Here is a 144,179-nt window from a genome sequence, read left to right on the forward strand (position 1 = left end):
CCCTCCAGGCTATAGTGTTTCCTAGCTAAGTTACTGGCCCTCTCTGTTACTCCTTCTGAAAAATGTTGTTACTCATGCTTTTCCTTTTTCTAGTGTTTTCCATCTGTAGATCTCAAAAGTGTGTAGATTTCCTTATCTTAAATTCACCACTGACCTAATTAACTACAGAAATTTGAATCAATTTGTATGACATGCTGTGACCTAGTATATAAGAGGCTGGCCTATGTACAGTTTTGTAAGTCACTTAAACTCCCTAGACCTGGTTTTCCGGTCTGTTCTGGCATCAGAGAGTGGGCTTAACTGGCACCCCTTATGTAAGAAGAATTCCCAGGTAGTGTAGAGTCAGTGGAATGGTATAGAACATGTTTCTGAGATGTTACGCTGGATGAACCCAGTGTGCAGAGAATCTCTATTGTAAATACTGCATAAAATTCATAGGTAGAAATATATTCAAGATGATTTTGAAAATTGGACTGAATATGGATTAGTCCAGATATTTGCGCAAACATAACACTAGCAAAGAAGGGTCTAGAAGCAGATCAAGGGGTGAGGACTGGGAGGCAACAGGGAACAACCTATGAACCTATGAATCAGCTATAGAAGGCCATCCAATGTTCTCTTCAGAAACTGCTCCCAATTGTGTTATTTCTATGTTGCCATCTAGAGTTGACTAAAGGAAAACAAGTGATTTCGCCTATTTATTTAATGTTTTACAACTCTAGGACTATGGGATCCAACACTATGAATTTCTATGGACCTGGGAGTCTGACATCTTTTCTTAAAACAGGATTATTTTAAAGTTATGTAGTAGTTTTAACATTTTGGGTTATGTTTCAAAAGTTATTCACCTTTATTATATCTGTGACTGGCATTTGCATGGCAGATAATGGCCCTATTCGGGCCTTGTTAACATTACAAGAAGAATGTTTTCAAATTAAGAAACTGTTCTTGAATAATTTCTTGAATGTTCAGGATCATGCCCTACACTTACTTAACAGGGGTGCTGGAATAATTTGGATAGTGGGCGTGCTGAGAGCCATTAACCAAACTGTAAACCCTGTACGTAGTGGAATCCACTCAAGCCAGGGGGTGTGGCAGCACGCCCAGCACCTCTAGTTCCAGCACCTACATTACTTAGTTTCAAGTTCCTAAAAAGGATCCATCATAACAATCTACAATATTGATTTTCACTTATTTACCTGATTCCAGTTACTAACTGGTTGGCCAAATTCTCCGTGGGTGCAAATTAACATTGCTCCATTGATTTCAGTGGAACTATGCTTATTCATACTAGCCAAGAATCTGCCCATTATATCTGGATTGCACTGTGTAAATTTTACTCACCTTTGCATTGCCATCAAGGCAATTTGTCGTATTTTCTCCAAAAGAGACTCAGTCTGTTTATGAGATTCATAAGGCTTCATTGTTTTCATGGATTCTGTGACTTACATTGCTTTTTAAAAAGTTATACATGAATTTTGCATGTGGGTTGGTAGACAAGATAAGAACTGCACAGATTTCACAGAGAATGAGAGCTGGTAAAAATGGGAACATTTTTCTGAAAAAAATGTTCCCTTGTGATCAAAAATTTTCAAAATTCAAAATATTTTTAGTCAACTATATTGAGAATACTGAGAATTATCTTGGGTTTGCAGAGGTTAGTCAGCAACTGGTACATTCAAATCTGTCCACCAATACACAGCTCAAGCAAATTTTTCAGTTAGTTGCACTAAAACAGGAAACTTATGCCCATAATCTTGACACTTTTTCTCCATTTTTGTTAAAAAGTGCCATAATAAAACACAAGCTCTAATGTCTGGTGGAAATGCATCAATAATTACAGAACACTGCATTGTTTCTGTGGACAATTCTCACAACAGTAAAAACTACTTATTCGTTATTTGTAGATATAGAGTAACAGTTTCAAAAGCTCAGGCTGCTAAGGGCAGGTCTACACTTAAAATGCTGCACTAGTGCAGCTGCGCCGTTTTGGCGCTTCTGTAAAGCATCGGCATAGTTAATCCACCTCCACAAGAGGCAGTAGCTATGTGAGAAGCCCTCCCATCAACATAGTCCTGGGGGTTAGGTCAGTACAACTGCATTGCCAAGGGTGTGGATTTTTGACACTCTTAAACAACGTAGATATACAGATGTAAGTTTATAGTGTAGACTGGGCCTATGTCACTTAAGTCTCATTTTCAAAGGTGACCTAGGCACTTAGGAGCTTAAGACCATGGGGTCTGAACAATAACTGGGGGTTTAAAACAATAGACTAAAGTCAGCTTTGAAAATGAGATATAGGCTCCTAAGTCACTTAGGGGGACTACTGAACACTACCCTAAGACAAAATACTGAGATAAATTTAATGAATAATTACCAATATGATGTCAAAGACAAATAATGCTGGGCAAATGACATGATGTCTTTAAGAACTACTAAGTTGATGTAACTTTTTGGTGAGCAATCCTATTTACATCTTTTACAACTTTGATCATCACGACAACATAATGTTGGATCCTCAAAAGGACAAATTGCTGCACTTTTTATTTTTAATATAGAAGAAGCTTAAAACATGATGGGTGAGACGTAATGCAACACAGAAAGCAGAGTAATCAGTTAGAAATTTACCAATCTTATCTCACAAATATATGATATTTATTAATTCATTAGTATATGTTATGCATACAAAGCTTTTGATAAGTTGTTTCCCTCCTACAGTAGTTCTTTGTTCCTCAACACACAACTATCATTTTGAAAGATCTGAAATCATAATTTTTATAGGTTCTAGTCTCCTATATTTATTTTAAAATAATATACACCTCTATGCTGATATAACCCCGATATAACGCTGTCCTCGGGAGCCAAAAATATCTTACCGCGTTATAGGTGAAACCGTGTTATATCGAACTTGCTTTGATCTGCTGGAGTGCGCAGCCCCGCCCCCCCCGGAGCACTGCTTTACCGCGTTATATCCGAATTTGTGTTATATCGGGTCGCGTTGTATCGGGGTAGAGGTGTATAATATTGTAAATTCAGCAAATCTGTCTGTCTCACAAAGGAGCAAATTGTTCCTTTTGAAACATGCAAACAACTCCTTGCTGACACTATTGGAGGCTTTGCACAAGTAACTGAGGGCAGAATTTTGCCCACAATGATATTTTGATTTCTTTGAAAAAAAAACAACAGTGGTCCCTGGCACACAGAATATATGTGCAAAGGGTAAGATTATCCCCACCACTATGGCCTTTTTATGCTGCTGTGAGAGCATAAAAGAGCCAGTAGCACCCTGGATTTGTCCAGGGGAGAACTTCCTCCGGTACGGGCTTTATCCAAGGCAACTTTCATGGCTCTCTGTGCCTGTACCACAAATTCTGGCACAAGAGGCTGGTCTGGGGATGGGAGGGATGCATCAGGAAAGGGGAAAGCTTCAGCACAGCAGGGATTCCATAGGCAGCTGGCGACCGGTTGCTGGCAGTCAAAGTTATTTTGAGGGTCACATCAGCTCTGACGGTGGCTTAGATTAGAATCAGGAGATTAGCTGAGCTTCCCCTCATGCTGGGTTGACAGTTTTGTGCTTCTAGACATACCTCACAAAATCTCATCCAAAATGTCTACTCATAAATAATTTGAAGCCGCAATAGTCAACCACGGTCTCTTACATAGTATGGGGCTTTCTTCCAAACTTTCACAATGATGTGGTAGTGCCCTAAAGAAAAATAAGAATTTAAAATAAAAACTGAGTATCACAGTTAAGAGAGGCAGATAAGAGATCCACAGATTCATTTTTTTTTGCGTCTCTGCGACACCATTCTATAGCTAAGTGCCACTGATTTAAAAGATGAAGGTGAGGTAGATTTTGCCCACCTTATTTTGAATCAAATATAATATGATCTTTACTAGGACTGTAAAATGGCTCTGTGCACACGTTTACGAGTCATGTTTCACCTACTTACGTCCAGATATTGCCTTCACAGAGTAATTACAGTTTATCACCTTAATAATACAACATCTGTGAAGCAGGTGGCATGAAAAATCAATTATTTGATGTATATTTATTTAAATGTTCCTTTATAAAGCACATATCGAAACCAAATCTATGCACAAATACAAGCAACTAAAATCAGATATCAAAAAACAGATAGCGCAGGCCAAAAGACCAGACACCTTCAACACCTTGCCCCAGATAACACCGATAAAACACTGCCACAATTAAAAGGCCTGAAAAAACAGGCAAGTCTTGTGCTTCTTAAACTTTGTTTCTACTATGAAAAGTGGCCATGACTCTGTAAAAATAGCAGTTTTATTCCATGGAGCTGTTCCTTTTCTGAGTTGTACCTGCTGACTTTAGTGACAAAAAGCTTTTACTGCTTTTTATGCAGAGGACCTGCAGAATGAACACAGCTACGAGAGAAAGATAGATTCTATTCCTCCTTGTTCATCTTCAACGGAATTCTTTAAAATTCCAATCACCTATGCTTGCGTATAACAACCATCATCTTGGTAGTCAGGGAAGATTGAACCCAGAAGTTCCATAGCATGAACTTAAGCTAATGGGCTAAGACTGCAATCACGGATATATGTTTGGAGGATTGTGGCATTATCCCCTGCTTGTACTGTTTGTAGCAAACCCATATCTTTCGTGGATCAGGCACAGAAGGGAACACGTAACACACATTGAACAGTAGTTATATATGCAAACTAATCGATTGCAATGGGATTTCACTAGGAATTCTCATTGGCTATTTCCAGCCAGAATCCTGAGTGGTGCCAAGTGGCCAGAATGACTCCAGCCCATCAGTTTATTTGCAACCTTGGAACAGGGCTTGGACTCAGGCTTCACCATGAAGTCACATCAGGACAGTCCTTATGGTAAAGTAGAGCAGGCTCAGGATCTCCTTTGGGAATATGTTCTAGAGTAAATCTGGTTAACCTGTAGAAGTTCGGCATAGTCTTGTTTCTCTGCTAATGCTGACTGCCAGGTCAGCCACAATCCTCAGGCTCCCCCCCTACCTCAAACAGCCCAAACTAAAGCTGTCCCCTAATGCTGCCTCACTAGGAATCTACACTGTAAGATTTCCAGGTGGAACTGAAGATTCCTTAGGCCTTAGCCTATAAATTCTTAGTTTGGGTCTGGCTGCCTGGGAGATTGCTTCGCTCCCCATTTGATGCTGTCACAGTTCAGTTCAGTCAAAATGCTTGATACGGAGGTCCCCCAATACAAAAAAGAGGTAGTTGCTGGTGGGCATTTTCCATAAGAGACCCTCCACTTTGGAACTTGCTTTTTTGTTTGCCACAGCCTGGATGTGTTAACCTTCTGGTTATGTTGCAAAGCCCATCGTTTTCCCCAGGTTTTTTGGGAAGGGATTGGGCTTGGGCTGGAGGGATCTGTTATGTTTTCTACGGGCTGGTTTGTTTTATTTATACTATATTTGCTCATGGATGTTTATCTGTTCTTCGAAGTGGAAGAAGCGATTCATGGTATTAGATTGCATGATTGATATCGTTACTGCTACTTTGTCTAAAAAGCACCCAGAGCACCTATTGAGGTGGGCACCTATTGAGACTTCTAGCAATCAAAAATAAATGAAATATTAATTTCTAAAAAGACACACACCCACGCACCCACCCATACAAAGAGATGCAATTTGTTGTGCCTCTTATAAAATCATCTAATAGCATTTCATTTTAAAAATTGGCTTTAATTGATTTTCATATTTCAAGCTTCATCCAAAAGGATCTATTTTTATTGTATTGCTTTGGCTTCGACTTTATTGTTTCATTCAACGCTAGTCTATTGAGATCTCTTTATACATGGTATTTTCTTCTTAGCCATATTTTATTGAAATGTCAACTAGTACTGGAGTTCTTCTTTCCATGGATTTTTGAAACTTAGAGATATCTTGGTTCTTACATGATACTTTAATAATGTTGCCAATCCTCTGATAAGTTGTTCACATCAGATATTTAGCCCCAATACCTAATGCTTGAGAATCCACATTGATTCTCTTCACGTTCTGCCTCTGCATTCCAAGATTTATGAATATTAAGTTGTGCTTGCCCCAAAGCAAAAGTATACTCGCTAAGATATTTGCTGAGATCAGGAGTCTCTATGCCCCATTTTTAAAACAAAGGCATTAATAAAAAAGCACTATAAAATGTACAACATTCAAAAAATAAGGAAAACAGGAATTCAGTATTTTTTAATAAAGTGTGGGGGGGGGAAATCAGTTCAAAGCACCCTATTCAGAGCTACCCTGAATAATGCAAGAGCAACATTTATGAGACTGGTACAGAATTATCTCTGCTAAGAAATGTGAGTAAATCCTTGAGCTCTACAGCTATGACCCTTGCTTTTAAAACCATGGTCGTCTACCGTAAAAAGGCATCCTTCGCTATAATTTTAACCCTTTCAGACACCAGGGGAATAACAATATATGGTTGCATCTAATAACATGGAACTCTTATATAACATGTTGCTTAAGGCCTTTAAGAAAGGAGCACTAAGTTCTCCTCCTCTTAACCATCCAGCAAGGAGACAAAATAGCCAATAGTCCTTGTTTTCACACCAGTGTTGGAAAACTCTCCAAACTAGATTGTATACATATTTCTGCAAACTTGATAGCAATACCTCCTACGTAGAGCATTTGAAGAAACAGTGAAGGACAGTAATTATTGTGTCTTATCCATCCCTATGTCAGAACCATAGTCTACATTATGTGTAATCTGGGGACACTTGTGACCAGTCCCTGAAAACAAATGGCATAATGAAAGTGAGAAGTTACGTGACCTAGCCACAAGTTTGGCATATCAGGGCCAATTAAATGAAATTAGATTTACTCCTTCTCTCTCTCTCTCTTTTTTTTTTTTTTTTTGGTCTACTTTCTTCTTAACCATGAGGGAAAAGTACAGAAAATACATAGTCATCTCAGAACATGTAAGAACATTAAGGCATGCTAATCAGACATGGTTCCACTCAGGACATTGAGCCCATGTATCTAAATTTTACCTTGGTTCATATTTACTTCTTAGTCCACTAAATCTCAATTATACCTCAGTACAAGTTACTAACTGCAAAATATGCTTGTAACAGAAAAAAAAAAAGCTGAGCTAGAACCTTGAAAATTCACAAGCCATGATCTATAGTCAAAATCTGTTTGAGCTACTTAGATTAGTAGGTAGGAGCAAAAAAGTTAAGTTAATCTCTTATTGAAATAAGTGCAAAACCTTTCAACTGAACAGAAATACACATACCTAGGGTATGTCTTCACTACCGGCCAGATTGGCGGGCAGCGATCGATCCAGCGGGGATCGATTTATCGCGTCTAGTCTAGACGTGATAAATCAATCTCCGAGCGCTCTCCTGTCGACTCCTGTACTCCAGCTCGATGAGAGGTGCAGGCAGAGTCGACGGGGGAGCGGCAGCAGTCGACTCACCGTAGTGAAGACACCGCGGTAAGCAGATCTAAGTACGTCGACTTCAGCTATGTTATTCACGTAGCTGAAGTTACGTAACTTAGATCGACCTCCCCACCCCTCCCAAGTGTAGACCAGGCCAAAGTTTCAGTACTAAATTCACCCGTGGGGTTGCCAGTACAGCTTCAAAGTTTTAAATACATGTACATACACAATTTAAAAAATTAAAAGTAATAGTATACTGGTAACAGATTTTTTTCCCAGAATGAATACCTTTCTCAAGATCCTTTCCAAAAGTACTCACTATCTCTGGAGATTTGGCCCATTCTTATTTGATTGTGGAAATAAGCATTCTGTATTGCAAACAAGTTGCAAAAAAACCCCAATCAAATGCAGGAAAGAATATAAATAGCTGCTGGCAGAGTTAACAGTGGATTACAGGCTTACTAACAGGTGGAACACACACGTAATCACAAAAGCATTGCATTGAGACAAGTACAGAACCAAACCAATACTAATCATTTATGGAGACATATATTAAGATATTCAAGGTTCAATTTCTAAACTGTGACTGCATAACATGACTTCTGCCCCTCTGTTTGTAATTACATCACTTTCAGTTATATGTATTAAATGGTCCCCAAGCTGCTCTTTAGAAAATAATAAATTGCTTAATTTTAAAAGCAGCCCCATATGGTTAAGATAATTCAAGAGATACAATTGAGTAATATAATTCATAATTTTTGATTTAAACCTTCATATTAAACTAAAAATAGAGATCTACAGTGTTTATTACAGTAAATATTCTTATTAAAAATAACAGCATATGAGGAATTCCCAGCAGGCTCTGCATAAGCCGTCAGTGAAATATCTCATTGTAATTATTTTTCAGCAGTTTCCTCCTACTGTGATGCACATTGTTATTATATATACTCCAGAACACTGTGCAACAAAACAAGATGTTGGTACTTCTCAGTCTTCTGAATGAAGGAGTTTCAATGTAACTTTTATTAGCTTATAATTAAATGGTGGGGAGGCAGAGAGGGAAGTACATATTGAAAACCCAGCTCCATCCACAGGAAGCTGGTGGAATCCACAAACCTTTTTTCCTAGATGTACGGCGGCTTCATTGAATATTGGCATGATAGCTGATCCAAGTGATGTTTCAGCACAGTGGCCTTCTTCCTAAGTGGCAGAATGAGGAAAACGCTTTGGGTTGTCCCACACTACATTAGGCTACTCCAAATAAACTGAGGATGAAATACTGAGGCATTACATGGATTGCCTGATAGTATTGTGGGCCACATTTTCTTTAACCTGCAGCTGGTCAGGAGATTGTAATCTCTTTTTAAAAGATACCAGATGTGGGTCTCCTCACAGTTAGCCATGCTTTTATCACCCTCCAGGCTGGATTACTTCAGAGTGCCCTGGATGATGGTGTACAGTACAAAGAAAGACTGTCTTGTCCTGACAGTCCTCCAGCTGGTATCTCTCAGGGGCTAGCAGAAGACAACCCTTAACTTTCAAATTTATTTCCCCCACCTTCTTTGTCCAACAGAGTGTGTGTGGTGACCAACTGGCCTCTGGTTTTATTCATACTCTTTCATTTGTTTGGAGAAGCAGTTTTGTTGCATTTGCTAATTTATAAAGGTTTGTTTACCTGACACCTTGTTATTCATATTACTGTATTATTTGTATTGCAATAGCACCTAGGGATCCTGATGATCGACCAGGAGCCCATTGCGCTAGGTGCTGTACAAACTCAGAAGAAAAAGGCAGCCCTTTCCCCAAGGAGTTTGCAATATACGTTATGCTGTGTTTTCTATTATGACCATTGTAAATGCAACTAGAGGCTGGGATATGTATCTTATACATGGAAAAAATGAAAGATACACCAGTCTGAATAGTCAAAAGTGAACTTTACCTGCCTCCAGACCAAAAGCTACATTTTGCTCCAGAATAGCAATCTAACATGAGAAAAACAAGTGGAACATAATTTGAAAATAATCACTTAGAATTGGTTTCTGCCACCCTTACTTCGTTGTACCTTATTCCTTGAGTAGTTTCACTGAAATGAATGGGACTACTTAAGAAGTATAGGTACTACGCATTGTGAGTAACGGTGGCAGAATCTAGTCTTCAGTTTGAACAGGCTGCCTTTGAGAAATGGACCTTTGCCAATATAAAAGGAGCCTTCTGAATCTCAAAGATCTATAAGAACAACTAACAGTCACTGCATGCTAACTCTGAAATATAATACAAGTGCTAAGGAAGAGTGAATATTACTGATATCAGTAAACTAATTTTCTCATTATCCGTGATATAAATAGACCCTAAATGAATTACTGATGTAGTAGAACCACTTTTGTAAGGTGTAGGTGGGGGAGGGGGAAACCCTAAGGCACTTCAAAAATTATAGTGGTTTTTATTTTGTACTATCAAGGAAAGAAGGAATAAAACACTGGAGGAAATATATTCATTAACGTCCCTTGAGAAAATATATTAATTATCAACAAAGGCTCAGCCAAAACGCTAAGACAACTTATGTAGTGCATCAGACAAAATATGCCAACTAATCAAAACTCAAGACAGACAAGATTAGGCTTGTGCAGATTGTCTCCCTGACATGCAGCGTTCTAGACAAGCAAAGCGAACATGCTACCAGACAAGCAAGTGAACATATTACACAAGGACCTAAGAAAACTACAAAATGATCAAAGACGTCTTCAATATCATAATTTAAAAATATAATGGGAAGGTAGACAGGATGATATAAAGAAACAGATCTCTTTGATATGCAAGTCAAGAGTGAAAAAATGACAGGCTCATAGAATTTTCAGATAAGGATTTAAGATTGTCGTGCTTTCCACAAGAGCAGCCTAGGAAGTGAACATGAAATGCCCAGCTTTTAAAATGAGATTAGTATACTTTTGACAAACTATATTATTCCAATATTGTAAAATTCAGCCAGTGCCAGAAAGGAAGGTATCACAGAACTCAGTGATGTAACATCTAATTAAATACAAAGCTAGAGAGAGCAATGCAGTTAAAGGAAGAGTCAGAGTGAGTGTCTGCCCTCACTGCATGAATTGCAGAGAAACCCTGCTGTGAAATAATAGGACCAGGCTCTGCTGATTTCCCCACCAGCCCTCCAGAAAGAAGGAAGCTGCAAAAAAAAGTAGGGGCTTTTGGCAGGTCTGTGCTGAGGAGTCATTACTCAGTTTAACTGGAAATGGAGCATCACTATCCCAAAGGCAAGAGCGCTTTCAGAAACACAGGCTGCAGCACTAAATACACATTGGAAGACTGGCTGCAGGAAACCTCTTGTAACATTAAGATTTCAGCTGCAGGAAGCCCTATATTTTTATTTGTTTTAAAGCTGGCTGTGAGAAGTCATTTATTCTTTGCCAGACATTGGTCATGTGAGGAACTGCTTTAGCCTACTGCAGCTGGAAAAAGAAGGAAGGCAGCAACTCTGCAAAGAAGACACTGGACAATCATGTGCAGCAGCCAAAACATTTGGAAAATGGGGTGAGAGAGCAAAAAAGATTAACAATACAAATAAGATAATCAGACAACCAAACATCCACTGGGAAACGACAGGAAGAGTGAGATTTATAAACCCTTTGTTGGCATGCTCACTGCTTCTTGTTTGGCGTGGATCATTGGTGCTTTAGAGGTACAATACACAGATAATTCTATATATAATGTATCTAAACTATGTGCAAGAAGGGGCTCCCTAAGGCCCTGGCTAAAATTGTCAGTAAAATCAAAGAAGGTTTGGGATGATCTCCTGTTTCTGATAGTGTTCACCCTGCTTGGATACAGCTATGTCACTCCTGCCAGAGGTGAAAATATTCATAGGGTTCTAACAATATCTCTGAAGAGCAAATCTTTACCGTAGGAACCAGGGCTGGCTCTAGGAATTTGGCTGCCACAAGCAGCCAAACAAAAACAAACAAACAAACAAACAAAAAAAGCCGTGATCGCGATCTGCGGCGGCAATTCGGCGGAAGGTCCTTCGCTCCAAGCAGGAGTGAGGGACTGTCCGCCGAATTACCACCAAACAGCTGGACGTGCCACCTCTCTCCGGAGTGGCCGCCCCAAGCACCTGCTTGGTAAGCTGGTGCCTGGAGCCAGCCCTGGTAGGAACTGACAAATGACATCAAAGGGCAGGTATACTTAAAAACTTTGCAGAAGGATTGCACAGTTCCCTGGTCCATCATGTTGACAAGCACCTTCTCTCCCAGTACATGAGAGTTAGAACAGGTTAGTGAGGAGATTTTTTTGCAAAAGCCTCTTTTTAAAACAAACACTTTGATAGCTCATCTCTTGGCACTTAACCCCCATTGACTTCAATGGGCATTGACTCAGGCCCTATATATGTAAGTATGTCAAGAGACAAAAGGAAGATAAAAGGCAAACACATTTATTGAAAGAAAAAAACAAACACCCTAACATATCTAAATGGGGGTTGGGGGTGGAGGGGAAATTTCAGCACTTCCGAAGATATGGCAAATGGAGAGAAGGAAAACAAGGGAATTTACAAATTTGGTCAAGAGTGAAATTTTACTCTTTCTGCCAGTGAACGAGTATTTTTATTTTATTTTTGTTTGTTTTGGTTTTCGTTTGTCTGAAAAACCTGTCATTGAATAAATCATGAATGTTCATGAATGTCACCAGTTTTAAACATAGCCATTCCCAGAGAGAAATAATACCCTTTTGACCTCCAATACTTGACTTTGTTTGTTTGTTTGGAGGCAGTTGCTCAAAAGTGCAAAACAACAAAACCAAACATTGATTGAATGTCTCGCTCTTTGCATACTGCTCAAAAATGTGGGTTTTTTTTTCACCTGGTTGGCTGGTGGTGTGAATGTTTTTTGCACAGCTCTGTAAGATTCCCCCTGCACTAGGAATAGAACAACAAGTTACAAAAATGGTAAGAGGAGTGCCTGGGGAAGAAAGCACTGCACAGAACATTATAAAGATCAGAGGGAGCCCAGAAGCGGAAGTAGAAAAATCTGTTCACAGTGTGCACCACTATGTAGAAATTCCCAGAAAACTCAAATACCACTATTGTCATTTTCAAACCAAGAAAGCTAAAAAAGGTGACAAAAGGGACCTGAGAAAGTACAGATTATAAGTAGTATGGAAAGATTTTATCATGACATTTTGACATCAAACAACAGAAATAATAGATTTCAAGTCCAATCAAGAGAATAATCTGTCCCTGAATCTAAATTCTCTATAATAGACCATCTCTATATATGATGAACAAAGCTGCTAAATATGCACATGTAATCTATCCACTGTGTATGGAACTCATTGACTGTAAGAGAGCTTTTGATTTAAATAAAAATAGATTTGTTATGAGCGGTTCAGCGCCAAGGCACATACAAAAAAAAAAAAAAAAAAGAGTTATATCCAGCCTTTGAGAAATAAACATGAAAATGAGACTTCCGTGTACACTTAGACAAGTAAAGGGAATAATTGCCAAAACAAAGAATGAGAGACAAGACAGAGCCATCTCTTTTGAAAGTATTCAGCATCTATATAGACAATAAATACTGAACTTGAACTATTTCAGTGCTGCATATCTTGCCAATTGACAACATAAAGGAAATATAAGAATTGATAGAATATCTAATATGTGAGAGCCAAGAGAACTGAAAACTTAATCTGAGAAAAATGAATCTTATGCTCACAATACGTAGCAGAAAATAGCAACATCACAAAACAAATATACCTGAAAATGGACAGAAACTAGAAGACATCAAGGACCAGGCTTAATGAGTTTGAAAATCATTCTAAAAGTACGAGCGCCATAGACACCCAACGAGGTCCTGTTCCTGCTGCATAGCAGTCATTGAGCAAAATTCTGAGCTCAATTACACCAGTGTAAATCAAAGTTGGTGGGCTGATGCTCTAGGTTTTGTGTAGCCAGGTGCAGAATTTGTTCCACTGACTTCAGTGGGGATGGGATCAGGTCCTAACATTTGTTCTGAAGTAAAATAAAGAGTTTCAAAGTTTGGTGCTTTTCTTAAAGACCCAGCTGCTGAAATCAAGAGTTTTCAGGAGAATCTCAGCTTTTTCTTTCTTTTTTTTTTTTTAAGTAAGTTCTAGCCCCCTTGGTTGAAGGGAAAATCTTGAAAATGTGAAAGCAAGTGTTATATGGCAAATACCAATGGATCACTCTGGCATTCAAAGTTCAGATAGCTGTAGTAAAACCTTCTAGATTATGTTTTCAATTATCTCTGTGACTGACAATATTCCGAGATCTAATAATGTGTAAAGATGCAGGCCTACATGTATTTTCATTGTTATATGTCTGGACCCCAGGTGGAAGCCTAGCTGGTGGTATTCCACTGTGAGATTTAGCTTGGGAAAAGGAAACTGGGCTACATTTAGGACTGGAATTACATTGTCCCTAGGACAGATGATATGGTTTACATTTGTTGCATTGTTTGGGAGCTGCACGTCAGCATAAATTTGACTCTTTCCCCAATGCTTTGGCTTCTGAGCTATCACAGTAGGAGAGATATGTGGGCCTTCCACATGCTCACTTCTGAGTTTCCCTGGGTGCATTAGCTCTTCTTCCATTAATTTCCTAATGTGGAACGGGATTTCCTCTGTGTGACAAAACCACAGGGTGAACTCTGTTATCTGTGTAATTCAATTTGATGTCCTTTGAGTTTTCCAGTGCTCTGGAATAGGGCAGCATGCATTTGGAGTAGCTGATTCAACTTGTCAGACAGCACACTGTGTAACATGTGTATCAGTCCTAATTCAGCTGTGGAAGAATAGGGTGTCTCTCTTGTCAGTCACTCTGTATATTGGGCTATTCACAAGAGCACTGCAGAAAAAGATGTCAACTGTGAATACTCTAGACAAGGATATTTATTCTGATGTATTAAAAAGGGCCCATGTGAACCTTGGTACAAATATTAAAACTTCCAATCAAGAAACAATGTTCTTTATGCAAATGACTTAAGGGGCTATGGACTTCTGTAAGGATAATTCATAATTCAGGAGTGGTCCAGGATTCCTCCCTAACATTGAACACCTAGGAATAATGATTTCAACCATCTCCAGATGCTAAAGAAACTCCATCACATCCTGAGAGTCAATGACCGGGCCTCAGATGGCTGAGAGTCTTGGATAGTCATCATGCTGTGGTTAGCAAAATCTAAACGGCTTTAGAATTGATTCTTCTTGCTGATGTGACTTGGGGGAGGAATGTAGGAGGCAGGAGGTAGCAGCTGGAGGACCAAGCAGAGGAAAGACACTAGCAATACAATTTGCATCCCACCAAATGCAGAAACCTCCTATCCTATGGTGCATAATAAGCAATTGCCACCCTGTTGTAGGCTTCCACATGTGATGTTCAGAACCAGTTTAACAAAAGAGGAATATCTATAACAGAGCAAACACCTTCCTTTAATTATACTTGGATAACTAAATATATTATTATTATTAGCCACAACACACACAAAAACAGATGAGAAAAATAAAGAGAATCAAATATCTGGATGATGCCCTGGCATTCAGGATTTAGCTGAAAGATGTGTAGCCATTCAGGTGGGTAGGCAGATAGTTGGCCTAACTATATAGCTAAATACATCCACATACTTTAAAAAAAATTATATAACTAATGTTTTATACAAGTTATATTAACGCATACATTAATACGAATGTGATACATGTACAGATCACGCTTCTTGTCTATTTGGAAAATGCCTAGCACACCACTGATTCCTACTGAAAAGAAGAAAAATAAGCTCACCTGAGCAAAGAGTAAGACATCCTACATTTGTTCAAATCACATCCCATTTTGATGAATCTTCAAACACAGATGCAGAAAACACACTTTCTTTTTCTCATATGCCATTTTCAAAACGTTAAGGTCCCAGAGAATTACAGTTACATGTGTAGACAGCAAAGTGCCGCTCAGACACTCATATTATGCCTCATGTGTATCTGAGCTTAGAACTGGGCCCAACTAGCATAGTAACCCAAACAGTGCAGCCTGGTAGCACCTCATACATAATTAGTACTATATCAAGCATCTATGTATTACACTCACCATGGAGGACCACGGAGAAACAGAGGATATGCACTTCATATGCTAATTTCTATAAAAGGCTCAACAATGGATTGCACTATAAAAAGTCCTTATGCTTTCATGTAATGGAATGCCCTTTGTGTGCTAGAATCCTTGACGCGGTGCTGATAGCCTAGTTGTATCACCCACAGTCAACAATATCTTTCCTTTCACCATACTGATTAAATGAGTGACATTTGCTATTGGGGAATCCCCCATGGAACAATAGGAGCTCATATGCACCTAGCCACAATACCAGTAATGACATGATTCTGAGGGAATCTGAAACCCTACCTCAACAAATTTATTTCTGTTTTTCAACCTATATTCAAAGCAATACTTTGGCATTGTAATGTGTTTCTTGACAGGGCTAGGGTAAATTCATCATGCTAAACTGAAATGTTTCTGGCAGATGTCTACTCTGCAACAATCAGACTGTGTGTACTATAATATGTGACAACCACAGTGCTACTTCTAGCTGTAAAATTACAAGTATAATACTTTATTAATGCTAAGTCTCAATGTAATTATGATATGCATTTTTTAATTAGGCAACTTTTTTTGCAAAAAAAAATTTCTGTACTTTATTTATATATATGCAAAAGAGATTTGGTTTTAAAAGTAAATATTGAGGAAAAAATTACGATTACAAAGACACTAAAGAAGAATTTTTTATACTTACCAAAATTATTTTTCTCACTCAATTTACACCCCTGAGAAATTTGAAATAGATTTTTTTCTCCCCAATCCTTATCAAACTTTCTACTTCGCTACCTCTCACCGCTCATTTGTGACTGTTACTCTTGAATGACGGAATCCAGAAGCTGCTTTGGAAACAGACTGTGACTCAGAGGTTCTGAGTATTGGGCTCCTGATGCTTCAGGGTGGAAGTACACTGTGCTGAACCAGCAGCAGGAGCACCAGTCGATGGGTAACATACACTGTGCCAAGTCACAATCTGTTTCCCTGGCTGCTCCTGAGACAGTAAAACTCTGTGCTGCCCTTGAGAGGATCAAAGCATAAATCAAACAATCTAGCCCTAAATGAATATCTACACTGAGATATCTTAAATTTGAAATATTTAGAGAAGTCTGTGGATTTTGTCAATAAGAAAATTGACAAAAAAATGTAATGCTTTTTAAATTTTCCAAATAGCTTCTTGACTCCATCATTCAAGGGTAGCCATCTAGCCCCAAAGACTGTCCCACCACCCTTCCACCACCATATTCCCTGCTTCTTCCCATCCTGTGCTGCACCCTGAGGTATGAGTAGCTCACAAGAGATCAAGGGAGTGTCTTATATCCCTTTGCTCTTTTGCATAGGCACACAGGACTAGTGACCAGCTAGTCCCTAGTTTTGTTCTTTTACAAATTTTGAGTATATTTGTAAAGGTTGTGACTGAAGCCATGCTGACAGCTCCTGAGACTGAAATCCCAGTGACCCTCTCTTTAATACATCAGGCTGCATTTTGTCTTGTGAACTTTCAATAAACCCCTATAGCATGGATGAACTTTCACGTTTTATTTCACTGAGAGTGGACTATTTAGCCATTCCGCTTCTCCCCCTCACTCCCATTTTATTAACTTTTGTATATTAAGTAAATTCACTTTTTTATCTATGATGTTTGTTTTACAGGTAGTTCATCTAATTTAGAGTATTTTCTCAGGGACTTCAATTTAGCATTGCCCTTGAAATTATCTTTTTATGTGTTTTACATTTTTGCAATAGAAATTAATCTTTATTTGCATTATTAGTCGAGAGCCATATCCTACTCCCATCCTATTTGATATTGAATTATTTGATATTGGTATTGAAAACATCTGCCTCTGTCCTGTTATCCCAGGGAGCCGCCTTAAAGACACATGTCTGTGATTTGGTGGACTTACCCTTACCTTCAATTATATATCATTCCAGGTGTAATTTAAATGGATTAAAAATTTGCAAAAAAAAGTTACCTAGCTTTTGTAGGTTCTTCAAGATGAGTTGCTCATGTCCATTTCATTCTAGGTGTTCACACACCCACGCGCACGGCCGTCAGGAGATTTGTGCCTTAGCGGTATCCCTAGGGTTGGCTGTGGCGCCCTCTTGAGTGCCGCGCTCATGCGTCGGTATATTAGGCACCTCTCAGTTCCTTTTTGTCGGCAACTCTGACAGAGGGGCAGGAGGGAGAGTAAGGGAATGGACCTGAGCAACACATGTCAAAGAACAACTGTAATGAAAGGTAGGTATCAGTTTTTTCTTCTTCGAGTGCTTGCTCATGTCGATTCCATTCTAGGTAACTCATAAGCAGTATACTGGGAGGCGGGCTCAGAGTTCACGGTCGTGCGGCTTACAACACTGCTCTACCAAAGCCAGCATCTTCTCGGGCCTGCTGGGTAAGTGTGTAATGCGACGTAAACATGAGGATAGACAACCAGGTAGTGGCCCTGCAGATATCCTGAATCAGCACTTGGGCCAGAAAGGATGCCGATGAAGCCTGTGCCCTAGTTGAGTGGGCAGTCACAGTCACTGGTGGAGGCACCTTCGCCAGGTCATAGTAGTAATGGATGCAGGCTATGATCCAGGATGAAATCCTCTGTGCAGACACTGGGCGACCTTTCATCCTGTCTTCCACTGCAACGAACATCTGCGTTGACCTGCAAAATGGCTTAGTCCTGTCGATATAGAAGGAAAGTGCCCTCCTGATGTCCAGGGCACGCAATTTGTGCTTCTCTTCCGATTTATGAGACTTCAGAAAGAAGACTGGTAAATATATGTCTTGGCCGGTATGAAATTGTGAAACTACCTTGGGCAAGAACACTGAGTGCGGCTGCAGCTGGACCTTGTCCTTGTATAGGGCGGCTCTGAAGTAAGCACCCTGATCTCAGACGGGCAGATGTTATTGTGACCAAGAAAGAAACTTTCCAGGAGAAGAGGAGAAGAGAACAGGAAGCTAGAGGCTCAAAGGGAGGACCCATGAGCCGTGACAGCACGAGGTTTGGGTCCCAGGAAGGGATGGGATTCCTGACGTGTGGGTAGAGATGCTCCAGACCTTTCAAAAATTGGACCGTCATGTCATGAACAAAGACTGACCTGCCCTGGAGCAGAGGGTGGAAGGCCGAAATAGTGGCTAAATAGACTTTGATCGATGACAAGGACTATCCTCAGAACTTGAGGTACAGAAGATAGTCCAGGATCGCCTGCAGCAAAGCCTGCTCAGCCCGGATGCCGCGGTCTGAGGACCAGCACATCAATCTCTTCTCACTTGGCCAGGTAGGTTGCTCTGGGGGAGGACTTTCTGCTACACAACAAGACCTGTTGGACATAGGCATTTCCATTCCTCCTCATTCAGCCATGCAGTAGCCACGCTGTCAAGTGCAACACCATCAGGTTTGGGTGCAGAAGACTGCCAGGGTTCTGGGACAGCAGGTCCGGCCAGAGAGGTAGCTGCAGCAGGGCGGCTACCGAAAGGTCCAGCAGCGTGCCAAACCAGTACTGTCAAGGCCATGCAGGGGCTATCAGGATAACCTTCGCCCTGTCCTGTTTGATCTTTATGAGGACTCTGTGGATCAAAGGCACTGGCGGGAAAGCATACATCAAGGCCCCTGACCATGGGAGCAGAAAAACATCTGATAGGGAGCCCTTGTCCATCCCCCCCACTCGAACAGAACACGTGGCATTTCCTTTTCTGACGGGATGCAAACAAGTCCACCTGGGGAGTCCCCCACCTCCAGAAGATCATACTGACCACCGTCTCGTGGCAAGATGAGAAGGTCCTGCTGAAGTGATCTGCTAACCCGTTCCTGGTCCTGGGCAGATGCGCGTCTACCAGAAGAATGGTATGCCACACACAGATGTCCCAAAGGCGGAGAGCTTCTTGGCAAAGGCCCAATGACCTGTGTGACAGACCCAGACCAGTGGGTTACAGGAGTCTGGTAGAGGGCAAATATACTGGTCACTGGATGAGTAGTTTTCTGTTCCCTGAGTGATCAGAGCAGGGGCTGCACTAGAGTAATCAGGAACCTGCTAGAACCAGTTAAGGCAGGCAGGCTAATTAGGACATCTGGAGCCAATTAAGAAGAAGCTGCTAGAATCAATTAAGGCAGGCCAATCAGGGCACCTGGGTTTTAAATGGAGCTCACTTCAGTTTGTGGTGCGAGTGTGAGGAGCTGGGAGCAAGAGGTACAAGGAGCTGAGAGGGAGAGGGAGAGGTGTGCGGCTGGAGGACTGAGGAGCACAAACATTATCAGATACCAGGAGGAAGGTCCTGTGGTGAGAATAAGGAAGGTATTTGGAGGAGGCCATGGGGAAGTAGCCTAGGGAGTTGTAGCTGTCATGCAGCTATTACAGGAGGCACTATAGACAGCTGCAGTCCACAGGCCCCTGGGCTGGAACCCGGAATAGAGGGCGGGCCCGGATTCCCCCCAAACCTCCCAATTGACCTGGACTGTGGGTTCTTCCAGAGGGGAAGGTCTCTGGGCTGTTCCCCAACCCACATGGTGAATCTCTGAGGCAAGAAAATCCACCATTAAGCATAGGACCCACCAAGATAGAGGAAGAACTTTGTCACACCTGGCTCCACCCTGCCTGTTGATGTAATATATAACAGCAGTATTGTCTGTCAGGACCTGCACTACCTTGCCCCTCAGGTGGGGCAAGAAAGCCTGGCAGGCCAGGTAAACCGCTTTGAGCTCCCTGACATTGATATGGAGGGCCAGATCGTCCCGCAGCCAGCGGCCTTGCATACTGAGCTCACCCAGGCGGGCTCCCCAGCCCAGATCTGAAGCATCAGAGACCAGGGTCAGCGATGGGGATGGGGCTGCGAAGGGAACTCCCTCCAACACCAACCCGGGATCCAACCACAATCCAGGGATGACTGGATGTAATCCGGCACCCTGACTACCTGGTCTAGGTTATGCCTGTTGGGGATGTAGACCGACGCTAGCCATGCTTGCAGAAGCCTGAGATGGAGCCGGGCATGACTGGCCATGTATGTTCATGCAGCCATGTGGCCCTACAACAATAAGCGTCCTTCAAGTCGAGAGTGGCATACTAGTCTCCCGGATCGAGGAGGGGATGATGGAGAACAGACAGATCACGCAAAACTTCAACTTCTTGAGAGACTTGTTGAGGCGTCGCAGGTCCAGAATGGGTCTGAGGCCCCCTCTTACTTTCAGGATTAGGAAGTAGTGGGAGTAGAACCATTTTCCTTTCATGTCCCGTGGAACCTCCTCTACCGCTGCCAGGTGCAGGAGGTTCTCAACCTCTTGAGCAAGGAGTTGCTCATGAGATGGGTCCCTGAAGAGGGATGGGAAAGAGGGAGGTTTGGGAGGGAGGGGCGGCAGCTCAGAATTGCAGGGTATAGCCTCGAGATACTTTCTCTAGCACCCAGCGGTCCAAGGTGACCCGTGACCAGCCCTAATGGTAGAGACAAAGACGGCTGAAGAAAGAACAAGGTGGATCCGGGGAGTTGACTGGGGCATTGTTCTCGAGCGCACCTTCAAATTGAGCACTTCTGGCCTCCAGGATCCTTTGCCTGGCCGGGCTGCACAGGTGAGTGGGAGGGGAAGGGCGGCAATGCCTAAAGCTCGTATCCCTTCTCCTCACAGACCCTTGTCAAGACTGCCAAGGCCTTGGTGGTGGCGGCTGGAACTGCTTCCTCTCCAAATGCCATGTATGCAGACTCAGGGAGCAAAGGGTGGCCCGAGTGTCCTTTAGGCAATGCAAGCATGCATCAGTCTGCTCCACGAAGAGAACATTTCCAACAAATGGGAGATCTTGAATTGAGGCCTGCATTTCTTGGGACAGGCTATCAGTCTGAAGCCAGGAGCTGCACCTCATGACCACCGCCGATGCAACCACCCTAACTGCTGAAGGATAAATGTCGCATTTGGACCTAGAAAGGACCTAGAAAGAGCGTGACATCCGTCTGAGGGCCCTCCTCATGGAGGCTGCTCTCCGCCCAGCTTCTGAGCCTTCCCGGCCGGATTCCACCCCTAGTACCTCAGTCTCGGTGCGTAGCGCACCCCTGGCACTGGGCTCTGCCTGACACCGCTCTCAGTCACTGGTGCCCCAAAAGAAGGCCAAGAAACACAGATCCCCAGCACCAGGGAAGAAAGGCCATGGGATTTGAAGGGAGCACCTTGCTACTGCCGTACCCTCTTCCACCAGGGTGCCAAACTCCTGGGCCAAATCCTGGGGCAGGGACTCCTTTAACTTATGAGGGAGTCCCATAAGTTGAAATTATATCTGCCCAAGAGAGGCCGGTGGTTCACCACCTGGAACTGAAGGCTGGCTGTTGAATAAATTTTCCTTCCAAAAAGGTCCAGCCTCTTAGCCTCTTTATTTTTGGGGCCTGAACTGGTATGCCCCTGCTTGTCCTTTTCATTGACTGCAGAGATGGCCAGCGAGTGTGGAGGCAGGTGGGTATACAAGTACTTGAACCCCTTGGCTGGGATGAAGTACTTTTTTCAACCCTCTTGGAGGTAGGCGGGATGGACGACAGGGTTTGCCAGAGGGCCTTGGCAGTTTTCAAGACCCCATCTTGCTCTGATAGTGCAACACGGGTAGACACCAAGAGCACATTGAACAGGGGGTGTCTGCCTGCTCAGCCATCTCCTCTATCTCTAGGCCCAAGTCCTTGGCCACCCATCAAAGCAGAACCTAGTGATCTTTAAAATCGTCCAGCGAGCTGGCACTCAAGGGTCCGCCACCAACTTGTCCGGGCATGAGGACGATAACTATGCCACCGGGGGAGGCCCCAGGCATCATCCTCTGTGGGGGAATGGGGTTTCGGGGTGGGCACTCGTTCCTCTACTCCGACCTCCAAGTGTGCTTTGCACACCAATCCCAGTGCTGCTAGTGCTGTCAACCGTTGCTCCAAGGCAGCGGCTGACGAATGGTGCACAGGGGGCATCGGCATCACAGGCATGCCCAACGCACTCCAATAGGGCCACTGTGCTGCTACTGGCTGCGTTGCCAAGGTGGCATCACAGAAGTTGACGCAGCCTCAGGTGCCCAATCACGCAGTAATACCTTGGTGAGGGGCTGAACTCCTCTCCTTGCCAGAGGAATCCCCTTCTGGTGACCACAGTAGGGCTGTTGATGTCTCTGTCTGATGGCTAACCATTGCCACTGGTGACCAGTGCTTCGAACAGGCAGACCAGGGCCGAGGGAACTGGTACTGCAGTGGAGATCATTCCCACGGCGCGGGGGACAGGGATCTGCACAGAGAAGATGACTGACAGAAGGGTGAATGGTGCCGGTGATACGGTGACCAGCACCTCCCCCTAGCTGACCTGCATCAAGAAGGTGGAGACTGCGATCACTGTGCGGGTGATCTTGGGTGAGCCACGGAGAACCTGGGCTGCAGAGACAGAGATCTGCAGCACAGAGTCAGAGAGTGCTGCCTCAGCTCTGGGGATTGGCAGTGCTCAACTGTCTCTGAGGGGTCCTGATGGCTGGCTTGCCCTCATAGGGAACCTTTGCTGCTTCCTGCGGCATATGTGGTGCTGGCGGCACTGGTAGAGGCCCTGCCACAAGTCTGAGTCCCCTAGCGCTTCCGGGAGTGGGTGGCGGATCCCTTGGAGGTTAGAGGCCCCAATTCTGGAGGCAGGTCCATGTGGCTCCAGTGTGGGCGGGCGGCCCAAACTGGGTCCTTTGCCTGAAACCCCATGGTCTTTCTTCCCTGGTGCCGGGGAGCCATGCTTCTTGGCCTTCTTTTTGGGCACCAGTGATGAAGAGCGGTGCCAGGCAGAGCCCAGTGCCGGGAGTGAACTAAACACCGAGGCTGAGGTACTAGCGGTGGTAAGACTAACCACCCTGGGTGGTAAGAAGGAATGAGAGGGCATAGGGCTGGAGGTGCCTAATATACCGATGCATGAGCACAGCACTCAAGAGGGCAGCCAACTCTATGGATACTGGTAAGGAAAAAATCTCCAACAGCCACGCACATGAGCACGCGCACATCTAGAATGGAATTGACATGAGCAAGCACTTGAAGAAGAACTCATATTCCCTGTGCCCATATCATTTACTGTTAGAAGGGAAACAGGAAAGTACAAAGACATTGTAGAAACCATTAGAGTAAATCAGGTAAGAAACAATTCACATTTCAGACATAGTCTATCTCTAGACCTTGATATTGTAGCACCCTTGGATTCAGCCCAATAACTTGTGTTTCACTAAAGCATAACGTGTGTATGGCAAAAACATATGAGAAACATACTTTCTTTGAATGAGCCCAGGTTAACTGACCTCCCTCATGATAAATTATCAGTGCTCCAATCTTTTTGTCATCCACAGATTTTATCACATCTTTATTAATGATCTAGATGATGGGATGGATTGCACCCTCAGCAAGTTCACGGATGACACTAAGCTCGGGGGGAGAAGTAGATATGCTGGAGGGTATGGATAGGGTCCAGAGTGACCTAGACAAACTGGAGGATTGGACCAAAAGAAATCTGATGAGGTTCAATAAGGAAAAGTGCAGAGTCCTGCTCTTAGAACAGAAGTAACCCATGCACCGCTACAGGCTGGGGACCGATGGGCTAAGCAGCAGTTCCGCAGAAAAGAACCTGGGGATTACAGTGGATGAGAAACTGGATATGAGTCAGCAGTGTGCCCTTGTTGCCAAGAAGGCTAACTGCATATTGGGCTGCATTAGTAAGCGCATTGCCAGCACATCGAGGGAAGTGATTATTCCCCTCTATTTGGCACTGGTGAGGCCACATCAGGAGTATTGCGTCCAGTTTTGGGCCCCCCACTACAGAAAGGATGTGGACAAATTGGAGAGAGTTCAGTGGAGGGCAATGAAAATTATCAGGGGTCTGGGGCACATGACTTACCAGGAGAGGCTGAGGGAACTGGGCTTGTTTAGTCTGCAGAAGAGAAGAGTGAGAGCAGATTTGATAGCAGCCTTCAACTACCTGAAGGGGGGTTCCAAAGAGGATGGAGCTAGGCTGTTCTCAGTGGTGGCAGATGACAGAACAAGGAGCAATGGTCTCAAGTTGCAGTGGGGGAAGTCTAAGTTGGATATAGGAAACACTATTTCACTAGGAGAGTGGTGAAGCACTGGAATGGGTTACCTAAGGAGGTGGTGGAATCGTCATCGTTAGAGGTTTTTAAGGCCCAGCTTGACAAAGCCCTGGCTGGGATGATTTAGTTGGTGTTGGTCCTGCTTTGAGCAGGGGGTTGGACTAGATGACCTCCTGAGGTCTCTTCCAACCCTAATCTTCTATGATTCTATGATCAGCAGTGATTTTATATTTGCTTCCAGATCTGTCACGAATATATATGTTGAATAGCATACTGCCTGAAATGATGCCTGCAGAACCCCAATAGAAACACACCATTCCATGATGATTCTCCATTGACAGCTCCTTTTTGAGATCTGTCAATTATCCAGTATCTTAATCCATTTAATGTGTGATTAATTGATACTGTATAGTGCTAATGCAGAAAGTCATGCACTAAGTCAAATGCCTCACAAAAGTCTAAGTATATATCATCTACAGTTACCTTTATCAACCAAATTTGTAGTCTCATCAAAGAATGGAATCAAGTTTGTTTGACAAGACCTATTTTTTATAAAACCATATTGATTTTTTACATTAATTACATTCCTATCCTTTAATTCTTCATTAATCTCATATCAGTTTTTCCATTATTTTGCCCGAAATTGATGTCAGGCTCACCTGAGGCATTCCACTTGCTCTTTTTGAATATTGGCACAATAAAGGGCAAAGACATTTGGAGAATAGGTGAAGGTTGGTTTTTAAGGAAGAAAACATAGAAGAGGTAAAAACAGTGAGAAGCTTAAGGGCTTGGCAGGAAGAGAATAGTGACAATTGGGGATGGGCAAAAAAAAATTTGTGTACATACACTTTCTCTCCCCCCTCCCACTAGATAATATAGGTCTCCACCCCCAGAAAGCCTGCAATGTAATTTGTGTTTGAGAGCTGTATACATAAATCAGTAATAATGTGGAGTCTTAGGACTACTTCCAGCCCTTCCAAAAGTAAGAGTGCAACAGAATTACTGTTTTAGTTTCATTGCAACAAAGGCCTATTCAGCTTTCCAAATGAGTGTTCCTGTGCCTGTATACTCTGCCCAGCCCTCTCCTCTATTCAAAATACAACAGTTCCAAATCCCAACACCAAGCATGTCCTCTCCACGAGGCCTATTTACTTCAGGTTGGTTCCAATAGACCAAGTTTTGACACTTAGGAACATTTACGACTCACGGTACATTACATCTACGGTATGTGTTTATTTTCATACCATTGTATATTATTTTTACAGTATTTGGGGATTTAATCTTTTCTATTCTAACCTCATTTAAGCTTACTCTTCTGCTCCATATAGTAATAAAAGTAATAAATAATGCTACTTAGAAATGTAGCATGTTTTAAGCACGTACCAAACAATCTGTGTAATGTTTTGATACATACCCGATAGTGCAATTTGTCCTTAGTTTTATGTTCGTATTTTAGAAAGAGTAGTTCTGGTTTTACATACTGTATTAAAAACAATTGATACAACTCTTAAAGGATAGTAAAATAAAAACATTATTTCAACAAACAATAAAAAAATACATATTTACCAAGGCCTCTTCTAACAGGTCTTGCAATTTAAAAATCATTTTGATGCATTATAAATCACCTGTAAATACATAAATAAATAAATAAAGTGAAGACATTCTGGATTTTGGTAAATATTTATAGAGCCAAACAATATGAAGTATATGTAACAATCAAATTTCTAGTGAAAATGTGTGCAAGTGGGTTTATTTTGAAAGGAAAATTCCTACTCCCAGTGTCATACCCAATTAAATTCTCCAGGTAATGACCCCATTTGCATAGAGAGCTGAACCCACAAGTGGGAATTTTAATGGGCACACCACCTGAGTACATTAATTGAGAGTGACACTACTTGAACTAGTTTTGTGCTTACCCCACTGAAAATTCTACTCATATTATTTTTAATGTCAAGCTACAAGTCAAATTTCAAGATGATGGATTTGTTCTTTTTTAAGCATTGAATTTGAATACAAGAATGCTTTAATTCTGTTATGCATTGCATAGCTTTGCTTTAACTAATCTGTAGTTCTGATTCTCACAATTGCTTCATTTTTTCAGTGATTGGAATTTAATTTTCTTCATTAATTTGTGAATAATTAGATACAAAATAATGCCTTCAGCAGCTAAATTGCTTTTGGATTGCTGTTTAATGTACTTTTACCGGAATATGTGTTACAGTTAAGCTGGCATAATAGTTTACTAAAATGTAATTGCGTAAATATGTCTAATTATTCTTTCTGATGTAACAAGATTGAATATAAATTTCACTCATAGATGACGTCCCTTTTCTCAAACTTAACTTCACCAAAGCATAGTTGCCAAAAAGTGATCACTGATGCAAAGATATTAGTTGTCATTTATGGTGGTTTCTTCGCATGGTGGTTCTCTTTATCCTTCAGACAGTGTTCATGATGACCTTGAAGTTATTGTGGATTCTAAGCCATCACTTGAAGCCTTCATTAATTATGTAATCAAGGTGTCTTACCACCACATCAAGAAACAGACAAATGGAGAGTTATGTTTTCTAGGCAGGCTAGCAAAACCTTGTCGTTTAATCATATCTCACCTCTTACAGTTCTGCTTGCAGGTCTTCCACTTACCAGTCTTAAACAGCTGTAATCGTTACAGAATTCAGCAGCTAGACTACATCATTCCACTGTATTATCTACCAAGCTTAGAAAAATGTGCAGGCCATACAGTAGAAACAACTGTTTCAAGATTGTCAACTTTATATTATAAATTATATAAAAATTATATATCGCTTGGTTCAAATTATGAGATCTGTTGGTTCTTTAATTGGAGACATATTGATCAAACAGAGATTAACTAGGATTTTTATAAAGTACTATTTATTATTTGGCACTTATTTGAAATAATTTGTATGAAAAATATCAATGATAATGATGGATTAGTATATTTTGAATTCAAATACACTATTACAGTGGAAACCTCTTAAATGAAGTAATTTTTTCCCTCCATGTGACAACCTCACTATGGCCCAGATTCAGGAAGCAGTAGTCCATTATTCCATGGTTAATCCCATTGATTTCAAAGAAACCACTCATGCAGTGGGGTACTACTCAGCAGGAGTAAGGGAGGCCAAATGCGGTCATAGAAAGAAGAAATACATTACGGATCCAATGCTGCAATTCTACTCAAGTGAGTGTAGTTATTCAAGTGAACATATTTTCAGAGTCCTATGCATTGGTAGCATTATCTATTACTACATATGGGTGATACATTTTCTCCTTTACATGTTCTACGTGTAAAACATAGCTGACTTACAGTTGCTGTAGGAAACCGATAGTAGGTTACTTAATAATAACTGGAGATCTCCAAATATATTACCTTCAGAAGTCTATTTTCTTGGAGTTGGATATGGTACAAATATGGACAATATAAGAATGCAGTCTACCATAGGACAAATACCTTGACATGTCAAAAGGGTCCAAGACATCTACAAAGGAAGAACGTGTCCTTACCTGTTCTCTTCTTTGGAGTACAAATATTTAAAATAGATGGAGATCAGGTTAAACAAACAAAGGCAGGCACTGGGGAATGTTTGATATGTGAAATGCTATTTTTGTTTTGTTTTGTGTATGGTTGATTCCAGCATTTTTAAATACAGTTTTAATATGCAGTGAAACATTTTATAATTATATAGTGTCAAAAGTTTGCTAAACACTTGAAAAAGACCCAAAGAAGGAACTGTGTGCTGAATTTATCATTTAAATAGAATACATACAGATGAAGAATGGGAAATATCAAAACCCAGGAAGATGAGTTGGAATGTTTAGCACACATTTTATTCCATGTATTTAAGCTTGCTTTTGTTTTGTTATATTTAAAGTTGCATTGGTTTGTTTTAACTAAAGTTGTATATACATTTGCATTTTCATCCACTGTTTTTAATCATTTAACTCTGGAAATTTGATCATTTGGACTACAATTTTACAGGCTTGGTCTCTGCCCAAAGGTAAGTTTCTTTGGAAAGTTTAATCTTTCTTTGGAAAGTTCAGACATTTTGGAGTACACAAAAGTTCCTTGTTTTTTTAAAAAATCCAGTTCTAACACCACAACATAAAAGGGTACAAAGTTGAAATGTGGCCTTCATTAATGAGTTTTCTCATTAATGGAAACTCCTTAATGAATGTGTCCAAGTTAGTAGGTGTTGAAAATTACACTCTCTGCAACATCAGTAGATTTTGCCCAGTCTCTCATTTGGGGCCTGATCTAAAACTCCATGAAGTTAAGAAAAATCTTTGGATCAGGCCATAAATTCACTAACAGTGCAACTGAAAAGACCATAGTGTATATGAATGAATGGCTGACAGAGCATGGCTAACTTAGCTACACAATGAAAACTTTAATGGAGGTGCATAACGAGGGAGGCAAAGACTTCACAGAAATGCCATACACTTCAAAGGAGTACAGGAGAGGGGCTCTAAAAAGATTTGCTAAGGTTAATAGGATGCTCATGAAGACCTATTAAGTTGCCTGGGCATCTATTTTCTATATTTTCTTTTGAAAAAAAAGGAGGGAATGAGAATGGTAAAGTTGCATGGTTAAGCACTCAAAAGTCAGAAAATGCCAAAGTCTGGCCGCACAATAAAACTTTACTCTGCTTCTTTCTACATATAAACATAATCTCATTACATGATCACATGCTATTTCTCAACTAATATACATTCCCCCCCCCCAATAATTTAAGTTCCATTCTGAACAACTTTTATTCTGCCTATACTGGACAAACAGTCCATTAAATTGTGTTTTCACTCAGCATACTACATACTAAATAATCACATACAGGAAAAAAAACGGTTACCTACCTTACGTAACTGTTGTTGTTCGAGATGTATTGCTCAGGTCCATTCCATTCTAGGTGTGTGCGCACTCACATGCACAGTCAAAGATTTTTGCCTTAGCAGTATCTGTAGGGTCGGCTGAGGCGCCCCCTTGAGTGCCATGCCCATGCACTGGTATGTTAGACGCAGCTGACCCTACACCCTCTCAGTTCCTTCTTGCCAGCAACTTGGACAGACGGGTAGGAGGGCAGGTAATAGAATAGACATGAGCAACGGTGACAAACGCTGGAGGTGGCACCTTCGCCTGATCATAGCAACAGCAAATGCAGGCAGTGATCCAAGAAGAAATTCTTTGAATGGACACTGGATGACCTTTCATCCTATCAGCCACTGCAACAAACAATTGTGTCGACTTGCGAAATGACTTGGTCCTTTCAATGTAGAAGGCTAGCACCCTCCTGACGTCTACGAAAAGCAACCTACACTCCTCCGCTGACCTATGCGGCTTTGGAAAAAAGACAGGTAAGTACACGTCCTGGCCCATATGAAATGTGAGACTACCTTGGGTAGGAAAGCCGGGTGAGGCCGCAGCTGGACCTTGCCTTTGTAAAAGACCATATAGGGTAGTTCCGCAGTAAGCACCCTAATCTCAGAGATCCGGCGAGAAGATGTTATTGCAACCAAGAATGTGAACTTCCAGGAAAGGAAAAGGAGAGAGCAGGAAACCAGAGGCTTGAAGGGGGGCCCTGTGAGCCATGGTAGCACAAGACTCCCATGGAGGGACGAGTTCCCTGATGTGCGGGTAGAGGTGCTTGAGGCCCTTGAGGAACCTGGCAGTCATGTCCTGGGTGAAAACTGACCTACCCTTGAGTGGCAGATGGAAGGCCGAGATTGCGGCCAAGTAGGTCTTGATAGATGAAAGGGACAGGCCTTAGAACTTGTGATGCAGAAGGTAGTCCAGGATTAACTGCAGCGAGGCCCACTCGGGCCGAATGCCTTTATCCGAGGTCCAACAAGCAAACCATTTCCATTTGGCCAGGTAGATCGCTCTGGTGGGCAGCAGAAAGCCTCCCAACAGGACCTGTTGGACACCAACTGAGCACTCCTACTTATCCGCATTTAACTATGCAGCAGCCAAGCAGATTCAGATGCAGAAGACTGCCATGGCTTTGGGGCAGCAGACCCAGGCTGAGCGGTAGCTGTAATGCAGCAGACACCGAGAGGTACAGCAGCATGCTGAACCAGTGCTGGCGCAGTCAAACTGGCACTATGAGGATCACCTTCACCCTGTCCTACTTGATCTTCGTGAGGACCCTGTGAAGTAACGGCACTGGGGGGAAGGCGTACAACAGAGCCCCCAACCACGGGAGTAGAAAAGCGTCCGACAGGGAGCCTCTATCGATCCCCCAAATCAAGCAGAAAACATGGCATTTCCTGTTCTGCCTGGGCGTGAACAGGTCCACCTGGGGAGTCCCCCACCTCTGGAAGATGACGCTGACCACTTCCAGATGGAGGGACCACTGGTGGAGAGATGAGAAGGTCCTGCTAAGGTGATCTGCCAAAGCATTCCTGGCCCCGGTGGGCGGCTACAAGATGAATGTTGTGTTTTACACAGAAGTCCCAGAGCCTGAGGGCTTTTTGGCAAAGGGCAGACGATCTGGCTCTGTCTTGCTTGTTGATATAGAAGATAGCCGCTGTATTGTCCATCAGGACCTGGACCACCCTGCTTTCTATGTGAGGTAAGAAGGCTTGGCAGGCCAGGCGAACTGCTCTGAGCTCCCTGACGTTGATGTATAGGAAGCAATTGTGACATAACCGACGGCCTTGCATGCTGAGATAGCCCAGGTGGGCTCCCCACTCCAGATCCGCAGCATTGGCGACCAGGGTCACCTACGGGGATGGAGCCGCGAAGGGAACTCCCTCTGATACCAATTCAGGATTATGCCACCAGGTGAGTGATGACAGTACGTGGTCCGGGACCCTAACCACCTGGTCCATGCGGTGTCTGTTGGGGATGTAGACCGATGTCAGCCATGCCTGCAGGGGCTTGAGACAGAGGTGTGTGTGTCGGACCACATAATTGCAGGCTGCCATGTGGCCCAATAATCACAGGCACGTGTGAGCAGTGGTGAGAGAGTGGCCTTGCATGCATGAGATGAGGTCCGTCATGGCTTGGAATCGAGCCTCCAGGAGGAAGGCTCTGGCCTGAGTAGAGTCAAGGATCGCTCCAATGAATTCTGTGTTGCACTGGACGTAAGGTCGACTTCTTCTCATTTGTTAATAGCCCCAAGTCGCAACAGGTGGAGCAAACTCTTGGGGCTGACAAGAGACAAAATGGCAGTGCTGTGAATTGGAAGTGGTGCTGGCCCACCACAAAACGGAGGAAGCCCCTATGTCCTGGGAAAATTGAAATATGGAAGTATGTGTCCTTCAAGTTGAGGGCAGTGTACTAGTCTCCTGGATCCAGGGAGGAGATGATGAAGGCCAGGGAGACCATGCGAAACTTCAACTTCTTGAGAGACTTGTTGAGGCGACACAGGTCCAAAATGGGTCTGAGGCCCCTTTTTGCTTTCGGGATTAGGAAGTAGCGGGAGTAGAACCCTTTTCTTTTCATGACCCGAGGGACCTCCTCCACCACCTCCACATGCAAGATGTGACCTGAAGCTATTACTTCGAGCACCCAACGGCCTGAGGTCAACCAAGACCAGGATGACCAGAAGGGGCATAGTTGGTCGAGGAAAAAGTGGGAGGGTGGATCCTGGGAAGTGACTGGGGCGATGTCCTCGAGCACACCCTCCGAATGCTTTCTTCTGGCTTCCCTGGCTCCTGGAAGGGTCAGACTGAGCAGATGTACCAGAAGACGACAGGTGTCATCGCTTTGACCCCTTGTCTCTATCCTTTCCCTTTGTAGGTGCTCAGCGGGGGAGTCCCCCAGGACCTAGACTGGGGAGGTGGAGGATGGAACAGCTTACTGTCCTGCTGAGGAGTATGAAGGCCCAAGGAGTGGAGGGTGACATGGGAATCTTTAAGGCCGAAAAGCTTTGAGTCCGTGAGCACGAAGAAGAGCCCAGCCCCCTCAGACAGGAGTGCCTTAAGGGTGGCCTGCATCTCCTGGGATAACCTGGAAGACTGCAGCCAGGAGCTATGCCTCATGTTCACCACCAAGGCGACCACCCTGGCCACTGAGTCTGTAGCGTCCCAGGCCATCTGGAGGACTCCTCTCACCACCGCTGTGCCTTAAGTCCACCAAAGAGCAAACTCCTGGGCTCGCTCCTGTGGGAGGGTCCTCTTGAATTTGTTAAGGGAGTTCCACAGATTAAAATTGTACCTTCCTAACAGGGTGTGGTGGTTAGACACCCGAAATTGCAGGCTGGATGTCGAATAAATATTTCCACCAAACAAATCCAGTCTCTTGGCCCTGCCTGTCCCTTTCATTAACAGCAGACATGACCAGTGACGCCGCTGGAGGGTGCGTGTACAGATATTCGAACCCTCTTGCAGGGACGTAATACTTCTTTTCCACCATCTTAGAAATAGGCTGAATAGAAGAGGGGGTCTGCCATATCGATTTGCCAATCTTAAGGACCCTGGGTGGACAGACACTGGAGGAGGATATAACATTATAGAGGTTGTTGGATTCCTCCACGAACTCTTCAATTTTTAAGTTCAAATTGGAAGCCACCCTTTTAAGGAGGGCCTGGTGCTCCTGGAAGTCGTCAGTGGGGACTGCCTGTTTGGGAGGGACCTGCCACTGCTTCGTCTGAAGATGAGGGAGGAGCGGGGTTCACCTTCCCTGTCTGGGGATGACTCCATGGGTGTTGGAGCCTGCTGTGCTATCCCCGCATTGTATTCGGTGCCGTGTTCTGACTCCGGTGCCAGCGGTGCCAGAGGCGGTTTGTTCGAGGCAGCCAAGGAGGAATGGTGAGAATATGGGACAGGCATTATGGGTATACCCCATGGGTTCCAGTATGGCCATTGAGCGGACCACTGTCCCTGCTGCTATGCTGCAGCTGCTGCACCGGTCTTGCAGATTGGCTGTGAATCACCCCTCCTCGGCGAGGGGCTGAGCTCCCGGTCCGACTCCGACCACTGCCCTTCCAGTGACCAGGGCAGGGCTATCAAGGCCTCAGTTTGACGACTGACCCTGGTTGACGATCAGTGAGACGAGGGTGAGGATTGGTGCCTGCCAGATGAGCGGTACCAGGGAGGGGGAGACTGGTGTCAAGATGGGGAGCGATCCTGCCCCGGTGCGGGACTGATGTCTGGGAGACTGTCTAGGCGAACGTGACCTGCGCCGCAGCAATCTTTGGCATGAAGCTTCCGGTAACATGGGTACCGCATGGGCAATGGGTATAATAGGCCAGGGGAGGCTGAGCCTCCCCTGTTGCTGCTGTGGCCGCCAGACCCCCAATTGTGGGGTTTTGGGGGGAAGTTTCTGATTTATTATGCCCCAGGCAGGTTCTGGGGTGGCTGAGGAGGCGGTATGTGCTATTGCCTCCTCAGCCGCCCCGGAACCTGCATGGGGCATAGCAGAAGCTTGTTCTGGAGAAGAGAAACACATGCTTTTCTCTGGGCGGCTTGGGGTCTATGGAGGGGTTAGGAGTGGAGGGGAGGTGCAGTTGCAGCTGGCCCTGGAGGACCAGGCGGGTGGGTGGGGAGCTTGCTTGTTCCTTAGCCGCTGGGTCCACTTCAGGCAACAAGTACCCTAGGAGAAGCTGGAATCCCCTGCCACTCCCAGGAGTTGGAGTCGAATCCCTGGCCCGGCTGGGGGGTCCAACCGCATCAGTACCCCCAGGAAGCCCCGAGGCAGGCCACATAGCCGAATATAGGTCCTTTGCCTGAAGCTCCTTTCCCCTCTGGTGCTGGGAGGGCTCTTCTTCTTGTGCTGCTTCTTAGGCATCAGTAAGGAGGAACGGTGCTGGGCAGAGCCCGGTGCCAGCAGCGCGCGCCACACTGATGCTGAGGTATTCAGCATGGGGTCCGAGTGGGAGGTAGGGTGACCAGACAGCAAGTTTGAAAAATTGGGACAGGAGGTGGGGGGTAATAAGAGACTATATAAGGAAAAAGATCCAAAAATCGGGACTGTTCCTATAAAATCGGGACATCTGGTCACCCTAGTGGGAGGTCTCCAACACAGGACGAAGTGCAGCCTCCATGCGGAGTGCCCTCAAGAGGATATCCTGCTCCTTTTGGGGTCTAGGGCAAATTTTTTGCAGATTCAGCACTTGTCCTTTCTATGGGACTCCCCCAAGCACTTCAAACAGCTGTCGTGGGGGTCACTAATAGGCATCAGCCTGTTACATGACGAGCGTGGTTTGAAGCTGGGGGAACAGGGCATGCCCCGCTCGGGGGCGAAGTCCCAGCAGGGACTCTAACTACCAAACTAACCTGACACTTAATGGCTAACTAAGTACCTACAAACTATATACAAAGAAGATAGACAATGGGCTGTAAAGAACTGGTAACGCGCTCACAATGCAAGACGAGGCGCTCTGTCCAACCATCACAGGCAGTAATAAGGAACTGAGAGGGCATAGGGCCAGCGGTGCCTACTATACTAGCGCATGGACTCAAGGGGATGCCACAGCTGATTCTATGGATACTGCTAAGGCAAAAATCTCGGACGACTGTGAACGTGGGCATGCACACACCTAGAATGGAATCGACATGAGCAAGCACTCGAAGAATAGTGATATTTGCTAGCATATATAGGCCATCTTAGGTCTAGACTTTTCAAACATTTAAGCATGTATGCAACACCATTGATATCAAGGGGCAGAGCCTCAAGTGTATAAACTGTCATAGTTCCAGTGCTATAACAATTTACTCCAGCTGTTCCCAGAAGTCTATGCAGGATGATGACCTAAGTTTACTTAATAATAACGATCCTATCTTCTGCAATGTACCTACACTAGGTATGTAACTTAGGTATACTGTCTGTTTAGTGCACATAAAGTAGCTTTTTAGTTAGGTGCAACTCAAGGATGAAGTAGCTGAGGAAGGCTGCATTGCTGGTTGAAAAAAAAATTGTAATAGTATTTGGCTGCTGACTACACACTTCAGAGGGTCATATAAAAAAAGATGCCCAATTATCCTGGACTATTATCATAATGAAATCAGTGAATGCATTCCAGAATAAAAATAAATAAGATGCTACATGTGTATTAAAGGTTATAGAAAAATATTGTGTACTATTTTGTATTTCAGTAAAGCGCTAATTAATTTTAGACTGTACTGTAATGCATAAGCACAAGGGGGCAAAATTAGTTTGCTTGCAGATAATTTAAAAACAAAGGTAATCCTCATACTAAAAAGTTAACCCATATACAGGCTCTGATCCTGTAATCAAATCCTACATCTGCCCCTATCTTGCAGAGTGAAGATGGTACTTCTCTCAAACTGTGGTGGAAATAGTTCACCATGGCAAAGGCTGATAAGGGAGGAAAGACCATTCTCTCAGCTAGTCAGTGCCAAAATCACTGTCAAAGATTTGGTGAATGCTCATGACAAAGCTCCTAGATGAATGGGTAGATCTCTGTACAGATAGTCAACTTCATCTTCTAGAAAGCTGAGTGCTCGATACAGGAGAACTTTTATGGCTACTTTAAGGAAACTTTTCAATTTCCTAATGTCTAGATTGGGCCAAAATCATCCTGCTACCTTTGGAATTGGAAAGTATTTGCAGCATACAAATACCAGAAGGCTTAGTTAGGAGGGGAGAAAGGTTAGTCTCTAACTAATGAATCCTCATTTTTTTTGTAGGGCCCCTCAGGTCACTATTTTATTGAGCCAAGCTGAACTCAGCTGCTCTGAAGAGTATTCCAAATACCTGCATCACTGTTGGTTCAGAGATAGAATTCTCTGATTTGCATTCTCTCACTCCTAACGAGAACACATGATGACAATTTTGACAGGGTTTTCCAAATGTCTAAAAAAGTTCTAAGAACAGGCAGAGAGCTCTTTGCCATCTTTGGGACTGAGAGGAGTGAGAAATTTCAGATTAACAGAAGTTTTGCAGAAAGTTGTAAGGTATCTGATAAGAGCTTGTAATGGATTTGCCTCAGTGTAACCATAGTGTTCATCTCCAAACACACACACACAGTCTCTCTCTCTATTGTTGTGAATATTATTTGGGCATCACATAATAAAATAGTTAGACCTACAATGAAAAAGCTTTTCCCTTTAGAAATGTATTCTTTTCTTAAAGGTGGCTATTCCCTTTGAGTTTAACTGTTCTTACTATAAATTACTAGTGTTAAAATACAGTTATTATGCACACTAAAGTTCCTAAATGTGGATCTCCTCTTGACTGAAGAAATTGTTCTCTAGAAATGTTATTGTTTATAGCCATCTACTATTATATATGAATAGCTGGAGTAAACCTCAAACAGCTGCTATTTGTAAAGATTTTTATTAGTGTTTTTATATGAACAATTATTTTCTACTAGAAATTTAGCTATTGTCCCAAAAGCAAAATTTCATTCAGTGCAACTAAAATATTAGTAACATTTGTTGGAGATACTTTAGAATTATTTTTGATTTTCTAAGGCCTCATGTATACAGGGGGTTGCATCACTTTTAAAAAAAATGATTTAGTAAAACCATTGTAAAAGGCCTTGTGGACACTCCTCTTTCAGGGTATGTCTACACTACCCACAGGATCGGCGGGTAGTGATCGATCTATTGGAGATCAATGTATCGCCTCTCGTCTAGATGTGATACATCGATCCCCAAACGCGCTCCCCATCGACTCCGGAACTCCACCAGGGCGAGAGGCGGAAGCGGAATCGACGGCCGTCGATCTTGTGCCGCGAGGACGCGAAGTAAGTCAATCCAAGTCGATCTAAGATGCGTCGACTTCAGCTACGCTATTCTCGTAGCTGAAGTTGCGTATCTTAGATGGATTTCCCCGCCCCAATGTAGACCAGGCCTCAGTTTGAGAGGCTTATTTAGCTTAACCCTGTTCCCATTCAATTTGAGCCAAACTGAAATAACCTTAGTTTAAACCACAGTAGGTGCCACACAGCCTTTTGCACTGCTTTAGTTAAATTGGTTTAAAAAAAAAAATCACACCTTAAATTAAAGTAACGTTACTTTCTTGTGTGGATGAACCCTAAGTTTTTGCAGTCTCATGAGTCCATTAATCTTACTCCCACTTAAATAATATTGTGAACCAACTACTCCATGTTTAGTGTAGCTTTTTCGTAATTTGAAAGGGATATGTCAGTGAATATATTAAAAATACAATAATTCATCCTTAGTGTTATTCCAGTGTAGTCAATGGAGTTACACCAGGGATAAATTTGTCCCACTAGTGTTTAACTTACATTTAAAATACATTTTGTGTATTCCATATTACGAAGTTCCAAGTTATTTCTTCAGAAATTTTAAAGTCTAAATCTGCTATGTTGTGCGAAGCTGTACATAGTTATATTGGTTCACTCACACTGTGGGTCACCCAAAGATTACAAGCTGTAGCAAAACTCTCGCATAAAGCAATGTCTGTATGCTGAGACTTTCACATGATGTTAAAATGCAAAACAGTAACAAGACAGTAACATAATAACAAAGTAGTCCAAAGTTTTAAAATAAAGTTCTTTTATTTCAAAATAGTGTTTTACAATTACACAGATCCAGTTAATATAAAATACAAATAGTAACTTACCAATTTGTAAAAAACAGGGCCAGTTTGCAGAACTCTAAACTATAAAACTGAAACACTGTGAATGTCCACCAGAAATTTTACAAACTTGACGAGTACTGATTTTTTATTTAAACTACATTTTCACATTGTCTACTTTTAGTTATGCTTGTTTTTATTACACAAGATGCTCATAAGATTGCCGACAGAGCGGACATAACAGAAGAGAATTTTAAGAATATAAATATAAAAAAGAAGTTCTTTAAACTACTCACTAATATTCTCTGCTGCAGAGATAAATATTACAAAAGTGCTAATATTTCTATGACAAAGAGTAGCAGAATAGATTTAAATGTTAAACAAATCACACAGTTAAAATTTTCAGAATTAAATCTGCAATAATCTGATGATAGTTCCAAGTCATTGGCAGGCTTTATATGTCCTATAACCTGCCAGTATTTCCACTTCCTAATATTTCACAAATCAAGTGGGCAAAAGAGAAATATTAAAATTAGGTATATATAAATATCCAGATTCTGATTATATATAAATTGGTTTTGGTTTAACAATATTGGAACTATACTCTTTAGAAAAAAGAATGAAATACGTGCATTTCCCACCTTTTTCTACTTTGAACCCAAAACATTTCCATTTGTTAAGTATCCTACAAGCAGTAACATTTGTGTGTATAACAATCTAAACAAGTAGTTTGTATAGAACATAATTGTTTGCCCATCTATAGCAGCCTGTGGTATAGTAATTTATTTTCAAGAGCAATACTAAACAATTCTTAAAATTCAATATTTACTAAAAGCTTAATAATGCAGATGTTCAGTTTTCCAGAAACCTATAAACTAAAATGTGACTGCTCTGGCACAAGGAGAAGACACAGGAAACGCTTTTCCCCGATTCACAAGCGCATTCAAAACAAGGGACAGCCATAGCTTATTTGCTTCTGCTTAGCAACACAGGGGCTGGGACAGCTAGCACAGTCTTCAGTGGTACGTGGTCCCAGAGAACATTTCCCCAACACCTCTGTGGTGACATCCACCAGCGTTGTGCTGGGGGAAGCACTATCTACACTTTCCCAACGTGCAGCAAGTCCCACTGCTCACTGTGATGCCCCCAGTTTCCCCAGAGGCATTATATCTTATAAAGGCAAAATGCCTCCAGGCACTGCCCCTCAGCCAGCATGCCTCTTCCCCCGTCCCAGTGTAGTTCAGACTCTAAGGAGTTATTAATGAGCCCCATGGGCCTGATTCTGAGCTCTGTGATTTTATCAATTTAACTATGTAGTTTTTTTACTACAGTGTCCATTACCATAATATCTGAGCACTTTCTTAATGAAGTTACACCACTGGAAAATGCTGACAGTGGAGAAACACCTGGTTCACCTTAATGTGAGATCAGAATCTGGATCTATCTATGTAGCAAAAACAGATGGGAATAGCTACTGTAGTAACTGTCAAAAATGTATAAAGATACCTGCTGAATAAATCTGCATTGAACTGGAATATACCACAATCCTGGAGAGGTCAAGGCAGAAGGAAACGCCTCCCTAGTTCAACGGAATTGTGATGGATACAGCTATTTTAAGGTTATCATTTTCAGTGAGAACTCACAGTAGTAAGCACTACTAGTCAGTGTTTGCAGAACCAGGCCCTAGGTAAGAACAATGTGTTGACAGTGAATTTCACATTTCCATGCTCTTTCAGTTTGTCACATTTACATACATTGAATTCTTTACAGTGGAAAGAACTGTTTTAGGGTCAATTCACTTTAAGGAAATGTGATATTACCCATCAAGGACTGTTGTAGTGAGACCTAAATCAACTAGGACCAACAAACTACAAACAGGAAATATGGAGCAAAGTTAAATATGTGAGATCAAGGCGTACAGGTAGTTTACATAACAGAACAAATGAGGCAGAGGTATTGAGGGGAGAAACTAGCAGATGCTAAGGTAAATTGGCACCATTATTTCCCAACATCTGGAAATTGTGTAATCACTAGCTAAATTGGGCCAGAGTCTGTTCTCAATTATACTGAGAAAATCTAGTTTTACATGGTGTAATTAAGAGAAAAAATTGGCCCATTGAATCCTATGTGTTTTTAAAAGACATTACTATAGTTCCTTCAGTTTTAAAGAGACACAATCAGCTTAAAAGTAACTATTTGAAAATTCTTTACATACTGTTTATAAGTAACACTTAAAAGAACCAATATTTGAGAATAAGATATTTCATAAGTTTACTTTCTGCACTTGATAGTACTTCCTGTCTAGTTGGTTTCACTATTTCCTCTGACTGTCCATTCCCTCTATTTGTGAGGGTCTTTCCTACAGCAGAGGAAAGGGGTGGGGGGGGGGGAAGGGGGAGAAAATTAAATTAGGAAATGTAGTTGTAAATCCATAAAAACTGGTAGGTTTAGAATCTGAAGTTATTTTTGATGATATTCCTTTAAATAACTAGAGTGATTTTGACTATCTAGTCCAACTAAGAAATGGTATGTTTCATGTTTACCTAGGCTTTCAAAACCTTGTTCTAAAACTGATCACTTCAAATAACTAACACTGAAGGAAAATACAGGTTCCATATAAAAAGTTTCTTCTGGTTTGGAAGACAGTTCGTGAAATCCTGGCCCTTTTTAAGTCAATGACAAAACTCTCATTGACTTAATATGCCTGGATTTCACCTATTACCAGTATTCACCATTATAAGCACAGGGAATCTCTCTCAAACCAATGGAATACTCCAAAAGAGAAGAAACATTTCAATGTGACCACTGCATCAAGACCAATTGTAGATTCCCACTGCATATTTTAAATTTACTTTAAAATATAACAGGCCAAGGTTACTTCAAACCATAAAAGGTTGAAATAAAGACATTTTGCTTTCAAGAACTCCTGCAAAAGTGTGTTAGGTATGGAAAGCTATTCAAGCATTTAAGCATTAAAGTAGGTGAGGGGGAAAATATTTAGGCTACTTTGCAGTCTTTTTTCTGGCCAAAACCTTTACTCAAATTGCTATTTTAACCAAGAAAGGCCTATTGTATCAGGCCTTTAAGTTGATTGCAGTCAACTGTCCCATTTGCAAAGCCAAAAGAGGGTTGGAAAGTAACTAGAATTTCACATACTAAACCATACAACATTTGTTAGAGTACAGATTTTTTGTTTTCTCTAAAGATTCTTTAAACATAGCAAGTTAACAGTGCAAATACTAGGCTGCTGTGTGAGACTCTTACCTTATTTTTCTTCAAAAGTATTTTAAAAAGCTCTCCAGTTTTTAAACAGAGTAATAAAAAAAGAGAGACAAATATTTCATGTTGGGAAACAAATCCCACAGCATTCCATACAGATTTCCAAGCAGTCTGATGATTCGCAACAAGTGTCCATTATGCCACAATCCATGTCACATGGGCAGTTACAATCATCCCCCATTTCGTCCCCACAGCAACAACAGCAGGCCTCCGATGTACAGATGCCACAGGAAGCTTGTCCCAGAACAATATTACAGAGGGTGAGAAACTCACAAAACAAGCAAGCCAGGATACAGTGAACACAGCAATCTTCGTAAGTACCAGTTTTGTAATGTGCCGCATTTAAAGAAAAAAAGGGGGGGAAAAAAAAGGACAAATCAGTATTACATTTTATGTGCAAATATGTCACATAATAATTACTGGCACTGCTTTACAATCGGCAAAGCTTCCTTTCCCCTGCAACATGAAGTTCAAATTTTGTGTCCTCCTCTTCAGGGTCACAACACAGCCAGCTTAAATCTTGGATCTCATCTTGTATGTCCCCCTCCATTAGTCAATTATGCTAGCCTCGATGCCAGACTTCATGTCCTTTCTCTACTCTTGATTTCACATTACCCTCTGCATATCTCTATCATCTCCTCATTCAAATTGGTCTTCAAACTCACTTCTTCCATGACACCCATAAATTACCAGATAATGAAAGAAATATCAAGTTATCTAAAGTGACTGCTTCCTTTTGGTCTACCTTTGCATCTGTCTTCTAGACTGTACACTCACCATATTTTATATCTGTGCCCTATATGGTACCAACCACAGAGCTGTTATATGAACATATTAGTTTCTTGTTGCAGGATCAGTTTGTGTGGCAAAGGTACAATACAATTTCTGTACTGTTTACTTTTATTGTTCATACTATATTAGGAAACTTTTTTACTTGTAATTTATAGTTGTGTGACTAAAGGACAGGAGAACTGGTGCTGAGGGGAGGAATGGAATAAGAACCATACCTCAACCCACATTTCAAGTCAAATCAAACCCAACAATTATGAGAGTCACCTTCATGAGACATAATTCATAAGAGACACAAAATCTCAAGAGACAAAGACAAAAACAGAACACTGAGACTTTATGAATTGAGAGTTGGTCACAGCTACCTATAATTTATGCATAAATTATGTGCTTGATTGTTTTGTTGATATTTATGGAAAAAAGTAGTTATAGCAAAGGAGATGCCACCACAGCATGAGGATTTTGCTTTCTTTGTGATATCAGGCTAATCTCAAAAACAGCCATATCAACATGCCATACATACATCTACATTTTCAACAATGAAGAAAAAAAATGTGTTCTGATCTCACATTTTAAATTATTCCTCTGCACAATTCTCTTATTAGTCTTAGATTTAATTATTTTTTAAAGCTAACTGGAAATTAGAACTAAACCTGAACTGAAATATCCTGCTGTCATGGGCACTGGTAAGTCACACATGGTAAATGAGAAAGTTCACTCGAGTAGTACCCCACAGATTATCAGTTGGAGAGATGGCACCCAAACAGTGAATACATGTAATCACATCAAATAATTGTCATTGATATTTTGTTCTAATTCTATGATAAAGGATGGGGAAACACACAAAGATTGGAAGAATAGCAAAACATTGAGCAATGAGAAGAAAATTATAGTATTGAGGCATACATTTATCAGATTTTCATCAAAATCAATTCAAAGGAAACCCAGTTACATACAGTATGTTCTGAAATGCTCAGCAGAACCCCCTCCCCAGATATAGCTGCATATATCATGCACACAAGTTTAATTTTGTGTTCAGCAACAGATACTATTTGGGGAGGAGCATATTTAATTTGTGAGAAACAGGAATACTTAAAACAGAAATGAAAATTTTAAAGTTGCAAGACTTTTAAAGCAAAAGGTCACTATAGGGTAACATCTTTAAAGCAGTGGAATAGTTGTTGTAAGAAATGAATGGTTCACTTGGACATCAAACAAATCTGATCAGAGTGGGTAATCAGTTTTGAAAATTAGACAGATTAAAATCTAAATTAGATTAACAATATTTATAACTCAATGGATAAAATATAGCCCTAGTGTTTTTTCTATTGGTAAACTTATAAGTTAGTTTGTCCTTTCAAAAACATTTGATGCCAAACTGTTTAGCTATTTATAAACAGTTATTGCAAGGTGATTTTCAAGCTAACCTACAAAGGTAACCAGAGGAAATAGTGATGATAACAGAGTGCTCAAGAATACAGTTAAAATTTTAGATGCTCGCTTATAGGCCATGTCACATTTTAAAAGGCTTTGTGGAAAAACTTGACCAGACTATATCTGTGAAGTCAAAATGTGGTATAATAAATGAGCTTACTAACTTCTTTATAGTAAGCAGCATCCAAACTGATGTACTAAATTTGGAAGAAATCTTAAGTTAGTGTACGTACTAAAGATCTACACTGTAAGTAAAGGTGTGATTGTACGCACATCCACGCTATCTTTAATTTAGCACAACTCAGCAACCTGAGTACATACCCAGAGTTCCTGGTGGGCTTGTACTGGCACAGCTAACCCATGCCAAAGCGCATATTGCAATCACATCTTCATTTGTAGCATAGATATACCCTGAGTGATTGTGATCAAGCAAGACTTATGGGTCTTTACATACATTTAATAGCGGAGAAATTAAAATTATAAACGTGTATTTTTGAAATCAAAGGCCAATTAGAAATTTTGGTAGGAAACAGCAAAGTTGCAGTTCTCATGTTTAAAAAATAAATGAATTGAGGTGATTTTTATTGAGCCAGTTGACACAGGAAAGTGTTGACAAGAGGATTATCAGTTGCAGTAGGGAAGAACATTGTCATCTGCGGACATAAATATCTTAGGTTAGGTGCAGTACTTAAGCCAACAAATTAATTTATATAAATAATGAATAGAGGTGGCCCAGAATAAACCCTCAAGATGCAATAAAGCCAGAGAGCGAGCGAGAAAAAGAAAACAACTTTCTCAGAAATTCCTTATCATTGTGTAGGAAGGGGAACTGGAAGAGGCAAATGCTGATACGCTTCAACGGGTTTTTTTTTGGTTTTTTTGTTTTTAAACAGTGCTTATGTCTGTTAAAGTGGCTTCTTTAGATGAAAAAAAACCCTATACCTATTTAAGTGACCTTCATCCAAAACTCAGCAGATATGTGAAATGAAGTTGGGAAATATTAGCTGAGTGAAGATGACTAAAGCCACACTGACGGTGATTAATTAGCTTGTTGTCATGGAGATGATGTTAGATTTGTTCAGGTACAATTTCCTCTCTGATTTTTGATGTAAAGGAACTAGAGGTAGAAGACAACAGTCACAGGAGTCTAAAGAGTGTCCACATTTGAGGAACTGGAGTTATTTTTACTATTCTCTACTCTCAAGACAGGCAGATAGACAGAGGTTAATAATGAAAGAAAATTGGTGTGTAGAACACAGAATTTGTTAACACAGCATCAACAAAATCAAAATCTAATGATTTTGAGTAGACTGCAGGACATTTCACAACTGTGACACAGAGAGATAAAGGCCAAAATAAAGAAACACATACACTAATCTTCATCACTGCCTCCTTTTCCCGCGATGTGTAAATCAGAGACAGAAGCAGATGGACACATTCAGGATATAGCACTACTTTGATATACTGGCTTTTAAAGCAAGAGGCAAAACTCACCAGAGTCTACTTTTCAATTCTCAGTGTAGTGAAAGACATTCCGTGGAACCTGCAAAGCTTTCCATTATGTAGATATTTACTGAAGCAAACCAATTGCGTTGGTCTAAATAAAGCTACTTCACTCTTGGCTAATTATCAAAGGCCAAAGCTATCCATGTATGCTCAATTACACAAAGAAATGATGCACTATTAATTTTGGCTGATGGTTCTATTATGGGTGTCACTATGGATGTTTTTTCTTTCATCTCTTCTTCACAAGAGTAAAGCAGAAACTTATGCACATACTGTTTATTCTGATTTAAGCTGCCTTGATAGCAAACTCACACATTCTCCACTCAGAAGATATTTTGTTTCCTATGAGGTTTATTTAGCCTACATAGACTTCAGAGAATGAAAAGAAAAAAGGCATAACATCTGTGTTACTTACTTTATCCTTTCAGTGAACAGTGACTCATCTGTATGATGAACAAAAATTTTGGGCCATGTTTCAAGGGCAAAGTTGAAACATTAATGAAACTTTTTTCCACCTGTGCTACTGATTTTAAATCTGGACTCTGAACAGCTGTTGGACTAGAAGATTATACAATATGTTGTGATGGGCAAGTTATCATCACCACATCCACCTAACCTCAGATTTTTGGTGACTCTCAGTAGTTTCTCCAAAATCTCTATACTTCGATTGGTGCCAAAGGTACTACAGACCTGGAGGTTATGTTGAACAGAACACACTAGTAAGAGCAGGGTTCCAGTTGTATGAATTTAGATGGAATATATGGACCAAAGGTATTAACATAACCAAGTCACTGTCCAACGTTAAACAACTTTAAACAAGGTTCAGGATTTGGTATACAGAGACCTCAACCTGCTTAGTACCATGGCAAGCACACGATTAGAAATCCTTTCAACCTTTTATGAAAGATACAAGGAAAAGCAGTTAAAGCATTTGAAATGTAAAGCATTGAATAAGGTTTTCATTTTAGCAACTGCCTTTGCTTCCTTTCCCTTCAGCTGGGGAGCATTTTTAGAAGGGAAAATCCTCTTATTTGTCAGTCTCTTAGATGGCATTAAAGATAACTGTCCTTTTGGGGAAAAGAGAAGTTTGTAGGGATAGTTTGTAGCGAGCTGTTGTTAAAGTTTGATCTGTTTCGTAGAAGACAAAAGAAGACAAACGCTGCTTGCAAAAGGAGAGAGAAAAAAATGCAAAGCTAGAAATGCAGCTTCTGTCTTTGGTGTTGTGCAACCTCACTATTGGAAAAAAGAGAAGAATCAGAAAGACAAGTGTCACATCCAAAGTGATATCTGGGATTCAGTCAAAGCCATTGGAGGCAGTGATGTTGCCTGGCTCCCCACTCTCTGGCCCAGTCTGGTCAGGACAATTTTCAGGATCAGAATGACAAAGGTTTGGGGCCCCAGAGACAGTGGAGTAGCAGCCATGATGGTGAAGCTCATTCCAATAGCCACATTTTTCCACCAAATCTCTTTCTTTAAGGACCCACAATTTTGATTCACTGATGTGACTCCCACACTGTTCTTGTTTACCAGGCATGATCTTAACACAGTCCTTCAGTTATATCAGTAGGACTTTTTGTTGGGACTAATTCGGTCTGTCTCGCTTTTGTACTTTTCCCATCAACATTTGTTGTTATAGGTTATTGTGACATCTTATGAACTTACATTCACTTCTTACAGCTGAGCTCATAATTAGGCTAAATTTGTAGGCACAATTATTGCAACATCCCATCTAAGCATGTCATAAAGACAGTATTTCTTAGCTTCTTTAAAATGGAGACTGTCAGAGAAGTACAGGAGACATTTCATGTTGTATTTTCTAATGGCAATAAGAAACCTTGAGTTTATGAGCATGTGCAACAGATCAACATGCTGCAGAAACCACACACATGCCCGGCTGTGGTACTAGCAGACGTATCCTAGTTTTTCATCTCCAAAACTATAAGTATCTCTCTGTCACTTGGCCTAAATGAATTCTCTCTTAGCGGATGGTAGAGGGTCCCTTATCTTTTTTGTAAGCCAGTCACTTAAAGGCAACAGGACACATACCACTAGTATACTACACAGGATTCAGTCAAAAAGGTAATTTCAAGTTTTTCAATACCCCTTTGCAGACAGTTGTGTTCCTACTCCTTTCATAAGATTCTGAAATACTTTTTCCCAGGCTCCAAAACCAAGTCCTTATAGTTTACTTAACTAGAACATCTTGGATAAGCACAAATATTTGTGATGATAGTGCTTGTATGAAAGATTGTTTCCAATGGAGTTTATTTCCACTTACATAAAAAACATAGCAGGTGCTACAGATGAGTCAGAAGTGGAACACATTAAGCCAACTATCTGGAACATGAGTTTCATTTTACATTCCCAAAGATGAGCAAAGATTATGGAAAAAGAATAAAGTCAGCAACCTGGAGGTGGAGGGTGTCTTTTTGCAACTTTTTAAACACCTATTCTTTTCTGTTGCAGAGACAGTCTTCTTCTTTATACTGTAATACAAAGTAGGGCTGCTGGACCTAAAACTGTCTCCTGATAATCCACAGAAGCTGAAGGTTTGAACTAAAGCCACTATTCACCTCAGTGACATGCTAACTTCAAAAATCTATTTCTTTGTGCAGAAAAACTCTCCCTTCATTCATCAATTTTTAAAAATCGGACGTTTCCTAGAGTAGGCTGGAGAAATTGGGGCCCGCACTGTCACAATAGCATTATTTAGTTCTTCATCTCCCAGTTTCCCATCCCACATACCAGTGCCACTTCCCCATAAACCAAGATATATTTGCCTTAAAGTTAATGGTGAAGCACTTTTGGTAAACAATTTTCCTCTATTTTTGATCAGGGTAGAACTTGCTCTATAACAGACTGTGTCAAAGTGCTGGGCAACAGCAACTATACAGCACTTTGATCACTGTATCACCAGTTAAATCGCCTATAGTAAGCTGGGCAGGCAAAGATAGATTGGAATGGTCTGGAGAGAGTTAAAGTGCTTAAATTATCCCATTAGCCCAGGGAGTAGAAGAAGAAACAGAAAAGAAGTAGAAAGAGAGAGGGAGGGGCAGGCAAGCTTTGAGAGCCAGGGCCAAGACAGATCTCAGAGGGAGAGATTTCCCTCTCCTCTCTTCTCCTCGGGCTAAAGGGCTGAGAAATCATATACTATTCTATATAACGTGCTGCACAACATTGTAAAGTTGGGGGGGGGGAGGAATCATAAATACTACATATGCTGTTTACTAGCGGAGAGTCTCTAAGTGCACAGAGGAAGACAAGAGCGAAGAGAGAGCCCTGTTACATAGACCTTTTCTCTTTCTCTTTCCACCCCACAAATTGAAAACAATTTCTAATTTCTCAACATCCTTTTTTAAAAGTGTGGACACCAGAACTGGACAAAGAATTTCAGTAATGATCTCATTAATGTGATATACAGAAGAAACACCACCTCCTTCCTCTTACTCAATAATACCCTGATCATACATCCTAGACTTGCATTTACTCTCTTTGCCTCTACACTGGACTGGGGGCTCATGTTCTGTTGGTTACGCACTACAACCCTTAAGCCCTTTTCAGAATCACTATTTGCCAAGATACTGTCCCCATCCTGTAAGTGTGACCTACATTCATTGTTCCTATATGTATGAACTTGCTTCTGGCTATATTAAAACTTACATTACTCAAATCAGCCCAGTTCACAACGTGATCCAGATTGCTCTATGGAAGTGACCTGTCCTTACCATTATTTACTACTTCATCAATGTTACTGTTTCTCACAAACTAGCAATGATTTTGTGTTTTCCTCCATATCATTGAAAAGAATATTGAAGAACATTGGGCCATCCAGTGGGATGCCACAACAAACACTGCTGCTGGACAACAATTCCTCATTTACAGTTATTTTGAGACATATCAGTTAGTCATGCGCTCCATTGATTTTGAATAGTGCTGTTTTCGTAATCAGATTATTGTGTAGTACAAAGTCTTACAGAAGACTAAGAATGATGTAGTTCCTTTTATGAATCAAACTTGTAATCTTATCAAAACACAATATCAAGTTCAACCAGACCTATTTCCTTAAAGCCATGTCAATTGGCATTAATTATTATACCATTCTTTAATTCTTTACTAATTGCATCCGGAATCAACCTTTCCATGATTTTGCCTGGGATCAACGTTAGGCTAACCAGCCTGAAGTTACCCAGATCATTCCATTGAGCTTTTGTTAACTATTAGCACACTAGTAACCTTTTTTCCCTCAGTCCTCTGGAACATCCCCCTGTATTTTAAGATTTCTTGGACAGGGTTCTAAAAACTCCTGGTCAGTGTCAGAGCAAATAGGCAATAAATACCACAAGCTAGTCAAGGTTCTGCAGCTCAGACACTGCATATGCACAAAGTTACTTTCGGTAGATTTGGCAAGAGAAGGTTAACATTTAAATGTTGTACCCAACCAATACATATTTTGTAGTAGCTTAATTTGCTTATAAATGATACTTCAGGCAAAACCCATACAGGTTTTAAGCGCCGTAATCTGTTTAACAGCTATTTCCTTGAGAGATTTAAGGCCCAAATGGCTTCTTCCTCCCTCCCTCCCAATTATAATATTTATGCTCATTTAGTCTGGGAACAGAAACAACAACTAATAGCTTGAATTTTCTAGAGTTAAAATTTTCACAGCAAACTATTCTAAAGCAAGCCATAGTGTTAAAAAAAATTGTAAAATGTTGCTGAAAACTTTTGAAAAACTAATGCATTTGAGGAAATCATGATCTCCTTATGGAACCTGTGTAATCAAAAGAAAGTCCTAATTTGTGGAGAACATTATTCATGGGAAATTATTCACGAACTTCTATCATTCTTTCAGATGAGGATGTAGAAGACTTTCTTCAAAGCTCATCAACACTTCATAACTTGATTGAAAGTGTGTACTGCTAAATGGCAAAGATCCAAGCTAGGTTTGGACCTGGCAGTCTTAATTTCTTACTGTTTATTTTTGCTAAATGAGAGGTTCACCCCTCACAATTCAGGGAGCAAAAGACCTAAAAATGAACAAAACTCTCCCAGGGCTCGCGCAAAAATTATATTTAACAGCAAACTTTGGTTTAAAAACAACTCTTTCTCAATTTGAAATGTATTTTCTGAAAACAAATGGTCCCTTTCTTTATCAATATTTCTTTTAAGAAAGTGTTCAGTATCTTAGCAGTTGCATACATGCAGCACATTGCTGCAATTGAATGATAACTCCTTAAAAAAAAAAAGGCACTTTAGCTACATACAAACAGCAAGGATCTAAGTTAGGGTAAAGCCTTGCAGCCTAAACTTAACTTTCCGTAACCAAAGTTTGCCAAATCGTTCCTCATTTTTAGTTATATATTTTAATGTCGTCATTTTGTTTTTAAAGGTCACAATAATTATTATAAATAGTAGTATTAGCACAACATTTTTCATCTTCCTTATACACATTAACAATTACTCAGTATCCAAGTTAAATATTAAAGTTTGAAACAAGCATTTTTTCAGGTTAGCTTCCCTTCTGCTATCTCCACCCACTTCTTTTATTTAAACTGGGTAGATCTGTATAACAAATAGATTTTAAGAGATCCATTACATGACCATCTAAACGGCACAAGATCAGCCAAAGTTAAATTGCAACACGTAAAGAAAACACACACATGCAGGCTGATCTTTTTTTCTTTTGTAATACTTGACACTAACCTGTCACAGACTGACCCAATAAGCTTTCATATCAGGCAGGCAGGTCATATATGATAAAAGGTTTTCATGTCTGTAATGGTAAATAAGCTCACTTACAGAATGCTGACCTTGGTCAGCTTTTTAGCTAACTATATTCACAGAGTTCAGACAACTCAAAACAAATCTCCCAAGCACTCTGCTGTCTCGCAGCAAGAATCAAAAAGGGCAAAACCGCAATCAAAGTGGCAGTTGAGGTCCTCAGCAGGGGTTTGCTCAAGGCCCATACAGAGAGATGAACAGAAGTCTCAGCAGGTGTTACAGGTCTCATGCAGATAGGAGGAGCAGACCTGGGGAAAGCCAAGGATGAACACTGAGCACTGTCAGAAGAGACAGGCCACAACCAAAGCAGCACAGCAGTCTGAGACAAACAAGAGACAAGCTGAAGAGAAGCCAGCTGAGCAAAAGTAAAATAACGATGATAATAATAATTAAATTAAATAGAGATATGGTATACATTTACAGAGCAGTGTGCAAGAGCTGACAGCATAAACCCTGTTATCTATGTGAACAACCCCCTCTGCAGCTGCTCTCCACACCACCTTGAAAATATTCAATATTCCTAAGCAAAATACTGAACTACAAATTTTAAAAATACGAACGGGCCACATACACAGCAGTTTTCCCTAGTTTGGAGGAAAAAAACATAAAAAATGCAAAACATGAGAAGACATGATAGTATCAGCCTTTTAAAAACTGACAAAAGTCATTTCTCTTCTTCGGGAAAATTAAAAAGCTACCTGAAACAATCAGGCATATAACCTTGCACAACAAAAGAAAGCTTTCATGAGGGCCCATAATATGAGCTCTTGAAACACATAATCTGATAAGGAAGATGATCCAATTTTTAAATATTGTCAGTTTAAATTAGATAAGGATACCTCAGAATCTGCAGTATTACCTCCCTCTGTCTATCATACCAAACACTATGAATACTACCAATAATTAGAGCTACCAAAGCTACTGCAATCCATAGGCCCTGATCTGTAATAGGTTAGTCTGACAGCCAGCTGCCCTAGCAATGGCTCCAGAATTTTCCTTTGTCATAGAATATCAGGGTTGGAAGGGACCTCAGGAGGTCATTTAGTCGACCCCCCTCTCAAAGCAGGACCAATTCCCAGACAGATTTTTGCCCCAAATCCCTAAATGGCCCCCTCAAGGATTGAACTCACAACCCTGGGTTTAGCAGGCCAATGAGCTATACCCGCCCCCCCTACCTTGTTCTAGAATCTAGAGAGAGTCCTGCCGGGTTGTATACAGCATGCCTCTCCCTCCTGTGTATCCTTTCTCCTCCCTTTGGCATTCTGTCATGAGGGGAGTTCCAGTGTCCACACCACTTGTTGGTCCACCCCACATTGCATGCCCCTATAGATCACTTCCTAATGGACTGTGGCTCTTCTGTTTGGGTCACAGTCACAGGCTCCGCAGTATCAGTGTAAACAATGTCCCCTGCTTCAGGGCCTCTCTTGGGTCCCAGGTCAAAAGGTATGTGTTAGAGTTACCACCTTTGAAATGCCAAAAACCATCCTCCCGCCATCCCCCACCCCCCACAAGGCAAGCCTGCCGCAACCTAACCACAAGACAACTCCGCAACCCCCGCCCTCAACAGCCAGTTATAGTATCTACAGAGAGAACACATCTAGATAAGACTGATAATTCCATTTTTTATTTTTACACTGTGATTCTATTTATCCAAGCTGCTTTGTTTGTGTGCATCGTCATTGAGATTATTTTTCCCAAACTGCAGCGAGTCTATATTTTAACTATACACTTGAATGTGAACGTTCTGGAACTTTATACATAAAAAAAATCCATTGAATCTATTTCTTGAATTTGTATTTACCATTTCATTTTGCCATTTCCAGCAATTTCTTATTTTTAACGGCAGCATCGTAGAATTCCACACAGGAATAGCAGAGGTTGCATCTAATGCAAAGCTCACTTTTAACCACTTCAACACTGAGGTGATTCCGCTCATCAGTCCAAAGGTTTGGTAGTGGGCACACAGCTGCTGTATTTTTAACAGTTTTGATTTGTCATCACTTAAACTGAGGAAGTGGGAACACTGCAGCATCTGTAGCTGGATACTAACTTTTAACATTAGATATCCCAGTGTACTGTGTTGATAATGCAAATCTTTAGACCCAGGTAAAAATAAAAACCTGGCAGATTAAATTATTTTTCTGGCAACTGGCAAATCCATATAAAAAAAGCCAGTCTGGTCAAATACCAGCCAGGTGGTAACCCTAGTATGTGGTGGTGAGAGAGAATATGGATCACAGTTTCCAGAGTGGCCATGCCAATGCTGTAGTCACTATTTCCACAGCTCTAGGCATTAGCCTCACTGCCTGGTGAAGTCTTTAACACCATCCCCCTGTCCCTCGGCTACCAATGCCCTTTTAAAAACCGTTCCTCCACCTGCTGAGGGGCAAGCCTCCCTGACCTAGTACTGCTCCCCATGCCTCGCTCTGATTTAGCATAATGTCTGTATACCCCTTCATACACTCTTCCACTCAGTTCTGGATTCGCCAGGTGGACTTGTATTGACAGGCCACCACATCCTGTGAAAAGAAGTCTGCATTTTTATTCTCTTTGCCAACTCCACGTAGCACTTCAAAGCAGTATGTTTGCAGAGATGTATACCACCGTAGGATTTCTGAGTTGTGGTTATTCATAGACTGTTGCCATTGTAGGGGTGTATGATCAGCCACCAACCAGAATGGGTGACCCCACAGGCACACCTACAATCCACTTTAGCGCAAGGGCCTCCTTCTCCATCACTGAATAGGCAACTTCCTGCTAAGATAAAGGATAGGATGTTCCACCTTTTTCCCCACTTCTTGTGACAGTATGGCTCCAAGGGCAACGTCAGATGTATTTGCAAAATGCAAGGTTTTGAGAACTTAGGGTGAAACCAAACTAGTTCCTGGGTCAGTCATTTTAATACCTGGAAGGCTCTGCCACATGCTTCAGTCCAGCAGATTTTTCTTGGTGGGGTAATCTTCCTTGGAGATTGTTAAGAGGGCATAAACTGTGGCAAAGTGGGAGATGAACTACCTATGGTATTCCACTAGCCTCAGGAAGCGACATACCTGTTTCTTTCTAGAAGGGATTGGTCATTCTGATAAAACCTTCACCTTTCCCAATGGGAGTAACCACCTCCCACCTTCACCACCAATGGGAGTAAATCACTCTCTGCCCACAATATATCCCAGGAAGCTTACTTTATGGTTGGCCAATTGACATTTAGTAGAGTTGGCTGTCAGTCTGGCTTCCTGGAATGCCTGTAAGATAATTGTGAGGTGCTTCCTGTGATCATTCCAGGTCTTGCTATAAATGGGTCTCTTCCCATTGTGTCCAGACTCTCCACTTTCTTCCTCCAGGGCCTTCCTGGGCCCCGCTTCTATCAATTCCCCAAAACTGCCAGTCCTGCCTAATTATAACAGGGTAGGCTAGGTTCGTGGTCACCCCCACACGGGCCATGTCTGTGTGGTTCTGAATTGTTAACTGCACCCACCTTGTGGGGTATGAGGCATATATCCCCCAGGATGCACAGTGGAAACATGGCACCTAATTGCTCTCCCTTGATGCCAGCCTGGTATCCTCTTGATCATCATCTGATTACACTCTGAGTCTATTAAGCCTTGGACCTGATCCCATTAACTTGCACTGGGACCACCAATTTTTCTGTTCTCTTCTTACGGGCGCTGAATTCAGACCCACCCATATTTGCAATCCATATTTGGGAAAACCTGTCAGAAACTGCCTAGCTGCCCACACACAAAGCAGTTACCTGAGAGTGGAAGGGTCTTGGCTGCTTGTGCTCTCAGATTCAACAGTGTTCCTGTGAAGGAGCCTCTTACCAGGCTGGAATCTCCTTCCTGACTTATCTCTCCATGAGCATTAACTCCTGAAGGTGCTCTGCTCAGCTGGCCTTCCTCCCCTTGGATAGGGAGGTTTCTCACACACCACCCCTCCTTGCCCTTCCTCCAGTCACCTGAGTTGCTTGTGGCTGGCTGAGTACCCCTCCCTGCAGTGTTTCTTGGACAGGCCCAGTGGTCAGCATATAGCTCTTGGTCAGTGTCACTGCTTCTCACAGTCTCCGATCAGTGTCTGGATACCCATTCCTATACTCTGGGCAGGAAAACCGAGAGGAACTGTTCTAACATGATCTTCTCAGCCACCTGTACTCCCATTCTTTCATCAGACCGGAGCCACTACTAGCAGTGTTCCTTTAAAGCCTGGGCTACCACCGTGGGTCAAGCTCCACCCAAAAATTTCTCTGGCTGCAACTCTCCTATAACATCACTACTGTAACTATGACAATTGCTTCCATTGAAAAGCAATAGAAAATATTTTTAGTTATTGTCAGTATAATAAATGTCTTGCCCTCCTATCTATTCAATTTCTTTCCCTTCACTCCTCTGCACATAGTTCTCTGCTGCCTGGTCTCCTGACATCCCCCTACATATCATTTCTTGCTACTTGGTTCTCTTCTCCCTTGCTCCCCTGTACATGCTGCTCAGCTCTCTGTTCTTCTTCACCACCTATTCCCTGGCAATGATGCAGCTGGGCGGTAATTCCAATCTCTCCTGGACACTGTTCCTTCCAAGTCTACTCAGTGAATACTGATGTCTCCTTTACCTATGTAGCAAAAGGCCTCTAGAGGCACTGGCTATACTCCCACCTAGTTACTCATTTCCAGTTGTTTATACAGGCCTCAAGGTGTGTGTTTGCAAAGAGGAGCCTATCCACATGTAATAGTACACCCCTACCCCAATATAATGCTGTCCTCAGGAGCCAAAAAATCTTACCGTTATAGGTGAAACCATGTTATATTGAACTTGCTTTGATCCGCCGGAGTGCACAGCCCCCCTGGAGCGCAGCTTTACCGCGTTATATCTGAATTAGTGTTATATCGGATTGCGTTATATCGGGGTAGAGGTGTAGCTGAAAACAATTAAGAGAGTCAGCACTCCCAAACAAGAGTTCTGCACAGCTCAATCTGGGAATACCGGCATAAAGAAATACAATGTTAAATACAGTACTATTCATCCACAAAAAGATTAGCAGAGGACCATACAGAATGGGCTACCATGGTTGCAAACCTCCAGTAATGGAGATGCTACTTAAGAAGAAGAAATACAATGCTGCCACCAATCTGCATAAAAGACTAATTCTTTGAATCAACATAAGAAAATTTAACAGAGAAGTTAACATTTTTAGTTCCAATGTGGCTATTTCAATTAGTAAAAGCAAGTGTGTATTCATGTATTTGAAAAAATGAGTCAACCCAGCATGCAATGGTCACCACTGTAACATACCACCTAATCATCACCTTCTTCAGCTAGGTAAGTTACTATATTTCCAACAAAAAAGCTTGAGTTCTGAGCTGTAGCTCAAAAATTACTTTTTCAAGAGAGACGAGATATTGTCTTACCCTTTGAGAGTTTCTGTTGTGTTTGCAGTGGATGGTATGGAGTAGAGCAAGGTTTCTTCAGGGACAGCATGGATTAATAATGGATGCAAAGTAAGTACAGGAATAGTGAGTACATCTATACCCTTGTCTGGATGTGAAAGTATTTCTAAATTGCGTATTCTACTAAGCTGTCCCAAAGATACATTATCTAATTCTTTAAAATAGCAGAATTTAAAGGTTTCTACTACTGCTACTGAACTGCATGGTCACATTGTGTTGAACAGGCTGAACAGCAACTCCTAAAATCACCAGGCCAGATTCTGGCCTGTTGCAGTATCAGTGCATTCAGTGCTGAAATAGTTAGTGAAAAGGGATACGAGATTGTAGTGAGTCGGTGTGGCTCCCTGCCGCCCCAGAGGGGGAAGAGCCCATCCGGAAGCCGGAGTGGGCGGAGCTAGAGAGCTCTGAGCCCGCCCCTCGGGGGTCAGACGGTGACCCGGAAGTACAAAGGCTCGCCCTCAGAACTCAGTCAGGCCCCAGCCGCCAGAGAGACCAGACGTCTCCAGCCTAGCTCGGGGCTGGGAAACCTCCGCTGCCCGGGGCGGCCGCCAGGAGCTGCCGGGCCTGCCCTGCGCCCGCTACCCGGAGGAGCTGCCAGACTTGCCGAACGATCCCTGGCCTGACGAACCCAGCCAACACAAGCCCCCAGGTAGGCCCCGAGGGGGAGTGTGGAAGTAGCCCGGGGGCAGCCGACCCCAGTCTGGCTGCAGCACTGCCAGAGTCAATGTCAGTGTGTTGCGGCCAGGATCCCCACTGACAGCAGCGGGCCTTCTGCCGCTGCTAGGGCCCCGGGCTGGGACGCAGTGGAATGGGAGGGCCTGCGTCCCCCCTGCCACCCAACCTGTGGGTGGCAGTCTCCCCCTCTCCCAGGCCTTTTGAGGCTTGAGCCTACTATTGTTGCTCAGCCCTGACTGAGGGTCTGAGCTCCTGACTCAGCGTTTGTTATCCCGCCCTGACCTAGGGCCTGGGCTTAAATACTTTGTTTTACTGTTGCTCAGCCCTGACTGAGGGTCTGAGCTTCTGACTCAGCGTTTGTTGCCCCGCCCTGAGCAGGGCGAGGCTTACCGTGTTCTTCTAGCTACAGCAAGAGCTGCCGAGGGAGACCCACGGCCGGACAAGTTTCCCCAGCGCACTGGTGTGTAGTGAGCCAGTGTGGCTCCCCGCCGCCCCGGAGATGGTCGAGCCCCGGCAAACTCTTGTACAGAGATGTTTTCCCCTTTGCTGGTAGCAGGGCAGGATCTCAATTTAGCGCTTCAGAGAGCGCCAGCAGCAGTGTCAAACTTCTGTATGAGAAGATGTGGTCTGCTGGGTGGAGTAAAGTGTGGGAAGGTGTTGGCTTTAGCTTTCTACTGCATATACTGAGGTCTGGAGCACATGCTAGCAGGTGCTGCATGCTGCTTCTTTTCCAGTGATCAGTGAAGCATGCCCTGTAGTGTACACCTCCATCCCCTTCTTCCCTGACTGATGGACCTTGTTCTGGTCAATATGGGTCTTCACCCTCCCGTGCTGCTCCAAAGCACCATCATGTAAGTGTAAGGTTTTGTCCATAGATATTAGATTTGGTAGTGAACTGATGGACCACCTGGCATGAACAGATTAATGTACTCTAAAATACATATTCAGCACATCACAGACCTGGTAGCCCAGCTATAAATGGGGTCTTACCTTTATATAAAAAGAATTCTTAAATAACATGGAGTGAAGGGAGAGTTTATCGCACCACCCAATTTCTTTCATCCTGTTGGTATGGCAGTATGGAATTTTACAAGGCTCAATCTATTGCCTAGTGATTTCTGTAAAACGATACTTTCCCCTTCCCCATGGCCCACCCCAATACCTTATGATTTAAAATCTCCACTTAACTCCTACAAGAGAAACCCTGTCTCCATTTCCCTTCCTCTTTGGAAGTTGTACACCTTGTGAAAACTATTACTGTACTTTCATTAAAAACTCATTTTCTATCATTATTATTATTTAAATTATCTGTGCATTCTTCCCAGTCCATGGTTCATTTGGATTTTTATCTTCCTAAAGCTCACTGGAGCCTCTTCCTCTACTCTTGGGTTCCCTGGGCTCGTCTCTCTGACTTGTTTTTACTCCCTTTCAACGAACTCCAACCCTGATCCCTTTTTGAGCTTCCTCTATTTATCCTTGCTAATGTGATATTCCCCCCGCACACACACACACACACACACCAGCCCTTCTCCTTCTTAATAAGCCATATCTGTCCTCTTCCCCCTGCTATTTCCACTCCTGCACATTATACCACTCCTGTGCCATCCCTGTCACTCATGCACACACACTTTCTGCAGGCTGAGTAACTACAATTGATTAAACTAACATTTTCTGTACTAGTGGTGTTGGCAAAGCCACCTCTGGTAGATACTTTTAGTGATATGATACATTCTGATGCTGCAAGGGCACATTTGACCATGGGTTCTAATGAGTTTGACTGCAACACCCACTCCATGTTCACAGTGATCTTGTTTGCTTTTTCCATGCCAGAAAAAGGTGTCATGCATCTTGCAGAGACAGCCTGTGTCAGCTAGTCTGATTTCAGAGAAAGCAGCTATGTTGATTCCAAGCTTCTCCAGCTCTCTGTCAATGACAGCATAATTTTCAAGGGTCAATGACCTCCTCTAGATTGTCTGACATGCCCGTGCACATTGTCCTCACATTCCAACAAGCAAGTTTGAAGAAGGCATCCATTGAACCTTCTGCCTAGGCAGAAATAAAAAAAAATAAGACTAATACTTGCCTTGGAACCAGAGCCCTCCTCTCAACAGTACTGACTAGGCCCAAGACTTTTGGAAGGCAGCACAGTTGCAGGAAATGCCAGAGAGCAGGGCTGAGTTGCAGTACCAGCCTCTTGATGTTTTCTCCATAGGGAATTTGGTTCAGGCTTTGTTCAACCAAGAACTAGCTGCAAGACAGCAGCACCAGATGGACATTTGTGGACATTGTTTGTGGACGTTGTTTTTCAATCCAGTAGATAGCTGGCAAACCCCCACCCATCGCCAAGCACTCAAACACATGGCAGGTTGTACTGGATATGTGATACCAGTATCTGGGCCTTATATGCTTGACCTGACAATGATTTCCTAACATTACTTTTCTATGTAAACAATTGCTATCATTGTGATGTGATTGTCAATTAAGCACAAAAGAGAGGGGGGTGTTCACAAGAAAATCTTTGTTAGGAAAGATATGGTTCACAATATGAAAAGGTTTTAGAAACTATACTCAAAATTTGTGCACACGACTGCTAGGTGTATAAATGTACAATGTTAGTTACAGCACTGAGGAGTGTGAACCTATATATTTGTACGTTTAACTATATTTGTTACTTTGAATATAGTAGATTGAATATGCATTTAATTAATCATAAGCAAATTAGCCTTCTATAAGAAATTACGAAAGAGTAACATTTTCATAACTGCCTTCAGAGCTGGGCAGCTGGAAAGCGGCGGCTGCTGGATGGGCACCCAGCTCTGAAGGCACAGCAAAGGCTGTTGCCCTGGCGCTCAGCTCTGAAGGCAGTGCCACTGCCAACCGCAGTGCTGAAATTGCTTCCCTTGCCACCCTTGCTTCTCCACTGCTGCTGGTGGCGGCGCTGCTTTCAGAGTTGGGTGCCTGGCCAGCAGCCACCACTCTCAGCTCTGCCTTCACACAGAAGGGGAGCATGATCAAATAAAGTGGAGAACCACTGCTCTAGATAAATGTTCTTTTCTGAAGTGGTGATTTATTCCCTGTGCATTTAGGTCAAATGACCAGTTCCAGTGTGTTCACTTGCGGGTTTAATCAACAAAATGAGTGATGAGAGAGCAAGATGAATATTTCCTGCATAATAAGGACTTAGTACAAAATCACCAACAGTCTTCAGAACTCCACCTCCACTTCCAGCAGAAAAAACTACTCAAGTGCTGAAAAAGTTGCCAGCAGGTTTATCCTATTTTTTGACACAGATGCAGAAGTGTCTACCATAGGACCACAATGCAGAATAAACTAAATTATGGAAGAGAAAAATAACATTTTTCCACAGATGTGTATTCACCACCTGATACCTCCATACAGTTTAATTACAACACAATAAAGCTATGCTGCACTCAAACTGAAAACAGTTGAACCTGAGCAACAATTTCAGCAGCTGTCTTAGATCATACTATTCAGAGCCAATACAAATATTCCCACCTCCAAAAACCATAGTATTAAGCACCAAATTAAACAAGTCTAATTTTAGCTGTTGGATAATTCTATATCTAGAGATTATACGTGACAGTACTATACATGACTATACAGGGAGTGTACTGTATTTTTAATTTATGGGACTCGAGTATGAAATTACCTCAATTTATGAATGGTGACATGAAGTGAAGCAACAACTGTATCAAGCAGAATTACTCAAACTGTGAAAACAGTAAGTATGTGCTAACAGTTCCATAGTAATTTTTATATATTATATAGATACATGTTTTCACATATGAACAATTACTTTATATTTTAGGCCCCGCGAGGTAGGGCTTAGCTCATTTGTTTAAGCCCAAAGTAACTTGGGAGATCCCTGCAATTAAGAAGAGTAAAATAAGCCCTCTCTGCCATTTTTTTTTATATATATATATATATATATATATATATATATATATAAATAAAAGAACACCCAAAGTCCACTGAATGGATCATACAGAAGGATCCTCCTACTTCCACCTTGCTCCCTCTGGGGAGTAAACAATAGAGGAAGCAAGGGGCAAGCGGGAGGACCCTTCTATTTGATCTGTTCAGTGGACTTGGGGTGTTTAGGGGAAAAAAAGGCTGACAGGACTTACTTTACTCCTGATTTCCCCAGGACAGACTGTGCATAGCTGAGGCAGGATCTCCCTGATGCTGCCCCGCAGGCAGTGTTGCTCTGTGCCACCCCTGCACAGGTCTTTGTGCAAACTGCACAATCCAGTCCTGACTATAAAGTGTCATTTCTAAGCATACACAGCGTAGTATGTGTCATTATTGAAACTTTCCATGCTCCATGTGTTTACAATGTATTGAGGGTCTATGTTGAACTACAAAGCAGCAAATCCACAGGGAATCCCCTGAAGTTTCATTTGGGCCAAGAAATGAGAGCATAATGACTGGAAGGAAAACAGGACTCAATTTAAACACACATCTGAAGGGTTTATTTTGCTTTGTAATTGATTTTGAAAAGGGAATTAAGTTACTGAGAAGTTGTGTCTGCATATAGGACCCTTGTTCCAAGACAATGCTTCATAAGAGATTTCAGGGCCTGAATTGCTGTTGTTCAGTGTTAAATTTAAAAAAAGTAATACTTCTGCCCATTTTATTTTGAAGGTTTACAATTAGCTGTTGAAGACAGAATTGAGAGAACTGATTTCCCGGTTATGTTCTCAACTATGCCACTGACTTGCTGCAAACATGGGCAGTTAAAAGAACAACTGGATGCAAGTTTTTATTCTTTTGCATGGTAAATATTCACTAATTTGAATGCCCAATTTGAGACATATTGAACCTGGTTTTCAGAGGGAATAAGCGCATTCACAATCTTAATTAGGTAAGTGGAGTCTCAGGAGTTTAGCATCTCTGAAAACCAACCTGGAGGTGTCACATTGAACAACAAAAAATTGACACTCTCTATGTTTATAAGTGGTAAGTCAGTTTCTTCACTTGCATCATTGTGTTGACTTTCAAATAGTAGTAATTCTGGAATTATACAGCACAGGCAGAAGCAGAGCAAACTTCCTCATAGTGCGCTGTGAATGTGCCTCAACCTTGACTCAGGGTTACCATTGCCAGGGATAAGCGAATAATTTAATATCTAACCTCATTCCATCTTTGCTGAGATTGTCAATAAGGGTACTGGTTATCGTGCCAATACGACTCTGGCTTTTAGTCCCACGATTGACATTAAATCTTGAATTGGAATTTATAGCTATACCTGCCTCTCTTAGCAGTCAGTTTCCCCCTGAACACCAGTCATGATTATTTTTTTGCCAATAATGTGACTTTCTTAAGTAGCAGCTACAGTCTTACAAATTCACATTATACATTTTTCCCTATCCAGCAACAGGAGCACCAGTTTTTAGGAATACTAAAATATCCTTTTAAGAGTCTGGATTTTCTAAACTCAGCAATGTTCAGTCCACATGAGCCACAAAAATAGCCATGTGTTCAGGCCACATGAGCCACATAAAAAGACAATATGAAAAATGAGTGAGTATGAGGAAAATATTGGGTAGGGAGATGAAGTGGATTTAAAATGGAAATAAAACAGTAGAGGGGTCAAGCAAAGCACAAGATGGTGCATTTGGCAGTAAATTTGAAAAGAATGAGAGGGTAACCAGAGAATAATAGCAGGTAGTTGAAAATATCATATGAAAATAAATTCACAGTAACCAGAAAGAGCCCCACAGTACCAGTATGAGTGACTCGACCCCTGAAGTAATTACACATTTTCACTCAAAAGGAAAGGCTACTGAAGTCAAAGGGAATCATTCCACTGCTGTAACAGGCTTTGGTTTAGGCCTGATATGTACATATCTTCTGATCCTCTTCTCCTTAATTCTCCTTATGCTTCCTCTCCTCCCATCCAGATTGAGAGTCTACCCCATGTCTCTGAACAAAATTACCTCCCAGACCCTGTCCCCTAAGATTCTGTGTTCCCAGACTGCTTAAGCCTGTTCCACCTTCCTCTCCACAACAGTGCATGAAAGCCTGCTTCAACATCAATAAAACTAAGAGAGCTTCTAGCGTAGCTCCTGTTGTAACAGGCAGAAGAAAAGCTTTCTGAGTATATTAATACTAATGGAAAGGCAGTGAATTGAAAATGGGTTCAGTAACTCTGAGGCCATTAGAGTAATTGTGGGCAGTGAAAAATAAACACAGCTAAACATAAGGTAAAATTTTACTTTTATTCATTTAAGCTATGCATAGGGAAGAGAGGGTAAGAAGCAGTTGTTCCATGCAAAATATTTACAGACTAAATATAGTATGATGCATAATAATAAAATAATAAATAAATAATAATAATAAACACTGGTCCAATTTTAACTTCTGATGTTCAGATCGCACAGGAACTCAGGAAATCTGCTAACAGCACATTTTCAGCAACAAATCTTGCCCTGGGAGAATCTGCCATTACAGGAATTAAATGTTTACTACTCTCCCAAACCAATGCTTGTACACCATTTGTGGTGTATTTGTGAGGACGTTGCCAATTTAGAATTGCAACTATTCAGTCTGAAAATATTATCCAACTATGGAAGAGAAATGTTTGAAAGCAGGAAATCAAGTATTGCTTCAATTTCCTTCAAATACTTAATATTTTCCTTTGGGGAAGTAACTTGTGATTTATCATAATTTTTTCTATTTGCTTCTGGAGCATGAGCCATGCTCCAATTATTTTTAGTTGATTGTGTAATTATGAAAGAAAATGGGTTTTTGTTAGTCTGTGTTTGATTTGGTGTGAGGTTTTTTTGTTTTTGTTTGTTTGTTTTTATAATAAGAATTTCATCTTACCTTCAGGAGAAGAACCTGGCTTTTGAGAATATGCAGAGCTTATTTTACTCTTCTTGCTGCTATCACTGTTGACGGACAAGCTGGACTGAATTTTTCTGTGCATTTTTTGTGAAACAGGAACTGAACATTTTCTATTATCTGTAGCTACATGTTTGACCCCGTTGTGAATTCCATTTCCATTACTCAGACCTGCATGACCATTCTGTATCTTGCCAGTTTCTTCCTCGCTCTTTTCCAATGCTGAAGTATTTGGCTGAGGCAAGCGTTGAGGTTGTGCTTAAAACGAAAAGGAGAGAGTTAATACAATTGTCAACTGGTATCTGAAAAGATTGAGACCTGACTGGGAATGTAACTATTTATTGCCTTTATTCAGTGACCAGAGAGAAAGAGGAAGAGTATATGTTAATGGAAAAAAAAATCTCTGGACTAAAAATTATGGAGATTAGTGCAATTTAAACATTCATATAATGCCATAAATATATGACACTTACAAAGTCAAGAATAAGACATGGTCCTTACCCTGAACAGTTTACGATTCAGCATGAGTTAGAGGGAGACAGCAGGAATAACAGAGAAGAAAGGAGAGAAGACTTGTGCAGATGGAAAGAAATGGGAAGAGAGAGGGAGAACAGGAAGCTGAAGAAAGGGAAGGAAGATACAGGAATGGAGAGAAAAGGAGCTAGAATGTGGTAACAGTAAAAAGGATATGGAAAGATAATGAGGCAAATGAGACAGAAGAGGTAAGGAAGGAGAGCAGGGGAAAGAATGAGAGTATACAAGCATGACAGTACAGAAATGAAATAGGAGGAAGGCAACGCAGCTAGGCTGGTAGAAATATCCCAGATGACAAGGAAAAGGAGGACAGACAGACAGCAAAATTCTGAGCTGAAACCCGTGAAGGCCAATGTTTCTTGGGAAGGACTAAAGCACCGAGAGTGGGGCAATTGGTTCAACTGACAGGTGCAGCATTTTCGAAAGCATTATGCCAACTGATTTGTATGGCAACCAACAACCCATGCAAAAATCAGATCCTCCCAATTCAAAAAGTCACAATTTAAAAATGTTTATAATGGATCAATTCAAATTTTAACTGCTACAAATTTAAACCGCCAAAAGAACAGTTGCCTAAACTGTGTCCAGGACATACTAACACAAGTTCACAATGCTCTGTTAAGATTATTCAAATACTTCTGTTATAAAGTCCTATTAATAGGACGTCTATCACCGATTTGAAATTCTCTCTGGTCTAAAACTTGACATACAATATCTCAAAGCAGCAGAAAATATTTGTGGACAATATCTATTCCAAGGATTTTTAAGTTTATATGTAAGGAAAAGAGTAGTTAGGGTTTTTAAATATGCTTTTTATGCTCTTAATTTTAAAAACGTTTGTGTTTTTAAATAGAAATATTAGTCCCTAGTATGGACTCATCATGTTACCTTAAAAAATTGATACCTATGGAGTTTTCAAATGGGTGAAATCACATTATAGTGACATAATGAGGTTTGATCACGTACAAAGCACCAGCTTGAGGCCACAAATGCACATACATGAGCACTGCAGAATCTAAAAATACCCCTAAATTCCAATCTTGAGTAACAAAGAGTGGACACATTCCTTTTATCCAGTATAGGTCTTCTAGGTACTTCCCCTAAACTACTAACACTGACTCAGTCTTTTCCAGATTAAATCTCACTCAGGCACCAAATCAGCCATTTTGCATTTAATGAATCATAACAACAGATTTATAATACTGAAAGCAGTTTATCAGATTTCTTATTAACATTTCATCTAATTGCAATTAGATTATAGTAAAACATACAGATTGAAATCAGGGAATAATTTTAATGTGCCCCTGAACCAGATGTTGTTTTCCTCTACAGTAATCCCAAATGAAGCTACTATAGCTAAGTGAACATTGCTGGGGTGATAAAAAAAAAAAAAAAAAAAGAAAGAAAAAATGAGGGGTAGTGGTTTATTTTCTCCCCTCTCTTTACAAATACATTTCCCATTTTTTCAAAATGTTTCTGCCTATCTCAAACACATGCCTGCCTCACTATGCTGACTCAAGACCAAAGCTTCAATGATAGAAAACAATGGAATTGTTCCTATTACTTAACTACCTCCCCTTTCTTGGTCCTTTAGATCATGACTTAAAAAATTTACCAGAAACTAAAAATTTTATTAAGATGATGTTAAAAGAAAAATGAACGGTACAGAGTTTAAGCATAGACGTTTCTGGTTATCAGGGAATAACATACAGATTATCGAGGGTGCAAAATTTGGTTTAAGAGTGGGTGGGATAAGGAATACATAATCTGCAATATCCCCAATTGGGGGTAAAAGGTTGATGGGTCAAAGTACAGACATTGAGATATGAGGGTATGAAGTTCATAAAGTGGCTATGTTCGGGTGTGGAGTATAATGAGTGGATATGATGAGGAGGATGGATTGACCCTCATTTGGTGAGATTTAATGTTCAGGGAGTTTATGGTTCCAATTCATATGATCCAAAGGAGCAAGTCTCTTGATCCCCTTCTTGTAGTTGAAGAACGATGTCACTCTGGGTCATGCCTCCTGGTATTGTCGGAGGCCGGTGACGTGCTCGATGTAGATGTCCCTGGACCATCGGATGGTGTCTGAGACCATGAGGCGCCGCATGAGCCGTGCGTAGCGTTGACCAATCCCGCAGGTCCGCAGCACACGCTCATTGCAGGGGTCCCAGGTGCACAGGGCTCCGACGATCAGGGCATCCATCTGCACCTCACAGCCCTTCGCTCTTAGGGTGTTGGCCGGGGGGGGGGGGGGGGAAGGGGCGTACTTTTCCAGCTTACAAGCTCGGGCTTTGCAAAATGCCAGGGTCCTGTTCTCAAAGGAGACCGTGACGTCGACGAGGATGATCTTTTTCTGGGCCTTGTTGGTGACAATGACATCAGGTCATAGCTGGCTGTCGATATCAGGGATGGCGCAGTTCACGGAGATCTCCCGCAGGCGTGGTGTGATGGCTTTCACCAGGCGGTTCTGAATGGCGTTGGTACTACCTGGAGGTCTAACCCTACTAAGACTGAGCAGACCAAAAATGCAGAGGGTGAAAGGTTCACACGCACACAGTGAAGAATTCTAGGGACATTGCCAGGTGAGAAGACCAGCTCCATGTCCTCTTTTCACTCAGGAGAGGTATAACAAAGTTTTGTCCCCAACTTGGAGTCTCCATTTTGTATCAGCCTTCCTTTAGTATATCTAATACATCTGAAGCCCAATCACCCACACTGCTGTAAGGGAAAAGATATGCAGTGTTGTAGCCATGTTGGTCCAAAGATATTAGAAAGACAAGATGAGGTAGTATCTTTTTCTGGACCAACTTCTGCTGGTGAGAGACAAGCTTTTGAGCTTACACAGAGCTCTTCTTCAGATAAGAGACAAGGAGCTTCTCTCTTTCCCCCCCTAACCTCCAGAATCTGCCTGATGGTGGAGTTGGCAGGCCTTCATTACTCTACATGTTGCCTGATTCCTGGTTGGTGTGGCAACGGAGAGGAGGTGGGGTGGAGGCTCTATTATTCTTCCAATCATCCTGCCTTTGTTTATTGGTTACTTCTTCCTCTAATAGCTTTGCCAAGTGCAGCAGCTTGAAACGGGCCTGATTCCTGACCATTTCACTGTTGCCTGTAGGTTTGGAATAGAAATACTGAAATTGACTCGTGTTTTGAAGCTTGGCAGATCTAGGAACAACAGCACAAGCACTTAGGCTGTCTTCTCTACAGACTCTGGAGAGTCTTGTTATACATTTTGTTAACATTGAAAACTTGTCTTCATAACCATAAAAGGTCTAGAAACAATTTTTGGGGAAAGGAAAACTTGGAAAGAACCCATTTGAAACAGGATTAGACAGGGAATTACACGTATACTTTAGGGAACAATCTACATAAATTTCACCTTCATAATAGTAAAACTGTACACATATATGGCTAAGTTAATCCAATGGACTCAAACCACTATCCAATGATATTAGCTCCATTTTGAAAATGGGGAAACGGAGACACATGCCCATGGTCCCACAGCAAACTATTAGCAAAGTAAGAAATAGAATTCTTACTTCTCAATTTCTAGTTGCTCTAACCATTATGTCCCAATAGTTCTTTCCCATCTCTAATGTATATAATTAGGAAAATTGAAGTGATCCTTTCCAGATCTCAGAGGAAACTAAACTTGCTTTGCCCACTCAAATTTCTGCTGGTAAGTATTTTGCTTAGGATGCACTGGTACCAAGTATCAGAGGGGTAGCCATGTTAGTCTGGATCTGTAAAAAGTAACAGAGTGTCCTGTAGCACCTTTAAAACTAACAGATGTTTTGGAGCATAAGCTTTCGTGAGTGAATGCCCACTTCGTCGGATGCATTCATCCACGAAAGCTTATGCTCCAATACATCTGTTAGTCTTAAAGGTGCCACAGGACCCTCTGTTGCTTTTTACTGGTACCAAGTGTTACAGCAGCACACCAATAGCCTAAGGTTGCTGAGGGAGTGGGTAACCTTCCTCAATAGATGAAAACAAGAGAAGATAGTAAGAATTCTGTGTGTCTAGACACAAAATTACTAAAATTGACAGTTATGACCTTTTCCAAGCCAGCTAAATTGGTGGTGGTGGCTTACAACTGTTTGTGCATGTTTTGAGTTTTATTACAATACAATAACTTGACAAATTATCCAATCTTCAATCTTCAAAATTATGTCTGTTTCTGTCAATTTGTGGGTGAATGGGAAGTCTTGAGGTAACTAAACTATACTCAGTTATTTGTTTTAGCTTTATTTTATTATTATTTTTACTAAGGATTTTTTTTTTTATAATAATTCTGTTCCCAAAGTACTCTTACTTCAGCCTTTTAGCATTAACATACAGTTTTTTAGCTGACTGGCTTTACAGTATTCACATATGATATGTAGGTCAAATCTGAATAAAACCCCCAAATGTATTAGTTATCTCAATTTAAATTTATTTTAACTTTATTGATAATTTTTCACCAGGGAGACTTGAATCTTATGGTTAAAATACACTTGAAACCAATTAGGAACCATAGGACTGCATTCTAGCATAAAGAACAAAAGCACTTGACAGTTCTAAGATTAAGCACAATCATTTGGTTTAAAACAGAAATATTTTTACCTTATTTTTTTTAAAAGGTTGTGTACATCTTAAAAAAAAAAAAAAAAAGAAAGAGTAATATGGGAAATGACACAATGCTTCTTAAAACATAGGGATACCCAGGGACCCTCACTCTCCCTTTAATGATCCACTGCTCTCATTCAGCTGTCTTTCTTTTTTCAAATCTTTACATATGTGACAGCTCTCAAAAGTAGACCATAGACCATCTGGCATTTTCAGAGGTGTAACTTGTGCAAATTCAGCTCTACTGGGAACACAATGCTATCTTCTGCCTGCGTTATAAAAGATACAATAGAATGTAGAACTTATGAGTTGTTTTGAATTATTCATTTTTTGCCTGTATATTCAAGAAATTTTACAAACTCTGCATTTTGTACTACATAATCACATGCGTTAAAGGTACAAAGAAACTTTTTGACACCTCTTTTCTACAGAAAGATGGCATTTTGTTTGATATGTGAACATTCAGCGTCTGTTATATCATTCTAAACAGGCCGCGTGCTGCTACAAAAGACCTCATTTTACACTCTATGTATGAGCAAAAATTTTATTCTTGATATTCAGTAACTAATGCAATACACATCAAAATTTCAAATACCAGGTGTATGAACATTCAGTATCTTAAAACCAGAATGGCACTGGTCACCTACTATATGTTAAAGACATTGGGGGGGAAGGGGGGAGGAGAAAAACTCTCCTTGCACAACACAGAAATATTGTAATTTTAAATATCCTCAATGAATAGTTTCAAATGTCCTAAGAAATACTATGCTTTTTAGGTTAAAATGTTTTCAATGTATAGCAAAACCAGTAAATTTAGATCAATATTTTATACAGTGCTAACTCTAGTGAATTTTCAATAAGAATGATAAATACTGGATTAATGATTCAATAGAGTGAATCTCTTGATAGAAAGCTAGCCGATAATGTAGCTAGCAATAACTATACATGAATCTGCTGCCTGTGGAAAAGCAATAAAAAGGCAATATATTGCTATAACATATAATCTATTAGCGTGTTTCACTGCTGCCCTGTCATGAGTCTCTTTACAAAGTGGGCCTTAATACAGTAACTGCTGTTATTTAACCAACTTTATATAATAATTTAACTGTAAGGTGAGTAAATGGTAACGAAGTATTCCAGTATTTGAACATTTACTATGCTTTTGATAATTTTGAAGTGATTATTTGCATTCTTATTCCGATTCTGAATGCAAGCCAGTTGTCAAGGTCACAAAAAAGGCTTACTTGAATATACATATAAACACATACCCCTATACACATAAAGAATATGACTTTTTTAATGATTTGGATAGATTTAGAAAACTATAAATATGCATTTACTGTACCTGTGACTAAACCTTTACTCATCTAAAGAGAAAATATATGCAAACATGGGGAAATTCCCTTTTTTAGCATAAAAAGATCTGTGTAAAGACATCTGGGGGAAAAAAAAGAGTTTTACACAAACTCTTTAACTAATATATATGTAGAGTACACAAAATTCCTCAGAGCTGAAGGGAGTCAAATGACAACAACATCAGGAGGAAGAAAACCTGAGACCCTCATTAGCAGCCTACTTACATTTGAAAACAACTCTAAGGCTGACAACACAATGTGGAGTTTACCAAGCAGCCCATCTAAGGAAAAGTGTCCTCCAGTTTATTACCTGAGTCATCGGATTATTATCCAGAAAGAAGATCCAACACTATGTGGTGATTCAGGACATGGCATCACAATACTCATTAGAGCAACATTTTTGAAATAATGTAAAAAAATGTAACTTGGATACACTGAGAAAATATGAAGGACTATTGCAATTTAAAAATGTACTTGTCACTTGTTTTTGTTTTTCTCCCTATTTTAAATACAGCAAGTGGAGTAATCATCTTTTAGGAGATAGGAAGGTCCTGCTTTGGTCCAGTAACAGCAAAGGACTGGCTCTCCACTGCTTTGTATGGTAACTGTTTACACCCACTGTGCACAGGCTGAAATGATGAGACAAACAGCAAAGCAGTGAAAAGTCAGACCCCTAGTTTCTAGCCTGCCCGTCTTCATGACACAGATCTTGTCTTCAGAAAAAACACATTGCAACTAACCATGGGTTATTAAAAAAAAAAAAAAAAAAAAAAAACACAACTGTAATTGTCTCTATTTAAAGTAGGGTGACCAGATGTCCCGATTTTATAGGGACAGTCCCGATATTTGGGGGGTTTTCTTACATGGGTGCCTATTACCCCCCACTCTGTCCCGATTTTTCACACTTGCTATCTGGTCACCCTAATTTAAAGTAAAACTAAGATGACTATACAACTGCTTCTAAGAAAATCCTGATGTAAAAGGCAACATTTCAAAATGATTGTTGCACAAAAGCTTATATTTTAAAAATTACAAATTGAGTGTGTTCATACCTTCCATGAACATATCATTTTAGTAAAGCTTGTAGGACTCAAAGACCTCAGTAGTTTCCCCTCCTTCTTCCCCCCTCCCTTTCAAACTAAAATCCTGACTAGCCTCTACATGAATCTTCAAACTACATCAATAGGTAGCTCTGCATAGCTATCTAGAATATTAACATTCAGATTACAAGATGAACCCTTTGAGTCAACCTGTGAAGTGGCTTTTGTCAGCAATTATTTTTGAATATTTTCTAGGAAATAAATAGCATATACTGCACCTTCTGTATCAAAGAAAGCATACATTAACTAAATAATAAGGTACCATCAAGGTACAATCTATCTTTTAAAATCAATTTTTCACACTGAATTTTTTATACCATACTGACTTTAGAAGGAAAACAAAGTACCAACTAACAGCATCAACCATTTTTTTTTAGAAATGTCTTCATGTTTTACAAGAAGCATCTTCAAAATGAATACAATATATTACTATGAAACAGGATTTCTTTGTAAAGAAAATACTTCAGTGAAATTGCTGGTAGAAGTTTTACAAGACCCACACTGAGAACAGTTTGTTAGAATGTGTCAGAAAACACATCCACAGAACACCAAACATAATAGGAGTGGAAAAATAAATTTTATAACATCAGTTTTCAACCTAGGGAGAGGGAGACCAGCCTTTGGCAATTGTGTGCAAATTTGAGAGGTGAAAAGGTGTCAAAAAGCTGTTCCCATCAAGCTGGATAAAATATTTTAAAAAATAATTTAAAAATCAAATTTTATTTACATTAAATACATTTTTCTTTTTAAAAATAAACCCACTTACAATTAAATCTGAAATTGACAACCTATGTTAAGACCTAAGCTTATTATAATCTATGACAATAATTTAAATTAAATATAAAAAACAATATCAAGCAGTACAAGTACTCGCTGGGTACTTGAAATCTTAAAGAAAGTCAAACCACTGAACTGGTAGAAGTCACTGGCTAACCATCCAGAATCAGAGTCTGTTGAAGTGTTAAACTAGCTTTTGACAGAAGTATTCTCTTCTGTAGGTGCAGGGAGAACATTAACTGCAGTTCAGTTCGTTCAGCTAGTTCAGTTCAATGACTAGCTCATTCAAAGTTGAAAAACCAACAGAGTTGGGCTTGTTTTCCTCTTCCAATCTATGAATCAAAACTAGGTGTGAGAGAATGAGATCTACTAGTTCTGAAGTCTTAATGGACATGGTGACCATTCAATTTACTAACTATAGATAATGCTTCCTTTGTTTTAATAAATCAGTTTGTTTGATATGCAAAACATGTCTTAATAAAAACTTGATTTTTCCCTTATATATCTAGCACATTTAAGGTAGTAAAACAAATTTAAAAAACTGTTTTGTGCATTTTAATTGAATTCAAATTTCCATCCAAATGCAGTCTAACCCAAATCATGAGTAAAAAACAAAAAAATCTAGTAAATAAGAAATGTGCTAGTCACCATTTTCTAACATAATAAAAACCATAAAAATTAAGAATCTGAATAAATGTGTGTTAAGATATCCAATTGATTAAATAAATGTGTATTGATACAGGGTAATACCAAGTTATTCCAATCATTATCTTTCTTAAGAGCTATAACTAAAAAGTGCAAATGTAAAACAAGACTAAAATTAACAATTTAAATCCAGGTTTCCTGGTTACTGATTTAAATCATGATTAAAATCAATTATTTAAATCATTTTGAAATCGATCTACCCTGGTTCCCATCCCATTTCCAACCTTTTGTGGAACTTCATTTCCTCAATCACTTGCAACCAGTTCTTCAGATGCCAGAGGTATTCTCAAATATGTGTATGCATACCTATAGCACTTCCTCTGGAAGTATTGCAGGATCCTGCACCTCTTTTGAAGGGCAGCAGGAACTTGTTCAAATGATTCTTTGATATATCCAAAAGAAAGCCGTTATAAATTCCATGGAAAAGGTTGAGAACTACAAATTCATACAGTTGACCAGCATTCCCACTGAAATAATGTTAAATATTCCATTTATTAATCCTCTGTCTTCAAATGGAGTTTCAAATGTTGAAGGAGTCACCATCTAAGAAATGCCTATTCAATTTTTTCATTAAAAATAACAAGTTATGAACTTTTGCTGAATTATTCTATTCAATTTTTTAAAAAATTGTCCATGTCTTAATATTCTAACATTAGGATATTTTCCTGCCCTTTCATTACCTTCAACTGGCCAAGAGATTTCTCATTCCTTCTCAAATGCTAATCATGCCACCATCATCCACATTTGTGTGATGTTTAGGCTAAACCACACTATGCTGCTACCTGGGATTAACTTTAAAGGCAATTTGGAAGCTCTCAACAGAGCATAAAGTAGCTAGCAACCTCCAGCGCAGTGAAGACCTTTGAAGACATAGTGCATCTCTGGTTTGCACACAGCAACTGTCAATCCATTTATAGACACACACACACACACGGTTGCTACAAGGCCCTAAATGGCCAGGTCTCAAGTTATTTACAGTAAGAAACTGGCTTTCCCTCTCTGAGCCACAATACGTAAGTTTGTCAGGAAAACCAGACAAAGCCAGAACAGTCTAGGAAGAAATGTGCTCACTTCTGGAATTTGCACTGATCCCCCTCCCACCCTCTGAACCCCTCGATCCCACCCCAGAGCCCGCACCCCCAGCCAGAGCCCTCACCCCCCCCCATGTCCCAACCCCCTGCCCCAGCCCTGATCCTCCTCCCGCCCTCCAAACCCCTCGGTCCCAGCCTGGAGCTCCCTTCTGCACCCCAAACCCTTCATCCCCAGCCCAACCCCAGAGCCCTCACCCCCTGCATCCCAACCCAGAGCTCCCTCCAGCACCCTGAACTCTTCATTTCTGGGCCCACCCCAGAGCCCTCATCCCCAGCCAGAGCCCTCACCCCTTCCCACCAGTACCCCCAATTTCGTGAGCATTCATGGCCCGCCATACAATTTCTGTACCCAGATGTGGCCCTCAGCCCAAAAAGTTTGCCCATCCCTGAGCTTGAGGGTACACATATGATAGATCAAAATAATGCACCAATCACAGAAATTAAGCTCTTCTGTGAGTTTTTGCACTACTGAAAATTCTGTAAGTCAGGGGTTGTCAACCTTTTTCTTTCTGAGGCCGTCCCCAACATGCTATAAAAACTCCATGGCCCACCTGTGCCACAACAACAGGTTTTCTGCATATAAAACCCAGGACTGGCATTAAGGGGTAGCAAGCAGGGCAACTGCCTGGGGCCCCACGCCACAGAGCTTCCCTTGAAGCTAAGTTGCTCAGGCTTCAGCTTCAGCCCCAGCCCCGGGTGGCAAGGCTCAGGGATCTGGGCTTCAGCCCAATGTGGTGGGGCTTCGGCTTTCTGCCTGGGGCCCCAGCAAGTCTAATGCTGCCCTGCTTGGCAGACCTCCTGCAACCTGGTTGCGGCCCCCCGGTTGAGAACCACTGCTCTAAGTCAAATATTGAGAATATATTTGTAATAGATTAAAAGAGACTTACCCCCAAAAGTATACAGGAAAATTCTAGAATTTATGCTTAATGTAAGATCCTAACACACCAATATGATCAACTGTTTCACTGAGAAACAGAGCTATGCTTCCAGATTTATACTTTATAAAGAAGGCAAGTGTACCTCTAGGTGCCAAAAAGTAAACTGCGCAATTGGAATGACAATTACAGCAATCATGTAATTAGTACATATTACAACACATGGTCATATCACTACATAAACACACACTGGTGTCCAATGAGATTTAGACATACTAAACCACATAGTTAGAACAATTTTGATGCTCCCCACTAGTCTACCTGGAGGATCTCAAAACAGTGTTTAAACAGAGGACACCAAAGACAGGATACTGGCTGCTGGTTGTCACCTACTAAGCTGCACTACAGGATATACAAAACAGGACTAAATGACCTCACCCAAAGAGAGTGCAGAGTTTCTCATTCTCGTCAGTAATTCCATCAGCTAGACCCTGGTTGAAAGCCACCCTACACACAAGCCAATCAAACAAAAAAATAAAACAAAAAATACCACAGTTCAAAAATTAGTTGGAAAATAGCCATTTCCATCCTCTGCCAGGACTGACTGCGGAGATAATAAAGGGAAGCTAATGCCATTCCACAGGGTTGTCAGTATTCTCCCCACTCCTGCCATTCACGCCCCCGACCCCGCAGAAATGATCATCAGGCTTATTCACAGTGTGACTTGTATATTTAACTTTCATACGACTGGGGCTTCACAAACACACACATGCACACACACTTTCAAAAAACTGCCAACAAAGCAAAAATTCAGGAGCTCCTTTAAAATTTGTATCTCCCTTGATTTCTAAGATTGCATTGCCATTGCTACTCATACTAGACTTAGACCCCTAAAGTTGTTTCTCATGTCAGTAGTGGACTTCAACAGAGTTACACTTTGGGGGTGAATTTGACCCAGTTTCCAATTTTAATTTTCCTCAGTTCTATAATGCTATGTATTAGCCAACACTTAATGTCTCAGACTTAGCAATAAGATTCAGAAAGAGCTAAGTAGTGCAAAAATAGAAAGAGTAAAGGCAGAGAAAAGGAAATATCCTCGAGAGCAGGGGAAATGGAAACAGAACAGTGCAAATTTTTAAAACGGGGGGGGGGGGGAGTAGATCCTCTGTTCTGTGTTTCTGACACCTTTGCTGCACCAATTTTCTCCCTGCTTTTCTTTTTGTCTCTTATGTATCAGAGGACAGAGAAAGATGCAGCTAAAGTACAGTAGAAATGAAAATGAAACAAGAGGAAAGCAAAGGGGTCAGGAAACACAAGCAGCAGAAAGAGACTTGATTTTTTTCATTATTCAAACAAGATACCTGAGGTGTGGAGGAGACAAGATAATGTGAGAAAATAGTGGCAGCCACCTGACAATTCAGGAGAAGACAGTGTCAGAAGAGGAAGCAGACAGAACCATTGGGTTTTTCTGGGGTAAAAAGAAGCACAACAATTGTAAGAAGCCCCTCAAAAGCAAAACAAAAATCCAAAAGATGTAAAAAGCTATATGGAGATAGCTAAATGATTTCCCAGAATTTTTAAATGCAATGGAAATACCAAAGGTAAGTCAGCAGTCAGCTTAACACTGTGAGACATACGGATGATAATAAATAGGCGTTACTTGGAACAGCACAGTGATCTATTAGCAGCACAACACTTTCCTCTTATGCAGGGCCAGAGTTTGACTTTGATACAGATCATCAGGCTGGAAGTCAGCAACACTGTGTTCCAGTGGGGAGACATAAAATGGAAATCTGGGGCATAGATAGGAAAAGGAGAGGGGGATACATCATGCAATTCATGATGCTTTAACATCCAGTCTTCCTCTTCTAGAGGACTAGTTGCAATTTTGAGAGTTGGGAGGGTGGGTCACAGGGGAGGAAGGAGGAGGAGAGCACTGGAAGGGGGAGGTGTCCTTGAGATTCACAACTAGAGGATTTCCTAAGGTGAAGAATCAAGAGATGGGGAGGTAGAGAAGCAGAATGTTCTTGAACTTATTATGCTGCCATATTGGAAGGAATTCTTCTCCACAACAGCCCCTGTACACTACTAGAGTCCCTTCACCAGGGACATTCCCCAGCACAGTTACTGTATAAGGGACCTGGATTGGCCCCCTCAAGCGCCATTCCAGCAGATATGCCTGGGGCCAGAGCAGGCGTAGGAGGGGGATCTCCATAGCAAAAAGCACTATGGGGACTCCAGGGCAACTTTGGGTTCTGGAACTATGCACAGCAAGTCCAGGTAGGGATATCATAATGCAGAGCAGCTCCCTCGGCTGTGTTATGTCAAGGGCTGCACCAGGTCAGCATCAGAATGGTAAAAAGGTGGCTGTCCCTGCTGCCCTTGGGCTGCAGCTATTTGTGTGGTATGTTCTGGAGTTGCAGCACTGAAACTCGCCAAACGTATTTACTTTGTGTGCAGAAATCACAAGTGTGTGAGGGAAGAAGAAAAAAAGATAGAATCTTTGAGCTGGTGTTAACACAGTTTTTATATTGACTTATACAGCTGTTTCTAAACTGATATAATTAAATGAGTGCAAAAAATGCATGTAGTTTCATGATACGTTTCAAATGCTTAAAAATGTTATTTTTCAGCACTGAAAACAAACATGAAAAATAAATTATCTGCCATGTCTCTGAGTATTCATTTACTGGACATTTAACTGCAGATACAACTTTGATTTGATCAATCTGATATTCAGCACATCTGAAAGCAGGTTTTCTTACTTCTGATTTACTCTACTCTACCACAGAAAAATATAATGATCTAGAAAGAATTCTTATTTGACTGCACTATTACAGTGCTCATCCATCCTGGCAATCCTTTCATACATGAGATTCATTGCATGGAAATGATACACAAACTAACGTTAACCTATTAGTAAAACAGCTTTTGTCTATCAGTTGTAAACTCCCCTATATAAGACTGTAGAACGTGGGATGACTGATCAGGTCCTGTGAACTTCCTGTAAAAGTGACGCACTCAGTTTCCTGAGAGGAAGTAGAGCACAAGATGCTAGAAACCAATGCCAAACAATTTGGGAGCAGCACTGGTATATGAATCAAATAACTGGTGGCAAGGATCCAGTACCGGTTAAGATGTCACATCAGTGACGAGCAGGGGCAGCAAGGCACAAAAACTGGGGAGAAACAAAAATACAAATTCACAGGGCAAGATGAGTAATAGAACATTCACTGAGAAGGTAGGGCAGACTGCCATAATGGGATGAAATTACCAATACAACTTTTTTTTTTCAGCGAGTTAAAATTCTGATCCTCCTCGCAGTTCATGGAACAAGATATAAATCTCTATGAAATCATTATGCTCACAATTTCAATACAGCTGAGGCCAGTGGCACTCACAAGTCCTTATCTTGTGGAATTAACTGAGTGGCAGCAGAATACTTTTTTTTATCTTTAACATACTAACAGACTACAGTAGTCTTATTATAACATTATAAAAAGCATTCAGCAATAAAAATGAGAGTTTATTGTCATTATAAATTGAAGATTTTTCCTTTAATTTGTAAAACTAATTTGGCCCTGCTGCAGCTTATTTAGTGGACCTCATGTTTAAAAATATTCCTAGCTAATGTTTGAAATCTGCTAATGTTCAGCTTTTGAATGATTCTCACTCAAGGGCTTCTTGTAACATGGATCCTTTTCTGAAAAATACCTCGGCTGGAGTGTGTTTAGAAGGCAGATGCTGTAAGACTTGTATGAACCCTTTCCCATTTTCAAAAAACATCTGGTTTTCTTCTCTTCAACGGTGATTATTCTCTTAACACAAATGCAGACACATTAGTGAAACCTTTATTATAGTAGCATTATTTGTGATACTATGGTAAGCATGTCAGAATTTCCATTACAAAACCCTTGCTTACAGGATTTTATAACTCAGCTGTAAAAGTTCACAGCCAAGGAACACTGTTTTAAGTTGAAGTGCTGAACATTCTAGTCAAACTCCTTTTTCTGTACCTGTCCAGTTCAGGAGCTAAAAAGACAGTTAAAAACACTGCCTCTGACCTACCCACCAGGACCAAGCTCCAGTGCAGACCTTTTACCCACAGCAGAGAAAGCAGCTGCATCCCATGCAGACAGCCTTCCTCCCTACAGAGGTTGTAAAAGCCCCCACAATCTCCACAAAAACACTCTGATAATCACCAATAATAGTTCTCAATCAGGCTCCTACTTAACAAGCCAAATCTGTTGCCTCCTTCCCATTGTCTCCAAAGGCTAAGCAGCTGCACCAGACATCTCAGCCCTCCTCCTTGCACTTCTTGGCCCCAATTATAAAAGCCCCCAGCCCCATACTGCAACTACTGCCAGAGGGACAGAGCTCCAGCTTCTTGACACTTTCTCATCTGCAGCACTCAAGGCTCATATACTCTGCCATTTCGTTTACACTGCTGCCTTGTCAAGCCAGTTTTAATTAATTCCACCATCCTTTATTTTGCATTAAGCTATTTCATAGTAGCCAGTCCTCTAATTCTACCGTACTGCCCCATGTCATCTCCCTTTGCCACTGGAATCCTGCCATTTTACCAACCTTTGTTTTCTACCATGTCTTTGCTAACAAGCACCTTTTACCTTCACTTTCCCTACAACAGCCTCCTGCAGGTCTTTCTCGAATTTTCACTTCCATTTGCTTTTCCATATCCATGCACCTGCCCCTGCTCCTCTTCATTCTTTCATCATTGTTCACTGTCCTCTCTTCTGTCTATCCCATGATCTCCATCTTCAATTTCACCATTTAATGCCTTCTCCCACCACTCCATGCAGGGTAGACTGGGAGTTAGTGGGATGTATGAACTCCTATTTCTCATTTATTTGCTCCTCTATTCACTCTACCTCCCCGCATCCCAACATCTATTCCATTTCAGGCCCAGCAGCAAAACCCTATCTTAAATTTCTAATCCTTCAACCTCTTCTCCTTCCAACTCACTATTATTGGTGCTTCCCCCACCAATCTCTCTCTTCTTTAGCCCCATTCACTAAACCTTCAAATATGCTCTCCAGTTTCTCCTCTCCTAAACCCGCCCTCCTCTTCTTTCTATCTAGATTCTTAGAACCAGGGCTCCATGTGTTCTGCTGCCATGGATTTTGCCAGAGCATTGTGCTGCCTAATTTCAGCCTTTGTCTTTGTAACAAAAGGATTGAGTTTCTAGTCCTTATGTTTGCGGAGAAAACCTCAAAAATATGAATCAAGTGTAAACAGATGTAGTGTCACTATCTAAATCTGCAGAGAGCCTGGATCTATAGCTATCAAAGGTGTGACTTGCCCCATTCACCTCACTCAGACCCTCCTGCGCTTCACAATTCTGCAGCTGCATAATTTGGTATTTTTCCAAGATAACACAGAGTTCATTTTGCTGAAGCTAGACACTTCACATTTTGTTTTCTGCCTCTCTCTTATGCCATGACCTACCTAAACTGCCTCTTGCTCTGCAGATTTCCCCATAGAAGAAGTTAATAGGATTATAAGGCACACTCCTGCACTGAACCACAGAAGCAGGCAGAAGAGGCTTGGGGAGCAACAACTGGAGTCCAGCTACCAGCCAGGGAGAGGGAGACACAAATGGTGGCTGGCAACTTAGGAGAACAGTGCAGCTGTTGAGGCCTGAGAGCTGGGGAATTAAGCAGTTGAAGTCTGCTACCATTTCCCTCCTACGCTGGCACACATGAGGACAAGGAAGTTCTAAACTGGGCTGCCTAGACAACATAATGGGAGCCAACCCCTGGGAAGTGGAGCCAACTGCCTGGAGACCATAATGAATCACCCATTCTTGAAAATCATCATAAATAGAATTTACATCAATGAATATTTTAAACTATAAGCCACCACTGGGCATATTTTCATGGGGATTGAGGGGATGGGAATGAAGGATATTTTATAGCAAGAGAATAAAGTAATGCTGCTACAGAATTTCAGAGCTATTGCCACAATATTTGGTCCCACTATGCTGTGGAGCGCACAGGACCCTGATTATAAACAGAATGAATTATCTTAGTACTAGAACATCTCCCTAGAAATAATTACCAAAATCTTTTGCTTCCAAGTTCCTCAAGGCTTGCATTCTGCTCCTGCTGTCTTAAATTTTCCAACACTTTTCTAGATTCCAGGTCTCCACCCAGTATTTAGTCAGTGTTATACAGTCTAATTTCAACTATGACTTTTCTGTGGACCAAAAACTGTTGCCATTTGCTATACCCTGCAGTATTACAAACCCCAAGCATAAAAAAATATTAGTCAGTCCCATCCCCCACAAAATTACGAGACTGGCTTAAAAAACACTGGATTTAAAAAATAGTTTTATTTCCTTTATTGTCTGGGTTTTGAACCTTTAGGGTTCATGTTTTCAAGTTTTCTCAGCAACCATGGAGGACTAGAAACTCATTTTTTTTTTTTAAATGAAAGTTGAAATTCTCATGTAATCAATCACCTGACTCTAGGTACAGTTGCCAGGCATCCGGTTTTTGACCAGAATGCCCAGTCAAAAAGGGACCCTGACAGCTCGTCAGCACAGCTGACTGGACCACTAAAAGTCCAGTTAGCCGCAACTGGTCAGGCAGGCTCCATGCCCAGCTTCACAGGGCTCCCGGGAAGTAGCTGGCATGTCCCTCCGGCTCCTAGGTAGAAGGGCGGTCGGGGGACTCCGCATGCTGCCCCTGCCCACAGGCACCACCCCAAGCGCCAGCTCCAGGAAGCGTGGCCAATGCGAGCTGCAGGGGCAACACCTGCAGGCAGGGGCGGCACACGGAGCCCCCTGGCTCCCCCTCCACCTAGAAGCCAGAGGAACATGTTGCCACTTCTTGGGAGCTGCCGGAGGTCAGCGCCACCAGGAGCCCGCACCCCAACCCCCTGTTCCAGTCCCGGAGCCCCCTCCCATACTCTGAACCCCTCAGCCCATACCCCCAGCTGGAGTCCTCACCCCTCCTGCACCCCAACCCAGCCTGGTGAAAATGAGCGAGTGAGGATGGGGACAGCGAGCGATGGAGGAAGGGGGGATGGAGAAGGGGGGGCGGGGCCTCAGAGAAGGGACAGTGCAGGGGGCGGGGCAAGGGTATTCAGTTTTCTCCAATTAGAAAGTTGGCAATGCTAACTTTTCTGGAGCTGAGACATCCAGAAAAACAAACTGTCACAAGGCTCTATGAATGCATAGTAACCTTTTTCATAAAACTGTTAATGCACTGTTCTCTAATCCTCGGTAGTCTAAACAGTTATAATAAAAACTTTGAGCAGCACAAGATTTCCAAGCTAGATTTTGATATAAAATACCATGAAGGCCAAAGTTGACCCGTACAGCCTTTACATTGTAGCATTTGTTTTAAAAAAATGCCAGTCACTCTTTCTCTACTCCCTGCCCATCACGGCATACCTTTGCATGCAAGCAGTGAAAAAGTGAAACTAAAAAGACTTTCAAACTCTCAACAGTAGAGAAGGGGATGCGGAAGAGAGGCAGAGGGAGGCACAAAAACTTTCCAGTGATCAAGGGAGAGAAAGCAGCAGGAGCTAGTAGGGAGGAAGCAAAAAGAAGTGTCCAGAAAAAGTGAAGAAAAAAAAAAAAAGCTAGCAAATATATATCTCCACATGTGCACACGCACACACAAGGCTGAGTTGAGAGTGAGATAAAAGGGGAGCAAGAAGAATGCACTCATAGAAAGGGATTAAACACAAGCAGCAAGTTAAAGTATTTTTATAAAATAAATTATTGTGCGTTTACGAATCGTCAGCTATTTGGTAGCGTAGCTTCGATACCATTTCTTCATATGACAAATGTATGTGATTAATTTTTAAATGGCAGAATATTATCAAAAATAAATAAATAAATAAATAAATAAGCAAGCAAGCAAGCTTAATAACCATTTTAAAGCAATGTGATTGGTGTAAAGTATTATTTCTGTTTCAAAATGCTGGAGGAACCAAATAAAGTGAGCTGTGGGAAGTAGAGGAAGGCAGGGATTGGGCATATAGCAAATGGAAGGATTGTGGTTATGGTGAGAACTCTCTCTCCCCTCCACCCCCATGCAACTATGGTAACCATTATTCTGCATCTACCTTGTTTATGCTCAATATCCTATCCCTTATTTCTTCCAAAATTTGCATAAAATGCCTTTTAAAGAATATTATCTGTATCACCAAAACATTCAAATGTTGTTTTTATATTACCAAAAATTTAGTTTCTGACTCCTGGTCAGCATTTTATGAGGCAGAGCAGACTACTGTATTTGATCTTTGCCCATGTTATGGGAAGGGCTGCCCAAGCAACTGATCCACCTTTTCAATATGTCTGATCTGTTCTATGACCATCTATCAGAGGATCAGGGACCAGAGCACCAATAATAAGGGCTGTAGATAAACAAACTGCAATGCTGGACACAAGTCTGCAGAAGCCGCAATAGCAGCATTCCTGCCTGGCAGAGAAGAACCAAAAGATGAGCAGGGAAGGAGGAAATTGTAGGCAGATTAAGAGGGACTGAAAGGCAAGACAAAGCAGAGACAGGATAATTTTATTATTTCTATTTTAATTATTCAAACAACTTTAAATAAATAAAGGATATTAAAAATTATTTTATTTTATCTTTTTCACATCTCCTTAGGTTCCAATAGTTGTAATCTTTTTAAGATGAAAATTCACATTAGTTTCACACTTCCAAGTCTTGCTCCAGTACGACACACCTTACTAAATCTGGCTACAATTAAGACTACCACTGTATATGTAAGAGGACCTAATAACTTTTTCAGATTATGGGTGCATGTTGCTTGAGGCATTGTGAAGGAGTTAGTGTAAAGATCGATTGCAAAGACTTTTCCCAGACAAAAATCTTTCTTAAGACAGACTCAGGGATATAAAGATGCACCGTGATAACATGGAAGACTTTACCAATTATATTAAGAACTTTTGAGGGAGGGGCAAATGATATTTTATAAGAACACTGTAATTACACACCAAAAAGCCAGGAAATGCTAACTAGTGAAACTATATAAAACTGGAAACATGGAAGTCTACTTTAGAATCACTCATAAAGCCTTAAATCTGCACCCCTGTCATCACCATCACCATCCAGTATACCTAATACATAATGAAACTTCTACAGGAGACTCAGTGTTCAGACCCTCAATCCATGACAGACTGGCCCCAAATCCTCTACTATCACTAACCACATTCTTTGCATCCGAAGAAGTGGGTATTCACCCACGAAAGCTCATGCTCCAATACGTCTGTTAGTCTATAAAGGTGCCACAGGACTCTTTGCTGCTTTTACAGATCCCGACTAACATGGCTACCCCTTTGATACACATTCTTTGGAAATTCAAGCAAAATGAACATTGTCCATTAATGTATTGTAGTCCGAATTATATATTTACAATATTTCACACATCACATTCTGGGTTTAAAATGTATTTAATGATAAGTCATGCTTGACTAAGGCTATTTTATATAGTTCAATAAAATCCATGTTTTACCAGTTGATTAGAACTTACAGAGGACAGAATGCAGTAAAAAATTTGGTAGGATCTGTAATTTTTTCCACCCACATTATTTTCTCTTGTTCCCAATAAAGTAGGGGAAGAGGGATTTTTAGTGGGTTATGTCAAGGATTTTTCAGAGACATATATAAAACTACATTATGAAACTTATCCCAGCAAAATCTGGGCAGAGAAAATATACACTGTATGCTACAAATTGGGTAAGGATCATTAGGTTCCAGAAATTTTTTTAGATATATCTTCAATATTAAAGTCCATTATGATGTTAACCAAGACTGAGAAATGATTTTACAGTCACTTATCAAAACTGTTATCCAGACAATTCCTATCTCCTACCAAAACTTAGTCAGAAACATATTAATGAAAATTTCAAAGGTCAGCCAATTTGAGTAATTTTTGTGAAAAACTGATAATTTATTTCAAATATTGGAAGTATTTTGTCAGCCTTAAATAATTTAGCAATTACTCAACAGATTTTACTCTTTAAAATCTTTTACTCAGATTTTAACTTCCCAAAAAATTAACACACCCACCCACTCAAGAAACACCCCCACATACACAGGGACCAAGCATGGACATTTTTAAGATCAAATGGAGAATATTACGGGATAACAAGAAAGTATAGTTTAGACCGGGCTCTTAAACTCAATTTACCTTAGGGCCAGTGCAAGTCCTCAAATCCTCCCAGCGGGCCAATAATGTCACTGAAAATGGTGTTCAGAAAAGAAAACGTTTATATTGTATTTTTTATTTTGAATTTCTTAGAAATAATAAAACTGTCATTCAACTTTATACAATTATTCGCTTTCCAGACATCTGGCAACGCTTCAGTTCTTGTTTTTTGATGTTTGGCCTCAGTGACTGAGCAGTTGAAACCTTCAGGATTGCAGCAAGTTGTGCATCAGATAGTTGTGTTCAGTATTTTGACTTGTTTATATTTATTGTAAAAAAAAAGTGATGCTGCCTCCACAGCTGACTCTGCCTGGCAACTAATGATGCTGCCTCCATGGTTGACTCTGCCCGGTGACTAGTGATGGTATCTCTGTCCGTCTCCCCCAGCCAATCGGAGCCGTGGGGAGTGGCAGCGTGTATGCATTCGTCTCTCATCCACAGGCCACAGTGGAGAGGTTCTCGAGCCGCAGATGGCCCGCACGCCTGGACTTTTGAGACCCCTGGTTTAGACTGTTTTGCAACCTGGCCTATAGGGCCCATTATCAAGCAAACAATGGAAGATTGCCACATACAGTCCTCCCAGAGAGTAATTTAGTAGCGTATATGGCATTCCACATATAACATATTTGCAAGTTGAGCAACATGTACCAGTCAGGGGGAAAATATCAAATTTTTCTGTTATAGCAATGCACATTCTGAGTTAAAAGTAGTCCCAGTGTTGGTCAACAGGCAGGCTGGAGTTAAAGCCCTATTCAAATATTATAGCTTTTTAATTTTTTTAAATCCCATTATAGTCTTAACACCTATTAAGGCTATATTTTCCTGAACGTGAAAATAACTTCTCATTTTTTTAGTAATTATATTGATACTAATTTTAAAGAGATACATTATCAGGTTAAGAATTATTCTTTAAAACTAAATACTCTAATAATATTTTTCTGAAGCAAATTCACTTATTAAACCTGAAAGAGCCTTTAATATCTAATTCACTTTTCACAATTTATGTTGTATACTTTTTGCAATTCAGTTGCCTTAGAAAATTAAAATGGAATAGTCAGCTTCCCTTTTGTGTATAGGCTGTTTCCCATCAATTTTACATTTGACTTCTCATGTATTAGCACACTGCTGAAATGTCTGGGTTGCAAACACTGGAGAGGAATGATAATTTGTTGGGGGTTTTCTTTTTTTAATTCATTAGATTTTATTATTTTATGCAAGCATTTTTATGAGACCTTGCCTTTTAAAAAGTTTATTTTTACATAGGCTAAAGTTTGAGCTAAATTTGATCCTACAGTGTACCTCTAATAACAGTCAGATTTTATTTTAAACATATTACTTGCTCTGCAGATGACTACAGACACCATCACAAATTTTACAAGCAAATAGATTAGTTGTCTATGGTCTCAGACAAATAGATATTTCAAGTCCTGTTGATATCTGAAGATACAACAACAGCCTGCTCTCACTTGCCTACATATACCCACACAAATAGTGATCAACATTGTGCTACACCTCATATTTTGCTACTCTAAGCAGGCTGTTTCTATAGTTTTATATAATCTCAAACACACATAATAAAACCTGGAACTTAATTGGAAATCACAAAAAAACACACCACACCAGTACAGCCTTAATGAACATGAGCATTAATAATAGAGTAGTCAAGGACACAGAGGGGGCCTGGGCACCCGTAGACTTTCCTAGAAGACCAGAGGACATCCAATCTTCATAGATTGCAAGCTCTTCAGGGTAGGCACCTTGTCTTCCAGTATGCATAAGCAGTGCCTCAGATAGGAAAAATGTTGCAAACAGCATCAACCTTTGCACATTGAGTTTCTTGATCTAACCAAAGCTTTCAATATGGTCAAATGCACTGCCCTCTGGCAACTGCTCTCTAAATTTGGATGTCCGGATAAAATTTCATGATCATTTGGCAATGCCACAAACCACATTTAGAAGAGTTAATGTTGATGGTGATCTAACAAACCCATTTCCAATCACAAATGGGGCGAAGCAAGGATATGTCCTTGCTCCTAGCTTTTTTGGTTTATTCTTCACTGTAATACTCGAGGAACACTCCAAGACTCTTCAAATGGAGTCTTTATCCGCTTTCACACTGGTAAGCTCTTTAATCTCTATCATCTACATGTGAATACCAAGGTGATCGAAGCATTGATCCAGGAACTACTCTACCCCAATGATTGCGACTTCGTAGCACATTCTGAAGCAGCACTACACGACCTTACAAACTGCTTTGCTGTGGCAGCTCAGAACTTTGGCCTTACCATCACTCAAATAAAAACTATGTACTAGCCAGCTCCTCAATGACCTTATCAAGATCCACATACAAGTCTGGAAGGTACCATGCTCCAAGTCGTCAGACAGTTTAGTAATCTCAGCAGCATGTTAAACTATCATATGACAATCAATCACAAAGTGGATATGCAAATAAAGAAATCCAGTGCCGCAATATGGTTTCCTTTATCACTGAATCAGAAAGCAACATGGAATCTCTGTAAAACAGACAAAAATCTAAGTGTATAATGCTGTTGTCCTAATGACATTGCTCTACAGGGTGAAACATGGATCTGTTATTAATGGCACATTAAAAACCTTGACAGTTTCCAATTGCAACACTTATGATGACTGCTGGGCTTCAAATGGTAGGACCAGCTGTCCAACAGGGAAGTCTTGGCAAAAGATAGTTTGGTTGGTATTGAGGCTCATTTGATTTGCACCCAACTGAGATGAACTGGTCATTTAATTTGTATGCCTGAGAATCATCTAGCAAAACAAATTCTATATTCTGAATTACGCTCCAGCAACCGTAATTCTGATAAAACACTTCAAAGACACTCAAACAAAATCTGCACAAGATGAATATTTCTGATTCGATCTTTGATAAACTGGCATCTGACCACATCAGATGGTAGCACACAATAAGTGTGAGTGTCCACAACTTTGAGGAGAACCACATTGTGCAGCTCGAAGCACAGGGCCAGGCATGGAAACAACATGCAACTCAATTAACACTGGCAAGCAAATGGCTCTGTGGACAGTCCGGCAAATGTTGTTCTTCCCAAATTGGTTTACTGAGCCATGCAAAGCCCCATTAGTACAAACTGTGATTGTTGATGTCACCCCTGAAATTGGGGTGACCAGTATTATTAGTAGGCAGTGCCTCACACATTGCGGGGACTACCAGAATGCAAAATAAATTAATAACGTTCAGAGATCCTTCTATCCTCTGGACAGTCAGAATTCAGATTCACATAATCACTCATTAACTTGCAGTGGGAATTGGGGATCTAAGTCCCCTTAGACGATTGCTAGTTTGTCACTCAGGACAGGTCACAAACACAGAAGTGTTTATAAAAGACTAGGAAGTAAACTACTAATCTGGCTCTCTCATTTTAAGAATTAAGAACATAAGAATGGGCATAGTAGGTCAGACCAATGGTCCATTTAGCCCACTATGCTGTCTAGCAGATGGTGTGATATGCTTCATAGGAATGAATAGAATAGGGCAATTATCGAGTGATCCATCTCCTGTCATCCAGTCCTACCTTTTGGCAGTCAGAGGTTTAGGGATACACAGAGCATGGGGTTTGCTAATAGCCTTTGGGGGAACCTACTCTCCAGGAACTAATTTAATTTTTTTTTTGGCCTTTGCAAAATCCCCTGGCAATGAGTTCCACAGGTTGACTGTGCATTGTATGAAGTAGTACTTCCTTATATATGTTTTAAGCCTACTGCCTACTAATTTCATTGGGTGACCCCCTGGGTCTTGTGTTATATGAAGGGGTAAATAACACTTTCCTATCCACTTTCTCCATGCCATCAAGTGTATAGACCTCTATCATATCACCCTTTAGTTGACTCTTTTCTGAGCTGAACAGTCGCACTCATTTTAATCTTTCCTCACATGGAAGCTGTTCCATACCACTAATAACATTTGTTGCCTTTCACTGTACCTTTTCCAATTCAAATATATATTTTTTGAGATGGGGCAACCAGATCTGCATGCAGTATTCAACGTATGGGTATACCTCGGATTTACATAGTGGCATATAATAAAACAGAAAATATCAATCTCTTTCCTAATGGTTCCTAGCACTGTTTGCTCAATGTGTAGCATGTGTCTAAAAAGCTGATATTTTCAGAGAACTGTCCACAATGACTCCAAGGTCTCTTTCTTGAATCGTAACAGCTAGTTTAGATCCCATCATTTTGTATGTATAATTGGAATTATGTTTTCCAGTGTGCATTACTCTGCATTTATCAACATTTACTTTCATCTGCCATTTTGTTGCCCAGTCACCCAATTTTCTGAGCTCCTTTTGTTACTCTTCGCAATCAGCTTTGGATTTCCTGAGTAATTTTGTATCGGCTGCAATCTCTGCCACCTCACTGTTTACCCCCTTTTTCAGATCATTTATGAATATGCTGAACAGCACTGGTCCCAATACAGTTACTGGGGAAACCCCACAATTTATCTCTCTCCATTCTAAAAAATGACCATTTATTCCTAGCCTTTGTTTCCTATGTTTTAACCAGTTACTAATCCATGATCCCGCTTATCCCATGACTGCTTACTCTGTTTACGAGACTTTGTCAGACGCTTTCTGAAAGTCCAAGTACACCTCTACCTCGATATAATGCTGTCCTCGGGAGCCAAAAAATCTTACCAGGCTATAGGTGAAACCGCATTATATTGAACTTGCTTTGATCCACCAGAGTGCGGAGCGGCCCCCCCCCCCCTCCCGGAGCACTGCTTTACTGCGTTATATCCGTATTCGTGTTATATCGGGTCACGTTATATTGAGGTAGAGGTGTACACTATAAAACTGGATCACCACTGTCCATGTGCTTGTTGAGACCCCCCCCACATAATTCTAATAGATTGGTGAGGCATTATTTCCTTTTACAAAGGCCGTGTTGACTCTTGTCCAACATATCATGTTCATCTACATGGCTAATAATTCTGTTCTTTACTACAGTTTCAACCACTTTGCTTGGTAGTGAAGTTGGCTTGCCAGCCTGTAATTGCTAGGATCACTTTTGGAGCCTTTTCTTAAAAAATTGGCATTACATTTAGCTATCTTCCAGTCATCTGTACAGAGGCTGATTTAACTGATAGACAGAATTCACTGTGGTATGTACCTATATATGCATGCACACACATATATTATATGGAAGACGCATTAACAGTCTTCAGCTATGCAACCTACATCAAGTTATGCTATAAAACACACAAAAAATACATATAAATTAAAATGATAAAGGCTAACCATTACTGCAATAGTTCACGTTCATGACTTTTTTGGGGGGGGGCAAAAATGTATTCTAAAAGTACAAATCATGTATGATCATGTTTTTGTACAGTATGTATTTTGTTGTCTGCAATGCTAAATATTGCAAATTGAAACTAGTATTACTGAAAATAGCAGACTGAAGCCACGCTTACTCAGGGAATTCATAATATTTCACACTGAATTTGGTCACACTTTTTATTCCTCTTTCACTTTAAAGGCACAAGACAAATATACATGATATTTTCCAATTAAGAGAAGTAATTACAATTACAGTGAACTATTTTTAAAACCAATTCAGCATATAATAGTTTTGGATTAAGTTTATCTTACATCGTACCAACAACAGACACTATTCTGAAATGTATCTAGAATTTACTTTATATTCAAAACATGGCAAATTTATCTGGAAATCCCAAACTATATGCAGAATTTATGATTGTCATCCTAGCAACCAGGCAAAGTGCTGTTGAGGCGGGCATGCAGTTATACAGAAACAAAAGGCCTCAAATAATTTTGGCCATTAGTATACGTAGCGTATGTGCGTCAACACTATGATCACCCAGCGCAGCATCGAAGTGCATGTCCACACTAACCCTCCACTTTGAACTAAGATACGTGAATAACGTAGCTGAAGTCGAAGTACCTTAGTTCAAACTTACGGTGGATCCAGACGCGGCAGACAGGCTCCCCCGTCGACTCCGCGTACTCCTCTTGCGGAGCAGGAGTACCGGCGTCGACGGCGAGCACTTCCGGGATCGATTTATCATGTCTAGACAAGACACGATAAATCGAACCCAGAAGATGGATTGCTTACCGCCGGACCCAGAGGTAAGTATAGACGTACCCTAAGGTTCCTGCTGGAATCATGACTGCTACTATATACACTAGTTGTGGCCATAACAAAAACAAAACAAAAAAAAAAAAAAACACCTTCTTCCACATTCAGTCACCTGGAAGGTTACACACTATGGAAACTAGCCATGGTGGTTAAACCACCGCAACTCATTCTATCTGGGGTTGTGGATTAAAAACCAAGAAATTTTCAATTTATACAGAATGCAGCAGCCCCCCCTTTTTAAGCGAAAAAGGCTACAAAGTGCACATCACTGGCACTTTGCTAATTCTACTGGCTTCCAATATCTGGTTCAGTTCAAAGTCCTGGTTCTAACCTTCAAGGACCTTAACTGGTAAGAACCTGATTATCTCAGATACTGTCTTACCATCCAAGTCAAATGTACTCAAGGTAATACTACAGCTGATAGAGTCCAGGGTGAAATTCTCCAGAGTAAGGGGCAGAGCATGCTCAGCTGAGGGACCTTGGAATATCTTACAGCAAAAAATAAGAATGATCCCAAAATGAACCCTTTCCAGGTACAATCTAAAGCCTACCTTTTTGCAAAAGCCTTCCTCACAATAGGAAAGAACAACTCATCCACATTTCTCATTAGAAGAAAAGGGGGGGGGGGAGAGAGAGAATCTAAACAATCAGAGCTCAATCATCAGAGAGTAGTGATGAATAGAATCCATTATGGAGAAATATAATGTGACTCCATTGGTTGTGCTACCTCAGAACTGTGATGAGCATATTAGGAATATTCAAGATTTTTATTCTGTCTGGTGTGTACTGCTGTTAATGGCTTACGATTTCTCACTTGCATTTACCAGTTTACAGCAACTGCACTTGTATCCAAATCTTCTAAATTCTCCTCCTTTAGACTTGATGCACCTGTATCAGGACTAAACTCAAGTGCCATAGAAAGGACCAATTAAGAGCCCACTCTAGAATACAAGAAGCACATAATGCAGTAACCTGCCCCAAGCTGACTAAGCCCTTAAACTTCTCATTCAAGATCAGAATTCCCACAACTGGTGTACAATCTAAGATCAAGCTTATCAGAAGAACTGTATATAGTACAAGATGGTATAACCAATATAATACAAGACGTATAACTTGTCCTGTGTTGTCTTTTTAAAATAAGTTAATCAATCAAAGTTAATGTTTTGGTACTTACTGGTTGAAAAGTGTCACAATAAGTCACATTATTCATCCTTATGTAGTGCTGAAAGGATTAGCTTATGCTCAACATTTTGAAATACAGTGATTTCAAAAGTATGCACTTTGTGAGCTATCTTAGTATTTGGTAGGTCATCAGCCTTTTGGGTGCCAAACTCTTTTCTCCACTTCACTGTAATAGTTCACTTCAATAAACAATATAATAGATTTAGTTTCAGATAAGGAATTAAACAACCGGCTGGGAAGAACAAATTAAAATACACATGGCATTAGGCCAGTCAGTACATACTGGAGGAGATCTGAGAGTTGAGAGAGAGGAAGCACATTAGAGGGAAAAGCAGAAGTTAGTAAAGGAGGTGTATGGTAGATGGGTGAGAGGTTAGGATGATCTGGTTGAAGGAGAAATCGCTTAGGTATCCCAAGAAGTGGCTACACATAAAGGTGCTCCTAGACAAAACTACTATATCTATTGTCTGGACACACTTCCTCTGAAAATGTGTTAAACGTCTCAAAGAGGATCAAACATTCAAGATCATATCCTAGATGCCTTTATTTGGATGTCTGGGCACTGAAATAAACAAAGCTGGACTGTTTATTTCAGGGGTCGGCCACCTCTAACACGCGGCTCGCCAGGGTAAGCACTCTGGCGGGCCAGGCCAGTTTGTTTATCTGCCGCGTCAGCAGGTTCAGCCGATCGCGGCTCCCACTGGCCGCAGTTCGCCATCCCAGGCCAATGGGGGCTGCGGGAAGCGGCGCGGGCCAAAGGCCAGTTGGAGCCGCGGTCGGCCGAACCTGCCGATGCGGCAGGTAAACAAACTGGCCCGGCCCGCCAGGGTGCTTACCCTGGCGAGCCGCGTGCCAGAGGTGGCCGACCCCTGGTTTATTTAGGCACACTTCTGGTCACATGCTTGCTCATGCACTGCATCTATCCCATTTGGAACATTCGGCAATTACATGTTTAAGGATGCGGATGGACTACTTAGGATCAGTATGCTATTTTCATTCATTTTTCTATTAATCTAATTTTTAAAGCATTTTAGACTTACAAAGTAACTAGCCATCATAGAGGATTTGCCAACTCTGAAGTTTGAAAACAGCCATTTGAGTTACTCCAAGCACTAAGACATTTTTTTAAACAGAAAAAGATTTTTCATTCTCATAACTTTAAAACAGTTTAATACACTATAAGATTTCTAAGAAAAATTCATCTTCAAGGGATCATTCTAAAATCAGATACTATAATGTGAGTTATAAAAATGTCCTATTTTTAAATTGTATCATATAACGTACCAAAAAACAAAAATACTGCATTGCAAATACCGAAATAGCAGTTGTTTTCATTAATTAACTGTAGAAAATAAAATCTGTGTAAATTTGAGTAATAGAGAAGATAATAAATCTCCTAGAATAATATAATCACACCACCTTCCTTACCTCCTTTTCTTTAATTAAGATAGTGGGCACCACAATGTACATAGTAGTTTATCCCCCCAGAGATGGATGAAGTATCCCTTTCCCAAGAGAAGAACCCTTATGCAGGATGCTGTTTAGTAGAGGAGAAAGAGGCAATTGAAGCAGAGAAATGATGGATAGCAATGACCTTTCTATCTGTAAAACATGGGCATATTTTAGGCTATTTAATTTTCAGAATTGGATTATTATTAATCAATTATTCATGACAATTTGAATCTATGGGAGATGATTTTTGTTTTCTTAAATATCACAAAGCTAAGGTCCTTCTTGAGAATGAGAACGGATATTAAATCCTCACAAGTAAATAACGATCAAGTCACTGAAACTCTCCCCCCCATCTCATACACATTCTTTTCCTATATAAAACGTACATTAATGATGACTTTTCATTTTCTGTAAGACTTGTCTAAAATCTACCTACTTAATCCTTTTGAATGTTGTTTTGACTATAAAAAAGACGTTTTCTGCGCCGGTATAGTTTGAGTATTAAACTGCAGAAGCCACTGTAGTTTGGGATCGGTGAAAGAATTTACACTCCATCTCTGACTGGGGGAAGAGAAGCACTGCCACAAGCAGTGCTGTTGCATCATAGCCTTTTCCACAGACAAATGCGGTTAAACTTAAGCACCTTCTTTAATTTCAGCTTAACAGGGGGAAAAACATACAGAGCCTTTGAAAGGTGTGGGTGCACAGCAACGGGCAAGGACAAGATAGGATTAATGGGCTCAGCATATATAGCTATGGGGTGTATGTGAAAGGGTGTATGAGTGATTGTGAATGTTTTTTCCTGGCTGGCCCAGCCTATTTTCTGCATATCTGGATAGCGGAATTTCTGTTCCCAGAGCACTGATGTTCCATCAGGCATCCCTCCCCCAAGTATCAAAGAAGGGTTGCTGCAGAAGTAGAGTCTCCATAAAGGATGTCTGACTACTCCGATGAGGGTGGGGGGAAGAGCTACTAGCTGGTATTTAAACACACAACTAAGGAAGAAGGCAAACCTGATATGAGGCTGGCTTTAGAACAGCTTCATTAGAGGAACAGTATCCTGAATGCTTGCAAAATCCTGAAATAAGAAGGCCGAGGGTGATTCTCTGTGGAAGGAAAAAGGTTTATAATCGTTTCTGGGATTTTTCAAGGCTATAAAATCCTGGCTGATCAAAAACTCTAGGAGCTGCTAGTGCAGAGGGGAACTCTCTTACAACAGGAGCAATATAGAGCTACCAAATTCAAGGCTGGAGTAGACTGATTACAGATTACCATCTGAAAGATGAAGTCCAGAGGAGGGCCTCAAAACCAAGAACTTGGTGTGAGAGGGTTGCAATGTGGTAATACAGAGTTCTTGGCCTGCCTCAGAAGAAGACAATGGTTCTTCCAGGTTGTGAGGCTAGATTCAAACATTCTGCTACCTGCCTAGCTAATTATACTAGAAGAGCTATAGCTATGTTTTGACCTACTGGGCAAAGTGTTGCAGATGCAAATACTAACTATTGGGTGACTAACCACTTGATAAGCATCATACACACAGAATTCACTTGTGAGAACACACAACATGTAAGTGCAAAAAAATCCACTTACAACAGAAATGGTGGGCTGAAACTCTCTTCCAGACCACTCATGCTTGGATGCTTTCCTTCCCACTACTGTTTGTATGTTTCTCTTCATAGACTGCAAGCTCTTTGGACTGGACCTTTTGCCCTCCTGCACACCTGGGCAGTGCCTAGCACACTGTTGGCAGTATGAAATGCAAAACAAACAAACAAACAAGGTTGGGCTCCTTCCTTCCTCCAGGCAATTAAAGAATTCACACTAATCTGTCACCGGCTCTAATGATTACCAGTTAGATTGATTTGTATTATTCTCTTCCAATGAGGATGAAACTGAAGAAACTAAAGAAAAAATGCAAGAAAAAAAGTATGTCACAGCATGCATTTTATAACATTTCAGTGTTAGATAGCTAACTTCATGCATAAGTGTTATACTGGGCTGGATGGACCTTTGGTCTGACCCAGTATTGCCATTCTTATGTTCAGTTTATTAATTCTGCCAGGTAACGTGAATTTACAAATGCAAATGAGCAATGATAAAAATAGTGAACTCGTTACACAGAGTCCCTAAAATTCTAATCTATTGTACTATCTGTGGATCAGTAAAACTGACGGATGAATTTAGTTACATACACAGCAGGATAACAAACATCTGTAAAAAAGAAAAACTTGGAAAATTAACAGATGGAAACATTTAGAATATGAAAACTAAAAGGTTCTTATTACAAAAGGAGACATGTATCAACTGTGTGGGTGGACAAAACAATCCATATGGAAAAAGAGAAACTGAATCATTAGAACAGTGGTAAATAGATGGCAAGACTCTTGAACAAAAATTACAATATGTCCTTTGTTTAAAATTAATTTAAAAACACAAAAAGCTAATTATTTGACTAGGCAGTGTAATGTAAATTTTCTTATTTAAAATATAACCATGAGCTAAAACACTGTTTACTTCTAGTCCCAGACTTATTTTTATATACAATATTTCTTGAATTTACTTGAATAATACAATATACTTGGCTGAATCATTGTCATGCCTAGCTGAAGTACTTATTATTAAGATGATAAACAGCGTTTTAGACACACAAGGTTCTCTTTATTGTACTTGTTCTGTTATTCAAGCTTCAATTATCAAGAAGACCAATGTATAAAACTTTTACAAATAGCACTTGCGGTATGTAATTGAGTCAAATACTGTTCATGCGATGTAAAAGCTACGTCTCTCCTCATGCCCACAACTGATGAACAGTGAGAAAATCTGCTTTAGTATTATGATTTTTACTACTTTTTCTTGGAGGATCACTTTGCTCTGCATTAAGAAAATTAAGGAAAAAAACAATGGTGAAATAAAAAATGAGTATTCATTATCTCACAATAGTTATTCACACATGCTTCGTCATAAGACAGCACTTTACTGCTATATGAAACTCAAATAGAAAGGATGGGAGCTTTAGAGGTATTCAGCACTGACCTAACTCTGCTGTCACTGAAGTCAATGGTAAAACTGATATTGACTTCAATGCAAGCAATTAGGCCAATGCCAAATCCTTTTGAAAATCCTAATAAATATTTTGGTGAATGTTTATCCTACTCCATTCTTATCAATGATGAGATGATTCCTCCCATTACTCAGGCTTTCAATCATGGTGTCATTTTAGACTCTCCTTACTTCCATGCACTTGATAATTCCTGCTGCTTCTTACTATACTATATCTAGAAAAAAAAATCATCCTTCTGTCTCCAATCCAATTGCCAAGAACAGAATCCACTCACTAGTTTTTATATCTTGACTACTGCAACCTTCTGCTATACCATTCTCTCTTCACTGCCGTTCAGTCCATCTAAAATATTGCTACCAAGTGATTTTACTTTCCCAGAACTCTAGGCCTTCCTCCCCAATCTCTTTTCTAATCCCACAAAAAATTCAAACTTCTTCTCTTAACCTACAAGGATCCCCGTACTCCTCCTTCTGCGAACAATTCTACCCTCATCTCCTCCACTACACCCATCTCCCTCTTTGCTCACTCTCAACTCTGCATCTTCTTGCCTGTCACCATTACATTTAGAACATCACTCTCTTCCTTTCCAAACCCTTTTAACATCCACTTTTTCCAAAGAGCTTTTTTCCAGTTATGGCTACCAGCTACTCTGCTTTTCTAAGGCCTAAAACTTAGGTCGACCTAGCTACATCACTCAAGGGTGTGAAAAATTCACACCCTGAAAGACGGAGTTATGACAACCTCAGCCCCAATATAGACACCACTAGATCCACAGGAGAATTCTTCCATTGATCTAGATTCCACCTCTCAGGGGAAGGGGGAGGAATTTCCTACAGCAATGGAAAAATCTCTCCCATTGCTGTAGCAAATGTTTGCACTACAGGGGTACAGCTGAAGGTTTGCGTCTGTAGAGCTTGTAGTGCAGACACACCTTAATACTCAGTAGAGTATTTTGAACTGCCCTAGCTTATACCCCGATACTGATAGTCCTTTGGGATAAGGAACCTGTTAATTGTGGCACAGCTCTCCCACCATACTGCTTTACATACACTTATGTCATCATATATAACAGTGGTTCTCAAACTATTGTACTGGTGACCCCTTTCACAGAGCAAGCCTCTGAGCGCGACCCCCCCTTATAAATTAAAAACACTTGTTTATATATTTAACACCATTATAAATGCTGGAGGCAAAGCGGGGTTTGGGGTGGACGCTGACAGCTCACGACCCCCCATGTAATAACCTCGCAACCCCCTGAGGGGTCCCGACCTCCAGTTTGAGAACCCCTGATATATAACAACTATTACCACAAACTATGAAAAATGTACAGATTTACCTTTAGATAAATTTAAGCTTTCCTAAGAAACACCTAACTAGTAATAGATTACATCCAAGATACAGCAAAATATTTATGGAGTTATCTAAAAAAGGGAGAAGTTGATATTTCAAGAGAGACTTTTATTCAGCTGCTCAGAGAGGGGAGCAGATGGGACCACACAAGGGAAAAGAAATGCTTAATTATGGAGAGTTCTGAGGACTACAGTAGCACAAGTTTATCCTACTGAAACTCCACTGAAGGACAATACATGCAGACTGTGACGCAACTATGACCTTTAAGCGGATGGTCAGTCCACATTGCTCAGGTTGAAAGTAGATGCGAAATGCTGCTTCAAGCTTATTCAATTTATGAATATACCTTATAATTAGAGACATTTCCCCATGCTACCACTCCCTTAACTTTCAGAAGTTCAACTATTCACAGAATGTTAAAGTAAACACAGTATTAGCACTAACAATTATTAGCAAAACATTTTATCTTTAAACATGTGCAACTTTCAGGATACACTGGGCAGTGCATAAACATTGACTGAAAAGAGAAAATGGAAATAGCCTTACGTTCTTTATTTAAAATAAATTATAGACCGGGGTGCAGCTTGTAAAAGCTATCTAGTGTTAATCCCTTACCAATCATGCTTTAAGATATGTTTTACAACATTCTTTTAGTTCTGTGTCTGCCAAGGCTACATTTTGTTATGCAAGACCTTTCTGCAAGCGTGCTACTTTAGGACTTGAAATTCCTTATAAACTTGTAGAATGCTGTTGCTCAATATATCTGAATGGAAGCTCTAGCTTTAGAGAAAGCTGCTCTGAGCCTAGTTTACTCTGCCACTTAAACATGTAACTTAAACCTACGGTGATAGTACCTAGTAAAGTTGCACACTGCAACTAGTTTGTCTGCTACATAAACTCATCTTGTCATGAACTTATAGGCAAAGTACATCATATCACATAATATTATGTCTTAAAAAGGTAAACTGTACAGGAGTTCCTTATTATACTGTTATGCAGAGACACTCAAATCACCAAAACATCTTGTTTATGTCTTGGTTTCAACCTCTTGCTGATAATGCTGACAGGAATCATTTCAGGGAAGAAATTCTGTTGACATACATTATGGTTGCAACATAATTGATTTGACACATTTAACTGAGTCAACAGTCAGTACCCCATTAGACTAGTAAAGCAAGCCTAAACGACAGCAATTTGTTCTGGAAATACTTACTTCTGATGAGGTCACCATCAGTGCGATTTCCCCAGACAGACTGGTCTTGTATCTCTGGTTGTATGCTTTGGTTATTGGAAGGTGGTGTTATGTCTCTCTCTCCTGCAGCTGTATTCACTTTGTCACATTTTTCTAAATCAAAGAAAAACATATTTTAATTTCAAATCACTGATAACAGTAGTAAGTATTGTTATTCTCCCTTTTAAATAATTCACAATAATGTTAGTTTTCAACCAGTTTTCCCATCATTTTTGCTCATAAGATTAGTTCTTTAACGAAAGTCTTTCAGTGGGCTTGCATTTTACATGTTCACGTGCAAATATACTTTAAGAAGACAACTGAATGGCAAACTGTGTTTCAAGTTTAACAAAGTTTATTTACCTTCCAAAACAACATTTTCAGATAAAACCTGGTGTACAAACTACTTGCTATGTCTGAGTTTCATAAAAGCTACAGGAACTGTGTCAAAGGTCTGAGATTCAACATATGACTAAGGTCTTTTATTGACTAATAGCCAAAACTGAAGGAGACAAAAATCCCATGGTAACAGAACTTTCAGTTGTTGTTTTTTTAAAGATATGAAAAGCCATTGTTGAATTAAAATGAATTTCTAATCAAATTTACAAAATGCTGTTCTTTCTGTAATAAACATGCTCCAACCGTAAGGAAGCTTACTTCATGGTGTTGGCCAAGAGACTTTTAAGCCTTCTTTACAAATACTATGGAATTCAACAGTAATATGTTCACATGTAGCTTCCCATATGAAGTTTCTTCCCGCTGACAAGCACTGACCCATATTTTCACTCCCCAAAATAAATGAAAGCTTTCATAGGTATCTTCCATAGGCAATTATTTTATTCACAACACATCAGTCACTGATAGATCACCAGTCTAAAAATCTATATTCCATGTTAAAATGGTTCATAAAATACTGCACTTAGATTTCAAGTTGAAGTAATATTTCAAACTGCATAACATTTTTGAAATATGTTTTATAATGTGTGCTATTTAAAGCTATTTTAAAATAAAGTGAATTGCCACTTGTTGAATAAGTGGGGGGAAATGGCATGAAATTCTTAATGTTGTTACCTTTATTAATTTACTGTATCTCTAGCACACAGATAACAAATTTAAATCATTTTAAAAGATTTTGCTCTTAAACTAACCAGAATAGCAAAATTAAGAAGATTATGACACCAATCATGAATTGCTGGAAAACAATTCACTGTGCAGCGGTAACTGTTTTGTATAAGATGTGATGGTGCACAACCCTATTTAAAATCTTGATGTAGTAGATGATATTAAACAACAGTCCTACTGAAAGAATAACTGTATTTTGGGGCAGTCAAAATTCCAAATTAAATTTTAGTCAAGTGAACGGGAATTCCGAGTGTAGAACCAACCATAAGAGTGAAATTTCCTTAGATGTCACCACACTTACAGCAGTTTTCATTCAGTCTTAAGTAGACATCTTCCCAATATCAAAAGTCTGCTATGGTCAGTGGAATAGTTCATAATTCATTACCTTTACTTTTACTTTTCTATTAGTTTTATACTCATTTCCCAACTTCTTTTCATTGCTGAGGATTAAACCATACTTGAATTCTCTCATTTTTGTTTCCTCTGTTTGAAAAACTATGATGGTATATACGGTATACCACTGCTAGCCAGCACTACTTAATTGGCTAGTCTGTGAACCAATCCTGAAATTGTGAATAAATTGTTAACATCAGGAGAACAAAGGTACAACATTTAAGAAAGGAGTGTGGCAATTAATCAGTAAAATAACTCTTGATCTGAGGACTATCCAAAAATGAATATCTTAAATTGCTGAAGGGATATCAAAGGACAGATGCAGCATAACACCATTAACTTCACCAAGTGAGGGTCTGCCCCCAAATGTCCATAGACAAAGTCTATCCCAACATTTTTTCAAATTTCACAGTGAAAGTAATAACCATTGGCTTCTCGTTTCCCTCTCCTTCCTACCCCCCCAACCCCAGCAGAATATCTAAATTTATTTATTTAATGGGAATTTTCCCCATAATTGAGATCTTAGGCTTCCTGGATTGCATTATTAGGCTTCAAATAATGGAGAAAAATCTTGGATTCTATATTAGACTAACACCTGTCAGGAATGGTCTAGATAAGTCCTACCATGAGTGTGTTTTGTTATGAAAAACGAAGAACAGGAGTACTTGTGGCACCTTAGAGACTAACAAATTTATTAGAGCATAAGCTTTCGTGGACTACAGCCCACTTCTTCGGATGCATATAGAATGGAACATATATTGAGGAGATATATATACACACATACAGAGAGCATAAACAGGTGGGAGTTGTCTTACCAACTCTGAGAGGCCAATTAATTAAGAGAAAAAAAACTTTTGAAGTGATAATCAAGNAGCTGACCTGCTTCTCAGTAGAATCCTTGGATTTAGGCCGCAAAACTGGCGATTAGGTGCCTAAATCCCTTTGTTGATCTAACTACAGTCTAAGGCCCTGACAGAATCATAGAAACGTAGGACTAGAAGGGACCTCGAGATGTCATCTAGTCCCAGTCCCCTGCACTCATTACAGGACTAAGTATTATCTACACCAGTGTTTCCCAAACTTGGGACACCACTTGTGTAGGGAAAGCCCCTGGTGGGCCGGGCCGGTTTGTTTATCGCGGCCTCCAGTGGCCGCGGTTTGCTGCTCCAAGCCAATGGGAGCTGCTGGAAGCGGCGGCCAGGGGCTTTCCCTACACAAGCGGCGTCCCAAGTTTGGGAAACACTGATCTAGACCATCCCTGACAGGTGTTTGTCTAACCTGCTCTTAAAAATCTCCAATGATGGAGATTCCACAACCTCCATAGGCAATTCATTCCAGTGTTTAACCACCCTGACAGTTAGGAATTTTCTTCTAATGTCCCACCCAAACCGCCCTTGCTGCAATTTAAGCCCATCGCTTCTTGTTCTATCCTCAGAAGTTAAGGAGAACAATTTTTTCTCCCTCCTCCTTGTAACAACCTTTTATGTACTTGAAAACTGTTATCATGTCCCCCCTCAGTCTTCTCTTCTCCAGACTAAACAAACCCATTTTTTTCAATCTTCCCTAATAGCTCATGTTTGCTAGACCTTTAATCATTTTTGTTGCTCTTCTCTCGACTTTTTCCCAATTTGTCCATATCTTTCCTGATTGTTCCTTCTTAAGTGGAGTACTTTGCATTTGTCCTTATTGAATTTCATCCTATTTACTTCAGACCATTTTTCCAGTTTGTCCAGAACATTTTGAATTTTAATCCTGTCCCTCCTAAGCACTTGCAACCCCGCCCAGACTGGTATCGTCTTCAAACCTTTACAGATGTATCCCAGCCCTGTGGACATGAATCATTTCACTGGTACTTTGCATATGAAACTGAAAGCTGAAGTAGGTTTACAGGAAAAGCTACAGTTATTCATTTATGAGTTTCTGCTTTTCATTTGGTGCTACTTTAGAACCAACACTGACAACTATGAAGTAAACCAATTTCACAAAAATAATAAGCCAGATAATTTTATATCTGGAAACACACAAAGTACTTAACTAGTTCGGGAAAAAATAACTATAATTGCCCAACAGTTGAAAAAAAAAATCCCCATTACTCACAACACTCAGAAACTGCTGGTAAAGCGTGACTATTACGGCAACTGGAGTAGCTAGCTGTAACCTTAAGAAATTCTAGGAGTCCCAGTGAAGCAGGATTACTACAGTCCAGTCCAATCTGGGTATAGTGTTCTTTTATGGCCCCAGGATAGCATCCCTATTCACATAAGAACTAAAGCATGCAAAGTCAATGGGACTTTGAGCACATGCTTGAAGTTGAGAATGTGCTTGAGTGCTTTCCCGAGGCACTGAACATTAATTCTTCTTTTTTCAAACACTAAATTAATTTCATATTTTGAATTTGGATGGAAGTATATTTTGCAGGGAAAGAGGAGGCTGCTGGATGTCAGAATTTGTCTCTTTATTTCTTCTATTTTTTCAGCAGAAGTGTTTTAATCGGTTTCAACTCTCTAAATCTTCTTTAGATATCTGTTACTCTCTAAAGTGCAGTTATTATTCTTCCTTTCATACTAACACTGTTTGTTTCTCTATTTTGCAAACACTTAGGCAATGTTCACTAATTGTTATTCTAGATTATTTTTAGTTAAGAACCGGCCAAGGTAAAAGCTTGCTCAGTACTCTTAGATGATACTCCAAAACAGTTGAAGATATGGCCTGATTATTCAGCTGGAGTTCTGTGCAAGATCAACCTTTTAATAGTGTGCAGTTTATTTAAATGCACAGGATTTAATATAAAAAGTCTATCCAGGGGTACAAGTAATAAACAGCACCAGGTCAGTGCTAACATTTTAGACATTTTACTCCAATGGGAACTACTGGTGCTCAGAAATGCTGAGAGTCAGACTTCTTATTTAGGTGCATTAGGTCTCCTTCACAGTCCAATCTACATCCCACAGAACACTCATACAGGGGGCAGTCAGGCAGCTGGAGAGCACAGGAGGTGAGAGGTGCTAGTACTGCTAGTTCAACAACTACAAGGGGCCTGTCCAGACAGGATCATGGCCCCACCCAAGCAGACCTAATCTTTATTGGGGGAGGAAATGCACAAGTACCTTCAAAGGTATATCAAAGGTGCATTCTTAGGGCTCTCCTCAGTGCCATGTATACCTCATTGGTACCAATGAGGTACCTCACTTATGCCAATGAGGCTCTCAGGATTCAAAACTAAGCATTAAAATGACTCCATTTCAAAAGGGACGACACTACTAATTCATTTGCTCCTGATGGTAATCCCAGCAATATGAAGAGCCAAATTCCAATTACCTTAATCACACAAATATTTACCAATTAATTTTAAAATGGTCTAATAAGAAAGGTGATTGGAGAGATGCTCCGATGCCATGTTGGTGAGCCTGGTGTAAAAAAAAAAAATTAGATGTGGCCCAGTACACACTTGATAACTTTTGCTGCCATCATCATCTTTCTTTCCCCACAACTTGCATGGGTGTACCCAGCTAGCTGCTGAAGCTATTTTCTTCCACTTCTTTTTTCTTAGTCACATAACTGTGGCATTTTTCAGACATTTAAACCTTAAATAGTTCTTCCTTATAAAAAGTCTTGTTTTAAGAGGAAGAGCACATTTAGGCTTCAGCTCTCTATCTGACAGTGCAACTGAAAGTATAAGTAGTTGAGTGAGGAGAACACCATTGGAGAGTCTGTTTTCCTTGCAACACAGTGCAGAATTATGGAAGAGAAGAAGAAATGGATGTCCTCAAGAAGTGAGTCTTTGCAAATAATTGGAAAACATTTTAGAAGGTTGTATTATAGATTTTCTGACTGAAGTGTACTTAATATTTTCTATTCTACACAAGAAGCCAGCTATATCTAATTGATGAAACTTGGTCAGTTTTCCCAGGCAAACAGAGATTCAGTTAATACTCTTTATTGCAAATGTATGGGTCCTAATTTTAAAATGAAGACGTTTTCAACAATATGATAGCAAGAATTGTGTAATTAATTACTCAGATTATTTCCATGAACCCCCCGACCTACCCCAAAAAACATTCTGGTCTTTCAGTACACTAAACAAAAGCTTTTCAAGAAACCTACAACTTCCAGCGAAGTCAGTGAACTCATAGGTGTTCAGCAGCACCTAACAGGGTCAGGCCACAAGGAAATCGCTCTACAGAATATTGCACATGTTCATTGCTATTTCCCTGCAAGTCCTGTTGCTCAAAATAAAATTCATACAAATTGATTTGCTAATATTCAGAGTTATTGGGAAAACTGGCACTCCACTTCCATGCATTCCTGTATCTGTTTCCTAACAAAAAAAAGAGTATTTTAGAGGTATTCTTCTTAAAAACTGATTTAAAAAGCAGCAACTTCCTCTATTTAAAACAAATGCTGTAAATATTTCACAAGGGTCTTACTTTGAGGGTGAGGTGGATACTGTTTTCCTTACATTATACATAACATACCTTTAGACATGAGAGAACTAATCTCTTTAATTGAATCTACAAGATATACTTCCACTGCTAGTCTGTAGACTTCATTTTTCTTCAGTTTTTAAATATTTACTAGAGCACATACTGTACTGGGATCACATTTATATAAGGCATAACATTAGTTTATTTATGCTTCCCCAAAACAATTTTATTCATCTAAAACAGCAGTTTTCAATCTTTTTTTCATTTGCGGACCAGTAAAAAATTTTAAATGGAGGTACAGGCCCTTTTGGAAACCTTAGACATAGTCTGTGGACCACCAGGGGTTTGCAGACCACATGTTGAAAACCACTGATCTAAAACTATGGACTCAGTTCTTTCACCCTAACACTGAGTAGTAACTTATTAAGCAACAGGAGATTAATATGTATAAGGGTGAAAGTCCTAAATATTTTTCCTAAACCTTCAATTCTGTAATTCCTGAATTACCCTGGCTTTGTAACCATATACTGCTAAACTGATTGAAGCGCCGGAATAATGATTGATAATGATATAAACTCACCTCTTTCCTTCTCCCCTCCCCTCCAAAACAGATTTAGACTAAAAGAAAGTAATAAATATCCACAAATACTACTCAAGTTTAGGTTCATCATCAAAATACATCACATTTTAAAGTTGTAGCAAATAAGACCCCAATCCATCAATGGAACTTCTTACATGCTTAAAGTTGAGCATGTCCTTAAGAGTTTGCAGGGCCTGTGACACTGGTAGACCCTGTGCCAGCACAGAGCACCAGCCACCGGTGGTCTGTGCTGCACGGTAACGGGGCAGAGAGAAGGGAGGGTTGGATAGAGGGCAGGGGAGTTCATGGGGGTGGGGATGTGGATAGGGGTCAGGGCGGTCAGAGGGCGGGGAACAGGGGGGTTGGATGGGGCAGGGGTCCCGGGGGGCAGTCAGGAATGAGAGGGGGGTTTGGATGGGGCAGCGGGGGGCAGTCAGGAGTGGGGGGTCCAGGGGTGGTCAGGGGACAGGGACCAGGGGGTGGTGGATGGGGAGCAACAGGGAAGGGGGGGGGGATTGATGGGGTAGGAGTCCCGGCTGGGGGGGTGGGGCGAGAGCTGTCAGGGATCAGGTGGGGTTGGAATCCCAGGGGGGCCATCAGGGTACAGGGAGGTTGGATGGGGCAGGAGTCCTGGGGGAGCCGTCAGGGGGCAAGAAGCGGGGGGGAGGGGGGTTCGGATAGGAGGCAGGGACCGGGCCATGCCTGGCTGTTTGGGGAGACACAGCCTCCCCTAACCGGCCCTACAATTTTGGAATCCCGATGTGACCCTCGGGCCAAAAAGTTTGCCCACACCTACTCTATAAATTGGTTGTAAATTGCTACGTGCATTAATCTTATTGTAATCTCTGTTTCCCATGCTATAAGGTTATCTTTTGCTTTATAACTGTAAAAATGCCTGCTCTGAACTTGATAGCTCCGACAGGAGGAGTGGTTCCCCCACCCACCAAGGACGACTATGAAACTAAATGGACCATTGTAAGACATCACAATACAAAGACTTTTTGCTAATTACGCCAACACAGGCTACATGCAGAAGGCCTTGTCCCATCACTTTGAATTCTGAAAGAAGGAAATAAAGATAGCTAACATCAAAATTTTTCATCTTTGGAGTCTGGACTCTCTCGAGGCGATAGAAACTAAACTGAAGCAGAGATCCCCAGGGTTACCCTTGGGTCCACCCTGAAAGACATTTTGAATTGACAGATTACTATAGCTCTGTCACTTTTTTGGAACCATAGACTCATTTTGGTGTATATTTCTGCTTGCTTTAACCTGTAAATAACTCTCTCATTTCTTTTCTTAGTTAATATAGCCTGAGTTAGTTCACTGTAGGATTTTTTACCGGCATTGTCTTTGGTGTGAGATCCAAGGTACAAACTGATTTGGGGTAAGTGACTGATCTCTTGGGACTGAGAACAACCTGAATATTTTGTGATCTTTGGTATAAGTGACCATTTATCACTAAATCCAGCTCGCCTAGGTGGCACGATAGACTGGAGTGCCCAAGGGGACTGTCTGTGACTTCCTGGTAAGACTGGTATAATGCTTCAGGACTGGGTTGGTGAAATCTAATTATAGAACATACAACCGGTTACAGGTGTATGCCCTGAGGCTGGCATTTACAGTCATGAACACTCCAAAGTATGTGACAGACCCCAACCAGTGAACAAATCTAAATCAAAGTACTTACAATGCTTGTGATTCATTGGCTCTTCAGAATATGATCATATACTCCTTTAAAATGATAGTTACACATGTAATAGATGTCATTCAAATTTCTTCTTACACATAGTTTGCCCATGGCCAAATCAGTGTCATATTAGGCTTTTTATTTAATGACCTGGGACAAAATATTTGGAAGCTAAATGATTTTATTTCATATTAATAAAATACAAAAACCCAATTCAAAGCCTCAAATCTTAAAAATAAAGTCATGTTCCTAAATCAATTATTTCACTGACCAAACTTCAATAATTTCTGCGTATGGCCTGCATGTAAAGTTTAACCAGTATGGACATTTGATTATATGACACAATAAAGGTGACACTTAATACTCAAAAAAGTATGTTGACAATAAATATGTATTACAGACATTGGTCCTTCTGGCAAAAACATGGTTCTAACTGTTCAGTTCTGCATGGTTGATCTTCTGTATCTAATTTAAAAAAAAAAAAAACTTTTGCTGTTTAGCAGTTATGAGTCACTCTCTAGGACAAGAAAACAATAAGATCAGTATAAGCCAATTTAACATTTCTACATGCCAGAACATTTTTATTTAGCTTCGGATACTTTCTGGTTTCTCAAATGAGACTTCAACTTTGATTCCATGTAGCTATTCATTTAAAGATGTTGCCAAAGAAGAGAGGGTGGCTTTATTATACAGTTGTACAACTGTGTTATCATGCTGTGTAACTTTATACATAGCTGGTAAGTGAAGCAATTTTAAATTAGATTCTTCCTTTCTATTCTTCAGAGACTTATTTTATATCGTTATCAGAATTCTTGAAATCAAAACTGCCAGCTGTAAAAGAAAAAGATAAAGCCTGATTGCCACAGACCATAAGTATGTACAGTAAATGACCACATCCTCCTGTATGTTATCTTCAGAAGATAAGTCGTCAAACTAATTTACATGAAGGTTTTCCAGAAATCAACTCATTTGGATGCCAAACTAAAAATAAAATCAGATTTAATTCTGAGAGTGTGGTACTAAGATGAAAACAAATGATATGCATCCCTTTGAATAGTGGATTAAAAATAAGTTAATAAAGCACAAACTGGGTTTATCAGCAGTATCTCAAGGTAGCCTCAAAGGGAAAACAAAGTGACCTCCAATCTGAAGAAGTCATGGTCACAAACCTGCTGCCTACCTCAATCTGCTCGGAGGACACGTTGGGAATTTGAGAGGCATTATAGAGAAGTGCTTACAAACAAAACCACAAGACTGAGAAGCAAAAGAAAGTGACGGTTTAGCAACTTGGGTGGTGGGGGGTGAGACCCACCTACTTTTTTTCTGTAGGCTGCACAGAGACACATTTTAAATAACAAGCGGAGTCCAGAGGAACAGCAGAGACCGGGGCTGACCACCCCCCTCCTTACACACACCGAAGGAACCAGCGAATGTACCATTCCAATCAGAGGCGCAACAATTGGAGAGAAACTTTAAAGCAACTCACCGCGAGGCAGCAAGACCAGAAGGCTGCGTTCAGTCGAAGGTGCAGGCGCCGGCCCGTCAGGCCCCGGAGGAAGAGGTTCCCTCGCTTGGGACATCTGCCAGCTCTCTCCCCGCGTCCTAGGAGCTTGCACCCCCGAACCAGCCTAACACGCCACCCTGAAGGGACAAACACACGAGAGGCCTTTTGAGTGCATTGCTCCGCCGCACACTCACGGCTCCGGGGCGAGGGCTTGGGGAGGGGCCGGCCCCAAAGAAGCAACAACTTTGCAACTCCGCGGCAGACGCGTCCCTCCGCCCTTGCCCTCCCCGCTGCATGCGGAGGGCGCCTTTGGGTGCACAGGCGCAAAGTGCTTGGAGCGGAGCCCCCGGGGTTCCTGAGCTATGGGGGGCTCGGCGGCGCGCGAGGGATGGGGAGTGCTCAACGCCCTATTGCCAGCAGAAGCCACCCGCCATGCCTTGGCATTGCCTTCTGCTCGGCCCCTGCACACTCCCCTCCGCCACCTCCTGTGGCGGGATGTCCCTTTCCTCCCCCCGGCAGGGGAAACTTACCGAGGCTCCCAAAGCAGCAGCAGCATCTCCCCTGCCGGTGCGGCCGCCTCTTCACCTCCCCTCTCCAGCTGCGGCTGCTGCCTCCGGGCTCCTACCGCTGCAGCCCCTGGCACCCCGCCCCGCTCCCGCGCGGGCTCTCGCCCTCTCCAGCCACCGCGCTGCACACACCAAACGGGGACTTTTTTCGTCCTTCTCCCGCCCCCCAACGCTTCTTCTTTTTCATCATTTCCGGAGACTGAACACATCCAGCTCTGGCTGGCAGCGATCGAGGCTTGGGGGCGGCGGCTCCCCAGGTCCCGCTGCCCGACCGGTTCTCCAGAGGCTGCGGCAGGGACGCTGGACCAGAAGGAGGGCATGGGCCCCAGGCCCAAACTGGGAGCATCCTTCTACCCATGTGGCTGGGGTTGGGTATGGGCCATGCTGGGCTTGTAACCCTGCAAGTGCCCTGAGCAAACCGGGTAGCAGCAGAGGGGGAGGGAGAGACACCACTTCCAAAAAGGAGGCTTTCGTGCCTGAGCTGTGTTTGCAGCTGCAGCATAGGGCTAGGGAGAGTAGCACTTTACAGGGCTAACCTCGGACTCGGACATTAGTCACTTTGGTTTGAAAAACTTAGGCTACTTTTCAGGTTCAACCAGTTTGCAAGTAGCAACGTGGTTGAGGTGACTGTTCTGCGAAAGTCGGAGACACAGTAGGCCCTAAAGCCCAAAGCCTTCCATCAACAGTAGAGATTTACTTTAAAAAAATCAATGCAACATTTACATATTAATGCACAGGTAAGATATGTATTATCTTTAATGATTTTAAACACTTACACAAAACTATTTAAAAGGTCTGCACACAATAAAGAAGGAACGAGCAAAGATTTTACAGAGCAGATACCTAGAAAGCTAAACCACTTCCTTCCTTCCACCAGCACCTCTTCAGTATGCACCTCTCACTTGCAGGTCTGTTTTTATCCATATAGAAAATAAATTCTTGTCAGTCTTAGAGCTTGTACCCACCAGCGCTTACTATGGTATAAGGCATGCATCTGACGAAGTGGGTATTCACCCACGAAAGCTTATGTTCCAATACATCTGTTAGTCTTAAAGGTGCCACAGAACTCTCTGTCGCTTTTTACAGATCCAGACTAACACGGCTACCCCTTTGATACTATGGTATAAGTCACTCAGGGAAAAGTGGAAAAGCCACGACCCCTGGTGTGGACAGCACTATGTCGGCAGGAGAAGCAGTCCCACCAACGCAGCTACCGCTGCTTGGGCAGGTGGAGTAATTATGCTGACAGGAGAGCTCTCTCCTGTTGGCATAGAGCATCTGCACTAGCAGCGCTAAAGTGGCACAGCTACATCGGTACAGCTGCCCTGCTGTAGCATTTCTAGTGTAGACTAGCCCTTAGGCCCTGATTCTGCATGTGCTTAGCTTTATTACCATGAGCATTCCATTGACTGCATTAGGACCATACTTGATAGTAAAACGAAGCACACATATTAAGTGTTTGCAGGATTGGCGGCCTTAATATGCTCCTATAAAGCAATTCGAACTTCTAAAACAAAAGCAATTTGTATGATTTAATTGTAATTTCCTTTAAACTCACTAGCAGATCATACACCATGGTTCAGTCCCCATATTTGAACCTTATCTTTCATCAAAGCATATTTTCACCTCTCTCTCTCTCTGAGAAATTGAAAAAACACAACTAAGTAGGAAATACGTGACTAAGGACAAAATAGTCGAATTAATAAAATTTTGAGAGCAGGTGAGAGGTGGATGCTAGTTTTGATATTGTAAGCACTAAAAGACATGGCTCAAGTGTTCTAGACAGAAGTTTCATTTTAAAGCAACATTTCTCTGCAGTGTTTGCAAACCAGCCATTGTAGATTGTAAATTCCTGGGGTTAGAAGCTATCCTTATATGCCTGCAAAACACTATGCAGCTTTGGGGCCCAACCTTATTCCCATGGAAGTTTTGCATTTGATTTCAGTTAGAACAAGATTGCATTCGTATGATGCTATTGTATAATCATTGTCATCACTGAAAAGATAGCACATGCAATCAGTTGCCTCACACTGGTATCCAAGACACAATTTCTCTCTCTCTCTCTCCCTTTGAATAGGAAATAACTTAATTGTAGTATCTCCTGGAAAATACAGATGTAATGACAACCACTATAAGTAGTAATTAATAGTGCTGGTGCATGAGAACTTCAAAGTGCAACTTACTAAAGAGAAATTGATCATTATTGTTTATTGACAGGATGAGAAATAAAAAGGAAAAAAATACAGCTAGTGAAATTTAAATTCGATGTTATACAATTTTTTCAATTTGAATAATTTAAAGTAAGTTTAACAACCCAACAATATATGTTTAAAGCTTTTCATAACAAAATGACTGAACTGAAAAGATGTATGTGTAAGAAGTTAAGTATGTTGCCAGAAGCTCGGAATGAGCGACAGGGAACGGATCACTTGATGATTACCTGTTCGTTCCCTTTGGGGCACCTGGCAGTGGCCACTGTCAGAAGACAGTATACTGGGCTAAATGTATCTTTGGTCTGACCCAGTATGGCCATTTTTACATAACATAAGAACGGCCATACCGGGTCAGACCAAAGTTCCATCTAGCCCAGTATCCTGTCTACCGACAGTGGCCAATGCCAGGTGCCGCAGAGGGAGTGTACCAACAGGCCATGATCAAGTGATCTCTCTCCTGCCATCCATCTCCATCCTCTGACAAACGGAGGGTAGAGACACCATTCCTTACCCATCCTGGCTAATATCCATTAATGGACTTAACCACCATGAATTTATCCAGTTCTCTTTTAAACGCTTTTATAGTCCTAGCCTTCACAACCTCCTCAGGTAAGGAGTTTCACAAGTTGTGCGCTGCATGAAGAAGAACTTCCTTGTATTTGTTTTAAACCTGCTGCCTATTAATTTCATTTGGTGACCCCTAGTTCTTGTATTATGGGAATAAGTAAATAACTTTTCCTTATCCACTTTCTCCACATCACTCACAATTTTATATACCTCTATCATATCCCCCCTTAGTCTCCTCTTTTCCAAGCTGAAGAGTTCTAGCCTCTTTAATCTCTCCTCATATGGTACCCGTTCCAAACCCCTAATCATTTTAGTTGCCCTTTTCTGAACCTTTTCTAGTGCCAGTATATCTTTTTTAGATGAGGAGACCACATCTGTACGCAGTATTCGAGATGTGGGCGTACCATCGATTTATATAAGGGCAATAATATATTCTCAGTCTTATTCTCTATCCCCTTTTTTAATGATCCCTAATATGCTGTTTGCTTTTTTGACCGCCTCTGCACACTGCACGGACGTCTTCAGAGAACTATCCATGATGACTCCAAGATCTTTCTCCTGACTTGTTGTAGCTAAATTAGCCCCCCATCATATTGTATGTATAGTTAGGGTTATTTTTTCCAATGTGCATTACTTTACATTTATCGACATTAGACGCAAGTCTAACGTTGGTACCGGGCAAATTAGTCGAAACAATAGTTAAGAATAAAATAATCTTAACTATACATACAATATGATGGGGGCTAATTTAGCTACAAGTCAGGAAAAAGAGCTTGGAGTGATCGTGGATAGTTCTCTGAAGAACTTGATGTTCTTAACATGTTTTTTTCCCCCCTACGAAGATATTTATAGTTTGTTCTATTCTATAATCATTTGCATACATAACGTTTTATGGAATTATTTGTATAACTTTATTAAAGAAATCCAGATAATGTTTTACATTTATTTGGAAGAATGTTTTATCCTGAAGCATCCCAAAGCACTCCAGAAACTATATGTATAAAGTCACCTTTGGGATGGTGGGTGTGATGGGGTTCCCAGGGTGCAACCTTGACTGTTGGACCGCTGAGCCCTCTAAACGTACCAACCTGGGCTGCCTCTCACACTGTGATGCTGATGTCAAGCTACAAGCCTCTGACTGGCACCGCACTTACACAGCCATCCACAGGCAGGGACACACCCAATTGAGTTGATCTCCTGGCCACTCATGAACCATCAATATAGATGATCCAGCCAATTCCCCCTAGCTTCCCAATCTTGCACCCGAGAACTGTAGCGTCTTGCAATGGTCAGAGGTGTGGCCCATGTAAACTCATTACCTAGTTTGCCACTTGTTCATAGGAAAGTGGATATTCATCAGCCTTTGTAATCTGAGCTGAGATTTCCCAAGATCTTTCACCAAAACACACAGTTTCAGGTAAAATATAAAACAGATTTATTAACTACAGAAAGATAGATTTTAAGTGATTATAAGGAACAGGCATAGATCAAAGTTGGTTACCCAAGAAACGAAAATAGAAATGCAGCCTAAATTCTTACTTAAACAGACTAAGCAAGATTTAAATCAAGCAATGTCTCACCCTAACAGATGGTACAAGCAGGTTCCAGTTCCTCAGTACACAGACTGGGCCACTTTCCAGCCTGGGACCAAACTTCCCCAGTTCAAACCCTTTTTCTTACAGATGTTTTTCCAGGTGAGATGGGGAGGGGAGGGAGAAGTCCAAGTGATGATGTCACTTCCCCTCTTTTATACTTTCTTCCAGCTGCTAGAAAGTGGATACCAGCCAACTGGTGTATAGATATGAAGTTTTATATACTGTGCAGCATCATGTAGAAATATTACTCAGAACACTCCTGTGAAGTAGATGTGAAAGTATGGTTATCCCCATTTCACAGACAAGGAAATTGAGACAGAAAAGTAAAATGACTTCGCTAAGGCTACAAAGCAAATCAGTGGCAAAGCAGGGATTAGAACTCAAAGTTTCTTGACTCCTAGTTTATGCTAATTCTTCCAGTAGACACACTGCAAAATTTTAGCCAAGTACACTGTGGCAAACTCCTACTTCTTCAAAACATGCCATTGGATCATAAATGTCAATGTGGAGCAGACATATCAATATTTCAAGTCTTACAATAAACTTGATGGATAAAGTATGAGTTTATTCTGCCAAGTTTCAAGGTGCAGGGAATCTACATATTTTAGATTGAATCCATTACAACAGTTTGAAACAAATGAATAAAAGCAAAAAACATTCTCAGTTGAGATTGGCATATTGTAATTAATTGACCTGTGATATAGCTTTAAGAAATTTGCCTGGTGAGAAAGATAACTTAAATTCAAGGGTGCAAAAAGTTCCTGTTCAGCTCAGTGAGGTATTTACTAAAATGTGCATACCACGCTTCACATATGGTATGGGACACAGAGATATGACAAAGTCCTCCATCCCACTCCTGTTACCACAGCAACCTTAGCTCTGGGCTGTTGCACATATATATTTTAATATGTTCTTTCATTATGTGATAATAAAATCCCTGCATACTCTTGCAGCCCATAATGACAGTCTATGACATGGGTAGGAAGGGGAGTTTAAAATGTTTTCAAGAGATTAGATGGAAGGTGGGCATGATCATTGTTCAGATCTAGACAGCTGCTGGAGGGTGGGAATGGGGAGACACTATTACAAGGATAGTGGCCTGTGTTTCATACAGAGCTGGTGTAAAAGATGTAGTCTACCACTGATATCAAGATGATGAATTCGGGAAATGAGGCAATTTTTTGAGGCATTATATGAGTTTCCTTTTTCTGTGAAAACTGTAAAAAATATATAATTCATTTTTGTTATTCAATGACTTTAAGGCTAGAGTAGACTACTATGATAATCAAGTCTGACTTCCTATGGAAGACAAGCTATAGAATCACCATTGAATCAAGCCCAAAAACGTGTGGTTGAACTAGAGCATATCTTTTAGAAAGACATCCTGTGTTGATTTAAAGATTTCAAGTAAATCCACCATTTCTCATATTATAGAATCATAGAATATCAGGGTTGGAAGGGACCTCAGGAGGTCATCTAGTCCAACCCCCTGCTCAAAGTAGGACCAATTCCCAACTAAATCATCCTAGCCAGGGCTTTGTCAAGCCGGGCCTTAAAAACCTCTAAAGAAGGAGATTCCACCACCTCCCTAGGTAACGCATTCCAGTGCTTCACCACCCTCCTAGTGAAATAGTGTTTCCTAATATCCAACCTAGACCTCCCGCACTGCAACTTGAGACCATTGTTCCTTGTTCTGTCATCTGCCACCACTGAGAACAGCCGAGCCACCACTGAGAACAGCCATTGTTCTAATAGTTGATTGCTCACACTGTTAAAAATTATGCTTTATTCCTAGTTTGACTTTGTCAAGCTTCAGCTTCTAGCCACTGAACCTTACTGGATATTGGTTTGTTTGTTTTTTGAAAGGTAGATTTAGGTAGCAGTGAAACCATTTACTGCAGTGCTCGTAAGATGTTTATGCATAACCGTACCCTAGTTGGTTTCAAATTAGGGCTTTCAAGGGATGAAAAAAAATAATTGCACGATAAAAAGATTAATCGTGATTAATCGCACTGTTAAACAATAATAGAATACCATTTATATAAATATTTTTGGATGTTTTTTACATTTTAAAATCTATTTATTTCAATTACAACACAAAATACAAAGTCTACACTGATCACTTTATATTTATTTTTTATTATAAATATTTGCATGGTAAAAACAAAATAAATTGTATTTTTCAATTCACTTAATACAAGTGTAGTGCAATCTCTTTATCACGCAAGTAGAACTTACAAATGTAGAATTATGAACAAACAATAACTGCATTCAAAAATAAAACAATGTAAAACTTTAGAGTCTACAAGTCCACTCAGTCCTATTTCTTGTTCAGCCAATCACTCAGACAAACAAGTTTGTTTGCATTTGCAGGAACTAATGCTGCCTGTCTCTTGTTCACAATGTCACCTGAAAGTGAGAACAGGCGTTCGCATGACACTGTTGCAGCCAGCATCACAAGATATTTACATGCCAGATGCGCTGATTCATATGTCCCTTCATGCTTCATCCACCATTCAAGAGGACATGCATCCATGCTGATGACAGGTTCTGCTTGATAACAATTCAAAGCAGTGTGGACCGACGCATGTTCATTTTTATAATCTGACTCAGATGCCATCAGAAGGTTGATTTTCTTTTTTGGTGATTCAGGTTCTGTAGTTTCTGCATCGGAGTGTTGCTCTTTTAGGACTTCTGAAAGCATGCTCCATGCCTCATCCCACTCAGATTTTGGAAGGCACTTCAGATTCTTAAACCTTGGGTCGAGTGCTGTAGCTATCTTTAGAAATCTCATATTGATACCTTCTTCATGTTTTGTCAAATCTGCAGCAAAGGTTTTCTTAAAATGAACATGTGCTGAGTCACCATCTAAGACTACTATAGCGTAAAATATATGACATATAGGCTCTAAAGTTTTACGTTGTTTTGTTTCTGAGTGCAGTTATGTAACAAAAAAAATCTACAGTTGTAAATTGCATTTTCAGGATAAAGAGATTACATTACAGTACTTGTATGTGGTGAATTGAAAAATACTATTTCTTTTATCATTTTTGCAGTGCAGATATTAGTAATAAAAATAATATAAAATGAGCAGTGTACACTTTGTATTCTGTATTGTAATTGAAATCAATATATTTGAAAATGTAGAAAAACATCCAAAAATATTTAATACATTTAAATCAGTATTCTATTGTTTAACAGTGCGATTGAAACTGTGATTAATCACACTTAACTCACTTGATTAACTCAAAAAATTAACTGTGATTAATCGACAGCCCTATTTCAAATACACCTCTACCCCGATATAATGCTGTCCTCAGGAGCCAAAAAATCTTACCGCGTTATAGGTGAAACCGTGTTATATCGAACTTACTTTGATCTGCCGGAGTGTGCAGCCCCGCCCCGGAGCACTGCTTTACCGCATTATATCCGAATTTGTGTTATATCGGGTCGCGTTATATCGGGGTAGAGGTATATAAGAAAACAAAATGTAAACAGAATAAAGATGTAGTCTCCACCTTGGGAACTTTATAATGTACCAACAACCAAATGTAGCAAAAGAATATTACAGATAAAAAAGGGGAGGTAAGGAAGAGAGAGAGAGAGAGAGAGAGACAGATGAAAGTTAAAGCAAAGAATGTTATTCTGTAAAAGAATATGACGTTGCAAGTGAAGTTTACAATTTCTGATGTTGTATTCTTTTACATTTAGTATGAGATAGGGAGTATACAGCACATAAGTGGAGATCAACAGTGAAAAAGCAAGGTAAAAGAAGTGAGTATTGAAAAGGAATTTTCCTGCATTTAATAAAATTATCTTTGTGTCTTCAGCGAAGGTTAGAAATACTTTTAACATGGTCAGCAACATTATACACTGTAAAGCAAAATAAAATATTATGAGACAAATTCATTCCAGATGTAATTCAAATGAAGTCAAAGAATTTACACCAGAGATGAATTTGGCTCAAGAAACTTTATCCCACTTCTAACAAAGTAGATCATATCGCATTGTTTATGGTAGTTTCAGATATTTCTGAGCAAGCTCAAGCAGGTAGTTCACTCAAGGAGGTAATAGATCTCATGTAAAAAAGGAATGAATCATACTGAAGCATGCAAACTGACATTTCATCACAACAAATTGTCAACTAGCAATTCATTATATTCCCACAAATAAGTCAAGAAGAATTATTCAAGAATCAAGCAAAAGTAAGGGCGTTGGGTTGCAACAATTAATTTATTTGCAGCATATACTCAGCATTCAACTTTTCACCCTACAATACAACCTTAAAGAGAGCCTATCAATAAGAATCTTTAATTTCAATAAACATTCAGGTTTTTGAAAGAGCCCTTTCCAATACTGTATAATGATTTTTTATTAAATCCCTTCAGAACATTTTTAAAGGTTTTTCTGCTCCCCTGATGTTTATAAGGATCTTCTCAGAAAGAAGAGCAAATGGGCAACAACACAAAATTGCTAGTGAATGGGACAGGAAGTTCATAACAGTGCAGCTGACTGTACACAAAGCACTGTCACATGCACCAAGTAAACAAACTGAATAAACAATTTTTTCCTCACCTACATCTTCCAGTTATAGTAATCTTTGGTGTAACTTGTATCTATAACAGGTAAAAGAAAGTTGAGATAATGTGATTCTCAAGTTGACTGTACTCCTTTCTCTTTTGTAACTCAATAAATATTTGGATGCAGTGTCACTCACTATTTATATTTTACACACACACAATTGTAATTTTAATAAGTACTTACATTACAGTTTCGCAACAGTATCATACTAATAATTTGTCACCATCAAGTAAAGCTAGTGAAAATACAATACACAGAATTACACACACACCTCCACACACACAAAAAGATTTCCATGTAAAAAAGGCTCTACAACCCTTTCAAAATATTAAAATGAAAAATATCAAAAATATGCCTATTATACAAATAGAATGAATAATGCATTGGAACAGAATATTGTACGTTTTATTACTATGTTACATCAGGATATCACATCAAGGGACCCATAAAGATTTAGCCAAGTTTTTTGTATGTAATTCTTAATATGCATTCATAACATACACCATAATGTCTCCTTCTGAGCTGTTATAGTGTATGGTATGAATGGATATTAACAATACTATGCATTCAGTATTATGGATTCATAATATAGAATACTCTTAGTTACATATTGTGTATTATTCCTAATACATATTCAGAGCATATCTTGTAACAGCTCCTTTGGAACCATTAATGGCTATGCTGTGAATACGTATTAACAGTAGAATGTATTTGCATATTATGAGTCCATAATATTGAATGCATAGTAAAATCTTTTATAAAAAGTAGTTACTATACATACACACAGAAGCTGTTCACTCATGCTTCTCACTCAAACACCTCTGCCATTTTGTAGAGTTGTTTCTCACTTATGTCTGTGCAACTGTTGAGGAAAACCAGTTCTGAATTGTAACAATTCAATGAACTATTTTCTTACTGCAATATATTTCAGAAAGTCATTTCTCTCTCTCTCACCCTGGGATAACGATCACCAAGATTTTAAAAATGGATGCCTCAATTGTGTTCCTGAATTTGCATTTCGGCACCTAAGTGTTCTGATTCTCAAAAGTGCAGAGCCGCCAGAAGCTCACATTAATGATTTTTATTTAGATAGATAGATAGATAGATAGACCTTATCAAAATGTTTTTGTCAAAAATAAAACAAAAAAACAGCCAACCAACACAACCAACCAGATTTTCAACAGAATAAAAAAATTCTGTGGAAAATTTTGAATGTAATGATTGTTTATTTCAAAATTCTTTGCAAAACATAGTTAACATTTTCCCACCCTCTCTCTCTATACACACACACATACACACTCTCTCTCTCTCTCTCTTCTGGCATTCCGACCCCAGCTCTGCCATTAGGGTGAAATTCATCTCTTACAGCACAAAATTGTATGACACTAATACAATATTTTGATCAATAAAGGTGACAATATTACTATACTGATAGATAAAGAGCCTGATGAACTTGTGTAAATAATGCATAGTATTTGCATCACTGTCTCCATAAAAAAAAATTGGTATTAGATTGTGCCTTGTCTTACTTGCCCAAGCAGAGGAATAAAGGAGAATTATGCTCTGCCTAATTCACTTGCTCAGCTAAGTAAGACCTACCTGGATCTTGGGTCCAGATCTGGTGCAAAGCACAGCCCATGCTCTCTGGATACTCCCCTCAATTTTGCAAGTGGATAGGGCAGGGAGCCTTGGTTCTTCCTGCCAATGACTGGCCAGAGTAACAAGCCAGATATGACTGGGGAAGTAAGCTGCACCCTTTCAAAGACAGCAGTCAGTCACTGCCCCTCCAATCCCCAGAAACAAAAGAGAAGCAGGTGAGGAATTGTCACTTGCTGAGCCTCAGTTCCTTCCCAGCATGGCTATGCACCACCCCCTTACTCAGGGTTGAGCCTAAAAGCTCAACCTAACTCCCATAAATGTGTCTATGTAATTATAGAGAAAACTCACAAAATCTTTAGCTTCTTGTAGAGATACAAGGGTTTTCAGCTGGCAGAGCAATGTATGTACATTTAATGCCAGAATGTGAACTCCTTTTCCCATTGTTGAGCATTTACTTTCACAAGAAGAGCCACTGAAACCAGTTGGAGTGCTGTGAGTGACACTTCTCTTGGGGTACTCAGAATTGTGAGTCACTGTTTCCTCTCTCAGCCTCAGCCAGTGAGAGCTTTGCTGCTGCTAGACTATGTGTCAACTCTCTGACACACCAGCTTGTCTGCCTTGCCAGCAAACTACTGCCAGTCCAAACCTTGCCTTGCAGGTAATAACCAGTGAAACCCAATTGCAAATATGTCTCTGCAGTGTCCTGTAATTCTCACTGCACACTCACAGAAGTGATTAAGTTCACTGCCTCCAGAGAAACAGTATGTACATTTAGCTGAGAACTCACTCTCCACTTTAATACACAGCACTGAGATAAATAAGTTTATAATAAAACAAGAATAAGTTTATTCACAAAGAACAGAGATTTAAGTGATAATAAATAAGAATTAAAGAAACAGGTATAGTTACAAGTAAAACAAAACAAAATGCTTTCTAGCAACTAAAAATTAATTTCAGCAAGTTACAATCTTTGTCTAAGCAGATTTCTTGCTTGTAGTCAGTTTCCAGCTACTGACTCCATGACCTCAGAGAGTGCTGCTCCTCATTGTCCCTACGTGATAGATGATACAAAATGTCTCTTTGCCCCCTTTACATTTCCCCAAAGTTAATTATGTCTGTTTCAAGAGCTAGGAAAACTTCCTGGGGATGCAGACTCTATCATCCCATTGTGATCATTAGTGGTCATCTCCCCCAATTGCTAACTTGATGACTTTATTTACCTTATATGTAAAAGTCCTTTTCACTGTGCACTGCAATCAAGCTGTTCAGAGAGGTAAATACACATTCCTTTGTCTAAGGCAGGCTCAGCTTTAGGTGCTGACTGCCAAATACATTTTTAGAACATATTTTCAGCACACATTTTTATCTCTTTTTATACACTCTACGTACATCACACAATGTAACAAAGTGCTGTTTGTATATAATACTTTACACGACACCCTTGCAATACAGACTGTGACAACAGTGAATTAGGGCAATGAGTATGTCAGGCCTGATGTGAGTTGTAGTATGCTGTGCCCTCTGCCAGCTGGCATTGAGGGATTCCAGGGTCACAAGTGCTCATGTGAGTAACTAGTCATGGGAGTAAAGGGTACCAGACCTGCTTTTAAAGCAATAAGACATAGAAGATATAGCTTTATTCTTCCACCCTTACTCATGTTGAATACTACTGTACTCCTTAAGCAGTCCCATTGAGTACACCAAGGATTGTGATGTGATGGCATGAGTTGGCTTCCCAGGAATTTCCCCATGCAAGAAGAATCCTCAGCTGTTCTATTAGGTTTATGCTGGTTTGCACTGCAGGAGGGTTCATATCAAGGCTGGGGAACTGGATGCTTTTACTCCAACTGTTTGATTTCAGAGGGATCAAGGAAAATACTCCTCAAGATAACTAAGTGTGACAGTATCTAGTCTTGAGTGACTCTGGGCAGACGATATGTGCAATAATCATCAGAAATATGTGGACTGGATTATCCTATTTCCATTCAGCTGAGAATCACTTTACAGAATACCTTGCTAGGAATGCTTATAAGATGTATTCATTTGTAGTTACAGGAATCTGTCAAATCACCTTTCTTAAAGAGTGGTAGCATTGCCATTCTCCATGTACTTCATCCTTCATCTAAATGAGATTAAATAGTTTCCAAAGGAGCATAACCATTCCTCTTCCACCATGTTTTAACACTTCAGGCAGTACCACCTGGACCAAGTGCATTGTTGTTTTTCAGGGACTTGATTGCAGTTTCAATTTCTGCTTCTAGTATGTGTTGTTGTTCTTCATTGTTGCCTTTGCAGTTGATGGTCTCAAGGACAGCTGAGTTAAATTGACTATGCACGTTCAATAGCCGAGGAACATATTCTTTCCATCTTTTGAGCTTCTGATCCTTTTTCTGCTCTATTATTCTCCTGAGTGTCGCATAGCTGACTTGATACAGGTGTTAATTTATTTGATAGTAATGAAGCTTTCTGAAAAAGCCTTCTGCATTGCTTTTTGGAAATTGTCTTTCTTAGCCTTTTTGACTCTTCTTTTTAGTTCTTGAGCTGTATTTATTTGTTTTTCGCCTCAGGACAGTCTTCAACTTTCACATGTTCTTTATGCACTTCCTTTTTAATTCTTAACAGATTTTCGATCTCTGGTGTCACCCAGTATTTTATTTTTGGATTCGACCCTATCACTAAAACCTCCTTACTCATGATCTGCATGATGCCTCTCACCTTTGCCCAGTATTGTTCTACTATTGTGCCCTCTAGGTCTAAAGAGGAGCAAAGTGTCCACCAATTGTATTCTAAAAAAATCACCATAGTGTTTGTATTTTTCAAAACGTCAAACTATAAACTCTCTTGTGTTTTTATTGTTTTTTAGCAAATTTTGAAGTATTAAGAACAGAGGAAATCCTTTCTGAATCACAAACTGGTTTTAGACCTGGATGTTCCAGCGTAGATCAGAAATATGCTTTTCGTCAAATCTTATAGTGACACAGAGTTCAACAAACCCCTATTTTGTAGATTCATTCACTTGAGGAAAGCATTTGACTCCATTAACAGAGAAAATCTGTGGCAAGTCCTCAAGTGGTATGGTTTTAGCAGCAAACTGATTCAAATACTGTGGTCTGTGTAGCACAGTGTGGCATGCAGTAAGAATCAATGGACAGATGACAGAGTGATTTGAAGTGAAAACTGAAGTCAAACAGGGATACATACTCAGTCCAGTACTTTTTGCTCTATATTTAGAAATCAGCATATTGTCCACCTTCCTTAGGAATATTGATGGAGGCTGCATGATATCAGAGCAATTTATCAGTCACCTTGACTTTGCAGATCATATCCTAATGCTAATTCCTATGGAGCACTACAACCAAGAAGCCACAATTAACCTGTACACTACAGCCAAGAATGGGATTAAAATTGAATGAAAGAAACCACCAAACTAATAGTAACATCAAATGTCAAGAAAGAGGCTAAAGTAGTCATGAACAGTATAGATTTTGAACAAGCAGACAGCTTCTGCTACTTGGGCTCCATCATAAACACATAGCAACTGCTATGAAGGTGATATTGGCACGCAGATACTTGCTGCCAGCAGAACATTCCTGTGCCCGAATAAAAACATTTGGAACCTTAAACCAGATTATATACAATGCAAAACATGCATTCTGATAAAGTGTGTGGAGCAAAAGGAGCATTTGAAATGAAGTGCTTGGATCATATCCTAGATTTCATAAGGCTAGACAAACTAAGGAATGATGACATCCTTGGAAGACTGAAAGTGTAGTGAATGACTGCAGTCATCAAAAGGCGCTAACTACAATGGTTCAACCACGTAGCCAGACTGTCCCCACACCAACTGCCTAAAAAAACTGTTCTCTATGGAAGAGTGCATGGTGAGAGAGGCCATGGATGTCCAAGAAGATAGTGGTATAATACAGTATACAAAACCATCTGGGCAACCCCCCCCAACAATTTCAACAGATGAATCAAAACAGATGTGAATGGAATCTGCTCATAACCTGGGTCCAGCCCAAACCTAGTGTTGGAAAAAGGAGATGATTGTCTTATTAGTATTATTATTAGGCAATGCAATTTAATAATAAGGTAACAAACAATAACATCAATCAATTAGAATTGTACATTTACAGGGCATGTTAACATGAGTGTGACCTCACTGACAGCCAGAAGTTTCAAAGTATGTTCAGATGTATTACTTTAATAAGCATTATTATTAACAAGTATTTCATACATAGTCTATAAGCTATTTTATCATCTTAATATTACTTTGGAGACAGTATCTCCAATATGTTTTAATATTCTCTCAGGTAATTGATAGCAAGTATCAAATATCAACAACCCAAGATGTTTATAAAACCAAACATAAATGTAATAATGCCTCAGCTGGAAAACTAAGAGGTCATAACATAGAAACTAGAACCAAGAAAGCCCCCAAATACAGCAGGAACAGTGAAATTAAGTTATTGTGGGGGAGGGTAATCCTGCATAGTACAATGATCAAGTAAATGTCATGACATCATTATTTATCAAAGTTACAGCAGAGAAAAAAAACCCCACTGAAATTTTAGTGTTTTCTCCTTTATAAAGTAAATGGTTACCATTATAGTTTAGTGGATACGGTTATTACATTGTACAAATTCATTCATTTCTCTCTTCCTCTATTTCTAATATATTTTATTCTTACCATTTTTGAAGCATTAATGAAAATGCTGTAAAAGTTATAATGTTAAAGTATCATTTTATTTAACTTTATGTTATCAAGCCTTATAAACAGCTTTATGTAAACTTATACAAGCAGCTATTTGGCGGTTTGAGGTGGGCTTTTTTTAAACAGGCAATACACTACAAATAAAAAAAGATAGTATTTGATTACTTAGTAACAATCCAGAACCACAGCTGTTGTGTCTCATTTTCTTGAAGAACATATATGCTTAGAATTCCAATAGTTTTCAAATTACCTTAATTATCAGCAACCAACAAAATAAAACACTCCTCTGGGGCCTTCCAGGATTGATCCTAGCAGGGTTGGTCTTTAAAAATACATGCAAAATTCATGCAAGATTATTTTGATTTTGAATTATTATTGATTATTTGATGTTAATAAAAATAAACACAGGCTACAGCCAAGCACAGAGCAGACAACTACAGTGCATCCTAATTATGCCAGTGGAAATGGCCTGACCCCAAAAATGCTGTCATATATTGTTTATGGCCTGGTCTTCCCTACTAAAAAAGGCCCTGACTTTGTGCACAACCTACCCAACTGTACAGCTGTGGGGGCAAAGAGTTTTAAAAGATCACTTGGCCCAAAAAGCAGATGGCTGAAAATCCCCTCACTCATGCCTCAGGCAATTCAGAAATTTGGGTAACAGCAGGATTCCTATAGACAGACAATCTTTAGGTTTAACTTCCTAACCTTGGCAGGTGCTCAGATAGCAGTTATGGAGTCAGATTAGAATAGATTTTGGTACATTTAATTAGTTTACATAATAGAAAGGAAATCAATTGGAGATTTTTCTGTATAAGAGCTACAGGATTATATAGCCTACATTTTGTTAAAACCATTTGTGGCTCAATCCTATTCCCATTGGAATCAGGGAGATCAGCCTTTGGACTAAAAGTTAGGAAAGGATGATGGAGGTCCTCTCAAAAAGCAGAGCATGCTGGAATTGTATGTTCTGCAACAAAAGAGCCCATTTGTATCTAGAAACTTCACTCCTGGTGAAGCAGGTGTACCAATAAGAAATCTATGAATTTTGTCTTCCAGCAGTAGTGTTTCCATAGCTATTCAAAAGTCTGGTGTTCCAGGATACAATTGGAGTTCAGGCCAGAAATAAATGCATGATCTTCTTCCCATTGAAGCCAATGGGAGTTTAACCATTGACTTAAATGGGAGCAAAACTGGGCTCTAATTATGTAGGAAAGAAGAGATACACTTTGACACAAGAATGCGGTAACTACTGTGTTTAACCAGCAGTAACCACTATTAATCAATTCACAGAGAAAAAACACACTCACATAAAATAGCTTCTGTTTTCATCCTTCTGGTCCTAAAGAATTTGGGAAACTATCAGGAACTACTGGGAGGAAAGGTAGAGCACATTGGTCACAAAATGTTGGTCACAGTGAGTGGTAGGTAGCAACCATTATGATGGCTCATTCCCCAATCTGTGATTTATCATGTATTTTCTACTTCAGAAATAAAAATAATACCAAGTATTTAAACAGTGTTTAAATTTTTAATGCACTGTACAAACATGGACTAATTAATCAACATCCTGTTCTTCAACACAAATATTCATAGTGTATGTCCTTAATGAACAGCAAAGAAAAAACTGCCCTAAGAAACTGGGGAAAGGGGATAAAGAAACATAAATCCATCAAGACAGCCTCTAAAAGCTATATTTTTTTTTCATTTTATTTATATTTTCAGAAATGTACATCAATTTAAAATAAAAAGAGTAATTGATACAAAACATCCACACAAAAATCAGACAATGATAAAATAAAACCAATTTAAATATTGGCTTAAGGCATGCAAAATTATCCCATATAGGTTATAAAAAAAAAGTCTTAATGAAATTTAGGAAGAATTAGTACAAAAATCTAATCTTCTGAAATATCTAAATTATCATTAATCAGATTTTCTTTTTGTACCTCTGTTGTTAAAAAGAAAAAGAATGAGAATATTATTTGTCAACATTAACTGAAAAACATTTTGATTGTACATCTGTCAAAAGTTTCTTTCTGTACAGATTTTGTAAGCATGAAAAATGTGAATTTCTGTATCAAAATATCTAAAGTCTCTTTTATGACTCCAGGTTACCTTTATTATATTTTCTTATCAATCACACAACCAAAGGAAATAAGAAGAGTCCTACAAAGTTGGAGAGAGTTAACTGAAGTGGTCTGAGTCAGTGATTTAAAAGTTGTTCTAAAACACTTGAGAGCACATAAGGACCATTCAAACTTCTGACCCAATATTTTTACAGACTAAAGAAAAAACCTTACACAAGTTAAGTTCTTTAGCATTTTCTGGTAGTTATAATATTCTCACCTTATAAGACAATATATATTGTAAAGTATTTTTATTTTACAATGGAGTAAGGTGATGGCCCAGATTCTGTCCTGCATCACTCTCTCTCTCTCCTCCCCATAAAAATTCCAAAAATATGACTTCCCCCAGGAAAGCAATGGCTTAAATTCCTCTTTCCTGTGACATCTGCTGATTCGTATCTGAACAATGGTCATCTGCAGAAGGTAGATTTTTTTTTTAAATTATAGAAGAACAAATTCTAATCTAATTTATACCAGTCCTGAAGTCAGAGTTATTTGGCTTTACAGTGGTATAAATGAGATCAGAATCTTGAACCATGTGCATAGCAATATTTGAAATGTTGTATTCCTTTGTACTGCAGTTTTGCAAAATTTTATGTGCGCACACACACACACACACACACACACAGAGTAATTTCTTGGAATCTGGTACATTAAAGCAAAGGTTTTAGAAATAGTCCATAGACTACCATACATATACATAAATGTTTATCTAAGTATCTGTCTAGAACCCATTTTTAGATATACTCATACCCTGCATGTGTGAAGGATATGTTACAGTAGACCACAAGATTATACATTTATCTTCATTTTTGAAGGTGAATGCCTAGAACTCATAAGTGGCAAAGGATAATGTACAGTATTTTATCCTCATCAATATGAGGGGAGACAGGGTAACAGTAAGGCAAACCTATAGTACTAAAAAAGGAAAAGGCCTTTGAAAGGAAAAAAGTAGCTGAAGAGCAGAAGTTCTTATTATGCAATAGTTAAAGAGAGTTCTGTGAGAGGATACTTATTTCAACCCCAATGTAGCATCGAAGTATCAAAGAACTATAATTGTCATCTAAGTTAACCAATGTGACAGATGACAGTTCTGATGACAGGATCTAGAACCACTGTAAACATGTGAAAATGGCAAGTTAAGGTTGACAGAATGAAAATAACATGGTGGCACTGTACACTAAGAATTGTGGATTGTTATTCAGTGCTGCAAAAAAATTTTATTGATGAAGTAGAAAATAATGAAATTAAATAATTTACTACCAGATTTTTTTCACTCTACCAATGAAAAAAAAAAAGTTGACTTATCCCTTCTTTGGTTTTTGGTTACATTTTAAAAATTTGCATATTATTTATACAGTCAAATATAAACGGATATAAAATTACTAATGTTTTTAACCATTGCTTTTTTGTGTGGGGCATGTGTGACTTAGGGGATTGATAACCGGGCAGATTCAGATAAAGGAATTTTGGTCATGTAGTAATGGTTACACTGCTGCTGCTTCTGTTATATTCCGTGCAAAAAGAGAAGATTTCAGTTCCCAGCACTGTCTCTCCAGCACCTTTCACAAACACTAAACACACTTACAGAAAAAAGCTTTTAGTTTTCTGTTTATGAGCAGTGTTGCACCAGTTATCAGTATAAATTAGAATGGCATCAGCCATACTGACACAGCTGTGATCAGCAGAAGCCCTTGATATACCTGGGTGCATATACAGGCGAGTCTCATCTTACGCGGGGGTTCCGTTCCGGGGTTAGCGTGTAAAGCGAAAACCGCGTATAGTCAAAATTACATTGAGTTGAATGGCGGGCGGAATTGCCCGCACTACAGGTGCAGTATTAAAATTGTTATTTTTCTCTTTTTTTTTTTTTTGCCGACTGTGTAAAGCTGAAATTGCACATGTTAAATTCGCATAAGATGCGCCAGACCTGTATGAGAGAGATAGTCTCATAGGACATCTTCTGTATGGGCTCATCAGCTTTGGAATTCAAACCCCGCTCCCCACCCATGTTGTTTCTAAATTGCCAAAGTCTGTGAGCTTCCAGGCACACTTTAGAACTCATCTGCTCAGCAGGCATTTGGGGATGGCTCAGACAGTTAGGGTGGTGTACTTTGGGGAAGGTGAGGGTTGGTAATTTTGATTTGTAATACATTTTAGGACTGGTGATATGTTGTATTGCAGGGAAGTGGGGAGAGGCTTGTGCTTCTGTTTGAGTTGTAATGATTTTTTAATTTAATTTGTTTTAATTAATAGCAAGGGCACCTACAGCCCATAATAGGCATCTTTTTGTCTTAGTTTATTTACATGAATAAATAAAATACACTGACTAAATTAATAGATTAATAAATGTGAAGGCCAGAAGGGACCACATGATCATGTAGTTGAACAACTGCATAACACAGATCATAGCATTTCACCGCTAATTCCTACATTAAAGCTATAACTTTTGGTCAGTCTAAATACTATTTTTGATAGACATCACAACTTGATGTAAAGTATAGATAACTATGAAACAGTATAAAGTCCAAATTTAAAAACACTCAATTTTTCCATTACTATTATTTGGGGAAAGAAATAACCTCAACTCTTGAATCAGAATAAATATATTGGGCCAAATTTAAATGGTGGTATAAGATAAACATAGCTTGAACAATCCTGTTAATAGTTTTTCCTGCTACAGACATGTCTGTCTTTCCTCTCAGCATTCATAAGAGTTACAGCAACTTAACTGATCTCTAACTTATGCCACAATTTACATCACCACTACATCTGGCTCATCTCTCTCATGACCCACCAAAGTTCATATGTAAATGTGTAATGTCTCTAAAACTTATTAATGCAGTTTAATTAAGGGATAACATTCATGGTGGTGGTGTATATGAGGCAATTTATGGAATTTGAGGGTGATTAAATACTGAAGTAGAGCGGAGGCATTGGTAAGTGCAAGAGCTATTTATTGCTAGAATATTCCAATCCCATAAACATTATTCCTATGAACGAATAAGGCAGAAGTAGATTTAACAAACAACATAACGGGAGGAAAAATTATTTTTCCAGATATGTGAACATTTGAAGTTCTGCAATGCAGTTGCTACCTAAGATATGACATGGAGAGCAAGGTTTAAGTGAAGTACATGTAGTAATTCAAAAAGTGAATGTCATTCTCTCCAAGGCTTAGGCTAAAAAACAAATAATCATGCGGGGATTACCTGTGTAGAATTGGAGTGATGAGACTGAAGAGTGAACACACATACTTCAGCATATAATGTATGGTTTATATTCCTATTGCCACTGTAATTGGGTAGTAGGGATCTTTTGTCATCCCATACTGTTAGGTGTTAGAAGCCTGTATAAAGTTGTTGAAATTCTGCTGTCTCGTGGCAAATGTAGCTCTTTAATTTCTTCAGGAATATAAAGGAGGTAGGGAGCTGCCTTCTAGGAAGAGAAAATTAAGGAGTTAGAAGGGAGGTCCTGGTGGGAAACCCCAGTAAAAGCCCAAAGAGGAAGCTTAGGCTAAGATTTATACTCTGTTATTATTTTTGAGATACCAATATAGCCAAATGCCAGGGACGCTACTCAGGCCCCTACCAGCTCTGTGACTACCAGAAAAGAACTCATCCCACTCACTGAGCATACACCGTAACTTAGGATATAGAGAATATTCATATTTATTGCATAAAATACAAGATCTTGGTACAACTGTGTGAGCAATCCTGGTTGACGTCTTGCACTTGTGTGGAAGACTCCTCCCTCCCCCATGATAGCACCGCTTAGCATTGGTACATTGGTGTTCCTTTGTGCAAGACAGTACTGTGGTACAGGCTCTGTAACACCAGCACAGTTATGCCCAGCTGTTTAATGTGCCATCCTCCATGATGATACACTCTTATCACACTGTTGTTCAAGTCATTCTATATTACTTCCACTGGCGAAAAACTCTTATCATTCAGTCTACAATGTAAGGAATTAGCATCGAAGCACTTTAAATAAGGTTCTGTCGAGACCCAAATTTCATCCCCATCAGCCTCACAATCATTCTACATGTCTGTTAGTCTATAAGGTGCCACAGGACTCTTTGCTGCTTTTACAGTCATTCTAGCTTCCAAAGCCAAGTAGACTGCTCTGTAATTTGAGGGCATGTTTCAGCTCAGAAGCGCAAATCAAAACTCACACAAGGTAACCAATTTATATGCCAGTCGCAAAGTAGTGGAGTCATTGGGACTGATTCTCCATGGCCTTCTATCTTGTGCACTCATTTACACCAGTGCAAAATGGGTGTAAATGCTTCCATTCCAATTTGGTGTAAACAAAAACACAAGTGCAAGCCAGTAGAAAAGCAACTGTGACTCCATCCACACAGTGACATTATGGAAAGCACTCAGCAACGTCTTAGTGACAGGCTAGTTCTTCCCCAAATACCTGTCAGCCATCTGGAACAAAGATTTAAAAAGATCCCCTCCCAGATGACAGCTGTGTTTTCCTGGCAGCTTAGGAGAAGAGGGGGAAAAAGGCCTCAGTCCTCATTTGCCCCAATATTTTTCATTCTTTGTACCCACAAATGGTGATCACAGGAGAGTGAAGGGAAGAGAAGAGACACAACATTTAGCTTTGCCTTTTTACCACAGTGATTTGGAATGGGAGCTGTCACCACTTCAAAAACAGCTGATCATGGGTAATAGCTGTCTCAGCAGCTCCTTACCAGAGATGGGAACCAGAGACTGCAACCCACCCTACAACCTGAATATTTTTATTTATGGTTTCTAAAGCTCTAGGACTGTAGTTATTCCTACTCCCAAGATGGGTGAGGGAAAGGGGAAGGAATAGTAAGTAGTGCTGTTTAGTATACATGGAGCTGATTTACAGACATTTCTCATTAAATGTAGTTGCTCTGCTGTTCCAGCTTGCAGAGTGGGTGGAACATAGGAATTGCCAGACTAGATCAGGCCCAAAGGTTTATCTAGTTCAATATCCTGTTTTAGACAGCATCCAACACCAGGGGAAAGTCTGAGAACCTCACAGTAGGCAGATGTGGGATAATCTGCCCCTCGCATTTGGTCACACCCTAATCTGAAATAGTGAGTGTCTCTTTCTTTGCCTCGCACACCATGACTTTAGGCTCCCCAGTGCACAAACGGCTTACACAGCTCAGTCACTGTATCTCATATAAAAATCTCTCTCACACCCTCAATCCTCAACCCAAGTGTAAATTCAGCACAGTTGAGGATTGATTTCCAAGTATGCTTTTCTTTTTAAGGCAATTCTTCTATGCATCTCCATTGAGTTTTGTTTTGTTTTTTATTCAGGAAGCCTCTGTTCTGTTCTTGACTGTATCACAAGCTTCCTGAATAACTAAGTAATTCACTTAATCTTTATGTGCCTCCTTTATCTAATATATAAAAGAACGATAATATCTACCCCTCAGGAATGTCGTGTGCACTGCTATTTACAACATGCTCTGAGATCTGTGGACAGCAGGCACTACTGAACTGCAATGTATAATTATTTGTTAAAAATCCAAAGATGAGAATTCAGGAAATTTGCAAATGCAACTCTCAGCCATCTCCAATGGGAAGAAGTTAGAAGACTCTGTCACTAGAATGGGCAGTCAAAAAAGAAAATGAAAACAATTTAAGGTCTAGTCTAACTCACCTGAGGTCAGACTTTAGACACTCACCTGTCACAAAGAGTAAGGGAAGATGTGTTAACTAAATAAGAGCTACCACTTGTCATGACTGAGATGAGGGCAGTCAGACCTAGTGACTGGAGCAGGAGTCGTCAGTCAGGCCAAATCAGGTACCAGGAGGTCAGAGTCTGAGACAGGTCTGAAGTCAAACTGAGTGTCAAGCATCAGCAGGTCAGGCAGGGTCAGGTTACTAGGAGATCAGAGTTGGGAACCAGGTTACAGATAACTATCAAAGAGCAAAGTCAAGGACAAACCAGCATTGGAAACCAGAGTCTAAAGTCTACCACAAGCAGGGTCTGGTGCAGAGACAGGCAGGCAGTCTGTGTTGTTGCTCTGACAACCCCCCTTCCTAGCTTTCTGGTTTAAGTTCTAGTACCAAGCAATCATTGGGCTATGAGGGGCTGCCTCTCAGGTCCTGTTGGGCAATACCTTCTGCTGAGCCAGCTCCAACGGCCCTCCTGTAGGAGACTTTCCTAAGCTTGAAGTGGGTGATGTAGAGGTGTCAGCATCCCAGAACCCCTATGGTGCAAGGTTCCATACAATGCAGGTTCTTGTACCACTGAGAGGGCAGGATAATTATCTCTGAAAGTATACTGGACCATATTTAAAGAACGAACACTTCTACAATATTATTTAGAAATCAACTGGCTTCCTGTTAAGGACATGGGAAACCAGTTTGTCCCTTCTTTGGAAAGTAATGCCATTTCACAGATATAAAAGGAACTGTGTTGTATGTTTTCTGTGTGCCACATAAAAATACATAGCAGTGCTGTTGCACCTTCTGAAACAAATAACTGTTGAAGCAATAAACCGGTTAAAGGAAAAATGGTTTCAGAGCTCCAAGGCTATGTATTTAAATAATTGAACTTACTTATAGTCTAAAACCTGAAAAGAAGTTAAAAAAATAACACTCAATTAGAAAACTATGGACTCATCCTGACAAGGGGAGGGAGAAGAGATAGAGATCAAGGCCCATAACAAAAGATCTATTCATTTATGGCAGATCATCTGTGGAACAATTCCAGCATGCTTAAAAATACTGTGTCTAATATTGTATCTATTGTATCATCTAGCCAGGAATTATTTTCTAAACCTGCTGCCCACATTTGACCATGGCCAGTTCACTTTTCATACTGTACATGTCAGTTTGTATGGTCAAAAGCAGCTCACTGCCCCATGTGGAGGAAATGCAAGAGCATTGAAATATGAAGTAGAAGTGCTAAAATGTCTGACCTCCAGCATATATAGAGGAGAATCAGAAGATCGGTCAGTTCCTCCCAAGAGGGAAAGGGGACAAATGAATAAAATATTTAGCCAGAGCTACTGTCAAATGCAAAAGAGAAAACACATTTTTAGGTAACTCAAATATATTATTATAAAATAAGGTCACTTAATGGCCTCAATATTTTAAGCTCAGCAATAATATAACAAACCTTTGCATTTATATAGCAACAGCTTTATTGTAGTCTATAATAACACACCTGTAAGAAATCCACAATTATAAGACATGCAGGACAACAATGTTCTTGCATATGCATGAACAGATAAACATTTTAATTAAAAATATTGCTATAATGAGTGGGTACAGTCAGGCATGTTTTTATAAAATGATCATCTTTTTTCCAAGAATGGTATTTGTCTCAGCAATAGCACGATGTAGTTGGTGCTATTAATATTTATGCTAGAGTCAGTGGATACAACTTCATAGAAGAGTCTCTTATCTAAAATGTAACTGTTACAAAGTTTGCTGTCATACCTTTTCCCAGTATTTTGTTGAATGTGTTTTCAGTATTTAGAGTATTGATAAAATGCATGTCTGGTTTACTGAGTGTTTATTCCTCTTGACATACATTGCTTCTTTGAGGCAGTACGTGTTCGTTTGCATTGAGACTCTTGAGAAGAATGCTGCAAGTGTATTATGTGGTTGATTTTCTTCACATCAAAGTATCAGCTTTTCTAAACATGTATCAGACTGCTTCAGCATAAAATACACTATCTGATTCACCTTCTAATGGGCAACTAACATCTACTCACATAGTAATCCCAATTACCAGATCCTATAAAAATGTATAAGGACTACATTTGTATCTACAATACTTTCATAAAATAATAATTTAATGAGCATGTGTTAAGAGGTATTAAAACAAAATCTATATTTTGCATTTGGCTTAGATTTTAGCATCTGGTAGGACTATGCCATTTTTCTTTTTCTTCTTTCTTCTATTATTTATTTTAGTTTATTTCCAAGATAAGTAAAAAAAATGGGAAAGGATAGGGCTGGTATAAGTTCAAAACTTACATATGCATTGAACATGATTAGATTGTACATTCTAGTGGGTAGACAGCCACCTTTTTAGTTTCCTCAGATATGATAGCCATTAACCCAGGTCTGCAGACACCTTGAAATATTTATGAATTATACAATGCAGATTTTAAAACATAATCTCCTTTTATGAATCTTGGTTAAAGATATAAGAAAAATGGCCGGGCAAGATCAAATATTTGTTTACATCTCATCTCCAGCAAAATATAATTTTAATTTTTGACTGATCTTTAAGTAGATGCAATAATTATGTAACTAAGTAAACTGAAAGCTAAACAGAAAAGGACAGGCAAGAGATTACAAAAACACAGAATGAACTAGAAACAAACCTACTGACCAGCCTATGACTTTTACCACACTTAAGGTACCTTGTCAAAGATTTTATGCTTAGCACTGGACTCGCCTTAGATGTTTGTAATCTAGTGGGGAAGTTTGTGTAGGTGTTAATAGCTCATTTCATACACTGAATCAGAGAGGGGGGTGACCTACACAAAAAAGACTGGGACCCAGGAATGACTTAGTTCTACTTCCTCCTGTGACACCACCTCAAATAAATCATTCACTCACTTCTGTCTCTGAACGGTTTTTAAAAAATGGGGATAATAATACTTACCTACGTCACAGGAGAGTTGTGAAAAGTAACTAGCTTGCAAAGCTAAAAGACTTAGGATACATGACTAGGTGACTGCTAGGAATGAGATCTTCACCCCAGAAGCACAACAAACAATGAAACAGTTAGGATCTTACCGTATATTAGACAGTGAAAAATGGGGAATGTTAAGAAGGAAAAGTAACAGAGTAGAGGTCTGAGCCTTTTAGTTGCTAGAGCACTCTCAACTCTATTGACTTAAATAGGAATGAAAGGCTCTCTTTCTGAACCTCACATCTCTTGCTTCACATTATCAGACAGAAATAAGGTACGGCATGCACACAGAACAAGATACAGAACATCACAGGCAATGAAGTAGGATGGGACATTAAAGAGAGAGTTGGAACAACACTATGGGACAACATTATGTTAAATAGGATAGCAGATATTCAGAAAGCTGTTAAGTATAATGATAAAAGAGGGGAATTACAACACTACAGTATGTTCAATAGCTGGGAATACGCTCGTATCCAAATATAGTAGTAACACTGTGTGGAGGTAAAACGAACAGGACTACTTGTGGCACCTTAGAGACTAACAAATTTATTTGAGCATAAGCTTTCGTGAGCTACAGCCCACTTCTTTGGATGCATAGAATGGAACGTATATTGAGGAGATATATATACACATATAGAGAGCATGAAAAGGTGGGAGCTATCGAACACGGCTGCTACTCTGAAACATGTGTAGAGGTAGAGACGCACGGTTATATATTTAATTGGGTAACACAAAGTCTGAAAGTGGAAGTTTGGATAATACGATGGCTTTAAGCACTCTCAGGAGTAATGGCTCTCCATATTAGGAGAACTGCCAGAGAGCAATTTAGTGTTAAGTCAGTCATTTAGAGTGTGTTTAACATTTGGCTTAGAATCTGAAGGATCCTAGCCAGACTTGCAATAGGATATTCTCAGTGGCTGATCCATGCTCCTGTAACCTGCAGCATTTGTAGTCTCAGACAGCTACTTGTGCTTCTCTTGTAGGATTCCAAAAGAATTGTAACTAGCACAGGCTATAAGGCACAAATGTCACTTAAACCTCACTGCCATTTCAAATGCTTTTCAGTGTCCCTGGGTATGTCTACACAAACCCCTACAGAGCACAGCTGCAGCGCTGCTGATGTAGCTGTGCTGATGTAAGTTCCCAGCCCCCTTTGTAGACAGCAGATGATCGTCTTTGAACACTAGAACGCATCAAACAATTAGGATCCTCTGATTAATGTTATTTTATTATTCCTTATTTATTTAATAGCTCTCATCTCCCATCAAAGACAGTCACTGGTATTCAAACAGTCAGAGGTCGGTAGCAATGCATATAGATGTGGTGTTTCCTCGCCATGATTTCACAGAAAAAGAAAAAAAGCCTTTGAGAGTTCTCATAAGACATCAGTAATAGCTAGAGTATAGGGGAAAGGAGTCTCTTGTAGTTAATGTGTTGGACTGGGCTTGGAGAGATCTGGGTTCAAGTCTCAGCTCTGTTATAGGCTTACTGTGTGATCTTGGGGAAGTTTTTTATCCTCTCTGTGCCTCAGATCCACATCTGTGAACTGGGATAATCTACTTCTTTTCTCTCACCTAGTCTCTGTCTTGTCTATTTAGACTGCCAGCTCTCCAGTTACTATGTGCTTATACAGCACCTAGCACAGCAGTCTTCAATCTATGAGCTAGTGTAACAAACAAATAGAAGACAGACACACCAAAACAACATACTATTCACTTTAAAAATAGCAAAAATAGTAATTCTACTAATAAACAAGTCATTGAAGACACACTGATTGTAAATACAAATACTGAATCCTGGATGGTGCATTTTTCATTTAGTTCCTAAAGATGCAAGACTGGCCCAAACAGACCTGTAAATCTCTATGTTGAATAAAAGTATATGCACTTTTGTACGAGATGACTAGTCCTGGGAGTTATAAAACAGGACGGGGAGTCAGGAGATCTGGGTTATATTCTTTGTTTGTTAAGTATCAGGGGGTAGCCGTGTTAGTCTGCATCTACAAAAACAACAAGGAGTCTGGTGGCACCTTAAAGACTAACAGATTTATTTGGGCATAAGCTTTCGTGAGAAGTGAGGTTTTTACTCATGAAAGCTTATGCCCAAATAAATCTGTTAGTCTTTGTTTGTTGTGATCTTGGGCAAAGCATTTAGCTTCTTTGCATACGTCTACATTGGAATGTAAGCCTGGGTTCAAACTTAGATTCGAGCCCAAATCTCCCTTCTGTCCAAACACAAATCTGTCAGACTCAGGCCTTTAAGCCCTCAGGACCGGGCCCCCCAGGATCTGGCCAAGGGTATATTTCTGAAGCTGAGTGCCACTGGGACTTGGGTCCAAATTCCATCATTTTTCAGTGTGCACACAGCTTAGGCTTGGGGCCCCAGACCTGTGTCCTGAGAGTCTGCCAACACTATCCCACAATCCCTGCGTTCCTTGGCCTTTCTGTCCCAAGTCTAGCCAGTCAACTCCCAGGAAACACAAGCAACCCCTTAGTCATGTACAGCCGCTTAGCATTTAACCCTTGCATTTTATTCTGACCCCTGAACTGCAAACAGAGTGAGACGTCTGCTGCATTAGCTATGGCCAGCAACAAGAAGTCATCCTTTGCCAAGCACACTGCTACCTGGTCACAGGGCCACAGTCAGGTTCTGGTAAATCTCTGGCGCAAAGCAAGCAAGATGTTTGACTTTGGTGAGAGTATCAGAAATGACACCATGTACTGAGAAATAGCAGAGAAGCTGTCAGTGTTGGGGATTCAACAGACTGGCAACCAATGCAGATCAGCTCAAGAGCAACTATCAGAAAGCCAGGGATGAGAACCACACCTCTGGGAACTCCCCATCATCTTGGCTCTTTTACAAGGACTTTGACAGTGTGCTGGGAATTGTGCAGAGTACTGAGCGCCCAACTGTTCACAATAACCTGATCAGCTGGGATGGCGACTTTCTGAGCCCCGAATCTAATACAGCACCAGAGGGGAGCTGGCAGCAGCAGGATCAGACTAGTGAAATGACTCTGGTGCTCATGCTAGTCCCTGAAGAGACTTTGTCACCAGAGCAGCTACAAGACATCCTGGATCCATAGTCAGAAGAGCTGTTTGATGACCCCACAGAGCAGCAGCCAGCCACAGAACTGGCAGCAGAAACAAAGAAGCCAGATGTAGTCCCGGAGCCTGGTAAGTTTCTGTCTCCATATTTGTTGTTATTGATATATGAATGGGAGGGATTTCTGGGTTATCACCCAATACGATTATTATTACAAGTCCCAGGCAGCAGCATGTATCAGCTAATGGTGGAATGCACGCCAGCACCTTGGCCTCTCTAACCTACCACCACCATCACCATGACGTGGAATCCAAAATGAATACAGGGAAGTGCAAAACACAGTTAAACAAGCAGTTATAATGAATTTTTTACCAGATACTTGCACATAGGTACAAAGATATGCCTGGGCGTTGAAAGCAAGAGCTTTATATTGCCTTCCCTTGCACTGCCCCACACTGTACAAATCAGCCACACCAGAGCCTACTAAGCCTCCTGTAAACTGTGCTGGGAGGTGGGGGGAATGTAGTGCACAGGTGACTGATTAACTCTCCAAAATACTCCCTGGGTTGTATGCAGTCCACAAACATGCCAGGGATGAGCAGGGCTTTGCAGTTCTTTGTTACCAACATATGCTGGGGGTGGGGGTGGGTGGGTGTTGGCAATGCATTCCCTATGATGGATCCCGGCAGTCCCTGTGGAAAGTATATAGTCCATGTTTACAGTATTAAGTGTGTGCAATGTTGGGTGTGTTTGCATGTAGTCCATGGATAGATGTAGTCCAAACAGGCTTTATCATAAGCTGTAGTTGCACCGGGGTAATTGCACAAATGCAGAGAGCTTTCAGTAGCTTACAAGTAGGCAGTAATCCACATGGAAGCTAGTGGAACATGTTGATTCCTCCATGAATTTTGATCCAATTCTGGGTGCTGATAGCTGCAAACTTTTCCCTGAGTAGGAACTCAGGAGAGGTAGTCACATTTCAGGTAAAGATGTACTTTCTGGGCCCTTTAGCATACACGGATTGCTTGCTCCGATAGCTTGGAATAAAAAGTCCCTTTGCCATTTAGGAATCTTCAGAATCATTAAGTCCTCCAGACTGTTGAATGCCTGAGAGGATTGAGAAGCCATAGGCTGTAAACCACGGCAAGTGTCACCATCCTCCCCACAACCCACCCACCCCAGACAGGCTGAAATGGCCTGCAATTTTTAAATTTCACCTTAACATTGTGCGTGAAGACTTTACACTCTTCTTAACACTCAGTTGTGTCCACGGAGTGTCTGGGAACGTTATGTCTCAGGTTCCCTGTACATAAGATACAGTAATAATGCCTCTCTCATACAGATATGCTAGGATTTTATTTTAAATAAATATTTTGTAAAGTACTCAGATCCCCTAATGGATGGTGGTATGGAAGTGTAAATTATTTATTATTTACATAATAAACACAAGAGGAAGTATGGCTAACAGAATGTATTCTACTGATCAACATTAACATTCTTTCACATTCCTGGAATCCTGAATAAGATCTAAGGTGAATGATAGGAAAAACAGTACCGATTTCAAATGTAGATAAAACACCATGTTCCATAGCATAGCTAGAATAGATAGCAAGTGGAAGCTCCAGTTTTGTCTGTTTATTTACATGCAAAAATAGTAATAATAATAATAATCTTGATCACCTGAAAGAGTATTTACTGCTTGAAGAATTTTTGTATCTATAATCTGACATTGATAAAAAAATCTCTGGAAGAAATATATTTATTGTAACTAGGGACTAGAATAGAAAATTTAGCCCTTATCTATAGTAATGATGAATGCCTAAAAGAAGGGAGTAGTGTCCATTAAAAATTTTACATAGGTGACACCATGTTCCAACCCATAATCTTTGCCATGTATATACATGGTAATCAAAATATTATAGAATGCAAGAGTGTTAATCAACAATATACTAGCTCATGAGAAATGAATACAATTTGTTACGGATACAGACTTCTTTAAACATACAAATATATGCTTAAAAATGGACAATATCATGAACTTGTTAAGTCAAGGAGAACTGTGGAGTCACATTTAAATGCTTAAAAGACAGTCACATCCTTTGGCATTTCCACTGCTGTTGGCATTGGAATTTAAATAAAGTTCAAAGTGAAAGTGTACAAAAAATTGCTATTACAGAGCATGTTTGATTAAGTCAAAAGGTGAAACTGTAACCTCTAATATTTATTTGTTTATTGAATCAGTACTTTTCTGATATCTTAAAGAAAGGAGTGAACAGTCTAAAGGTGAAATCCTGACCCCACTGATGTGAATACGAGATTTGCCAGTGACTTCAGTGGGTTAGGATTTCACCCCAGGAATTTATCTATACAAGTATAGTGGTCATGAAAATGTTTACAGGGCGAAAGCCTTTGCAATAAATAAATGTTACCATGGAATTAGTTGGTGTTTTCTATTCTTAGTATGTGGAATACATCAGAAATAAATAGTATTAATTGCTGATAAAAGCACTGGTAAATTGTAATGTTTGTGTCAGCAATTATTGTTACTGCTGGATTTGTTTTAGACACACTCTAAATGTCAGAGATTTTGCCGAAGGTACTTGACAATATTACCTAGATATGTAAAATGTAAGCACTGTCTATCACAACTGCAAAAAGACATATCAGACAACAGTTATTTATTCTTTTAAAAATCCAAGTACCTTTGTTATAAAATAGATGGTTATAATCCCAAAATAGGTACAAAAACAGAACTTCATCTCACAATGAAGACCCAGAGAAATTGCATCAATTATTATGACAGGCCTCTAAGAAGAAACCCTTCACAAGAGATGAAAGAAACATAAAGCATGAAATCCATCCATGATTATGACCAATGAGCATAGCAAATGTTTTTGAGGAAATCTCCAAATCAAAATTAATAAACTGTTTTTTTTAATCTAAGAATCTCTATCGTATTACTAGATTGCTCAGAACTGATGCTGTCAAAGCAGCAGTCTAAGGCTAAAGTAATTGGAACTGCTAGGTGAAAAGAGAACCTCGGTACAGGTATTCCTGCCACTCCAGTGTTTATGACAGAAAAGCTCTGGGAACTGCTGGTAGAGATTTAGAATGATGACTATGGGCTACATAGTCAATGAGAAGAAACCTTGGAAACTTAGTTGTGTCTTATTTTCAGGAAAAAGGAGGTAAAATATTATCAAAGAAAGCTTGGAGTATATCCCCAGAAGTGACCCCTGTCAAACAATACATTTAGGATTTGGAGGGCTTACTTTGTTGTTTTTTGAATAATTTGCATATATGTGGTGAGCCTAATGTGATGGTCTTATCTTTCAAAATTAAATTATGTACTGCCCAGTGTTTCTCAATTTATTGTCACTTACATGTTTATAGATCAATTCCCTTAGTATATGTCCTTCCGTTTTACCTGATACTGAAGTAAATATTGATTAGCATTTCTTGGGATTGTTCTTTTCAGCCTTTTGATAAATATTGCTATATTCACTTTTCTCTGATCTTCAAGTAATCTCCTGACCTTAATGAGAAGCTATAAATAACTTGTGAGCTGGCTGTTTCCTCTACTGTGTCATTCAGATTCATGGGATGTACGTTTTCATACAGTTGTAGTTTAGTTCAGTTGAAGTGAATTGGGCTCTGCATGATTACTCCCATGTGGATCAGATTGCAGCATCAGGGCCATAATGACCTTTCTGGAAAAAGTGCTAAAACAATTTTACTTGATCAAATACTAAGATCACGACAAAACATTGCATGCAGTGATTCAGAACACAAAATGAAAGCAGTAATCTTCAAAGCCTACCACCACACCCTTTTCTCACCTGATATGAGCCCTAAAATGCAAGCAAAAAGAACTTCTTACTGCATAAAACAGCTTTCATAGAGACTGGAGCCAGAGCTGCTCTTATATCCTGCCAAAGGCTTTATAAGACACAAGGATAGAGAAAATACTTTTTTTTTGGAAGGGGTGGGGGAGGTGGAGGGAGACAGATGCTCTCCAGAATAGTTCATAAACAAAGCAAACAAAATGCTACAGTAGTAAATATGGAGTTAGTTACATATCTGTAATAGGATCTAGTCTTGAACTTACATTTTTTCAAAATGCATTTATAAGAATGGAAATTGATTACTTCTTAAAAATAAAGCACACTTCAAAGCTGTAAATGCACATACACACTGTTTATAACATTAATTGAAATATAGAAGCTCTTATTTTATTTCTTATTTTATTTGTTTGTCATTGAGAGATAATGTGAGGAAATCTCCCTTTTAACCTTGTAGAAAGTTACAGTTTCCACATAATTGTTAAGGTGCTTGCAGACTCAAAGTAGTTAAAATATATTCAGTTTTCTCTTGTAATGGTCATCTCTGCTTCCCCCAAACAATTGAAAAAAAATAGTATTTTTTCCCTACAACGCCTGATCTGATATGTTTTGTACACTAACTTTTCAGAACTTTGGCCTCTAGTCAATAGGGCTCCTCCAAGCAGCACCAGGGTCTGCTCACACAGATCCAATTGCAGGACTGAAGCCTTCATATAGCTGTTGGGGTTACTATCCCTGTCTGAGCCAGAGTTCTTCCATGTTTTAACTCTGTCCTTCCATGTTTAACTCTGATCGACCTTAACAACCAAGGACAGGAATTGGAATGTGTAAATAGCTAGTTAGCAATTACGACCTTGCTCATTTCAGGTACCAAACAATAATGATGAGGTTTGCATGTTTCTAGCTGGGGAAGGGGTAATAAACTAAGGGTAAACAGGACCAAATAACTGTTTAGAGAGAAGTTACTAACAAACTAGATTTATAGCCCTAGAATGATTTAGTTGCTTAAATGTATAAACATGCCTTCGGTAGAGGGGAGGGAGAGTGGGGGGGGGTGCCAGAGAGGGGGAGAGGGGGGAGCGCTAGAGGGGGGGGGGCTTAGTTGTAAAATGTATAAAGAAGAGAGAAACTGTTTTTGCTGGTGTGCTCGATTTGAGACTTGCCTGTCTCCTTGCACCACTTTGAGATCTCAAATAAACTTTGATTGTTTCTCCACCCCGGTATGTTTATTGGCACGAAGCACTCCGGGCAACGAACCTCACTGTTGCTGTCCTCGGGCCCCTGTGCCGGCAACAGTCTTGGCGTCCCTGGGTGGGCTCGAGGCTGAAATTTAGCCTTGCCCGGATCCCTCCTGGCGGCCGACGGATTACGACGACGACCGAGGCCCAGAGCTCACCAGTGACTTCATCGGGGGCCTCGGCGGAGACGTGATTTGGTTGACCCCGGAGGGCACAACGGTGCAACGCGCTTGATTAGTGGAGAAACAGCTGTGGGCGACGGTGCAGAACCAGA

The 144,179-nt window shown here is 40.3% G+C and overlaps 1 protein-coding gene across 4 annotated transcripts; it reads right to left on the reverse strand.

The window, feature by feature from the left end:
- Positions 1-2,966: 2,966 nt before the first annotated feature.
- MDFIC (MyoD family inhibitor domain containing) lies at positions 2,967-110,026 on the reverse strand. 4 transcript variants are annotated; one of them, XM_034769049.1, is made up of 5 exons: positions 109,692-110,026; positions 109,144-109,298; positions 99,431-99,562; positions 63,751-64,026; positions 2,967-3,706 (listed from the first exon to the last, which is right to left on the reverse strand). In XM_034769049.1, the coding sequence occupies exons 2-5, from the start codon at positions 109,235-109,237 to the stop codon at positions 3,642-3,644; spliced, it is 567 nt and encodes a 188-aa protein (XP_034624940.1). In that variant the 5' UTR covers positions 109,238-109,298; positions 109,692-110,026; the 3' UTR covers positions 2,967-3,641. The 4 variants fall into 4 exon arrangements, with proteins under 4 accessions (XP_034624940.1, XP_034624925.1, XP_034624950.1 ...); XM_034769034.1 differs by lacking the exon at positions 2,967-3,706 and adding an exon at positions 37,973-41,588 and having other exon boundaries at positions 109,692-110,016; XM_034769059.1 differs by lacking the exon at positions 2,967-3,706 and adding an exon at positions 58,439-59,149 and having other exon boundaries at positions 109,692-110,022.
- Between the last annotated feature and the right edge of the window lie 34,153 nt (positions 110,027-144,179).

The sequence above is a fragment of the Trachemys scripta genome, chromosome 1 (assembly GCF_013100865.1).
Source record: "Trachemys scripta elegans isolate TJP31775 chromosome 1, CAS_Tse_1.0, whole genome shotgun sequence".
In the NCBI taxonomy this organism is placed as follows: domain Eukaryota; kingdom Metazoa; phylum Chordata; order Testudines; family Emydidae; genus Trachemys; species Trachemys scripta.

Excerpts from the sequence above, each read along its gene's own strand:
- MDFIC (XM_034769034.1), bottom strand. The coding sequence starts at position 109,237 with ATGTCCCAAGCGAGGGAACCTCTTCCTCCGGGGCCTGACGGGCCGGCG. Across the intron at positions 99,563-109,143 it reads TCTGGTCTTGCTGCCTCGCG|AAAAATGTGACAAAGTGAAT; the intron begins GTGAGTTGCTTT and ends TCTTTGATTTAG. Across the intron at positions 64,027-99,430 it reads TGATGGTGACCTCATCAGAA|CACAACCTCAACGCTTGCCT; the intron begins GTAAGTATTTCC and ends TTTCGTTTTAAG.